This window comes from Sciurus carolinensis, chromosome 10 (genome assembly GCF_902686445.1).
Source record: "Sciurus carolinensis chromosome 10, mSciCar1.2, whole genome shotgun sequence".
In the NCBI taxonomy this organism is placed as follows: domain Eukaryota; kingdom Metazoa; phylum Chordata; class Mammalia; order Rodentia; family Sciuridae; genus Sciurus; species Sciurus carolinensis.
In genome coordinates, this window is record NC_062222.1 from 5,088,657 (window position 1) to 5,232,835 (window position 144,179).

Consider the following 144,179-nt stretch of genomic DNA (forward strand, 5'->3'; position numbering starts at 1 on the left):
CCCTAGAATATTACATATGGATGATGTTCCAATTCAATTTAAAACTCATTTTGGAAGAAAGAGTCAACTGGACAGTAAACTACAGTTTTTTCAACATTGTGACAGAATTGATGGTCCAGTGAGCCTTTAAAACACTCTTTTCACAGTAAAACTAGTTCTTGGCTTTTCTTTTATTGTATACAATTTTGATTTACTGAGCTGAATTCTGCAGTTCTAAGTAGAAAACTTTATGAAAAGAACTATTCCCTTTGGCATTTATATTTTCTCCTGGTAACAGGTGCTTTTATTTCATTATGAAGAGCAGACTTTTTCCTATAAATCAACATGACATATCTCCTTTCTTCTTTGCAATGTCAACTTCCGGTTTTACTACATTCTATTGGGTTACACTCCAAGCTGGTGCCAAACATATTTATAGTATTGGTGGATCTCTTCACAGCATTTTTCAAAGTTTTCCCCTTAATGAGGCAAGTACAATGCATATTTATTTATAAAACTGACAGTGTCAATAACTCTACGTGATTTATCAAAGGTCTTGCATGTCTAATAAGTATTCAGTTGTATCTAGGAGAATCAGATTCTTTTAACATGTATCTGGATTGTCCTAACTTATTGCGTATCTTTGTGGGACTAATTTGCCATCCTTATGGAAGATGAGAGAGATTAACTAGATACGGCATAGCTAGTTTAATTGTTCGGAAGTCAGTCTCTTCTGGATTAATTAAATCACGCTTAACTTATTGTAGTAGAAACTGTGAAATTCTTGAAAAAATACCTATATTCTTGAACATTAGTACCATGGGCTTTAATCAGAACACTCAATATTGAGTGATGAACTGGGAAATAAAATTATGAGTCTCTTGAGTTAGATAGCTTTGCTCTTTCACATTATAATAAAAATCTGGGATTCATTGGTGATAATATGATATATGCTTATGGACTTTGGAAGGCACAAAGATGTGCTTCATGTAACTCACTACAAATTATTGCTTTAATGTATTTCTAAATAATATTTTATTTGGGAAATATATTGCTATGGTTTTTGACTTTAAAGTCCCTGACAAAATCATGGTTTGAAAGCATGGCCCCTGTACAACAAGGTTCAGAGGTGGGACTTTGAGGTAATGTAGCAATGTTCAGAGGAGAAAGGTTGGATTATGGGAGCTGTACCTTCATCAGTGGATTAATCCATTTGATGGATTAATAATTAGAATGGACTACTGGGGGGGAAACAGTAGGCAGGGGTGGCATGGCTTGAGGAAGTAGGTCACTGGGGATGTGCCCTCGGGCTCTGTATTTTTGTCCCTGGCTTCTCTTTCTCTCTGCTTCCCAGCTGCCATGACCTGAGCAGTTTTCTTCTGTCATACTCCTCCGCCATGATGTTTGGCCTTTTTCAGACCCAAAGCAATGGAATTGACTGACCATGAACTGAACCTCTGAAACCATGAGCCCCAAACAAACTTTTTCTCCTCTAAGTTGTTTTTTCTTGTCATGTGTTTTGGTTATAGTGTCAAAATAACTAACATATGAAGTTATTAAAGAAAAGAATATATATTTGACAAAATCACTCTATCGTAATGGTTATTTTGCAGTAAAATAATTGATATCAACCTCAGTAGCTCCTCTGTGCTTCGTAATCTTTTCCTCTTTCTATTCTACCTAGGAAATAAGTGTTTTATCTACACGGCGCCTTCGTGACACACTGACAGAACTACTGTGTGACACAGGGCTGGGGACAGCTCCTCTGGTTGCTGAGAGGAACCCTGCTCAGCATAGGTGGGATGCTCTGCTCTCTAAGATACCTATTCAAGTGTAGCATAACTACGTTTCATGGGTATTTGTCCAGAAGCTTATGGGCAAAGAATGTTGCATATATGCGGAGTGTACACGTATGTGTAATTTTAACTGGTCATTGACTTAGATTGTCAACATGATTTCTGTCTCTTGCTCTCTTAGAGTTCACATCTCTTTTTGTCACTCTCTGTGTCTCCTCATAGGAACTCTCCGCGTGGGTTTCAGGGTCTCTGGTGTTTGCACACTTCTTGACTCAGGTGCAGCATTCATTTCTATTTGTCGACCTTGGCCCATCTGCTGTGGGGGCTAATGAGAGTGAGAAAGGTCATTGTTTTCCTCAGCATGGAGTTATAGTCATATCCACGTGGTTTGGGGAAGACCCAGCTAGAGATGACCTGTGTTCTGGATTTGGAGAAGAGTGGATTAAGAATATAGAATAGTGACTTCCAGAGGATGGATGAGTGGGGGAGAGGGAAGTTGGATAATGGATACCAAAACACAGACAGAAATAGTAAGTCCTACTGTTGAATAGCAGTTCATAATAATTTATTACATAGTTTATCAATAACTAGGCTCCTAGGATAAAGTAATAATACAGAGGAAATATTAATTACCTTGATTTTCTCAGTGCAAGTTGCATAGAAATATTGAAATACCACCCCATACTCCTAAATATGTATAATCATTATGTGTTGATCAAATTTTTTAAAATATTTAAGGATAAATAAATGCTAACTTCCTTATTTTAATCAGAACCCATTGTATGCATATATCGAATTATCACACTGTATATGTTCAATGAAGAAATTAAATCTTAAAAGAAGTGCCCTTTTGAAATGATTATGTACATCTAGGGGAAAGAACGTAGAAGGAGTATCAGAGCCGTGGGGTTCTCCGTTCTCTCAGCTAGAGTGGAAGGACGCAAATACTGAATCAGTGTGCTTGAACTCTTCCTGCAAACTCTATAGACGTTAAATGGAAAAAATTCACTTTCTTTCACTTCTGGAGGTGGGAAGGTCCAAGATCAAGGTGCGGGTGACTCAGTGTCCGGTGTGGGTCAGGAGGCTGTTTTACAAGATTGCCCCTTGGCTATGTCTTCACATGAGGGCCACAGTCCTAGAGACCCTACCTCCAACTATAGTCACTCTGGGGATTAGAGCTTTAACATATGAATTTTAGGGGCTCACATGAAAATATCTTCCCATAAAAATAATAAAATCAATGCAGGAGGACATCTACAAAATAATGTTTATGTGGCATTGTTCAGAGCAGTTCTATAAGATTATTCCAAATGACTGTTCAGTATAGCAATGCTTGGTTAAATCATGGCACATTCACACCTTTACATTTTATATAAACTATGTGTTGGTCAACTGCCCACTGCTGTAACAAACCCTGGGGGGATTAACCTACAAAGAGAAAAGGTTTGTTTTGGCATCTAGGGGGAACCATGGTGTTGGGTCTCTGATGAGGCAGCACATCATGGTGGGAGCATATTGTAGTGCAAAGTATTTACCTCAACAGAAAGGGAGAAGTGAAGAACCTGAGTTCCCATAATTCTCTTCAAAGTCATGCCCCCAGCGACCTAAGGGCCTCCCGCTGAGACCCTCCTGTTAAGGGTCCCACTACCTCCCAATGGCGCTACCCTTGGAGACCAAGTCTTTACCACATAGGCCTTTGGGGAACATTGATACAAACATTGGCAAACAACAAAAAAGTAATCATAATGATTTATTTTATCAGAGAACTTGAAGTGATATTCATGATTTATATTGAGCGATTTAAGAAGATAGTCAATGTGCATGATGTTTTCATTTATGTAAAAATAAACAATGAACAAACACTTCACACAAGTATGTGAGATTAGATGAGTTTAAAGAAAAGCACGGAATGGGACATGATGGGCTGTCCCTGGGGTTTACCACACAGGGCAGGAATGCACCGAGGGGAAAATGAGCAAATAAAACAACAGGGAGAAAACTGTTCTGAAAAAGAACACGAGTCAGGAGAATTATAGGACAAAACCCAGGCTTGGGGAAAATATGTGCAAAACACATCTCTGGACAAAGGCTGCCATGCAGAATCCACAAAGAACTCTAAACTCCACAGTAAGAAAGAGCAGCTCCATTAAAAAATAGGCAAACGGCCAGAACAGACGCTTCTCCCAACAAGATACCCCAGATGGCAGATAAGCCTCCATAAAGATGCTCCAAGTCACAAGTGCCAAGCCTGAGCCATGTCCTCCCCAAGCCCCCATGTGTAAACCCTACCTCCCGGTGTGACTGTATTTGGAGTAGGCTCTTTAGAACTGGTGGCTTTTGGGAGGTCGGTAAGGTTAAATAATGGGGAGGCCCTAATCTGGCAAAACTGGCGTCCTTGAAAGAAGAGGAGGAGATGGAAGAGCTCCTTCCCCGTGTGCCGGGACACCACATAAGGACCCCAGGGCAGCTGCCTGAAACCCAGGAACAGAGAATCGCCAGAAACCAACCTGCTGGCACTTCCAGACTCCATAGCTGTAAGAAAGTAAGTGTCTGTTATTTAAGCCCCCCATCTGTGGCATTGCATTGGGGTGGCCCTGTCGGACTAATGCATTATGTCACTTTTGCAAGTTAAAACAACAATACACTTATTAGAACAGTCAAAATTCAATACACAGAAGACACCAAATGTTGGCGAGGATGTGGAGAAACAGGAACTCCATTCTTTGCTGGGGGGATGGAGAAAGCACAGGTGCTCTGTAAGACAGTTTTACTGTTTGCTTCTAAGCAACACCTGTTGCCATGCAACCCAGCAACCACGCTCCTCGGCATTTACCCAAGTGTGTCGCAAGCTACGTCCATTAAAATCCGCATGCAATGTTTGTAGCAGCTTTAGTCATAATTCCCCAAACTTGGAAGCAAGAAACATACCCTTCAATAGGAGAAAAGGGTATATAAACCAGGGTACTTCCAACCAGTGGAAAAGAAATGAGTTACCAAGGCGTGGAAAGGCAGGACGGAAACGATCCCTATCACTAAGGGAGTGAGAACCTGCATGGGAATGACCCCAACTCTGCGCCACTGTGATGGAAAAACAGCAAAAGCACGTAGGCAGTAGAGAGCCCTGTGGTTCTCAGGGTTAGGGCGGAGGCCTGTGGAATCAGAGGAACATGGAGGATTTTTAGGAAGTGAATATTCTCCATCATGCTACAACTCTGGATGTATGTCCTCCCGTGTTTGTCTAAGCCCACCGAATCTCCACAAGCAAGAGCCAATATTGAGGCCAAGGACGGACTGGGAGTAATGATCGGATGTCATGCAGGCTCAGCAGTGGAGGCAGGTCTCCGCCCTGGTGTGGAGTGCTGACCGGAAGGTTTTGCATGTCAGGGTGGACGCCTGTGGGGAACTGGGCTTTCTGCTCGATTTTGCTGTGAGCCTAAAACTGATCTAAGAATAAATGTGTTTTCAAAAAGAACAGGGACACTTGTATGTATTTGTGCATTAAATCAAAGGGGAAAAAGAATCTGGGGATTGTGTGCTTCCTTTCCCTATCCTGGCTCTGCTTCCTAAAAACTGCTTTTGTGATGATAACTGTGTTATTCTGGTGTCTTTGTGGGTCTCCAGCTCTCCCGTCTGTCTCTCCTGTCTCCCTGTCTCTGCCTTCTCCGTCTGTCCTCCTTCAGCACACTGCTTATAAACCCCCGCAGGTGTCTGTGCACTACACGTGCTGTTTTCCCCTTCCCATGTTTCAGCGGTTCACTCTTCTGCTGTTGTATATTAAATTAAAATGTAGTGAGTCCGTGATTCCAGCCAATGCATTTTAACACAGCAGATTTTTAATAACAGGTATAATTAAACAGATACTCTTAGATTAAAACAATGGAACTGAACAAACATACATTTTACTTTTCATTGTTCCAAACATTATTATCCTTCCCAAACAAAATTTACTTTATTTTAATATCATTTATTTAAGTAACAAATTAACAGTTTAAATATTGTCAGCCTGAACATTTTGGTGTGTAACTGTCTTGTGGAAAATAATCTGTTCGCTCATAATTGTATAAGTTTTGTTTGTTCTTTTTTTTTTTTAAAGTCTAAAAACTGCTAGTAATTGACAGTTTTTCCTTCTCAAGACAGTTTTTATATATAGTTTTGACAGTTTTATATAAGCAAAGAAGGTCTTTGTAGAAGGGGTATTAGTTGATTCTGACAGGACCTGACAGGGGTGGCTGAACAGGAATCAGGAGGACAGGCTGCCGAGGGGAGTGAGCTGGTGCAGCCGCAGGGTCAGGGAGGATGGGGGCTGTGGGCCCTTCACCATGGTGGCGGATGCTCCTGCTTTACCCAGGCCTATGCACACATCCTGGAAAGTGTGTGATGGCAATGACTTTCATGACAATTCAGGCTCTCCGCTGGTGGTTTTGGAGCAAGAGGCCTTGAGGAATTCTAGAAATGCAGAACAAATGAGAGAAGCAGCGGGAGAGAAGAGGAGGGCTGTCCTGTCGAGGTTGGGACCTGGAAGGGAGGAGGCGCCCCTGAACAGACGGGGCGTGCTTTGTGTCAGGGTGGGCCGGTGAACGGGAGTATCCTGGAAATCAGGTAACAGGTTCGAGACCAGGAAATTGTCTAGGAAAAGGAGATGGCAGACCCAGGTACCTGAGGACGTGGACATTCCTGATGGAAGGAAGACTGGGGGCTATGCACCCCCAGGGTTTCCTGGACACTCTGCCTCCCTTTCTGCATTTCTACCTGCTTCCTCTCCAGCTGCAGAATGCCCCTAGCATCTCGACTGGACGGGGAAGTGGACCTGGGAGCCCCATTCCTCTCCTACTAAACTTCAGCACTGCGATTCACATGGGCCATGGGAACAGGAAACCTGAGTCTCCCACGCTGGCTGAGTTCTGACCAACTGGCTTTAGGGTGGTATGGGAAGGCTATAGCTGATGATGATGATGGTGAACTAGCAAGACAAAATCTTAGCAATGCAAAACTACTTGAAGCTACCAGAGTGACAGGATTTGGCTGGACAAGGTTTAGGGAATGTGTCAGCTAGTAATATGCCTTGGGGATCAGCTTCGGTTCTGAACAGCTTCAACCAGGATGTGGCTTCCATTTCAGCTGGAATTTATTGCTTTGACTTTCACTCTAGAGCATCCTAAAAAGAATGTGTGGGTTTTTTTTTTTTTTTTTATGATATGGGGATCACATATACAATAATCCTAAAGTTTGTTGTCAATTTGCGAAAATTTAACTTATCTCAGTTTAGCACAGATACAATTCTTTTCTTTCGTGGAAGTCAGATCTCTCTATTCACAGCCTCTCTCCAGTGGTTCTAGACATCTCTTCTGGATTTAAGCAGGATAAGTCCAAATGATATCCTGATGAATAAACTTCCTTCCAATCACAGAGCTATAAAATACCCCAACCCCTAATCTAGCACACGTGCACACACACACACACACACACACACCCCACAACCACCACACACAAATATGCATAAGGAATCATATGATAAACTTCTTTTTTGGATTTAGGATTCTAAAGTTCCATAGATCTTTCTTTGGAGAAAATGACTTTGAAATGGCAACCCAATACTACCATGCTGGAATTAATTTGGAAGGAATAAAATGTGAGTTAAGTACATTCTCCCGGTCTCTTAAAGTTGTCACAAAGGAGGCAGGCAAGTACATAGCACCAGCATAGTTAGTATTCAATTGTGCACCAATCAACACCCTATGGAAACCAAGGGGAAATCAAGATTGTAAGAACCCAGAAAACCACACCGGACACGGAAATTGACATAAGAGGATTTATTAAGCAAACAGAGCGTCTCCCTGCAGGGTAAGAGAGAAAATGAGAGGAAAAGAGAGAGAGCACGTGTAAGGGAGAGTGTGAAAAGCGAGGACAGAGAAAGCAAGTGAGTAGGAGAGAGAAAGCATGAGAAAAGATGGCGGGGAAGCTACCCTTAAGCAGTTGAATTCCCCAGGCTAACAGGGGACCAATAATGGGGAAGGATACTTGAAAGCTGACTGATGAACCAATAGCTAGCCAGGATGTTCACAGACTGACAAGAAGTTGGGAGGTGGGGAAAATGACTGCAGCGGAAAGGGCAGGGGAGCAGCTTCATATTATATTACATCCCCCACTTTCTGTTTTTATAAGATCTTTTGTTCTCCAGTTCTCTCGCCCCTTATCTCTCCTTCCTGCCTACGTGACGAAGCCTGGTTTTGCAGGTGAGATGTAAAAAGTTCATTCTCCCAGGGGCAGTCTTCAACTTCCCAGACTTCCAAAGGCAGATGGCTTTCATGGACTTCATTTCCTCGATTTGACTGATCCCCTATTTCTACACTAACTGTCTGTCTCCAATTCTGGCTTCATTCACCCCTCTAATTTTAGGAACTCCTTACTGCTGTAGGGAAAAGGGGGTGACAACTGCTCTGGCTTCTTCAAGCTGGAAGCGGACAGCGTGGGGCTAGCAGTTTGGAGTTCCCTTTTTAGTTATTGGGCTAATCGAGGGGTCCATGGTAGCAGTCTGGTTAGGGAAGAGCAGGTTGTAAAGGCATCTGGGGTGGGTGTTTCTATGAGAGAAGAACAAAAAGACATGAGTACTGAAATGAGATTAGTACAAGATAAATGTTCCAGAATCTGGAACATGCCAATGAATCCCTCACCAGGGGGTGGAAGAACTGAGAAGTTGTTCCCATAACAAGGCCTAGCAAAGACTGGAGAGGCCTTGGGAACTTTAACATTGTCCAGGTTATCAGGAATGTAAACACAACATTTAACTCTTAATGTCATTGATGTCCACAGAAAATATAGTAAAGCTACTTAATGTCATCTGATTTTTGTAAAATATTCCTTTATTGGTATAACCTGTGTTTAGTAGAGATCTCTATACTTCTGTTACTTAGGGCTAGATAATCATACTAGCAAACATAGATTAAGCCTACCTGTGTAGTTTAGGAAGGTCTGCAGGCCTTAAACTGACTAAATTTTTCTGATTCTGGCAGTGTCTCTTGATAGTTATCAGGCACATTTGCCTAAGAATCTCTCTTTTGTAGCTTTTAGTCTTTATTCTAGTGGGCTAACACAAGCATACATCTTAAGTTACATTTAACTATTATTTCTTTTAAATACCCAAGAATGGCTATATTTTGGTTTTAACTGTTTTGCTAGGTGTCTAAGATCAAGCTGGTCAAAGTGACTGTTCCTGTCTGTTAAAGAGTCAGCTGAGTTCCCACAGGGGTCACTCAGAGAGAACTCGAGAGCCTTAGCTTTAGTGCAGTCTGTTAGGCAGGGTCTCCTCGATGAGGTGGCTTCCCTTGAAACACCAAGGATGTCTCCCTTTTTCCTTGACCCTCATCTGCAGCAGGTGCACTGATTGGCTTTTCATCCTCTAGTGGCCTCATTAAGCTCCCTGATCAGAGGGTCGTGTGACCCAGAGTTTCAAAGCTCCTTAGAGAAGTCCTCTTGTTCCCTGGGTTCAGGCTGACTGAGGGCAACACCCAAATACTGACTTTTCTTGGCCTCTGTATTTAATCTCAATCTCTAAAATGGTTTGATCTTAACCATCCAGAAGCCAGTCTCACCAGTCATAAAGTAAGAGTACTGGGCTTTAACTTCAGTGTCTATAACTTTACAGTTATTTACCCCCTTTTATCTAATTGGGGTCTACTTTATCTGTCCTATAGGTGATGGCTTACTATTTCAAGTTAATTTATAATATTTGCTCTTGAAGCAATACTTCCGTACAAGGAAAGTACAAAATGTAATCACCAACAGTAAAACATTCAGTTTGTGCAATAGCTATCTTGAATTATTCATTATATACCCTGTTTGAGATCACAGTAATCTTTATGACAAACATCAAACTTTTGAACAAAACTTTAAATGAGTTAAAGTTTGGCTTACTTTGGAGCCATTCTAACATGCAGCAGGGTGAGGTAGAGCCTTATCTCAGGTCAGGTGGGGCTCTTCACAAATCTTAGGTCATGAAGCTAATTTTTTCCTCTTTTGCCATGACCACCATGGCCAGCATGACCAAATTCTCAAGTTCAGTGAGGGGCAAAGGAGTATTAGAAAATAAAGGTTTATAAATACAGATTTTGAAGATTAAGCTGAGATCAGATGGAGCTCTGTTCTCTGATGGAAATGCAGATCTAAAGAGTTATGTCAGCAATCTTTATATATGTATGTAAGCATTATTCTTTGTTTTCAGGAAAGTTACAGAGACTAGGACATCTACATAACTTTTTTCACAGCTGCAAAGTGTGATTTTAGGAGCTCTGTGTAGCTCTTAAGGAAGTCCACTGTCCAAAGTTACTGTAAGGTGGGCAGGAACCAGAGAAGGGAGCTGATGAAACACTGGTTACCGAGCAAAAGCATTCCTTCCTTCCCAAGAGCTGTGTGCTTGAGATCAATGTCAGAGCTGACAGGACTCCTGTACAGAGCCTCCCCAGGGAGGGTACTGCCACAGCAGTTAGGCATCTTGTGCTCCTGCACAGGAACACTCCCAGGCACCAGGCATGCCATAGTCATGAGGTCAGAGACCCCAATCTCAGTCACTGTTGTCCCAATTTTGCTATTGTGCATTACACTCTATCTTAAATGTCATTTTAAGAAGTTTACATGTATTGACTCCTGAGTCTATATGCACATTAGTTAACACAATTTAACATTATATCTAAAACATGAATTAAAGAAAGGCTGAGAGAGCTTTTAACTTTCCTTTTGTGTGGCAAAATGGAAAAATGCTTTCATGTTTTATGATATTAACCTTTAAGTAAATCAGACTCTCACTAACTTTTATAAATACATTTGCATTTAATTTTTTTATCTCAGTGTAAAAAGTAACAAATTTTACATATACCCTATTGATGACAGGTTCTATAATACAACATTAAATGATAAGTTTAAAATTACCATTACAGACAAGTTTAATTTAGAGACTAGCAGCTTAATAAATTTTCTGCTTTAAAGGTTTGTATACCTGGAAAATATGAACACATTTAATATACAAAGAATAATGTTTAAGTATGTTACTCCATGGAATAACTTTGTAAATTAATCAGATGTCTCTAACAAACATGTTTGAGCAATCCCATACATGTCAACTCTAATTCACTCATTTTATTATAAAAAAAAACCAAGATATCAGACAAATGCATGAACAGTATTTGCCATCTCTTTCCTGTTGAAGAAAAGTCCTAGAAAAATTGATGTTAGACATTTTATAAACATCAACATTTTATTAGTTTGACCACCTAGAGACTTGTGAGTTAATTTTAAAGACATTTTACTTCTATAAGTTTACCCAATTTAAATTGAACCTTTTTAAATCATGTGAATTAAAGGTATTTGGATCCATTTTTAATATTTTAATTTTATGCACACTTATATTTAACACAAAAGCAAAAGCCTTGTAATGTTTATCTCCATTGCAATGTAACAGATGTTCAAAAATAACTCTGGAGTTGGATAAAAAGAACTGATCAAAAATCATTAACCTAGGTATGTAGGATCAAAATTGTGAGCTCAAAACTATAGCATTTAAGAAAAATAAGAGTCCTAGAAGAAAAATGATAATAGTCATTAATTATAGCATGAGAGAGTGAGAAAGAGAAGAGCAGAGAGAAGAGGTAAAAGGGAGAGATAAAGTGTTCTGTGTGGCAGCCCAGGAGAAATTTAAAATGGACACTTTTTTTTTCCTTGGTTTGAGACTGGTCTCCCACTGAGCATTCTGGCTTCCTCCAGTTACATTTCAGTGTAAGCCTTGACTGAGATCTGAAAGGAGCTAACAGGTTCTAGCAGAAACTTGATGCCTAGGGCATTTAACCCTTTTTCCTGGTTAGTAATCAATTCAGGTTTGGATGCAGAAAATTGTGAAACAATCTCCCACTGCTTGTGGGGACTGGGACTGCTATATCATACTCCTTACTGGGACATGCCACTGATGGTTGGGCTGGTTACTCCCTCCTCACTGGCATATGTGGGACCTTCCTGGCAGGAGGAAAGTTGGGCTGGGCTGGGGAATGGAACAGAAACAGAACTGAGTTGAAGTTGGAGGAGGAGGAGGAGGAGGGATTAAGAGGGGGAGAAAAAGCCAAAAGGAAGTGTTTGAGTTTGCAGGAAGAGCCAAGAAGCAAGAAAGAAGAGACTTGAAGATAAGGAATCCCTTTCCATCTGCCCGCTCGCTCACAGAAGCTGTGTGCCATTACACAAACGAATTTTGATGGCTTTAAGTCGGGGGTCAGGCCAATGGTTGAATCTGCCGGAATGGAGGACCCAGATCCCATGGTGGAGACTGATACAACCAAGTCTGTGGCCAGGGTGTCCCGAGGCCAGAGTAGTCGACTGGAGACAAGGAGGCAGCACATAGATGGCGTCGTCACACAAGCATCTATGTGGGGCCAGGAAAAGTCGAGGGAGTTGAGGACCTGACGTTGGGGTTTTCGAGTACGAGTGCGAATGTGAGTCCACGAGCGTGAATGCAAAGATGAGCCTCAAACCAGAGAGAGAATCTCCACCGTGAAATCAGGAATCCACCTGGCAGATAAGAACTAAGGGGGCCAGCAGTAACTATCGTGGCTGGGGGTTCCCCCACTCCTCAGCTGCCTCGAGGGTCCGGGATAAATCGGCCTAGGGGAACCGGCCTAGACGACTCACCAATCTGAAGTCTGGTGATGGATGCAGAGCAGAGTGTCCGGGCAGAATGGAAGGTGAGGCTGTGTCCGGGGGGCACTGGGGCGTCAGATGGGGTTCCACTTGCTTAAGAGACAGTGGAAGAGCCCACCCCGAGTCGCAGCACCAATGTAAGAAAACCCATGAAAACCACACCGGACATGGGAATTGACATAAGAGGGTTTATTAAGCAAACAGAGTGTCTCCCTGCAGGGTAAGAGAGAAAATGCGAGGAAAAGAGAAAGGAGAAGGAAAAGGCGCGGGCTAGAGAGAGTGGAAAAGCGAGAAGGACAGATAAAGCAAGTGAGTAGGAGAGAGAAAGCATGAGAAAAGATGGCGGGGAAGCTACCCTTAAGCAGTTGAATTCCACCCGGCTAACAGGGGACCAATAATGGGGAAGGACACTTGCAAGCTGACTAATGAACCAATAGCTAGCCAGGATGTTCACAGACTGACAGTATTTGGGAGGCGGGGAAATGGCTGCAAAAGAAAGGGTGGGGGAGCAGCTCAAATATTTTGATAGAGTCAAAATATAATAAAGTGCATATTTTTATTTTAGAATTCCATCAAATTATAAAGATTACCTTTGCCATTCGAGTGGGATAAGACACCTGAGAAAAGATGGACTGAGAGGAAGAGGACAAAAAAATGGACTGATCTTCAACTTTGAAAATTTTTTAATAATGTGCCCCGAAATTTTGAAACTAATTATTCAGGAAAATCTGCATTCCACATTATAGCATATCGCCTTGAAAAATAATGACAAGTTAAATTAATAATGCAAATTAAAATATGCAGTTAACCGTGAGGGGCTTGAATAGGAAAGTGTGAGATTGGTCCACAGTTGGCTTTGGATGGAAGGCTGTTCTTACCGGTTGTGTATTTTGTGATCCCCAAGTTATCAGTTTCAGGTTTCAAGTTCTGAATCAAATTTAGAGGTGAATCACCTGCCTCTTCTGCTGCAGTAGTGAACAGGACTGGTCCAGCTGGGCCTGGTGCAGGGGTCAGAAGGTGAACCTGGACAGTGGAGTGCAAATGAACTTCACCATGGTGGGTTCCACCCAGGGAAGAGGTTGGTGAGTCTGGACTGGTCCCCACTGGGAGGGCAAGGACCTGCTCATGAGACCCAGCGTGTCTCGGGGGTCAAGTTCTGCTAGCAATTGTGGAGGGTGGGGGTCCTGAAAGAACCAGACCGATGTTGTCCATGATCTCAGAGGTGATGCTCTGAAAGCACTTGGGAGCTGGAGGACCAGGGCCCTCCTTTCAATAGCATCTTCTTCAAAGCCCAGGGTTACCATAGCAACGGAAGAGGGATCCCCAGCTGGCAGTGCCTGGAACACACCCAGGGTCTTCACCCTGCCTCAAATATTTTGATAGAGTCAAAATATAATAAAGTGCATATTTTTATTTTAGAATTCCATCAAATCCAGTGTCATGAGTTATTTCGGAATAAAAAGTCTCTAAAGAAAATTGCTGGAATGGTATTGTCAATTTCAATAACATAAATGTACCTTGACTGAAATAAAAATAAATGTAGGTAAAGTTAAAATAATGAACAACAACAACAAAACATTGTAAGTTCTGCCTATAGTACACAGCCTAGAAACTAAACCACAACACTCTAAAACTCCTCTGTGCCTGTGACTGGAGACAGGAGAAAGGGAGCTATCAGATTACAAGTTAACCGCCAACTGGGTGGGTGTCTAGCAAGAGGCTCTTTCTTAATCACCGCCTCCTGTCCTGACATTGGTGTCCAAATTACTCAAAATACTCAGCTACTTCTGCCTTTCAGTTAGATAGATATGAAGCAGAATTAGAAGCAAAGCAGATTGTGAACTTTTGATACTTCATGTGAACCTCCAATTCAAGTACACGTCTCTCAGCTGTTAATTCTCACTTCAGCTTCAGAATAATATTTCTGACCCACTCTCCCTACCAAATCCTGTAATATGAAGCAAGTAAGTGGATTCCCTCTTGGGATCCTTGAAAAATGGCTTAAATTGACAAATCTCTCTCTTTCTCTTTTTCTTTCTTTTTTTTTGTTTTTTGATTTTTGTTTGACCATGGGCCAATGTTCAAGTTGAAAAATGATCCTCCACCTGGATCAGCAGACTTAGCTGAGGTGAGTAACTGGAAAGTTGAACCACGTGAGCTATGTTAGACATTCTGAGACTCATCTGTGCTACTGCTGGTCACCTAGTTAGGCAGGCACAATAAATCCTAGAGTACAAGAGCACCAGCTATAATAATACAGATGGCTGCTTTTTGGTTCATAAAATTAAGAAAAAATTGAAATGAAAATTTGTTGTTAATACATCAAAAGTTGAATTTAGAACTTATGTGAGTCCCAAATCTGTCTGACTTTTCACACAGGCTAAAATGTCAATCTTCAGCTATAATAATTGGCTCACCCACAAAAGAGAATCAAAGCAGAAATGACAGCTAGGTTTGCTGTCCAAATTATTCTTTTCCTTTATTGTATCTATCACCAATAATTTAATGGAAGATCATTATTTATTTTTCAGTTATAAGTAGAAAGAATAAATCTTGGGAAAATTCTGATGTCCCAAGTCTACAGGTTCAGAGGCCTCTAGAAATTTTTGAAAGGCAACAGTATGTCCACTCTGAGAATAAACCAAAACTAGTCGATCTTTCCTCTTTTCAGATTTCTAGACCATAAGAATGTAGTGGTCCAGTTTTAGCATATAAATCTGTGTACAATAAATACTGGTGAAATTCCCAAACGTTTTGATGGAGGCATCTCTGATTTCACGTGTTCATTTCTCTTGGTAAGGAACATGACTGGCCGTTGCTTCAGTCTCAATCGACTGACTACTTTCCTTTTTTAATTCTAGGAGGTTTGCTTGGGAGGGGAGCGTGGCACTGGTTGGGAGAGGAATGAATGGTGGGAGAGGAATGAATGGTGAGATGAGAAGAGTAGATTCTTTTCTTTAGGAATCGTCAAAAGACCTGATAAAAATAACTATGGAAAGTCCAGAGACCCCTGGTGGTCCTCTCCTGGTGCTAGCTGGTCCCTTTCCAGACCTCCACAGAGAGTTGAAAGTCTCCTGGCTAAAAAGTTGCACTTCAAGTAGTTTGGTGACAGCAGAGCTCCATGACCCACCTGCCCACAGCCAGGACAGCATTTAGGGTCTGCACTCAAGAGACCCTAGTAAATAGCCAGGCAGCTGCTGTAAACCCAGCAGCTGGGAGGCTGAGGCAGGAGGATTGTGAGTTCAAAGTCGGCCTCTGCAAAAGTGAGTCACTAAGCAACTCAGTGAGACCCTGTCTCTAAAGAAAATATAAAATAGTGTCCCTGAGTTCAATCCCTGGTATAAAACAAAAGACCCTAAGAAGTAATTCCAAACTTGATAATTCGAAACAGCAGCTTCTTTCAACTTTCTCTTAAAATACCTAATAAAATAAAATGGAAAAATCTAAAATAAAACATCAACACTAGGAATTGAGCCTATGAAATCATGTAAGATTTAGAAGAATTCTCTATTAGCAAATAGTGCCAGAAAAGTTTGTCTCAGGTTTCAGATCCTGATGAAGACGCTTCAAACAAGGTAGAAATTCTGTTTGTAATTTACCTCATTTTTAAGGAAACTTCTGTCTTAATCAGAAAATTGAGTAACAATTTTTAATATTCATTTTGAACAAGTCTTAGATTTTTTTAAAGAATCCAGAGTGACTAAGAACGCTGATAGTTAATATTTAGTAAACGACATGTGTAATGACGTGTACTCTACCTGAGTTAGTATTGTTTCCATTTTGTCAATGAGGAAAATAGTCATAGACAAGGAAGGTAACTTGTCCAAAGTCACTGCTACTGTTTGAATGTTGACAGTCTCCCGTGTAGTAAAGTTTGGTCCCCAAAGTGGTGCTGTTGGGCGGCGAAGGAACATTGATGAGGTGAGGACCAGTGGGGGTCTTCAGTACATTTAGGGTGTGCCCTCTCCCTCCTCCTTCTCTTTTGCTTCTTGGCCATGAGGTGAATGACTTTTCTCTACCAGGTGATTCCACCACAAAACTCTGTTTTGTCAGAGGCTGGAATCAACAAAACCAATTGATCATGAACAAGAACCTCCAAAATTGAGCCAAAGTGATCTTTTTCTCCCTTGTAAGTTGATTATTTCAGGTATTTTGTTATAGTAATGGAAAACTGACTAACATGGTCACATTGCTATTATGTGGTGGAAACAGAATTTTACCATAGCTCTCTGATGCCTAGCCTAAACTGCCAATGAATATTACTCTGAAAACAATCAATTACTGTAGCTTTGTCAGGGAACATTTCAGATAAATAAAGAATGGTGTAAGGGGAGAATATGTAAGACAAAAAATAAACTGAGTGAAATGAAAAAGAAAATGGTAGGTGGATAAGGTATTTAAGAAAACATAAAGCAAAGGAAATAGAATTAAAACATATACCATTGGTGTAAAAGCAAGACATATTGACAAAACTTAAGTGCAGAATGTATGTCATGAGAATTAAATAAGATAAATTTTGATAGATTTGGAGACACCCGATTCGCCTGAAGATGAACGAGCAAAGAAGCAAGAAAGCTTGAGACAACCAAAGAAACCCTTCCTCGGTTGACAAAAAACAACATATCAATAGAAAAATGTCGGTCTTATCTCAGGAACAGTGAAGAGGCAAAGACCCTTCTTTACCATGATAAATGTTGGCAAAAAATAAAAAATAATCGCAAGGGTAAGAGCAACATTTTTCAGGAATAAAAGTGGTAGTGAAATTCGTATGACACTTAACCTGTGCAACTTTAAATGACAGAGCAAAACTCCAGCACGTACAAGCAGGTAACATGCACAAGCTGAGAATTGTAGGTGGAGCCTTTGATGTCACGTCACCAGCTTGAGCCTTCGGCACCGGGGAGCGGGGCACTTGAGTGGGGAACTCTTCAAGAGGCTCCCACCGGCTGAGCTGACTGAGCCCCCAGGTGAGGAGAGATGGCTGAGACTAGTCACACTCCAGACTCTTGAGCAAGATAATGGGGTCATTGTTCCAAGCCAATCCTGTGTGGTCCCACAGCAAAGGAACTACCAGAACAGGTACCAAAGGCAGCATTGCATTGTCCCCTGGAGTTCTTGAGAATGGACCTATTCTGAGGCTTTGGCTTTTAGCTACAGGTCTCAAAAATATGGTTTTCTTTTTGTTTGTTTGTTTGTTTTCCAAACTCCCAAAGTGAGCTTCTCAAATGAAAGTTGTGCACAATATACAAATTGAAAGCATAAAATATTCAAAGCGTATGAGATTGACTCACTATTTCATAGGTAATAACACTGAATTCTGAATAGTATTAACAGTTTATCGAAAACTTTAAAAAATTACCTGAAGGACAAAGACAATTCCATGAGGCAGAAACTGCTATCCTTATTTTGCACAGGAATGATCTGAAGATTAGGAAAAAGGTGAACAACTGATCAGTGACACAAAGTTGGTAAATGGATCAATGAAAATCAAATCTAGATGATGGAATGCTAGAAACAAACTCTCCATCAGCAGGTTGTGAGGGCTTTCCTTCTGCCAGCCAGCTACTAAAATGTGAAGTAAAAAGCCAAATATAAGTTTTCACCAAAATATGTCTCTACCCACATTTCCTACCATATTTCCTAGCCTCGTATTCTTATAGCAAAGCACAACTTTCCCAGGTCCTGCAACAGCAGGCCCCACACAATCCGTTGGCCACTGAACTGGGCCTGGGAAACACCTCCAACACACACACACACACACACACACACACACACACACACACTCCCATGAACTCACATGCACGCATAACTTCTTACTGCAATGAAACTTGCTTTAAATGTAATGCAAACACATAGCAGTAACTCCATAAAGATTGTGGGGTAAATGCAGGAGTACGGTGCTGGAAACCACAGCTTGAGGGACAAGAGCTGCCATTGGAAGCCCCAGCTACAAAGGCAGCCCAGCAACTGGGAAGCTACACGGTATCTCAGTCCACGATGCCTTATGTAAAACTGGAATGATCATGTATTTACTTCCTGCACACAAATGGCTTGCAGCCTATGCAAAAAAAGTTAGGAAAAGCTATTTACAGCCCCCGTGATCAGTGCATCCTCCAAGGTGCCATGAGCACACCAAAAGATGAGCTGCCGAAAAACTTTTTTCATATCAGTTTCTGATATGTGGTGTGTCCATGGAACACTGAATTGAACAAAATATGTGCAAGATCCCAAATCATAAATTATAAAACCCTCATGAGAGACATAAAAGAAGACCTCAGTAAAAATAAAAAGAGATACATGTCTGTGGTTCCATATAGTGAAGACTCAGCATAGTTAAGATGTCAATTTTATCAAACTGACCTGGAGATTTAAGGCAATCCCAATTCAAATTTCAGTAGCTCTCTTTTTAAAATGAATTTGGTAGATATCAACACACTGATTTTAATGTAAAACTGATTTCATATGTAAACGGAGAGTACAAGGATTAATCAAAACTGTTGTGAAAGAATGTTGAAGTTGAAGGGCATATGCTGCCCCATCGTTAGAATTACTTACCTACTTACCTTGCAGCTGTAGCAGCCAGGCCAGGGCACCATGAATTAAAGGTAGGCTTATAGTTAAAAAAAAAAAAAAAAAAAAAAAGAGAGAGAGATAGAAGAATCCTCCAGAAATAGAGACACACATGTATGGTCAATGTACCCTCCACAAAGATGCCAAGGTACTTCATGGGGCAAAGGATTCCTTGATGCTGGAACAATTGAATAACCTCATACAGTATTAAACTTGAACCTTGCCCATTTTCCACATACAAAAGCAAATTCAAAATTGATCTTAGACTCAAGGTTAGAGCTAAAATTAGAATAACCTGTAGAAGAAAACAAAAGTTTCTGCAATCTTTGTTCCTAGAGAGATTTATTGGAGAGGACACAAACAGTATACATCTAAATACACAAACAAAAAAGAAGTTGAACTGAACTTCATAAATATTAGACCATTTGATTTTACAAAGATTCCATCAAGAAAGTAACAAGGACCCAAGACTGGGAAAGAAATCTGCAAAATGAATCTGCCCAATGCATTACAACCAGGACATATATAGGATTTTTTCAACTAAATACTGAGAAGTAAAACAACTTGATACAAACATGTTATAAGAGTGACATCAAAAGTTTAGAGGGACAGTTATAGAGTGATGGAAGTATCCTACACATTTCAGACAACTTAAATTGTCAACTTAAAATTGGTAAATATTATTATTTGCATAGTACAACTGATTAAGCTGTAAATCAAAATATTGCCCACAGGTCGTTATTACTAAGTGGTGATAGGCAAACTGGAATTCAGCATACTACTTGCTCTATAATTTTCTGTCTTAAAAAGTTAAAAAATATATGGTGCTAAATGCTATTAAATTTATGTATTGTTAAACAGGAAATATGGCTCTCTCAAAATATATGACTGAAAGAATCCAATTTGAACTGAAGGGACTTGGCTGGCTCGGGGAAACGGGATATGAAGGGTGTGTTGGAGTTAACTAGGTAATAAAGTCTGCTGAGTTTTAGGAGAAGTTCTCTCTGTACAAGGAAGAGCTGTGAGGCAGGATCGAGAATGGCATAATGCAGGGACATGGAGACCAGGGTGATTAATGCTGTGGAAGTGGATCTGATTAGAAAGTCTCCAAAGCAATAGACTTTATCACTGCAATTGTCCCAGCATAGCTGGGTGGACATTCCATGAGACTAAGGAGGGAGATGAAGCCAGTCTTCCCAGTCTGAAGAAAACATGAAATTGACCCTTCTGCAGGGCCTAATTTAAACTGGATGGAGTAAAGTTAAAAAACTTCAAAATAATAGATAAAGACAGAAAATAATACACAGAGTTTAATTAAGGGTAACTCAAGAGCTGATCATATCGTTGGTCCAGATTACAAAAGGTTAAATCACGTAATGATGGATAACTTTATCCTGTCCTTAAAAACATATGATGTTGAAGCTCAGTATCAAGGAAGATGACAGAATTCTTCAAGTGGATCTTCATTGCTGAGAGTGGAAACAGTTGTCCAACCTCTTCCTGCTGGAGCTTTGATGAAGCCTCGTTTCAGACAAGTGTGAAGTCCTCAGGGAAACCCGTAAGTCTGGGAGGAGAGAAAAGACATCCAGCCTGGATCCCTCACTGGAGGTTCGAAAGGTTCTGCTCTGCAGGAAGGTGGGATGGCGGCAGGTCCCCATCAGCTGCTGGTGGCTGCCTGTCCCACTGGGAGATCAGCAGGGAAGAAGGGGCGAGCCTGCTTCTGTTCCCTCCATCACACTAATGCACCACCACGCCAGTCCTTAGTAGAGAACTGTCCTTTCTTTTAGGCCTTCAACTCTGTCCCCTGGTTGGTCAGATCCTGAACAAAATGTTGTCATTTTTGTCTTGTTCCCTGCCTTAACTCCAGTGTCTAGAAAAGCATGTGGCAAATATCAGGCAAGGAGAAGAAAACTCTAGAGCATCTGGGAGGATTGCTTTCTTTTCTGCCTTCATATTGTTGCTCATCCTGTTCTCAGTAGCATTTTTCTTAATTTGAATCACTATTAAAAAAAGCATCCAGTTAATAAATTTCCATTTGAATTACTTCATACATTCTTGAAGGAAATTGGCTCAAATCTCAAGTTCTCACGCACTGCTACAGTTGATCCATGGTGTATTTCCACAATAATACTGTATTCTGGGCTTTTCTTTAGAAAAAGTACACATTTTATTTGAAAAAAAAAAAAATTCCAGCTAAAATATTTCCAAGCAATGCATAGCAATTAGTACAAATTATTTTCAGTATAGCCAAGAGAGTTTCCAGAAACATTTGTTATTTAGTTAATAAACTATAAAATACATCAAACTGGCCATGCTTTGCTCTATATTTTATCTTTTCGTGGTGCTGGAGATTAAACCCAGGGCTCACACGCGCAGGCCGGTGCTCCACCGCTGAGCTCTGTCCCCGGCCCTCAGTTTATATTTGAACACTCACATATGTTTTAGAATGGTTTTGTGTTACTGGATTGACAAAAGAAAAAAATGTTGGAGGCTGGGCGAGCTTTGAGCCCTATATAAAAATATCAATCTGAGAGGCAAATACTCTAGGATAGGCCTTTTCCAAATGAAAATGGATTGTGATTTAGGGAAATATCCAGCACGTATTATTTTTTGGCATCAGAGGCTAACGTAATAACCGTTATAAACGATGGAGAATCAGACCCCGGCTTGGCGGCCCAGCCAGCAGTCATTACTCCCGCTCAGGCCGTCTACATGGTGGGGACTGTGAAATCCTGGGGCTTTTCCTGACGTTGAGGGAAGCGTGTGTGGGGTCTGGAAACGGCCTCTGCTGCCAGCCCCGCCGCTCCCCCGCCCTCGCCGGCTCAGGCAGCCCTCACCTAGTTTTCTGAACTTTTCCTGTTCCCGTGAGCCCCTCTCTGCCCCCGCTCCCCCCACTTTTTCTTGTCACAGGGCATTGTGCAGAGCATTCAAAAATGGTTATTTTCTGTGCAAGATAAAATACAGGGGACCTGGATAATAAACAAAGGCGTCTCTGAGTGGTCTTTTCATTTGCTGGTGCTCATTTCACTGGATAAAAGGAATTCCTGCCCGTAGCTTCTGGAACAGGCCTTTCATCCTTTATCTTGAATTCTCTGAGGCTAGATAAACTCTCCAAACCATTGCAGGACATTTCATTTCCTTCCTTTAACTTCCGCAGCACTAATTACTTTACACGTTGGACCTTGGTCAGTGCTTTGGAGCAGAATAAAACATGGCATTACAGCTGTCTATCCACCCACAGAACATCTGCCATGACACAATTTGTCACCACTGTTTTCCATGAAAGGGCTAATATGAAATCTGCCCTGTGGGCTACCCATCTGCTACTGTGAGAGTGGCTGTAGGGTCTTAGGCTCCTGCTGAGCATCAGAAATCAGTACCTGGCCCAGTGTCTGCAAGATCCTGAGGTGGCACTGTCGGGTGGAGACACCCAGTGACCATGGGACCTGAGCCTTGCAGAAGACATTTGGTAAGTCCAATAGTTGATGTTTAAAAACATAGATACAACCTTTACCTATCTAGAAACCTGAAAGTACAGGATTCCAGAGGAATGTCACTATGGGACCATGTTGTCCAGTGTTAGAGATGCAAGGTCAGTGGTGTGCTGGTAAAGTCAACAAGCTCTCCAAGGAGCGCAAGCCCCTGACGTGTTTGATTTGCTGATTTCTATGGTGCAAATGCTCCCCTATGGCAATTTCACCTCCCTGGGCAACATCAGGCCGTGTGGATTCAAGAATCAACATGTGCAAGCGGTACTTAGGAGCTGGTCTGAGTAGTGTACACCCCACCTATGAGAAGAACAAAGAGGGCATTTGAATTGACCCTTAGATTTTATTTTGAAATCTGTGCATTATAAAATGCATGTACCAAATATTGCTTGCTTTTGCTAACAACAAAAAAAAAAAACTTTAAGAATATTTTATAGTAAAGCATTTCAAATAAAATAAACCAACCTGAAAGTCTCGATTGAAGAAAACATGTCTGGGGCGGGGTAAACGCCATTTGAGGAAGCAACGTATCCTGCTGGTAGTTCCTGCAGCTCAACTGAATTTATTTCCCCATTCTTTTGCTGAGCTCGGAAGAGCTCAGTTGAGCTCAACTCTTTTCCTCAAGCAGCACCTAATACTCAGGAGGGTTGTGAGATACTCAGGTGTAAGCAGTGAGATGCCTGTCCACTTCAGGGCTGCGTGTCCCTGGGTGTCTGCTGGGTGGTTATGGAACATCCTCTGAGTCATCAGTTCACACGGTGGCAATGTGCTGGTTCCCAGCTGCATGGTGTTCAGCCTGCCCAGTGCTGCCCTCTGCTACCTCGGCATGGGGAGGCACGGAGAGCCTCTCTTTCTCTCACATCTTTCTCTTGTAATGCCAACCAAGGCAGCATCTCTCTAGATACAGCATGGACTCGCTTCTCTCCAGCAAGTTCAAGATCCCATGCCCACGCTCTGTTGTCAGGACTCACAAGATGGCATGCTTGATCATCCCCCAGGTCTTGGGCCTCTCTGTCCTTGAGCTCCACCTTCATTAAAGTTACCTCAATTTCTCCTCCACCTGTCCCCCATCCTCTATCACCCCAGCTTGGGACACCTGTGCCTGCAGAAATGAGTGGAGGGACAAAAAAGCCTCAGTATAATCCAGATGCTGTCTTACACACAAGTCTTTTCCCGTTCCTGAGCTCACTGCCTGCCCTCCTGGGCTTTACTCTCTGGAGCCGGAGAGCTGGGGGGGGGGTCCCTTTTATCCTCTAAATGGTGCCCCTTTACTTTCTGAGTAGAAGTGCAGCAAAAGGTTCTGCATTTAAACTCGGGGAAGGAAAGAACAGAAGGGCAAAAGCCTTCTTAATATAACAGAAATGTCATATCTTGCTGGATTATTGGATCAGTAATTCTTATATTTTTACTGAATGCTTCTGCTACCAAGTATAGAAAAACTAGTGGCCTACCCACAAAGAAGGTTTTCTTCAATATTGGATTCCGAGAATATCAAAATTATAAACAAAGACCAAACAGTAAAGAGCACGTGGGAAGAAGACTTAAGTGACTGAGGAGGTCCAGGGGAGTTTCGTACCACGCAGCCAACAGCATAAAGGATGGAGCTAATATAAACGGCATCCCAGCACACACGCCTAGAAAGATTGCAGCTCTAACAAACCCAGAATCTCAGGAGTCCCCAGAAGCCAAGAACAAAAAGGGAACTGAAAATTAGAGCAATAACTTGAAATAAGTTTGCAATCTGCTGTTGAGCAGAGAGAGCGGAGGCGGAAAGGGTAAGAGAGCCCAGGCAGAACGTCAGGTCTAAGGCTGCAGGTGGCCATGCCCATTCTGAGACAGAAGATGCAGTCTCCAGGCATGAAAGCGCCATCAGGAGACCCGAGGTCACTGCACAAAACTGGGGACCGCCAACAGCCAGGGGAATGAAGATGGAATATTCCCGACCTGCTTCTCCATTATCTACCCACGTGAACGCACCCACCCAGGCATTACCTATCTGTCTGCCTATTATCCATCTGTCATCTAACTCTCACCAGGATTCCGCAGCCCCAGCCTGCAGCGCTGCTTGCAGCACCAGGCAGACTTGCCATTCTCCATACTTCTATGCGGGAAGCTGACCTGGGTCAGAGCCGGGCGGTGAGAGGCCCAGACCTTCCTCTCAGGCACACTTTCCTGACCCTCATGGCGGTTAATGCCATTCCACACCATGCCAAACCTTTCATGTTGGTTAGCCATTTTCTGTCTCCTCCACTCTGTCCAAATCTCCTGGATGTCAGGAAATTATTTTGTCCACACCTCTGTGGAGCATGCTAAAAATTTTTGGTTGAGCCATTGGAAGCAACGATCCAGTAATTGATCTTGATGCAATTCAACAGGACTGTCAGCAGACTGTACAGGATTGTTTCCTTGTAACTGCAACAAGAAAGGGATTTATTGTTTGCTCTTGGAAAGATGGATATTTTTTAAAAGATTAACAAAAATCAAAGCAGATGAAAAATAATTTTAATAAGTTCTAAAAATCACACATACATCTAGTGTTGAGATTGAAAGCACTACCCAACACGCTAAGGAAAAAGTCTATCCTGTCTCTGAAGTCACAGATGGGAAAAAATGCTCCTCACACAAGGGTGGACACATTAAGGGACACACATGGGCTCTGGGATCATACTCAGAGATTCAACTGATGAAATGGACTTTAAAGACTCTTAACACATGCTGGGACACAGAGAGACAGAGAGAGAGGCAGCTGAGGGAGGAGGTGGAGGTTGGAGGGAAGGAGTGAAGGAGGGGGAGGCAAGGACAGAGAAAGGAGGGATAAGTGTCTACACCAAGGAGGTGGCTTCCACTGTTGTCTGCCAAAGGACACTGCTTTAGTCAGCTTTTTCCCCACTGTGACTAAAGGACCTGACCAGAACAACTGTAAAGGAGGAAAGGTTATTCAGGGACTCACAGTTTCAGGGGTCTTAGTCCATAGACAGCAGGCTCCGTTCTTCGGGGCTGAAGATGATGCAGGACATCATGGTGGAAGACAGTGGCAGATGGAACCAGCCCTCATGAAGATCTGGAATCAGAAAGCAATACAAATATATACTGTGGAGAGCAGTGAGTAAGGGAGGAATCAAGTTTGGTTCCAACAAGTGGATTTTATTTACGCAGTGCACACCCAACTTAACATTCCTAATGATAGAAAGTCACGAATACATTGAGGATTCACTCCCTTGTTCACCTAGGGTCCAATCCCCACGGACTTACTCAATGCAACGTCTCTTAGCCAAGAAGTCAGTCAGCAAGACCAAGGGGAATCTTCTTAGCAGTAGCCTCTCTCAGCTCCTCGGATGTCTTGGATGTCCTGGGGTGTCTGATAGGCCAGAAGTTGGGTGGCAGTCGTCGCCGTGGGAGAGGTGGTCAGTCATCTGGCCTTGTTGACAATGGTCCATCAGCAATCAGTGATAGATTAGACAGCAGCTGGGGCAGTCAAGAGACAGTGACGTGGAGTCCTCTGGTCACTGTGCTGCTGACAGTTTGCTCCAAAAGTCGAGGGGTTTAAGCAGTGATTTTCAGCCCTGTCATGCTCTGGTCCTCATTTTTAAAGACCAGAACAGGACTAACTAGGAGCCCCCACTCAAATCACAGATAAAGGTTCACATCGGCATTGTTCAGGAGTGTCATCCTGCCACACAGCAAGTTTGTCACCAGGCGCCTTTATTTTAGTTTTACAAGTCCAGGCAAAAACCAAAGACAGTTAATTATTACTACACGACCACAACAACTATAGCAATTCCTATTATTTCTTGTCTCATTACATATACCCAAAGCAACACAAATATATACCCAAAGCCACGCCCCAATTCCCACCTTCTCTAGCCACACCCACCACTTCTGTTACCATTCAGTTAATCCCTTCAGGGGTTTTATTCACTGATTGGTTAAGACTCTCAACCCAGTCATTTCTCCTCTGAACCTTCTTGCACTGTCTCACAGGTGAGTTTTTGGGGGACACCTCACGTCCAAACCATAACAGCCGCCGACTCCCAACAGCTTGGAGGAGACTCCAGCCTCTGTTACCTGCCCGGCCTTGTCTCTGGCAGCAGTTTCCAATGGTGTCCACCTGCCCTGTGTTCTCCAGTGTGCCCTCCTTTGGAACAGCCTTACAGGCTTCCCATCATAAGCCCCCTGTTCAGACTCCCCCTTATTTTATATTACTTATTCACTTGTTCATTAACTACTCCTGGGGATGAACCTGGAGCCTTGGGCATGTGAGGCATGTACTGTACCACTGCGCTGCCCCCTGGCTGCCCTCGTTTAGCAGTAGAGTCAGTGGGCATGCCTGTGTTTGTGGGAGTCTGTCTGGTTCCAAGAACACAGGGAAACAGGAAAATTGAATGGTGGCTCTCTTCTTTATTTTTTTAACTTTAAAACTTTTATTTATTGTGCGCGTAAATTGTTATAATATCCTATTTACTTTGAAAAGAGGTTGTATGTGTATTACAAAAATATCATTCAGATATTTTCAGACTTACTGAGTGCTACCGTTTGGATCCAGTGTCCTCCAGAGGCCCATGCGTTGAAGGCTTGGTCCCAGCTGGGCACCAGAGAGCTGGTGGAATCTTGAAGAGAGCAGACCTGTTGGGAAGTCTGCCAGTCGCCGAAGGTGTACCCTCCAAGGGATGCCGGAACTTCAGCCCCACCTCCCTGCTCTTCCTTCTGCATCCTGATCATGAGGTGATGGCTTTGCTCTGCCATTAAGTTCCTGCCATGATGGGCTTCCCTGCCACAGGCCCAAAAGCCACAGGGCCAGGTGAGCATGGACTGAAAACTCTGAGCTCATGAGCCAAAATAAACCTTCTATCTTTCCAAGCTGATTATCTCAAGTGTTCGTCAAGGTAACAGCTAACACCACCAAAGAGTGTGGTTATTATTAGTTTTTAGTCCTGTATTAGGAGGTGGGCTGGGAGTGTGGCTGGGTGAGTTACTCTCAGGATGATTTCTTTGATTTGGCATGGGGCATCTCCAAGGGTTTGAAGTTGAAGAATGGAAAAAGCTTTTTTTTTTTTTTTTTTTTTTTTTTTTTCAGTGCTGGGGTTTGAACCCAGGCCTTGTGCTTACAAGGCAAGCACTCTACCAACTGAGCTATATCCCTAGCCCTAGGAATGGGAAAGTTTTTATGGACTTTAACCCTCTCACAAAATGCAAGACACATGATACCTGAACAAAATTATCAAATGTAATCCATCACTAAAATTTATCAAGTAATAAAATATTACAGAGACATTCAAAATATGGTAGAGAAATGCAAACCAAAGAATGCTTTGTTATTATATAGAGTTTGAGTGAAATTATCATTTGTTAACCTTATACATAAATATATTTCATGTAAATACTTAAAAAATCAGATGGGGCAAGTGAAATATAAGTGATGGACTAGAATGAGCAATGCTTTCCAATAATTCTTCAAAATGCTGGAATTTGGTTATAGAGTGATAGATAGATATTGTTAGATGAAAACATTCAAAATATTACATTTTAGGAACCATCTTAAAATATATTTCCATACTAATTTGAGCAATTTCAGCTGCTACTACTCCCTAATGTGCTGGTCTTTCTCTAGCCTTTAGAAATAACTGTGTACACCTCTGTAATTGGGACTTTGGGGAATTTTTTAGGACCATCCCTTGTACATTCCTTCATCTAATATATGTTATCCTATACGTGCTGGTAACTATTGACTAGGCAAAGAGCAGGAGAAGCCATCAGGGAATGTTTCTAGGCCATTCTTAAAGGAAAACCTGTTACCACGCTTCCACAGATTCACACACATTGAGAAGCTCTTCGCATCTTCGCAATTGAACTTTCTACTCATATTTCTTGAGATAGCACCAGGTAAGCAGATGCACAGCCTTGGGCCTGTGCCTGAGAAAGGCCAGGCAGGGCAGAGGGTGCTGAAGGCTCACCACAGGTTCACTTGGCACCTTCTCCAGAAATGAGCATTGTGATCGACTTTGATAGTGACCGTTTCCTACAAACCCACCCAATTAAAAGGATGGAAATTTAAAGCTGTTGTAAAATAACTGAATTTTAAACATATATATTTGTAAAGAGTTTGCCCTCAATTTTTAGAAAGACTCTTTCTTTCTCTTTCTGTTTTCCAGAATGCAATACCTTTGTTAATTTGTACGATTTGACAAGTTACATTTGTTTTATGGCTTATTATATTAAGTTCAGCAAAGTCTAACTAATTTGTTTCAGTAAATTTTCTCAAGCAACAAAGGCATTTTGTACAAAGCTGGAACTTGCCTGGGGACCCTCATTCACTGATTCACTCTGTGACTCCCTCTACAAGATGTTTATCCCACACTCTGTCATCTGACAGGCCAAGGGCTGACATTCAGGGAGACAAAATTGACCGGGAGATGGTTCCTAAACTTTGGGAAGGTCACAATCGAGTGACAGACAGACAGACACATTAACGGCTAGTTACATTCCTATCTTTTAATGTGGGTTCATTGGATGTGTACCAAAATGTGTCTTTAACTTTTTCTAAGCATGGTCTTAAACAAAGATCATAATCATAGCATCAAAATATTTTGGAAGAGAGTTAACAAAAAAAAAAAAAAAAAAAAACTCGAGTGGATAAATTCAGAGGAACAAATTAGAATATTACCCAAAATATACATGAAGAAAGAAGACAGCTTCAGAAATGCCTGAATAATGAGGGCTATTTCCAAAATAAAGCCTATGTAACATAAGAAATTGGAGGCAGACCACAGAGGGATGAAGTAACCAAGAAGAATGTCTTAATTATCAATGCAAATAAAACCCGAAGTTGTCCCTAGACCTTTCAGCTTGGAAAGAAAACTTGGTGTATATACTTGGCTGATTTCTTTTTTTTTTTTTTTTTTTTCAGATAAAAAGTACAGATAAGAGAACCAAAAATTTCAAATTTTAACAGTGTTTGAAAACTGGCCAGCCTGGCTCAGGAAGAGAGTATGCTGATGTCCTGAGTTTGCTCCGCTAGATTCAAAGGCTTTAATCAAATTAATTCTGCCCTGCCAGGGTGGGCGGGGCAGTACTGAGGCAGCCATGAGGTGGTACCTTCCATTTCCTCAGCAGGTCAGACACGAGGTTCTCTAGGGGAAGCGGGGAGGTTGCTCAGAACTCTGTGGCTCTCTTCCTGCTGACCAGTGCCCACCTCCCAGGGCGTGTGGGCACTGCTGCTGCTGGCTTCCCAGCCGAGGCCTGTGTTTCTCCTGCCTCAACAGGCTTCCCACCAGTAGGGGCCTCTTCCATGCTTGCCCCACAAGAGCATGCTCTGTGCGGCTCCCAGGAGCTTCCTTCAGACACTGGCTGTTCAGGGGCTCCCCAGCAAGCCCCCGCATCTGCCTTCTCCCCAAATCCGATTCTGTGTAGGGAACCCAGGTCAGGAAGAATATCCTCAGGCCTCCCAGAGCCCAGCCCTGCCAGCTCTCTTGAAGGGGCAAAAGGAAAACTGACCTCATTCTTTGTTGGAAAACACAAATTCTTATCCCAGAGGGTTATGTGAAACACACACTTAGTTAACCTAATTGTTCCCTCTCAGATACCAAACTTTTAAAAACTAAAAGCTTAGGATAAATTATAAATTCCCAACACTGGGAGAGAAGTTGAAAGTGATATTATGACTTTTGGATGTGGAAGCTAATATGCCAAACAAAACCAAGTATCCAGTAACAAAAACAAGGCGATAGTAACGAAACCAAGTGGCAGAAAAGACTTGGAAATATTTTCCTTCAGAAAAATACAATTATGGAATTTGGGTTTTCCAAGGACAATTTTTCTGGAAAGAAGTTTTCCAGAGACTGTAACCCTTAAGGGCTCTTTTTGTTTGTTTGATTTCAAGAGATTTTGGTATCAAAGTGCCTCGTTGGTTCACTCCAATGCCACGTCTGGTAAGTGGATGGCTCAGGTGCTCGGCACTGCCCAACAGCTAAGAATGTTACTCTTCATTTTAAAAGGAATCAGTTGAATCCAAGGAGCCGACAGCCCAAAGACCAGAGGACATGCTTTTAGTCATTATTTTTGCTCCCTTAGGAAAATCCAAGGAACAACGATGCTGACCATATTTTTGGTTCAACTGAGGTGTGTTGTTTTCTTGAAGAGAAAAGTGTCAAGTTGAACATGTTCTTTTTCTTATGCTTATCGGTTTTAGAAAAATCACTCAACCAAGTCTAGTAATTGAAAAAAATGGCACTCTTTATGTGAACCCAAACTTCTCCACATACCCAGGAACAAATGCTAAATTCCATTTTAATCGGGGCAGATCAGTTTACAAGGATGGATTACTAGCAAAATGATCCCTGGGAGGACTACTAATAAGATGCCGTTATAAAATTTGCAAGACTGCTGCCCTGTACTCTGTGGCTAAATGTGACATTTGTGTTGTGATCTTTTAAATCTCATCTAAAAAGAGAAAAACAACCAAGAAGCAAAATAAGTGCTACTTCATCTAGATAACATTTATTTTCCTCTACTTAAACCAGAAGAAGTTGAGGGGAGACAGGCTTCCAAAGGATGCTGGCCGACCCAGCAAACATGTTTTGAATTTTGAGATGTGTATCTTTTCCAGATAAGTCTAGACTTGGCTTCACAGAAAAAGTGTCTGTTTTTGTCTTTGCCTCTTCTGGTGTCCCCAGCATTTTGTTCAAAATCAATCATATTTAATGTTTACCCTTCCTGCAAGTGAAATTGATGATTGAAATTCAAAATAAAGAAGCCAAATATTTTCCTAATCCATATTTCATCTCATATAAAATTTATTTCCTAGCAATATGCTGGTTATCTTGAGAAATGTTTTAATGAGTACTATTTTACGTCCTACATATTAATACTAGAACTTGAGACTATATATGTATACTATATATATGTGTGTGAAATATATGTGTGTGTCTATATGGACTCACGGTACTAAGGAATGAACCCAGGTGTGCTCTGCCACTGAGTTACATCCCCAGTCACTTTCATTTTATTTTTATGTTGAGACAGATTCTCTCTAAGTTGCTGAGTCTGTCCTCAAATTGGCGATCCTCCTGCCTCAGCCTCCGAGTCCCTGGGATTACAGATGTATGCCACCATGCCTGGCTTAGACCGTATTCAGAAAATGATTTTCCCTGGATAATCTTCATCTGTTTGCACTTCAGAACTCAGCATCCATTAGGGAATGTACTTAGAAGGCATTCACAGTGACAGGTGCCTTGTGTCTGCACTCTCTGGGATGGTGAGTGGGATCTGCTCGGTGTGACATGGAGCTCAGGCTCCTGATCACTGTGATCTGTGTCTCGCTGGCTCCACGGGAGGAGAGCAGGGTTAATGAGTGGGGCTGCACTGCGGTGTGCAGAAACTAGAGAGGAGGGCTGCTCGGAGCCCAGGGACGGCTGTGGCGGGAAATCACGTCACAGTGTGTTTCTTCCACCCGCCATCGCCTGATGGAGCGCATGTCGGCTCTGGAAGGCTGAGGAAAGGCCAGCATGGTTTTGGGTGTCTGGGAAGAATAATCTGACTTGGGTGCTAATAGCCAGTGACGCCTATCAACACCAGTGTGGACCTACCTTTACGTGCTGTGCAAGTGGTGCCTGCAAACCTGGTCCAAGAGGAGGACAGGATGGGTGCCCAGGGGGACGGCAGCAGGCCCCCTTCTGAGGACTCTCGCAGGAGACGCATTGTGGCATGCCCTTGCAGATGAGGATACCATGGATTCTCTCTGCAGCACCGGGTACCGTGAGCTGTATCCACATCATGTAATGGATTAATTTGAATGTATCTGTTTCCACGCAGGAAGAAGATGAATACCACTTCCGGTTTTTAAATGAACTAATTTTTTATGCTTTGCGCCAACTGCATGTTGACAATCTCTAGAATATGGATTTCACTTCAGTGTCTCTACCTGAGACTTTTCAAGAGAATTTAAGACTGAACTGGGTGGACATTGGCTCCTCTCACAAGCTCGACTGATGTAACGTTCAGGTGCATTCAACTTCCTTCAACCCTGACATGTCACCCATGTCCCCTCCCACAGGGACAGGACGGGTCTGTTCCTCACCACTGCCATTCTCTTAGCATATGAAACCCAACAGGCACAGAGCGAGCATTTAGTTAAGTGAATGAAAAACTGGTGCTGCAACCATTTTAAAGTGCAAACCTTTCAAATAAGTGAATGAATGGATTTCCACTCTTTAGTGCAGTTAGTCTGATCTCCGACTCAGAGGACCCGGTGCCTCCTAACTCCACCATCTGCTCCCATCACCATTCCCAGGAACCTCGTGTCCTCCAAGACCTCATTTCCCAACTGTCCTCCACGTCCCCCTCTCTGCCCTCCAGGATCTCCTCCTGCCATCTTCTGACCTGGCGAGCCCTCCCATCCGTTCCCCACAGCCTTCCCGGCTATCCTGGCCCTGTCTTGCTCCCCTTCTCTTCCTGGTTCACCTGTACAGTCACATCATCCTCCTCATCCTCTGCTCCTCTGCCTCCCTCATTTTGCAAAATCCCAGTCTTCCTTAAGTCTTTACCTTCATTCAGATTTTTTTGTGTACTGGAAATAAGAGATCTGCGACAAGGCTGATTTGATTTCCTATCATTTTTTTACCACCATTGGAGGTAACGTATTTTCCCGACTCCTAATGTTTCTTTCTAAATGAATATAACTCAATTAGCCTAATTCCTGATCTCACTGACTGTTTTATAGACATTAACTGGAAACCAAAGGGTATTACTGCAAATTTGATTCTGAGAGAAGGAGAACAGGAAGAAAGTACCAGCTTATTTCCACATTTCTCATAGGTATAAAAAATATCCCTCCAAAAAGGAATAACTAGGGGTACAATACAAAAAGATTATACAGTGAAAAGAAGTCCCTAGATTATTCCAGCCTCCACTGACCCTCCCACTATGGTTCTGACTTAGTCATCTCCTTTGGCCATGGAAGGCTAACAAACATCATCCCACTGGGACCTAAGCAAGTGCTTGCTGATTGCATCTCAGACTCTCATTTCTGCATCTGCCATAAGAGGTCTGTCCTGCCTGCTGAAAGGACAAAAGACAGAGCTAGAGCAGAGCTAAGTTATCCCAGGTGACCACCAGCCTAGCCTGAGATGTGAGAGCAAGTCCAGCTTAAGCCAGAGGCCATGGCCCCAATTACTGATCCACATTCTATGAGCCAATTGACGCTCAATATTTTAAATGCTGATTTAGGGTGATTTTTTAAAATCCAACTTAATAATAGCAATATAACTGGTGCTGCAACCGTTTTAAAGTGCAAACCTTTATGAATATCAAGAGGCATACTGATTACAGGGAGAGAGAGAAAAAATGCAAAACAAGGTACATGATACAAATCTATGTGGATGTGCACAACCCAAAAAGAAGTAAGAGCTGAAATCAAAGTTATTATTCATATCGATCTTTGTGTAACAACCTAAATTACCTATTGATTAAAAGGGATTTCCAACTGCCTAACAAAGCACAATTCAACACTCTGCTATATCCACACGGAGGACCTACAAGGAACAGACTTTGAAGTGGTACAAAGTGGCAATGGGCAGTGACAGACCAGGCAAAGGCAAACGGAAAAAGCAGACTGAGATTGAGAGGTGGAGGAAGGAACCCTAAGGATGCTTTAGGGACAGATGTCGCTCAGTGGCAGGGTGCTTCCCTGACACCTGTGAGGCCCTGGGTTCATCCTTAGCGCAAAAGCAAAACCAAAAACAAAAAAACAACAACTTTAAAATTAAGAATTAATTATTTATTGTTTGTGTGCCTAAAAATTCAATGATATTTTCCACGAAGGAGAAACTAAAGAACTAAAGTTGAAGCACAATCAAACACAGCAATGTGCAAAATAACATGAGAACTTCAAGGCATATCTCAAACCGGAAGACCGTGAAGGTAATAAGTGAGGTGATGCAGAGAAACACAGTAACACAGAATGTAAGGTAGATTTTTTTTACACATGTGACATGTAAACCCAATGATAGAACACCCTTTAACCAAGAATTGATGCTATTTTTGAAGGAAACTTTAATAGGTTCCCTTCCACTCAGAAAGAAAAGGAATATATAAGGAGTATCTCTGGCCCTAACAAAGAGCACTGGAAACCACCTTCAAAATCTCCAAGTAAAATGCCAATACCAGAAAAATAAATTGTGCTGTTAAACAGCTTTTATGTCAAAAAGTCACATAGACCCACATTGCTGAACTTAACCATAATGAAGTAACTTCCAGCCCTATGAGGTCCAGGGAGTGTCTATGTTACACAGCTAAATTAGTTAGAAATGTATAAAGCATATGTCTGCATCAGTAAAAAATTTGAAATATACATTGAAAATAAAAATTTTTGAAATACACATTAACACTTTTTAAAAAATCTATTAAAACCAAAAGAAAGCAAAATAAAAACTTTAATCAATTGAAACAAATCAATTAATGAGAAAACAACAAATAAGTCCCAATTTTGGTTCCTTAGGGGGAAAATTTTTTTGTAAAAGAAGACCTCTATTGAGGTCTTCTAAAATGTTTTAAATGGCGGGGGAAATGACTGTGGGTCCTAGAGAAGAAAAGCAACACAACACAAGGTCAGACTCAGCTAGGGGAAAACCACCGTCCGAAAGGAGGACATTTTAAAAACAGTGATGAATAGCCACACTCTGCACAAGTTGAGGCAAATTAACTTAAAAACCCATGCAGTTTTCTCTTAGCAAAAGAAACAGGCTGGGTGTGTTGGTACACGCCTGCCATCCCAGCAGCTCAGGAGGCTGAGGCAGGAGGATGGCGAGTTCAAAGCCAGCCTCAGCAAGAGCGAGGTTCTAAGCAACTCAGTGAGACCCTGTCTCTAAATAAAATGCAAAATAGGGCTGGAGATGTGGCTGAGTGGTCAAGTGCCCCTGAGTTCAATCCCTGGTACTACCCCCAATAAAAAAGAAACACAGTGCAGTCTACACAGACCAATCACCTCTGAAGAAATCAAAGATAAAAGAAATATTTGAAAAGCCTAGATATTAGTGAAAATAGAAAGGAGACCAGTAGAATAGAAGAAGGGGTCAGTGGAAGTGAGGAGGAGGTGCTAGGAGGTCCTGGGAAATGACCCTGGTCAACTTCTAGTGCTGTACTACCTGCATGTATGAATATGTAACAAGGAATCTCACTACCAGCATAAGGCACCCGTCTGTAACAGAAACAACAACAAGACTGCATGTTTTATATTTTAGCTGTTGACAAAAGTGGTCACTGTAGGTCACAAGTTTAAACTAGTTAACAGTTGTTCAAATCTTCTACACGTTGCTAAGATCCTTAAACATGACTTGGATTCCCTTTCTCCTTTAGTCCTCTCCCATTTGCTACAACACTTCCCATGAGTTATTTTCAAGCCGTGCTAAGGTATGCACACTCACCTGGACTCTGCTATCTTCCTGCAGAATTCTCTTTTCTCTAGCAATAACCTTTGTCTTAAGGCTTCTTGGGCTAGCATTAATAAAATACCTATCTTTGGGTTTGTGTATGCCTGGTGCGGACAGTAACATCATTTTGATCCTTTCTGTATCCCTATATTTTGAGTGTATCACAAAAACCACATGTGATTTGATATTTCTCCAGTCAAATTTTGACTTTTCATTGGGTTTTGGGATATATATATATATATATATATATATATATATGTGTGTGTGTGTGTGTGTGTGTGTGTGTGTGTGTGTGTGTGTGTACCTCGTAATATTTGTGTTAAATTCCACATCTTGCTGTTGGTCCCAAGTATTTTTCTTTTCGTGCACTTTTAGAATAATCAGTTTCAAAGATCCCATATCTCCTACAGTGGACTTCAAGTTACATAGTCTTCTATTTCATCAGCGTTTCTGTAAGAGGACAATGGAAACCCTGGCCTTCATTTTACTTCTGATTGGAAGATGGTGGGTGCTCCTGCTAATTCCCCTGAACTTCAGGCAGGAAGAGAAAGGGTCTTGTCAGTCATCCATGCCTTTGGTTCTGGGGAGACTCTATTGAGGCACATGTGGTGTACACTAAGCCACACCTATTTAAGACAAACAATTCCAGAAGTTTTTTACATGTGTAGATAATTCCCAGGAACCTGTTATCACAGTCAAGATAATGAACATATCTGTGGTCCTCAGAATTTGCTCCTGACCCTGGATGATCTTTGCTTCCTCCCCTCAATATCTAAACAACCATGGATCTTCTCTCTGCTCCTGTAGATGATTTTGCACTTCTGGAATTTTGTATTAACATTAGTATGCAGTATGAGCTATATTTTGGGCTGAACTTGTTTTTCCTCTACATTTATTTTGAAATTAGTCTAAATTATTGTATGACTTAATAGTTCATCCCTCTTCATTGCTGAATGGTATTTTCCTGGATTATATACTACATTTTTTCATCATTCACTGGCTAACAGCCATTTGGGCTGTTTATAGTGTTTGCTTACTCTATATGAAGTGGTTAGAAGTACTCAGATACTGTGTTTTCATTTGGGCACATAATTTCATTTCTCTCTATTAAATTCCTAGGGATGCAAGAATAAAAAACAAGAACATTTATGAGATGTTAAAGGGACACTAGGTATTAATGATATTAATGGGTAAGAGATAATCTCTGGATGCGATAAAGACATTTGGATTTAATATAAAGCATTTATATCTTTTAGGGATGTATATGGAAGTGCTTACTGATAAAAGTACATATTGTCTAAGATTCATTTAAAATAAAGTAGTAGGTGATGGTATGTCTGAAACAAATTTGTTCCCGTTAAGTAATTGTTGAATCTGGATGGTGAGCACACTGGACTGTATTATTCTCTTCACTTTTGTGTAGATAGATAGGGTTTGTTTGTTTTTTTTTTTCAATAATAAAACTTTGGTTTTGAAAGCTCTGGTAAGTCCAGGTGTCCATGCTCAGGTTCAGGTTCAATACTAACTTCCAGCCTTTTTTCCAAAACAGGTTCCTGCAGTCTCTGCCGCCCACGGTGTTCCTCTCCCACTGAAGGTACTAACCTTTGCGGTTTATTGGCTTCTTAGTCACCTCTGGGCTCTGAAATAAATGTTTTATCATGAAAGCGAGATAAATGGATAGACAGGTGGAGAGGGAGATGAATTAAGCCCTCAGCTCTGCTGTCTCATCAGGTAAGCAGAGGTCAGCCTTTGCCTTTTAACTTTCTGGCCCTTGTAAGGGGTGATACGGTGGAATGCAGAGATACCCTGAAGGCGTCCATGAGTGGTTTGATTGAATGAGTTGTAGAATCAGGGCTTATTTCCAGTAAAGGCTGGAAAGGTGAGTGAGAAGGGTAGGAGATGCCAAGCCAGCAGCTGTCCGTCCGTGAGCACCAGAGAACCCAAACCACAGGGTTTGCCAGAGAAGAGGGAGCTGGGCAGCTAGCTAGGCACCTGCCTCTGTGAGACACTCTGGGGAAAGTGTTTCTGAGAACAATTTGTCCCTATCACAAAGGAAACCTCTCCTTGTCTTTTATTGGTCTTGCAATACAATTTTAAATCTGCCTTTAGAAAACTAAAATTGGCTATATCATGTATTTATGTCTTCATGTTTCCACACACTCTGCTAAAGTCTCTGGGAAGTCCTGATTTAAAAACTGAACAAAAACTCCCAAGTATTTTAACCCAGAAATCCCCATACATATTGGACCATCCGACACATGCGCGTACACACAGACACACACAGACACACACACACACACACACACACACACACACACACATACACTCACTTTTTGGATTCTCTGGTCTTCCTCTAAGTCTAGTGGTTGGAAGACCCTGTGAGAAGCACTCTCTTAGATTTACAATCCAACTCGTGTGTGTCTGGTTCTTCTTGTGGACAGAGTTCTGCCTGGGTCTTCGACTTTCCTGACACACAGCTCAGTCGGTGACCATCCAGGTTCTGGCTGGGAGACTTATTTTCTCTGTACCCTTAACAGTTCAAAAGTTCCAATATCGATGACAGTAAAGATCCATCTACTGAGTTTCTGTGTATCCATCGGTGAGTGAATCCTAAGCCCAGTATCAGGCAATAGCCTTGAGAACTTGAAGGTGACTGACAGCCTGAAGAGAAGGCTTTGGACTTGAACAAATCCAAACACTGATGAGGAACACTGAAGGTAGCCTAAGTGGAGTAGAGAGAAGTACAAAAGGTACATCCAGGATCAGGAGAATGTGGCAGGGAGAAAGTAGATAGGGATATAAGAATACTCATCAGAAAAGGGGGGAAATCACAGGAAAGGGTTACAAAGTGCCAGTGCTGGAAAGGACAAGGAGAAATTGCACATGTCAGAACTTGATTATTGTCCTATTTGGAGGAGTGACTGATGAGAAGAAGGCAAAGGTACCTTAAAGCAACTCTGATTATAGGGAGGAAAAGGAAGTTCAGAGTCTGCTGATGTTCCAACTCAGTGGCAGGTAGTCTCTCTTTCCCTAAGAGCTGATAAGAAGAAAGGTGTGTTTGGTCAGTGTAACTAACTGTGGTCTAAAAGCAGTGCTGAAAATCACCGCGTAGTCAGTTAATCCAAGCCAGCCGCTCCCACAAGTTCCTGCTCTGTATCCACAGAATCACTAACTTTCCCCTTAACTTGCCTTGAAATTCCTAACATTAGAGTCCCTTCTTCAAATTAGACAAGAAAATTGAAGTCATTGTTTACAAGGGCGTAATTCCAAGTTTGTGAATTCCTTCCAAAAGTATTTATGCAAACTGCTATTTACCATATTTGTTAATATTTATGTATTAATTATACTCTTCTTTTTCCTAATTTATTTTGGCTGGGGTTGATGTAATCTAGAGTGTAATTATACCAGGAATTTTAGACTGGAATAGACGCAAAAAAAAAAATTTAAGGGAAAAATAAAACAATCAGTATCTTTAGAAGACAATGCAGAACTCCAGATTCTAATACCTAACTGCAGTTTTAATACTTATAATAGAAATGGCTAACTTTGTTTGCTAGTTTGCCTAGGATAGTAAATACAACTTGGACTAGTTAGCTTCTCTATGGAGGGACATTTGCTATGTAAATTGACAGGCCTTTGGATATTTTAAGAGCACTGCAGACGGAATGAAACCATTTAATTACTTAGAAATGTATTTTGCTTATAGTTAAATATAAGATATCCACAAGATCAGGAATTTTGAATTTTTTTTCTTTTCAATGCCAAGATTTTAAATATTAAATTATTAATTTTAGATATTAAGAAATTAGAAACTTTAGAACAATAAGTACCAGGAACCAGCTTATTCTAAATAATCATTGCAGATCAATAAGGTATTTAGCTTTAATACGATCTTTGTCAAACTTTAAATCTTCCAGGCATATGCATTTTTTAAGAAACTATCTGACACGGGTCATTTGATCCACAGATTGACAGTTGACCCAACTGAAATGCAGCAGACTTGGAAACTGGAGACTCGGATGCACGAGTAGGGCCTCACCTGCCTCGTTGTCCTGTGCCCTTCTCCCCGTGGGCCTTGTCAGGTGCAGCTCTCTGCCACCAACCTCAGCAACCGTGCTCAGATCCCCCATTCGGCACCTCTGCGTTTACCTCTGTCCTCCACGTGCTGTGCCTCCAAATCATTAATGGGCAGCTTTATTAAAAAACTAATACAAATGAAATGTCTACAGTTCAACTGATGATTTCCCTCCTGACCACCCAACCAAGTTTTGACACTCCTTAAATTTCTAAAAAATAATTCCAACTTATATCTGTCCAGTCTTACTCTGCCGATGCGGGTGACTCTGGAAATAGCAGACTGCCACAGACTGGGCAGTGGAAGGGCTGCTTGTGCAAGAGGGCACTAGCCATGGCCTGGCAAGGGGTGGGAAGGGAAAGTTGCCTATCCCCAAGTAAGCCAAGACTGCATGGGGTGGTCCATCTGGTTCACAAGAGAAGCAGCACCAGTTTTCAGATAAACATTTCAACTGCACTTTATTTTAAAAAATGGCAACAGAATTTATTTTTAAAAAATTGCTGAAGGCACTGTTTCCATGGTAAGAAAAAAATAGATATATATTATATATATATACATATAACACACACATGCACATGCACACACACACACACATATATATGTATACTCACTCCAGGGAAGAAAACTCTAAATAAGCAGCCAAAAATTAATAGAATGTTATTCCTATTTTCATAGTATTTCATGTCAGTTAAGTCTCAGACTGTCACTATTAGATATTATCTGTTTTTCAAATTGTCATTTAATAGCAAAGAAATGACTTTTGTGGGTTCTTGATTTTGGGGAGATATCTTGTAATCAATCCTTCTTCAAAAACATCCTCAGATCCAGAGCCAAGACAATGTTCTAACAGAGTATCTTTTCAAAATTGGGATGCAAATATTTACAGCTCCTTCCAATGTAGACACCATGATGACAAATATAATTGCCTATTTTTGTCTGATTTGATAGACTGTTTTTTTCCAATGCTGAAGATGCAAAAAATATGAATTCATTTGCTTTTCAGAAAAGCCAAAACACTTGATTTTCTTGAATTTAAAAGAATTCTGTATTCCATATTGTAAATACACACAAAAGTCTGTTCCTCCATTGCCTAGTATGTTCCTTGTTTTTCCCAAGTGAAATTGTTCCAGGACTTGTAGATCATTTTGTGCAATGCTCGCAATGCCAGCAACTCTGGTGTCACCTGGGAACGTGTTATAAAGACAAAGTCTCAGGTCCCATCTCAGAACAACTGAAGTAGACTCTGCTTTTCAACAAGATGACCCAGGGCTATAAGTGGGAGTGAGTGTAGGAAGGCACATCGGAAGGACCAGGAGGCAGGCTGGCTGGGCATCATTTACAAAATGGTTCAGTGAATGGATATTAAACATAATTTTAAACATGATGGAAATGAGTCATTTCTTGGCTCGAGTCAGTTAATCCTGGCTCAAGCCTTATTAGTTAAATGGTTTATCAATTTACTAGACTTTCTGAATCATGCCATGTTTTTATATTATGTGGCCTACGCATTTTTCGTATTCGGTGTTGAAAATGAAAAAAATGATTTTTCAAACATTTCTATGCTAGATCATACTTCAGTGTTAGGAGTTAAAATTAGGAAGAACATTCAGATTAAAGTGGTCTCTATTGTCTGGTAGCCTTCGGTTACGATGTAAGTAAGACATTAAGGGAAGGCACTAACTGTGAGAAAGTCAGGCTATCTTCTGCTTCTTTTAAAAAATCAGGTTCACAATTATCCCTGCTCGGTAGTCCCTGCCCAGATGCGTACACACAATTCCCTACAAGATGAAATATTACTATTGTACTTTGTGAACATGGTTTCATAGTCAGAGTAGAGTTATAAATGAGTGGGTGAACCAAATGTATGCTAACCTCCCAGCCTCAACACACAGGGCGGCCATGGAGTACAGTTTCCCACTCTTTGATCAGGTCTGTGTAATCCCAAGAAAAAACTGCTTTCTCAGCTCTGGATATCCTGACTCTAAAATCTCTTCAGTCTCTTGCCAGGTCTAAAATGGAATGGGTTTGAGAGCGAGTGACATAGTAAGAAGTGACTAATCTCTACCACCCATCATCTTGAAGCTCGCAAAACCATCTCACTCTCTCTTTGTCTTGTGGATGGAAAGAATGAGAGAAGTTGCAGAGAGGCACATTATTTCTCTGTAAGTTTGTTTATTATGCTTACCTCTATTTTCTGTTGGTAAAGACACTTGATAGTCATTTCTGTTAAGAATCACCCCAGTTTTCATTAGTGAGTTTTGCAGCTGCTTGGAGTTCCTGGCAGGCAACACCATTTAAGGCCGTGTAAGTCTAAAATGTTTTCCCTAAAGTTTCAGTGCATATTGAAAACAGGCACACACTCTTGGATGTTTAAAGAAGAATTGTTTCTGGCCAAATTTTCAGTGTCAACACAAAATACTGCAGAAGAAATTACATCTAAGATTTTTTTTTCCATTTTTTTAGGAACTCAAAATAAAAAATCAAAAGGGCTGGGATTGTGGCTCAGTTGTAAATTTCCCTGGGTTAAATCACCAGTAGCCCCAAAAAAGAAAAAAAAAAAATCACAAGAGAAAAATGTGAGATAAAAGGGAAGAAAAAGAGAAGAAAGGGGAGAAAACCCACTACATACTTTAACAAATGTTTACTGGGATTAATTTTAAGTAAATCATTAACAATCTATTCACCTTTCCCATGGAGGGTCATAGAAACTTGACATTTAGAGTCTTCTTCCCAAGAGTAGAAAACTCAAGAACAAACATCAAAGTAAACCTTTTATAGAAATAAATTAATCCTCACATATTATCATTTACTCTCTAGTGTTTGAGTACATAAAAGAACATTACTTCAGCTGGTTTTCTTTCATGAACGAATAGAGCAGATTGATGATCAAGAACAGAAGGTGAAATAAATTGATCTTTAAGCCATACTACTACTGCTTATATGCTTGTACACAACTATGTAATTAGGAGAGAACTTTAGTTTCGAAGATGAATCTTAAGTTGATGAGACAGTACACTTTTTTCAGATTGGTCTTTTGTGCTTGGTTCCAGGACCTCTGAAGATACCAAAATTTGAGTGTGCGTAAAAGTACCTTATGGAAAATGGCATAGTGTTTGCATATAATGTACACACACACTCTAGTATAATTTAAATCATTTCTAGACAATTTATAATACCTCGCAGAGTGTAAATTGTGTGTAAATAATAGTTGCAATATATAGATTAAGGAATAATGAGACGTCTATACATGTTCAATACAGATGCAATTTTTTAGAATAATTTTGATTAGCATTTGGTTTAATCAGGGCATCTTGAACCCATGAATATGAAGCATGACAGTACTTGGACACATATAGAAGTCTCTTATTAAAATTAATTTGGAAAGAAGGATGCATTCACTAATTGTTTAAAGGTATACAAGAGAGTTGGGTGTGGTGGCACATGCCAGGAATTCCAGCTAAGCGGGATGCCAAGGCAGGAGGATTTTATGTTCAAAGTCTGTCTCAGCAACTTAGCAAGGCCATAAGCAACTGAGAAAGACCTTGTCTCAAAATGAAAAATAAAGGACTGGGAAGTAGCTCAGTAGTAAATTGCCTTTGGTTTCAATCTCCAGGACCAAAAATTAGTAAGCAAATAAATAAATAAATGTATTGAAGTGTATATTCCTGAAAGAGCAAAATAACTACTTTAAAGTTCTCATAGAAAACAAGTAGAATTTCTGAAAATTTTGTATTTAAAATTTTTCTGAACTATCTCAAAAGACTATGTTGGTAATTTTTGTTAATAAAATATTTTATAGTAAAAATGATTCTTATTAAGGAATAATGTTTGTAATATTCCAAACCATGTAATAAGAATGTCTTTGATTACTATTAGAAACTATCAACTCCTTTTAATACACACATTTGGTTTTTGAAAATCACACTCCTTCCTATTGTTTTGGAAAATAATTTTGTTTTGCCAGTTCTGTTGTAGTGAACAAATGAAGTATGAAATTTAGCGTACACATAGATTTTTTTCCCTCTCTTAAGTCATAAAACAATAATTTATTTGTTCTGAGAATGTAATGAGTTTAAAACTATGAGGTGAGCAAGCACCTGGGATGATCAGGACCAGCATGGGACGGTGAAGTTCATGGATCCGCTCCACCCTACACAGATGAGGGTGAGAACAGAGGAAGATGCTCGCCATCACCAGGGCAAAGTCACATGCGTATCGGGACACCATCGCACCAGAGTAAAGAAAGCTGGAACTCATCAGGGACTTACCAGATAAGAGCTAAGTTCACTGCCGAAATGAGACAAAACCAACCAACCAACCCCTCCTCTGCTGTGCTTCTGGAAAGGAGGCCTCATCGTCATCATGGACATCATCACCACCACCATCATCACAGGCATCGTCACCGTCATCTATGCCCCAATCTTGTCACCAGAGGCTCACCAGCAGATGGACAGGGACTCTAGTTTACATCCACTGGTTTACCACCACCCCGTAGGGAAGCCCAAACCAAGAAATGGAGTTGAAGCATCCAGGTGTGCACTACCTAGTCACATGGCAGAGAAACACATTCAGACCTTCTCTAGGAAAGCGTGGTCAGTGCAGCCTTCAGAGGATTGTCAGAAGTTGGGTTCTCGGGGGCTAATGCTGAGTTCATTCACATACGAAAGAATATTACCTAGAAAACAAATCATGACAGCTCACCATGGGAGAAACCAAGAGGAGAAAAGAACCAAACCATCCCTGGGATAGAACAGAATTATCAGACATAAATAGTTTACATATATCTGAAGTAGTTTACAGAAATGAAAGATGAAGTCAATAGTGAGGAAAAGAGACAACCAAAATGAGTAACCCTAACAGGAAATTCTTCAAAGACAACTAGGAAAAAAAAAATCACTACAAAGAATAGATGAAGAGCTGATAACAGACAGCTGGAGAGAGACACCATCACCCGGAGGTAAGAGCTGCAGGAGTTTCCTAGAACTCGGCACAGAGAGATAAAGGAACAGGAGCATGAAGGAGAGTTTTAGACATGGAAAACAGAATGATGAACACTAGAAGTTTCTAGCTTGAATTACAGAAGGCAAAAAGAAAGAATGAGAGACCATACAGTCTGTGTCACAGTGCTGTGTAACAGTGTCGGAGTGCATGCAGGAAGGTTGTCCCCTGAGATCACGGCATTATAGCCATCTCAGTCTGTGGACGCAAAACCATGATGTTTACACAACAGAGGAACTGGTATACAGCACATTGCTCAGAACACACCAGTCACTAGGAGATATACGACTGTATCTCAAAGGTAATGTCTGAAAGAATTCCTAAATTAATACAAATTTGATCCCAAAGATAACAAAAACAGGATGTGTCTAAAGAAAAATAAACCAAAACTCAAAACAAACAAACAAAAAAAACCTATACCTAAGTTCTTCATAGAGAAACTGCTAAATATCAATGGCATAGCTATTGAGAGTGGTCTTGACAGAACGGAGACACATCACACAGGAAGATGAAGCCCAGGCTCCTAGTAGGTTCCCTGGAGCAGCAAAATAGAGGACAGCAACATTCAGAGGGATAGTCTACCTGGGAGAAATTTCCATTCCAGAGATATTCTTCCCTTTAGGAGGAATTGCAAATTATAACTTTCTGAAATAAGCCGAAATAGAATCTGTCACCAAACAACCTTTGATAAAGCAATCTATAAATGACCCACTTAGAGGACTATCCAGCCATGAACCAATGGTGAAGAATGACTTAAAGAATCAATGTCAACAACCCGAATAGAAACACAAGAATAATGCTCAATTTGTGCATCACAAAACTCAAGACCCACTAAATTCTGGGCCAACATAACATTTTCATATAGAATTAGCAGTTGAAGTCTTTTAAGATTCTGTATTATTTGAAGAAAACATATGAGTATTAAATTTAGTTGTAGACTTCATAAGGTCTATTTAGTAAAATTCAAGTTAAACCTCTAGCAAATGTTTTATGCATTGATAGAACAACATGAAATTTAAATAGGAAATACACCAAATCCAGGCAAGAATTAATTAGGGAAACATTAAAATGTGAGAAAGCACAAACTAAGAAAGACATCAGAAATATATCAAAATACATTAGTAATTTCAATAAATGTAAACTATAACATCATTTTAAAATTGACATGAAATTATGTAACAATTATTTAGTTAAATGCTACTTATGAGAGACACACTTAAGATAAAAGAACATAAAAAATAAGTTGAGAACATAAATCAAAACTAAGTGTTTTCCTAAATGCTGCCAAAAAATATTTATAAAAGGAATATTAGGAAAAATTATGGCAATATCAAATAAAACAGAATTTAAGGAAAAAATGGTTAGAATAAAATAAAGCCATTATAAAATGATGTAAGGTTTAATAAAATAAGAGTCAAGTGCAATTCAAAGTTTGTGTATATCAAATCAAGGAGCCATAATGTATTTGAGGAGATAAGACTTTGAAAACCCAAGGATCAATGAAGGGCGGCCAAGCAAATGGAGGCTGTGCATGGTCCAGCCTCCCAGGCTCACTCCTAGTAAGGCCAAGCTAACTATAGTCACTGCAGAAGAGTAACTATCAGCTGCCAGAACTCACCCCCAGTCTTGGTATGGAAACTCCTTCAAGAAGATCAGGTCGGTCCTACACAAGTCCAGTGCCTGAACTGCTCTTAACTGAAAGACAGAGCAGTAGGAAGTCAGTAGAAGTGGAATCTAATCCAGCCATGATTTTCCTTTCCTGCCTGAAGTACTTCTGTCAGAATTACCATTCACAAGTTTAAGAAAAGCCTGATTTATTGACAAGTGATAGACAACGCATAATATCCCCCTGGTAGGAAGATATATTTTATGGTAAAATAGATGCATCAAAGGATACATGACCAAAGGGTATTAGAGTGCTTTAGTAGTTGTTGGAGGTTACAAAAGCGTTTGGACACATTTTTCTAAAGGGTCACTTGGTAAATAATTTAGGTTTCACAAGCCCAGGGTCTATATGGCAATACTAATTCTGCAGTTAGAGTAGAAAAGAAGCCAGAGACAACACATGAATGAATCTTTGTTCTGTGTAGCAATGACACTGTGTATAGAAACAGTGGCGGCATTTGGCCATTTGCAGTGGATCATGCATCTTTGAGCTACAGTGGCATCAGGTTGGTAATGACACTCTATCATTTGGGGCATTGTCCTCTAGGTAATAGTATATGAACTACCCAATAGCTGTATATCTAAATAGTATGTTATTCAGGAACAAGTTGCAAAAGTAGTATTGACTCTTCTTATCTTCACCCTAGCAACTTACCTGTGGAGTTCATTCATCTAACACCTGGAGCATTAGACTAGGGTGTTAAAGTCTTCCAACAGGACATGGTATGGATTCTATTGAAATTGAAGCATGGTTATCATGTGGTTACTTTGGTCTCATGTTGGTGGGCTAGCAGGAAAAGAATAGAGTCATTGTATTGGCAGAGATAATAAATTTGATTATCATAAGGGACAATAGCTTCTACTAGCTAATAAGGGCACTGCAGCATATAATAGGCACAGTGACACATGCCTGTCATCCCAGAAGCTCAGGGGATTGAGGCAGGAGAATCTCATGTGGAAAGTCAACCTCAGCAAAAGTGAGGTGCTAAGCAACTCAGTGAGACCCTGTCTCTAAATAAAATACAAAATAGGTCTGGGGATGTGGCTCAGGGTCAAGAGCTCCTGCGTTCATCCCTGGTACCACACACACACACACACACACACACACACACAAAAAGGTTCAGCAACTATGGTTTCACCAAGAGAAAGTAATCAAAGGCTCAGAGATTTTTGGGATGAAAGTCTGGGTATTTCCACAGGAAAGCAGAATAGATCACTATGAGTTTTGAAAAAAAAAAAAAAACATTTAGAATGGATACTGGAGGAGAGGGATTATGAATATCAATTAGGGTCATATAAATAATTGCAGTTTCAGGGACTATAACTTGTTATACTACCCTTCATGAATTATGTATTTTATGAAGACTGCAGATTAATACTACCATGAACACTTGGCAACAACAAAACTTTAAATTGGAGCATAAAGGGATTTGATTGATGCAAAGGGCATACCAGATCAGATGGTTTTATTTGTTCTTAATATTACCTCTGATTTCAGCTGCGGTGTGGTGGGTAGTTCCATATGGGTGTTGGTACAACTCCTGCCAAAAGCCGCTCACTTACAGAGCACGCTATATGGCTTCGTTTTCTTCCTGGATCTCCTCCTGGATCTCTTCCAGTGGAGGAGGGTTGTTTCTGCAGATTTTTATAGATAATGAATAGGAAAGGATAGTGAATAAGAGGAAAAACAAGGAGTAGAAGAAAGATGAAAAAGTTAAAAGGGAAATTAAAATATTGGAGGAAAGAAATTGTGCTGTGTGTGATGGAGAGTATTTTCTCATCTCCACTCTAGGACTCTTCTGGAAATGCCCTTAGGGATAAAGTTCTGGATGTGAATTACACACCACTGTGCAGCACTTGGCAGGTGAAAGTAGACCAAGGCCATCCTTGGCAACCGGGTCATGGACAGGCCAGGGCTCTGTGGCACCCTGACCATGCAACTAGTGTTACAGCCAATGTCCGAGGGACACTGGTCATGAGAGCAACAACATCTACAGAATGCACCTGACCACTGAACTGAAGGGCTTAGAACTAAATAATCCAACGGTTGCAGCTTCTGAGCCTCCAGAACTTCCAATGCATTTTATTCACCCACTTGCTGTGTCTCTTGATAAATCTGGAGTGAGCATCCCTTTTCCTGTGCTTCATCTTGGCCGATTCGGGCACAGTGTCCGTCCTGCTGCTTGCTTAATTTCTCTTCATTTTAAGTAGTCTCGGCTTGTCAGTTTTCCCACTAAAACTAGAGTGCCCCATCTGCAATTGAAAACAGTCTTTTTCAATAATGAAATGCATTTGTTTCTTGGAGAAGACCTTGGCAAAGGCTGAATCCCACACCTCCACAGCTTCCTAAAATTATAACGTCAATGCCCTTATTTAAACACAATTAAGCCCACGGCCTGGTTTAGGTAAGAAGGAAAGCAGTTGCACCTCAGGCAGCAAGTCATCTCTAGGTTTGGTGACATGCCAGACCTCAGCCCAGGTCAGCCAACTCTTCATCTCTTGTGTGCCCCAACTAATGCATTTGCCAAACATTCCAGGTGTCAATTGCTTTACTTATGCTTTGTTGGAAAGGATAAAAAGAAACTCACTAGGAAATATTGCCAATTAAGAAAAATAGCTTTTTTTTAATAGGGACATATTATTTTCTCCTTAAATTCCACTGGGTACTTAGCTTTCAAATTTTCATATGTTTTACAGATTCAAAGATGATTTTCCAGTTGGCATGTCTACAATTTGGCTATATTTTAAATGTGCATAAGAAAATATATTTATTGGACATCTGTACCTTGGTTTCTGTACCACTCCCCCAACTGGTTGAATATCACAGGTGTGGCCCTGTGCTGTGCATCCCAATCCACCCCAGGACTGCGCACAGTGGGTCCATAGTGGGCAACAGATTCAGTGACAGATGTCATGGAAGCTGGTCAGAGATCCATGAAACTGGCATTTAAATTCTGTGCAAACTAGGATTATGACAGTCAGCTAGACCTATCAGATATTTTTCCTCAGGAATTTGAACTATTGACATTCCATTTTTAGTTAGAAAAGTAAGACCTACAAATTGATGAAGATAAAGTGGAAGTCTTATGCCTGTTCAATTCTTTCTTAATATCAAATACATTGTTTATAATTTGGCTATTAAAACTACCTAATGTAGATTATCAATGGACCATATATTGAATATAATAAGTTTAAAAGTATTATTTTTATCTGACACAGGCCTTGGATATTATGATTCCAAAAACCCTTTATAATTTGGTTCACAATAATTATAGTCTTATTTAAATAGCTTCAGTAAATAGCACGATATCTTAATTACTCTGAATCCATCATGCAGTCAATTAGTCATCTAGATAATACATGAGAACACAGCATTTTCATCATTAATTAGAACCCAAGATGTGCAAACATTAGGCACAGTTTGCACATACTTAAGTATCTAATATATATGTGAGTGTGTGTGTGTATCTATAGACACACACATACACACACACACACACACACAAACAAGAAAAGAAGACATACAGGTTTTGACTGTGCCATGTCTTCACGTCATAGTTGCTCTTTGGGTTCATTGCAGGACATACTTCCTATATATCTCACAGTCAGATTAATTACAGGCTGTGACATTAGTATGACTCAAATAAAATGTTTTACTAAAATACATAATCTCCTTCTCTCCAAAACGGTTGCCTATCCATTTGAGCAAGCACAACAAAGAGCTCTGTGGAAGCCCAGGGACCTCAGCCCACCAGATCAGTTCAGTCAACTCTGGAAGGAAATGGAGAGACAGTTGTCCTAAGCAGATCACACTTTGCTCTCCAGTCAGTTAATCCTGTTGAACCAAATGTCATTGTGAAGGAGTGAAAAAGGTCCCTCCTCCTGGCAGCTTTCAGTATGGCTTGGAGAGCAAAAACACACAGAAAGAAATATAATCTGAGACGGGCTATGATAAGCATTAAAATAGAATTACAAATTGCAAAGGCAGAACAAAGGAAATAAAGGTTATTTTTGACTGGCAGTATTTGCCAAAGGCTTTGAAGACGTGTGCCTTGAGATTGATTTAAAGGACATGGAGAACTTCATTGTTCTCAACTTTGCCAGCAAAGCACACATTTCTGGCTGGCCTCCCTCCTGTATCTTTCATAGATTCATACACAACGCAAAATTCTACAGAATGTAAGTTTTTCTTCTCTTTCTTTTACATAGGATCACTCTTTGTTTGATAGTTCTTTTGCAAATTCCAAAAAGAGTTTCAAGATATTTATACTCTGCTTCCTTCATATTTTTCATGGTTCAATTCAAGTTTTTGGTAGAGAATACCATTCTCATTTTCCCTAATTATTAATAAAATGACCCATGCACTAAATAACTTGTACAGAACTCTCCTTTCCAACTTTGAAGGCTCACATTCAATTCTCATTTACTGCACCCCTTTTATGTACCTACTGAACATTTTTTTTGTTATTTTTTTAATTCAGCAGGTTGTTTTGAGTCATGAATTCTATACTTATCACAGGAGAACATTTCTCTTGGTTTGTGGACTGTGATAATCTATAACAAAGAAGAAAAAAATAACCAAAAGAAAATGCAAAGGAAAAATTGACATCCTTCCAGACAGTGAGTGTGCTGTTTTATATCAATTATTTGATATTTCAATCAAAATAGTTCTAAGACTTGAGTTATTCTGGTTCTAATGCAAAGAGTAGCATTTTAGAAGTGAGCTGAAACTTCACACTCTAATTCGTGTAGAAGGAATCTCTCAATCTTTGTTTTATTTAACAGGTGCTAAAGAATATCATTAATTCTTCCAAGAGATAATGCAATGCATTAACCATTCAGTGCATTATTGTTACACATAGGGACAATCAAAATTTTCATTAGCTATTTTGAGTTGAATTTTAAATTCAATGATGCTCAAGTTTTGTCATCACATAAAGTACCATCCACATTTAACAGTGTTTTACAATCTTCTTATGGAAGTTCAGAAGCAATATTCTGTGCCCTGGGGCATCTTGCTTTATATTATTTGTTTAGTCTTTCCAACCAAGCCTACTTTCATTATTATTAATATTGTTTAATATATTTAAATGGTAACCCAGTGCTTAATATGTTTTTGAAACCTCCCTGGGCTTCTCATTGCTGCCAGAGAGGAACACCAGTAAAGAAGAATAAAGCTTACTGATGTGTACTGCACTCTACCAGGTCCTAACAATGTACAGAATGGAAAATTAAGATCTGAAAATATTGCCAACACAATATAAATGTGTTGGCCTTCACACAATTTCTGTCTAGACTCTATCAATAATTTCTGCTGTATCCATGCTCATCATTGTAGTGCATTGTGGTAAACAGCTCAGTGAATACGCCTAGCACTGCTGAAACTGTGGATCCCAGAAGTTGACTATCCTGTCCTTTGGGAGTTACTGGAAAATCATTCTTAGCTAACTGCTCTGTCAGGACTTGAAATCTTCCTATGATACGGAAAAAGTCAGAAAAATCAATGGATTTTGACCAGAATCTGACTCATGGTTAGGTCCAATGAAACTCCAAGCTTTCTTTGTGTTATTTTCCCCTTTACTTTCTGTAGTCGAAAGAGGTTTCCTCAGTCACAGCGGAATTCTCATAGAAACTCCCTGGGTGGTGGTAAGCCTGCCACTCTAAGAAAATTGTAAATAAAAATAAAAGAACTGTCAGTCTACATGGGAAAAAGTAGCACAAGAAGGAAATAAAAGCACTATACTACAAAGTATGAAAAATATGACGTAAGGCGAAATTAAAAATTTCAGGATACATAGAGTTTTTCACTAAATATATTAAGATACTAAGATATCACTTTGCTTTTTTGTCAAAAAATAACAATGATTGTGTATACTACTTGGAAAAGGGGGGAAAAGTCCTGGAAAGAATCTGTATCTTTATTTGAAGGTACATTCAAGTGAAAACATATTTGAAATTTTCTCCAAGAGTTCTTTTATAACATAGAACTCAGAGGAAATTTTGTGTTTTGATGAAATTGCATGTGAAGTCATACAGTGTGAGAAACGATGGCATCTTAGAATTCATCAAGGTCATTTTTAAGTCTTAGCGAGGAAGAACAAGAACTTGTATCTCCTTAATCCCAGCCCAGTTGTCTTCCCTCCATTATAATACTCCTAGGGAACAGGTATCCTACAGGTCAGAAGCAAAAGTAGCAGACGTCAATGCAAAATCCACTTACAACGCGCACACAGTTGACGTGTATTTAACTGCAGTGGACAGAAGTCTTTCTACATGCTTGATGGTTACTTACCCTTTGATGGTACCAAGTTACACCCTGGGAGTTCTTTTAGTTCCCAAGCATCACAAAAGTTTGTGTGAGTGCCGCTGTGTATGTGTGTGTGTGTGTGTGTGTGTGTGTGTGTGTGTGTCCATATTTGGAAGAAAGCATATATTGTTTATTTTAAACAATGGGTCCATAGTTGATAATTATATTAAAAGGCTTAATTGTCAAGTAATTGCTAAATTCTTAATGAATAGAATAAAATATAGATGAGGATACAAATTCAAACGCTGAAGTATATTTCTAAAATTAATTGTGTTCTGATTTTTCTCACTTAAAATGAAACTGAGCAAGCAGACATCACCGGAAATCTGCAGGACGCAGAAGACAATCCTGCAGACGTGCTTGCTGCTGGTCCTGACGTTGTTCCCGAATGTCGGGCACATTCACGCACACCATTGCAAATTCCCAACAAGAAACAACTCCTGACAGTTCTGCTGACGGGTCTCATCAGATTTAAAAATAGATCAGAACCACCAAGTGCTCCCTGGTTTTTATATATTTTGTAGATGTGAAACAAAGTACAGAAATGGCTAAACTCACTTAGGCTCTCCTGAAAAAGAAATCTGGCTGATAACACCAGATTACGCATCTTCATAAATAGGTCATCGTGTTTGGAAATAATCGTGTGTCCCTCGCTGAGCTTCCTGCAGACCCCACACGCAGCACCACAGCTCTGTTGTCCCTGGAGTGTGACTTCTTCCCAGAGCACAGACTTTCGCACAGTTAACACAAGTTCATTATCTACGTTTATCCTTTTCTGCACAGCGACCTTGTTTCTGAAAATAAGAAGTGTCACCACTGAAATACATTTGTAAGTTAATTTTTCTTTTCTTGCAATAAAATATTTCAATACTGATTTTTAATTTTTACTTTCATTTAATTGACAAATAATAATCAAGTCTGTTATGTGGAGTAAAGAGTAACATGCTGATAGGTGCTGACAATGTGAAATAGGATCATACCAGGCTCATTAAGAAAACTATGACCTCATATGCTTGCAATATTTTTTGCAGCAAAATCATTTAAAATCTATTATTTCAGCAATTCTGAAATATATAACAGATTCTTATTCATTATAGTCATCATTCTGTGTAATTATCACTGTTATTTGTTTTGTAATTTGTAGGAACAAAATATGCTCTTTTGAATGTAGTATATCTTGTTTTTCTGAATGTGAGTTATAAAACCAAATTGTACAGGATTTGCTTAATTTAATCTGTTTTGATCAGTAAGTAAAGATATGTATCATAGTATCATCATCCAGGCTGATGCCTATACACACTCTTTGAAGTAACTTTATAATGTGTCTGTGAAATAGTTTCTTTCCACATCATAAAATAACTCAAATTGTGTTGTGTGTTAGATTTGATGTCATTGTGTGTGTGTGTGTGTGTGTGTGTGTGTGTACATACATAAATGTGGAGCAATCATGCATCCTATCTGTCCAATAGAACTGATGAATATAAACCAACCAGGTCCTTCCTCACTGCACTAACCAAAATGTGTAAGAGTAAGAAGAAACTGCATCCAGGTCCAGGGGATTCTCTGATGAGATTTCCATGGTGCTTTTTATTTTATTTTATTCCAATGTTTTAGGGATTCGGAACAAAAAAAAAAATCACATAAATTTGATGATAGTCTTGAAAATTTTAAAGAAAAGAATACACAAGTTATTTTAAAGTACTCTTTTTTCTTTAAAATTCTAAAAATAGTCTAAAATAGTTTTAGTGTTTTAAAAGTCTAAAAAATTATCTTTCATGTACTTTTATCTTTCTAAGGTAACTGGATATAGAAAAAGAAGAAATTTTAAACAATGAATAAATCTTTTCAAATAAATAATTTCAGAGATTGTGGTTAGGATATGAGGTGACCCCAAAGTTCCGTGAATGCAAGAGTGTTCGGGGTGAGATGATGTGACCTAATCAGTCCATCCTAGTTGGAATGGGCTGACTGGGTGGTATTGGAGCCAGTGGGTCGGCTGCAGGAGGTGGGTCCTGGAATGTGCCCTGGGCCTATCGACTTTGTCCCTGGCTCCTCTCCCTCTCTGTCTGCTTCCTGACCACTGTGAGTTGAGCAGCCTTCCTCCCGCATGGCCCTTCGCCCACGAAGTGCTCGGGCCTAAATGGATGGAGTTGGCCCTCTGTGGTCTGAACCTCTGAAACTCTGAGCCCAGAATAAACTTTCCCTCCTTGAAATTGGTCTCATCTGGCCTTTGTTCAAGGTGAGTTAAAGCTGACTAGCAGAGGCAAAGGAGCTGACCAGTACATCCAAACTGGAAAGAAGGTTTTCGCATGTTAATTAAAAGTCTGATTCAAAGAGAAAAAACATTATTTTTGTTCTTCTAAAACCACTTTTCAATAAGGATGTAGTTATGTAAAACTGGATAAATTCATAATGGTATCAATATTTGGCAGGTATCTGTTATTGGGTCTAGAATTTTATAGTTTTTCAAAATAAAAAAAAAAACAAACAGACTTTTTTTTTTTTTCCCCCAAAAAGAACTAGAAAGGAACTACCTATAAATAAAAATAAAAGGGATCCTAGGGGAAAGTGGGGATAGAAACAGCACTCATTCTTTCTGAAGTCCCTGTTCTTTAATCTTGGAATCTATATGCCTAAGGTCACGCTCAGGAAAGACAGCAGAAATCGGCAATTTCCTCCAGAATTTTAACAGAGGAGTCGGTCACTACCCAGATCTCCCTCCCCATGCCTATGATTACCGGGACACTGGCAATGAGATTTTGTTCCGAAGCTCAAATCAAGTTGAACCCTACTCTTTAAAAAACAAACTAAAGACCCAAAACGTGTGTTCCTAGACAGAGCAGTGCACACACATCCTGTGGCTTTCTAGAAACGTTCTTGCTTTGACTTGGGAGCTGTGCTGTCCTGGAACGTGGGTAAATCTCCTGCTTGTCAACTCACTCTGATTTGAAGCCCGTCCTGTAAGCACAGCAGAACTTTTTTCCAGCATTCCCACTCAAGGGAAGGGATATGCAGTGTCCTTAGAAGTGGGAAATCAAGGAAAATGTTAAATACTAGCCTCTAGGGAGTGGCCCTTGTGCTGGGGACACAGGGCGCAAGATCACGTGGCTCACTGCCGACCCTTACAATTGGAAGGAGTGCAGAGCTAATTACGCCATAAAACACAACTAAACACAAAGGCTTTCCATGCACGTATTTATAATATAAAGCACCAACGCTGCAAAATCATCTTCTGCTGAAAAGCAACATTTCTCATCTTACCAACTTTGTGTATGAATTCCACATTTTATAAGTATTATTTTACTGCCTGGGTAGAGCTATAATATAGAAAAATGCTAGTATATATTTAGAGCAAATATTTACAATATTTAAAAGTAAGTCCATAGTTTTCACATACAGAATGTGCGTAATGACATAGAAGTAGCTAGCAGAAAGGACATAATCCTGGCAATTAGAGTCTGATTACAGAATAAATAAACAAAAAACAGTACTAAAGTCAAGTTACTTCTGCCAACTGGCTATTTTCAGCATTCTAGAAATGCCTCCTCAGCAGTAGTGACTGAATTGGGAATTGGCACAGCTTACAACACACTTATGTGTGCAGGAAGCCTAGTGGAAATGGAAATTCCCTGACTGGTATAGTCAGAAACCAAGGCGGACACGCGGCACTCTGGACCTCCGCAGCCCTACAGTTTTAGACCAGGTAGTTTTTGGCACCCATTACATCTGAGGGTCACTGGATCCTACCCACTAGATGCCAGCAGAACTCACAAGTCCTGGTAGCTGGAACATCTCCAGACCTTACCAGGTGCCCCCAGGGGACCAATCACCCATTCAGACCCAGGATCCAGAGCCTGCTACACATCCTGTGATTGTTATTACTACAACATGCCCCCTTCTGCCGAGTGCCTGAGTATAATTTAGATTTCTAAAAGGGCCATAGATAGCCATGTTAAGAGCACAGTAAATTTTTCCTCCTATCTAGGACTCTGGTGGCCAGTTTCTGAATTTCCACGTGGTTATCAAAGAAGAGAGAGAAAGAATTTACAGCCCTATTTTGGTTGTCATTTTGTTTATTAAAAGGAGAAGCATCCATGGGAGCCGCCTGCCTTTCCCAGATCATGTTCTCCAAGGTGGGTGGACTTCATCGCCACAGCCTGGGACTCTGCTCTAGGAGTAACAGGACTCAGGTCTCTGTACCCAGGAAAACACACGTGGCGATGCTGCTTATTTATTGTAAATTTAAATAGAAAAAAATGGTGCTATTCACAGAATTACATATTTTTAAGGTAGAGCACATCCAAGAGTCATGGTAGTAGTAGTAACTGTGTAGATATATAAAAAAAAAATAAGTATTTGAAAAGCATTTACTTTTTTGGTGTTATTTGTTTTTGGCACAATGGATGTAACAAACCACTGAGCAACATCCCCAGACCTTTTTACTTTTTATCTTGAGACAGGGTCTCACTCGCCATCCTCCTGCCACAGCCTCCTGAGCTGCTGGTATTACAGGCGTGGGCCATAGTGCCTAGTTAGTATTTAGTTTGAGTATTTTTCAAATATTATCTCATTTAAAATGATTCCTCAGAAGAAAACAAAAACATGTATAATTTTCTTCCATTTTACAAATGAGAAAATAAAATGCAACTCATCAGTATTCACAACTGGACATTCTGACTCTAGAATTCTCCAGTGAGTCATTCACTGTGTTATGCTCCATCTCAATCCAAAATATCCTTGCCAAACACTCTGGGAAATGCTTCATAGGCATTATCTCACTTAACCCCCACAGCAACCACACGAGGTAAGTATTATTATTTTCTAAGTATCTGGAGATGAGGAAATAAAAGCTCAAGAGTTTAGGCTGCTTGACCAGCCACAGATTTATAAACAGTTGAACTCAGGATTCACAGGTAGGCCCTATGAGTCTAAAATCATTTAACTAACATGCATATAAATTTCTCTCTAAATTTAGGAGATCAATTAGATTGCCTCCACCGTTTTCCATCTACAGAGGCCTGCAAAACTACATTCTAGATTATTCTTTTGCTATATTTCAGCCTCAAATTTAGAATTAATTTACAAACTTTGTTTAAAAATGATTTCTCAAATAAAGCTAGGATATTAGCCTATATCCCATGAGATATTGATTTTTAATATTTTCTTATAGCTATCATGGTTTAGTTTATTGATATTTAAGAGAAAATTCACAATTAAGGGGGTACAAAATCAAGCCAAAAGCAAGAGAGATAAAATACTGATGGACTCAGCCTATAAAAGAAAGGGAGCAAAACATGAGATATAATGGACATGAAAACTGATTTAGTAAATGTAATTGTGAACATATATGAATTCCTTTAACTTCTCTGTGGTCATTTGGTGGTGAGATGCATTGTGAGATGGTTTGAGGCCATAAAATATCTGTAGTGACTTTTAGTTTTTTAGTGGTAATGAGATAACATCAATAGACCATGTGGAGTTTCATAGATTATTATTCCATGTTGGAAGAACACACTTCATGTTTCATTATTTCAGGTTGATAAATACAAAAAGTAAATCAACACCAGCCTGAATATCGCTCATCTGAATCATCGAATTATCGAGTGCTCCTGACAAGCCAAGGACCTGCGGGGTCAGAGCAGGGAAGGTGCTATGTTATCACAGGATGAGCGTCTGAGGAGGGAATGTCCAAGCCGAAGAGGATCTTCAGATGCCCCAAAGCAACTTGATAACAGAGGAGGTCGAGGCAGGGTGGGGAGCAGTTGGCACCGGGCACAAGAAGTAATGGGGTGAATAGTTGGTGGAGGATTTAAAAATGCTAATAAAACAAACTGAAGGGTGGTCCTAACTTTTATTATCACCATGTGCCGGCAGTTCTAAACAATGTCAGTAATAAAATACTTTTCCTGAAGAAGTCTCTGTTAGTGTAAATTCTAAACAGACCTTTCTTGCAGATACATATAGATTTCTCTCTCTCTCTCTCTATATATATATAGAGAGAGAGAGAGATCTCTCTCTCTATATATATATATATATAGAGAGAGAGAGGATATATATATATATATATATATCCTTTAAGAAACAGTGTATACTAATTTATTTGAAAAATTTCCAGTTATATTATTGTTCTGAAAAGTATATACTCAGTTGTAAGCAACAGTGTCTCAAGGGTTCAGAATCACAGATCTCACATTCGGCACAGCTTGTATCTCCAACAGCGGTGACAGTAATTTTATGTAAATACTGATAACACAGTAATTGTGGAATTAGAAGAAACAAGTTGGGTTGCTTTAGATCTGTCATTCTCTATGACGACTTGGAGTTTTCATTTGCCTTTAAAAGTTTTAGACATCTGAAAATTGCAAGAACAAAATCTAAAGGAACAAAACCCTGGGCAGTGTTTTGATTTCTGGAATTTGTCATGAATCAGAGTTTCTAAATCTCTTCCAAGCTGATCCTTATGTTCAGGATGTTTCCTGAGCATTTGTGCATCTCAGGCTTCATGCAAAAAGACCTTTTCAAAAAATAAGTTAAGGAAAACTGTTCTTTCATCCTTGTGAGTGATGATAGGTTGTCAAATCCATCTATACCGTCTAAAGAACCTGAATATGCAAAGATCAATTTTGACAAAGATTATGACAGATTTGCAAATGTTTAGGCTCAAAAATGAAAGCCATATGGTTTTCATTTATTAATGAAACAGACCAATATATAGGAATAAGTTTTTCTCTTTATTAAAGCATACATTCATGTAATTAAAAAGCATTACTCACATTTTCTTTCTTTTTAATGCTCTAATATTTTAATTTTTATGTAATTCCACATAGGAAGTTCAATAAAAGAAACTTTTCACTGACCATTTTTCTTTTGTGGCAATCATCTTATCACTTCTTGATTACCATTAAAATATTTGTGTCATATAGTCACAGGGATAGTAAAAATGACACACTAGTTAAATACATTTAGACCTGGTTCTGTTGGAGGAAAGAAAAGTGATTTCTGGTATTTTTTTGGAAACAACTTTGACTTAATTGGGAATAAAAAATTTTCAGCAAATAGTGAGCATGCAAAAATAGTTTATCCTGTGCAAAGAGCATTCCCTGTCCTTGGATGAGGTCAGGAAGAGGCATGGGCTCTGGACTAGACCAGACTAAGAGTTTGGACTAACTGGCCACTAGCTCCGTTTCAGCTCCTATGGGAAAGCGTTGCCGACCTGAGGCGTTCTCAAGTCCAGGACAACATGGCTGAGTGTTTACTAGGAAAGAGGCGCACCCCGTGCAGGTAAACCGCTGACTTCCTCCTCTGGCTCACTGACAGGAAGCCCTCACCTAGGTTGCTCTGGTGGGTCTGGGAGGGGTGTGGCAGTGGCAGCGTGTGGTGGTGATTCAGCACTTCCACTCCCCTGACAGGTCTGTGTGTCTGTGAGGTGCTTCCAGGTGAGGTCCCCGTTTCCATTGGTGGAGTCAGTGAAGCAGGTGGCCCACTTGGTTTCCATAGGCTTCATCCAATCCTGGAAGACCTGAAAAGCAGAATCCTCTGACCATCAGGACCTGACATCATGACTCCTGGGTCGCTCTGAGTTTGATTTTAGCATTTTTATTTTTATTTTTCAATTTTTGGTATCAGAAACTGAACCCAGGGGTGCTTAACCACTGAGCCACATCCCCAGCCCTCTTTTATAATTTATTTAGAGCCGGGGTCTCTGCTGAGTTGCTAAGTGCCTCGCTAAGTTGCTGAAGCTGACTGGGAACTCAATCTTCCTACCTCAACCTCCCTAGTTGCTCGAATCACAGGTGTAAGCCACTATGCCCAGCCAATTTTAGCATGTCTAAATCAATTGTATTAAAAGAATATAGTGCAAGGCCTGAAATTAAGTCTGCCTCGCCCACAGCGACCTGAAGGCCTCCCCAGCCTCCCCCGCTGGATAAGGGCCCCACCCAGCACCCCCCTTCTGGAGGAGGCCGATCACCGAGTGCATTTCCCTGGCTGTCCCAGGGATTCCTCAGACTAGGCAGTGAAGTCCCCACACAGGAGTTGGGGTCCCACCTCTTGATCCCACAGGGCTTGTCTCCGCAGACAGGCTGTCCACTCTGTTCTGGGCTCTGACCTGGGGAGGCCAGCCCAAGGCCTGCAGCTCCCTCCCCCAGGCCATCGTGTGTGACCATCAAGGGCTCTCGGTCTCCTCTGCCCAGGCCGGGCTGTGAGTTCAGCCTCTTCCTCGCCAGGGTGTGACCAGGCAAGCACCACCACAGGGCTGCAGATCTGCACGTCTCTCCTACTGGCCTGTGGTGGTTCACACGCTAGTCTATTTACAACAGGTGAGTCTTGATGTCTTAAAATATTGACTCCTGAAAATCACTCAAAATATGCCATTGTCTTCTTACGTTTGATTAATCTATCTTTGTGTGGAATAAGTACATTTTTTTCTGCTAAAAATAATAAAGACAAAAATATGAATTTTTCGTGGTAAAAATTGCAGACAGGCCCACTTGGCCGTCTCCAACTCTGAGGGAGTGAAAATGAGAAAATGGTGTGAGCAGTGTGAGCGCACGTGTCTGTTCATGTTCCTGCATCCACTGAATACTACTGATGCACATTTCTTTATTTATTTACATTACTCCTCTATAGTCTTCCTCTATCTCATTAATACATTATTTTCATTATTCTATTTGAGGTAAGTTCATATATAATTTACAGGGTTCATATATAATTCAAAAGGTCTGAGATTGAGATTCTCTTTAAAATTCTATTTTCAAGAGTAAATGTTCTGTTAATAACAAATCTGGATATGTGTTCTGTGTGTGTGTGTGTGTGTGTGTGTGTGCCTGAGTGTGTATATATTTTACTGGGCTCTACTGGTTCTAATAGTTTTTAATTATAGTGGATTTTCTTTGGGGGGACAAATAATTTCCAATTCTTCTTTTTCTACTTTAGCAGTGGGTTTCACATAAAAAGACAAACTTCTATAAACTCCATGGGTCAATCTGTGCTCTAGCCTGAGTGTTACTTGTTTTATTATGTGTGACATGATCAGAGGCAAAAATAATGTGTGTCACCTCAGTCATGTGCAATAACCATTTCACATCAAAAAGCCAACAGCCAGTCTGACTTCGAGCATCTCATGGTTCACAGGAAATGTGGTTACGAGACCTGAAGCACTGAGCAAGCATGAAATGCAATTTTGTTCAACGTGGATGTAAACATTATCTGAAGAAGGAAAAAAAGAAAGAAAAAGAAAATTTTAAGAGGCAAGGGGGTGAAAATTGGTAGAAAGAAAAATCCTGGAAGAAATTAAGGCTCTGAAAGTTGAATAGCCACAGGCACAGGCCGTGCTGGTGATCGCCTGAGTTCCTGGAACAAGAAATGGAGCAAACAGCGATTAATAAACTAAAGACCATTAACTCTACTGGACACCCAGTTTTCTTCGGTATGGTGGGGAAGCTTTGATGTGAAAGAATCTCTTTTATTAGGAGGGAGTGTTGAGAAGCTAGGGACAAACGCTATCTTGATCATATTTCTCCAAGGGCCATAAATATCTGCTGACTTGAAAGTTAATGCAGTTTGAAATTATCTGAAATCTTTGAAAAGAGAGGGGTTTACTATACCAACCACTGCAGGCATACGCAAGGAGGATCCTCGCATTAGGGCATTGTTGAGCAAGGGATCCTTGGCGCTGGAAAGAAACAAGAGCAAGTAGGCACAATCGTTTCCTTTCTCCCTACTCTTGTAAAGTGCACAAATTCAATTAAAATTTAAAACTTAATGTTTTCCTGGGCAGTTTGTCTGAAAGGTAGCAGGAGACCTGTGCAGCAGCAGGAAATACACTGAAATACTTCGTTGCATGAGTTTTTGGTTTTTAAAAGCAGCAGTTCAACTACTACCAATGAGAAGAACATAAGAGATGTTCCCAGAGCGAAAGCTGCCAATTCTCCAGTGGACAAGTTTTGAAGTCTATAATCATTTCATGACTGATAAACAGGCTAGATGAGCATGTATTTATGTGAAGCCACTGTCAAAGTTAGACTTTTTTTCAGTAAACAAGGCACAGACAATTGTTTGAGCTAAATTTAAAATCCCATTGCCTGTACTGAACTGCATAATGCATTTAATTCAATGCACGTTGGTTGCACACATTCTGCCCTTGAAAGGCAGCGTGCTGTGCGAGGTGAGTTAGGGATGCCTGAGGAACCAGGGCAGGGAGGTAGAGCTGGTGAGCACCAGGGTGGTCTAGCTTGGATGGGCTTCTTGCAAGATGTGGCAGGAAGTAAGCACTGGAGAAGCAGGGACAGTGGCAATGACGAATGCCAGGTTGGCATGCTGCCTTCCTGCTTTAAGCAAGAGAAAATCATTGAGAGTTGAGTGGAGGGATTATGCCAAGTGCTGATGGTCAGAAGGCTTTAATTTTTACCTAGCTCTTCCTGACTAAGGGCCTTCGGTCTCACCTAGAATTTCAGGTGTCTGTGTTTGTATGTGGTTTTATGTGTGTGCATTGGGTTGAGGTGAAAACCTAAGAATTTTGTACACTAGATTCTTCAGCCTGGGACTTGAGTGACAGAAATCTCAGACATAGAAGAGAGGCCAATCTTTTGAAAAAAATTTTTTTTTTTTTTTTTTCTTTTGCAAAGATGTTCATTTTTGTCACTTAGGATGCCCAGCCCATTCACCAAGCTTCTGTAGTCATTTAAAATATAAAGTGGACCTTGGTGGTCTTTTATTATTTTTCTTATTACTAATATCATCATTTATATTAACTCATTACTTACTCCATAATCTACTTGGCTGCCGGATTAGAACACATTTTGTTGTTTCTAAGTATGCATATACTATCTTTTCATAATTTGCTCATTTCAGATTGAAATATTAGGAACTGTCTTTGCCCCAAAAAATGAAAAGTGAAAAATTTCTCCATTTTGATCCATGAAGTTACTTTCTTATTTCCAGAGTGAACAGTTTCAATCACTCTGTCCTTATAAACAGCCCTCTTGGAATGATTTTCATTTTCCCAACTGAAAGAATTGCTCTGGTCCCTCATAATTTGAAAACAGAATCCTCTCATTACCTCACTTGGTGGACAGGAAGTTATTAGTTGATGAAGGCTTAGAGTAACTTGTGGATGTCGATATATCTATGTGATCAATCTATCAATCAATCAATCAAAAATGAGCTTCAAATGAAGCTTACATTTTCTGGTAGCCACACACACACAAAGAAAGGGGAAAAAAATAACTTTTGTGATATATTCTGTTTAATCCCTTACATAATATTTATATTATGTACATAATATTTTGTTGGACATGTAACTGGTGATTTCCTTTTGTTCATGCTGGTTCTCCCCGTCAGATGTGAAATTAAACTTCCTGCGTGTTCCAACCTAGGGCAGTACAAGATACGGCAGGTGGCTCACGACCACTCCATCCAAGAGTGAGGCTCATGGTTCCAGATTTCTGGTTGAAAAAACAAAAACAAACAACTCACGTGACGTTTGAGGGATACAGGAATATTTAATCCATAAAGGAGAAAAGAATCAAATTCATATTACCACCTTAAAACCTACACGATTAGAAATTTATGTTGGAGGGAAAACTCTGTTATAATCCTACAGATTTGTCTCCAATAAAAACAAAATGATGTACCCCATTTGTGTACAATGAATCAAAATGCAGTCTGTAAAAAATAAAAAATAAAAAACAATTAAAAACAAACAAACAAACAAACCAAAAAACCCAGACACTTAGGAGTCCTTTGAAACTTCCCTAAGTAAAGATATGTTAAGCTCCTAGAATCATCTTCAAAGCCAGAAATTTTCTGGTCATTTTGTAGGAAACAAAACAACAACAACAACAACAACAACAACAACAAAAAGGTACAAATTATTCACCTATCATCAAGGAAGACCCTCTGATGTTTGTGCTTCAGTTTTAGCCCAAGACAGTCTGGCTATGCTAGGGACAGTTCACAGGAAGGCTGTTGAGAAAATTCAGACCCTAAATTCTACCTAACTCAGCCTGCTCAGGCTGCTACAACAAATGTTACAGCCTGGGCCGCTTAAACAATAGAAATTTATTTCTTACAGTTCAGGAGGCTGGAAATCCAAGATTAAGGTTCAGACTCCTTCAGTTCTCCTAAAGGGGACATACTTGGTCCATAGCTCTCTCTACTTTTTGAAACTGAATCTCCCACAGAACCAGGTTCTGTCTCAACTTTCTTCATCACATAATCCTACCATGGATTTATTATCACTATTTAATTAGTTAATTAGTTAGTTTATAAAGCAAAAATGACCCGTGAACCTTCCTCTGCAAAGGTAATCTAGGTCTCACAATAACCCACATCCAGCAATATGGGTCCACCTCTCATGTTCCTAAGCACCTGTCCCACTCAAGGTAAGCATGATTTTGAATCATAGACTCCAAATTTTTTCACTTTCCATTGTTTGTATCATGTTATTGAATGTATAGAAAAATTTAAAAATAAAAGTCTTATTTTAACTGTACGATATTGCACACTCTGTACCACTAGCTTAGGAATCATTTATATATGAATTTCATTAATATCATATTGCATTTATTGCAAATGCTACATATTTCTTAACGTCATTCTTCAGTTCTTTATCCACTTTCCACGGACACATGATCATTTCAGGTGTCTGCTATCTTCAAGTGTCTCTGCCTACATATACACTTACTTCCTTTTCATGCTATAACTCAGCATCTTTGAATCATCCCCTGCCATCAATCAAGTAAATGTAACTTCTAAGTCATATTTTTTTTTAGCAAATATGTGATCCACAATGTCCTCTTTTAAAACTTAGGGCCCAAAAAGAATTTAAGGGCTCTCCAAAATTTTATCTTATGATTGCTGATTCAGCTAATATTTTGGTTCCATCAACTTATTGAATACCAAGGAGCTATGGCAAGTAATTTTTGTCCTGCTTGTATAACTTCTTAATAATGGAGTAGAATTTTTAGTGAGGAGGAATGAGACTTTTTAATCATACTGAACAACATATGCATCTGAGAGCCTTAGTTTCCATTCTAATTTATAATGACCTAAAGTTTCAGTTAACCTCTCCTCCCTTTATTATTTAAGTATTTCCTTCTCCTATTTTCTCACTGTGATTCTCTGAGAGTCTGAAAGTAGCACTCATCTCTCTACAAGAATGTCTTTCAAATCTTCCCTCTACTATCATTTTTGTGTCTCAGGCTAATTGCTGCATAAGCTCTCTTTAGATAAAGATTCTTATTCATGGGCAGAACGGAGTAATCCCAACATCCCTGAATTTGGGACAAAACTTCCAGATCTGGGTCGTGGTTCTGGGAAGATACCCAAATTCCCATGCGCTATCCATTCCTCCAACCACGGGCAGCCCCTGGCCCCCGGGAGCTTACCAGTTGCCATGGTCGGGCAGTTGACATCTGAGGCCTGGAATTTAGATAAGTCCTCTTATTTTCAGGGCAGTAAGGGCATGAGATCCAGAGGTAAGTACTTCAAAGGCAGGGGAGGAAAGTCAGATGAAATACAAATGGGTTAAGATGAAAGCTGCTGGGACAAAGGGAGAGGCCTGGGGAACAGCGTGCATCCGGTGGGTAATGCCTTCTACCTCCATAGGACACTCAGAAACAGGTCCTAACAAAACAGTGTATTCTACCACCAACTAATTAAGGCCATATTCAGAAGTTAGAGGTTAACACAATTTGGACTTTCCTCCCTGGGCCTCCAGAGGAGAGTCAGTCTGTGACCACCTCTTCCTTGCCTGGATTCTCTTCTCTCCTCCTTTCCAGTGGGAGACCCAGTTCTGCCCTGTACCACAGGGTTGAATCAAGTCTAGGAGGGCTGCTTTGTCAATTCTAGAAAGACTAAAGATTAGGGCTTTCTTGTGACAGTGGCCTATAAGAGTTCTCAGAGTAATATATTGAAAGAAAAAGGTATCTTTCTATGTAATATATTTAGAAAAAGAAAGTTCTTTCTCATCCTAGAAAGAATGTGACTTTGACAAAGAATGTCTTTCTGTCCTGTGTTAGTTTTTTGAGGACCCCAAACAGGGCTAAAACAATTTTTGAGTCATACAGCCTCTTCAAATCTTATTATTGCCATTCAAAATTTCACAAAAAAATGTTGAAATGTATTTATTTATGAACTTGGAAGAAATTATCAGGTTTTTTTATATGTATGCAAATAATATTAAAAAATCAGCAAAAAAGAAAGTGATTGACTGAGGATGGGAACTATTTAGAAGGAGCTAGCAGGACAAACGACATTTTTTAAATAAACTTTTTAGTTTGACTTGTTAATTTAATTTACATGCTGCTAAAAATAAAAATTACAGTTGGGCATGCTGGCAAACAGCTGTAATCGTAGGGACTCTGGAAGCCCAGACAGAAGGATCACAAGTTCAAGGTCAGCCTCTTCGACCCAGCAGACCCTGTCTCAAAATAAAAACCACAAAGTCCTGGGGTTGCAGTTCCATGGTAAGTCATCCGGAGTAGTACCCAAATTAATTAATTAACTAATTATTAAAATTACATGCAAAATACCCAATCTATAGAATTGATAAAATATATATGGACCAACCATCATCATGCCGTCATTGTTCTAAAGAAAAACTGACCTAGTGAAACAAACTTGGAATAACTATACATGAAAATTTTATGAAGAATTAACAAAATACATTTTTTTACTGTCTTGCTTCAAAACATGATCATGAAGAGTTGAAATAGCTCAGTTCTCCCTGGAAAATTATTTTTTAATGGTAGAATTCTGATATAATTGTAAGTGTAGATACATAATGAAAACGTCTATTGAGTCACATGATGCAAATAGCCAGAAGAGACAAAGTGTCACTCACCAGTGATGGTGTGATGGAGGACATAGGCCATGGCTCTCGGCTGATGGAGAGGAAGGGGTCAACACCATAAGCCCCCAAATGGAACTGGCAAAAGCAGGAGGCAGAAAATACAACACTCAAACCGGGGTTAGACCATGTTTCTAGTAGAGCTTTGTGGTGGATGGTTGTGTGAGCAGAGTCAAGAGTGGTTGATTGTTCATTAATACCGTGTGGCTTCCTGGAAACTGAGTCATAATGCATGCACGTCATTGTGCCACTGTGTGGTGACCAGACCCTGATGTACATCCCCATAGTCTCAGAGTCGCCCCAGTTTAAGGGCCAATTTGAGAGGAGCAACACTGTGTGTTCCCTTTGGTCCTTGCTGTGAAGACGGAGACCAGTCTCACAGTCCAGATATCACCCGTGGGCTTGGTGGGAAACTTGAGGCCAGCTGTCCTCCCAGCACAGAGCTTTTACCATGCCTGACCTGGTGATAAATGTACTAATGGAACGTAATAGATATTTTTATTCAGATTTAATGAATCCTGTCTTGGGTAGAATGGAGTAAATAAGCATTGAGGTCCAAATGACAGATCTCCAGTTGTTCAGAGGAATTTTAAAGAGATTCTCAGAGCTCAAATAAAACAATAATAACTAATGATTACCTTAGGGTATTTAGTGCAGTGATCTTTTCTAAGGGCAAATTCATCTCTTTAGTAGGAAATTATTTTTTTACAGGGGAATTTCAAGCACAGAGCATTCAATTCTGTTTACCTTGAGCTGGGCAGGACAAGTCAAGTTCTTTTATAGGAAATACATAATGATTAGTTCGCCCAGCCAGAAAGAAATAAAAGTGAACTTATTTATTTTGGTAAAGAGTTCATGTGTCAAGTAAAGAAGTTGACACAGAAAGATCAAATGCCTGAACGTTTAAAGAGATTTTTCTATTCAGCCTATTGCAATAGTGACAACGTTCACTGATGAACATCTTAAAGATTTACAAGGAAGGTGTCAAGAGCTGATTGAGTCAGACAAACAAGGGATGACCCAGCTTATCTCACAGGGTTTGGGACTGATTTTCAAACTGTCCTCTAAATGACAAAGCTATTGCAGAAATCGTGTTTGTCACATTAGGAATTCAATTCAATTAAACACAAATTAATACATTTTTAATAATCACAAACGTTTGAAAGAATTAACGCTAGCTTATTCAACCAGAAAACCTGTGTAAGTTTTGGAAAAAACACCCACGTGGAATAAAAATGTGTACTTGTATTACATTTAATATTTAAAGCTATTATACCACAGAAACTATTTGTTTTTATTACCCAACAATGTTAAACTAATTTTGTTTACCAAAGATATGCCCAAATTTTGTTCATGTGAATTCTTAAAATGTTTTTGAGGCAAATTGTACAAGAAATATTTTGCATGTTGAAAATATGAGTTCAATTTTCTTATTTTCCAGAATTTTTAAGAGACTATTCAATTTACATAAGCTTTATTGATCTCTATACCTATCAAAATGGTTCTTTTTGAAGAAGGTTTCATAATCCGCCCTGGTAATGCCATCCAGAGGCAGAAAAATATCACACACACACAATGAGAGGAGAGGTCTTTCTGACTTACTTGCATATAAACATACAAAAAGATGCACATTTAATAGTCTCAATTCTGAAATGCAGCCCGAGTCAAGCATAAAAACGGAAGTACAGAATTTACCAGACCAACCATCCACTCTCTAGTGAGCCTGAGATTCCTAATTGATCTGAGCCAAAATGGATAAATAGAGAACCACAGAAGTCCTCTGCCACCTTCCACCCTCCAGAGACAAGAGCTCTACAGCCATTAATCCATTCAGAAGGATCATGAGGTCAGGTCCTGAATACAGAGGAAACTGGCACCCAGAATCAAGTGAGCACCACACATCCATTCTACACCCATAGCAGAAGGGAGTCTGCTATGCAGAATTAGGGGCTGGACTCACCCTTGGCTCCCAGAGGCTCCAGTCAGGAAGGGACAGAACACAAAGGCTATTTGCGCTGTGGGTTTGTGGAGAGAATCGGATCCACTGCAAACCTGTTGCAGAAACTGTAAAAGAAAATGCAGGGTTCATCCGCAGAAACGATCCTGCTTGGGCACTGCATGGGAGAACATGCTCATTAATGAGGGGCATGTCAAAGGAGAAGAGCGGACCTAGAGTTTCACAGTAGCAGGTAAACAATGCGATCGTCAAGTAGTTTTGAGAACCATGGAGCAGGATGGAATTGGGTTTTGCCCAATTCCACTCTGGGGTAGTGTCGGGTAGAGGTGGGCCATATCCGGATTATGGCAAAGTCAAGTTTTTCATTGCAATTGGCATTTCCAGGAACACAAAAAAGATGGGGTTTTCTTGACTATTGCTCCTTTCCAGGAATGGGGGACTCAGACAATATTGATATTCCTGATATCTCCTGATATTTACCGGTGGTTTCCTTTAAAAATTAATTTTTCTTTACAGAAAAAATAACTTGTATCTTAGGAAGCCTGGACTCATTTAAAGATGGATTGAAGAAAAAAGAAAATATTTGGATAACTTTTATAATTACAGTTCTTTTTTTGGATGTTTTATTTCCTTTTGGATACTTCCATTTTTGTAGAAAATTTGTATTATAAAAATAAATGTGCTACTGTTTTCTGATTATATAATACTTCTAGTAGTATGTATGTAAATATAAAAGAACAAAAATAAATGAGTCACTCATGTTTTTATTATTCAACAATAATGTATATTAACATGTTCCAAACTCTGTTAAATGTGTACTTGTTTGTATTATTTATAGTCTCATCCTCATTTCCTACCTAAAACTATCAAGTTCTACTCTTTAAGAAATGATAATACATTTTGTCATTTTCCCCAATCTCTTATCAAAGGGAATATTCTTAAAAACATTTCCTACGCCCATAGTACAAATTTGGAAATATTCAACATAATAAACTGTTACGTGAATGATGAATTTCACCTGTAATTTTATAAATGTGCCCCAGCTGATGGTGTGAGAGAACTTCGCTGACCACTTTCCTGAAATAGGTCACTTGCTCTGTGTGCCCTACCACAGCTCCTTGTTTATTTCTTAACAAATCCACTGGCGATAATTTAGGTCCATTTTCTTCCATGGTAACTTTTCTATTCAAGATGCAATTTCATCTCAAGGAAACTTTAATAATTAATATTTATTCTGAAAATTATTCCTTTCCTTAGGATTGTCCAAATAACTAGCATGTATGTCTAATTTTAATAACTACTGTGCACTGTAATTCCTCAGTCAGTATTGCTTTCTATACTTTCAGTTACCCTTCATCAACTATGATCCAAAAATATTAAATAGAAGATTCCAGAAATAAATACTTCATAAAGTTTTAAATTGTGCATCTTACTGATTAGCATGAAGAAATCCCACACTGTCCCTCATCCTGGGATATAAATCCCCCCTTTGTCCAGTGTATCCACTGTGTATACACTACCTGCCTGTTAGTCACTTAGGAGTCTTCTTGGTTATAAGATCAATTGCCAAGAATTCACAGTGTTTGGGTTCAAAGAACCAATTTTACTTAATAATGGCCCCAAAATGCAAGTGTAGTGATGCTGGCAATTTGGATACACCAAAGAAAAGCTATGAAACACTTTATTTAAGTAAAAGGTGAATGTACCATAATACATTTTGAAAGAGGAGGAGAAAGACAGCAATCACATGACTTTTACTTTGGCATATTGCTATAATTGTTCCATTTTATTATTAGCTATGGTTGTTGATTTCTTCCTGTGTCTAATCTATGTATTAAACTTTATCATAGGTATGTATATATAGGAAAAAACAGTGTACATGGGGTTCAGAATAGTCCTTGGTTTCTAGGTATCCCCTAAGGGTCTTGGAACATATCCCCTATGGATAAGGGGTACAAGTATATTATTATTTTATCAAATTTATGTGATATTTTATGTCTTTTATTTCTTGGAGATGATTTTTTAAATTTTTATTTTTGGACACTGAGGATTGAACCCAGTGACTCTTAACCATTGTTACATCCCAGTCCTTTTATTTTACTTTTTAAATTTTGAGTTGGGGGTCTCAATAAGTTGCTTAGGTCCTTGCTAAATTTCTGAGACTGCAATTGAACTTGCAATTCTCCTGCCTCAGCTTCCTTAGTCACTGGGGTTACAGGAAGGTACCACCATGACCCACTCAAGATAATTTACTTTTTTTAGTGCAAGATTATTTTCCTAAATTGTTAATTAGTGCTTTGGATAGAATGATTCTTTTTCTCCTGAAAACCATTTACAACTTACTGTTTCTATTTCTATATGGTACTTTCATTGTGTCACTTTCTGTCTCTCAGTTTAGATGCTCATGTTGTGTTTTGGACTCTTCCGTGTGGGAATGACTGCCCAGTTTTCTAACAGCTCTCCCTTATTCCACCCCTCTTCCTCTTCAGTCACTCTATGCAATGAACGTTTTAGATTGTTCCCCATTTTCCCATGAACGTTTTAGATTGTTCCCCATTTTCCTTTAAAAATAAGTCTGTAAGTATGTTTTAGCCAGCTTCACATTGTTGTGACAAATAGCACCTGACAGTAACAGCTTAGAGGAGGAAAGGTCTATTTGGCTCATGGTTTCAGAGGTTCAGTCCTTGAGGGAAGGGCGAGGTGGAGAAAAGCAGCTCAGGCCGGGACAGCCAGGAGGGGAGCCTGTGCTCACCAGGGACAAAGTCAAAACCGCAGAGGCAGCGCCTCCAGCCACACCCCACCTGCCCACACCTACCAACCACGAATCCAGTCCAATTACAACTCATCAAATAGATCAATCTGCTGGTCAAGTGCCAGGTTCCACCGACAAACCATCTCACCTCTGAACATTCCTGCCTCGTCTCACACAGGAGCCTTGAGGGGCGCCTCAGATCTGTGGTATAACAAGGCCATGCACGATGTTGCCACGATGTGTGGACACTCGATCCCTTCAGCTGTTCTCTGAAGCATGTCGTTTTCTTTTCTGTGGGGTGGAGTTTCAAAATTGTATTCTCAGCATCCTTAGTCATTAGCTTTTTATAATCTTCATTTTTTTTTACCTTTTACTTTTCTGTTGCTCATTGGTGAACAAAGACTTCTATTTGTACTCAAATAAGAAACAAATGTTTATTTGTTAAGAAATGTGCTGCTGGATTATTATTATTATTTTTATTCATTTATTGCCTTATGTCAAATCCTCTTCTTGGATACACAGACACAGACACACACACACACACACACACACACACACACACTCACATACACACATGTAGTGCTAGAATAATGCTAGACTCTATCACCTATGGAAAAATCAGGCACCTTCTCCGTTTTCCAGTCCTGAAGGAACACAAAGGAACAGGGCCACACGTGAGCCGTGGTGCCTGCCATCTGCGGTGTCTGGGCTTCCTTTGTTTTGAGAAGATTGCCATCTTCAGAGCTCCTCCTGGTATAGTCCTTCTCCACCACCCTATTCTTCTGAGTTTATTCTGAAACTGGTAGTTTTCTACATGCAGCAAAAGATACACATTCAGCATTTGGATAATGCTACAAGAGCACCCCTAAAATAATTGGGCAGTGGCATGATTTTTGGTTTTCTATGGCTCTTGTGTTTCTAAATCAGAGAAACCTAGTTGAGAGAGATAGTGCTGCTCACTGCACACTTTACACTGGCCTGTGTGGCTTCTTTTGATATAGCATAATAAATAACCAGTTGGAATTTGTTGAAACTATTTTTATTCATTTGCAATAGCCATAAGTCTAATTTTCTTCTAGATTATATGAATTGATTGATGGTTGGCGTTAATTTTCAGTGTGTGTGTGTGTGTGTGTGTGTGTGTGTGTGTGTGTTTCATTCTGTGTTGGTTGGCAATTGTTTTGGAGGCACTTAGGAAGGGAGTTAGTGGATGCTGGCAGATGCCATATTAATCTTGAATTTCCCACCACCAACTTTGAACATTTAAGGTAACTATTGTCAAGTCGTTTTCCCAAACAGTCCCCCTACCATAGCCCAGTCTGCAATCTTTAAAGGGGCTGATATTGCCACTGATTCATTTTATTCATTTTATCTGTGACATGTTAGTTTATTTTAAAAATTTGCATTTTTGTGTGTAGACTAGGGAATCCAACATTTCAACAATATTAAGTCAATACGTTGTGCTTATTTTACGTAGGGGATAATGACAATGTTGAATGGACCCAGTTCCTGAGAATGTCTCAGGGGGAGCGTGCTTAGGCACCTGTTTCAGAACAGTCCACATATGTTGTACAATCCCAAGAGCACAGGGCGCGGGGATCGGAGGGCGTGGAATGCACATGCAGGTCTGTTGGAGAACCTCACGGATGTGCAGTGTCACAGCAGGCCTTCAGAGGGACAGGCTAATACAGTGCCAGTGAGGGACATTGCAAGGGGGACAGTGCTGGGATCTCGTTTCCGGAGTTGGGATAGTACAGAACCTCACGCCAGGCTGCGGGGTTCATAAAAGAGAAATGGAAGATGCTCAGAAAATGGGCACACACTGTGTTTGGGGACCAGGTCATTGTTATTGGAGAAGTGGTTGAAATAAACCTGAAAACAAAGATACTGAGTAGATTTTGGAAAATGTATTTAATTAAAAATGCTTGTTTTTGGACAACATTCCATATAAAAGGCTCAAGTAAGCTATGCAACAAAGTTATAGAAGTGTGTTTGCAGAACCAGGTAAAAGTTTGTTAATTATAAGCAAATGGAATCGAAGAGACAATGAGGTGGGTATTCTGTGACAGGGCATGACATCCAAAAAGGAAACTGCCAAATGGAGATGACTAACGGAAAGAAAAAAATAAGCACAGGAGCTCCTTAAGCAAAAAAGCAGCAAGGCCCTGCACACGTCTGAGTGGGAAAGACACAGGCCACAGATCACTATTCTAGCACCTTCATTTAGATATTCCAAAATGCAGCGGTGCCATCAGCAAGATGAGTTTTTAAATGAACATTATATAAAAATTGATTTGCATTTTGAATGTAACTAATTCCTCTATCGTTGTGCCTAGAAAGAAATTTAGCCAAATGAAGAAATTCTCAATGGAACGGTCCAATATTTAATGAGTAGATAAACATAGAAATATAACACAGTTTTCAAGTATTTTTTTTCATTAGTTTTTGGAAAGAAACTGTGGTGATCATGTGATATTTAACACTGTCACTTGTGAAATGACTGGATTGTAGGCATAAACGTTCACTCTGACTCTATAAAATGGATGTAATTTTAATTCTGTTCTATTGGGATTCAAAACTATGGGAAAGTGACGCGGAACTTTATTCAAGATGGACTAACTTCTTATTCTTGAGCTTAGGAAATGCTAACAGCTATGCTCCCTGTTAAATTTTTCAGTGAGAAAAGTAAAATAGACAGGTCTCTTTTTTAACACTAAGTTTTATTATAGTAAATAGAATTATGTGCAACATATCCCAGCTTCAATTTCTTCTTTAACTTTTCCATCTGTTATTTTATGCCTGATACCTGCTGAATTTGAGAAAATTAAAGAGATCAAAACTAGAGGAATCAACTCAATTTTTTTCCAAGATGTGCATTTATAAACTGCTTTGTTCTGTAACTAATAAAAATTGTGATGTTAGTTGAGATTTTGTATGTCCATAATTTGTGGAAAGTAAAAACTATTTTGATTAAATAAAATTAATTGTTCATCTTCATAGAATAGCTGAGTCCATAGCTTCATTTTCATAAAACCCTTTTCCTGAGGTACTGACTGTAATAAAATAACATTTGAGTACCGTTTTAGCGTGTATGTATTACTTGATTTACTTTATAGCTTTTTGCTGCAGGTATCATGAGAAAAATATAAATTCACCTTTATAAATTATTCATGCCTCTTTTTTACATAAGAATATAATTAACTATTGTCAACTGTGAGAAATTTTATACCCCTCATTAACATTTTGTATATACTTTATATCTACATCTTTATATATAAATATCATTATATATAATTTTATATATAAATTTGTCTTAAAGCACTTTTGAAGTAAGTTTGAAAAGAAAATGTTAGAATCATATGACATTTAACGTCTTCACTTGTTAAATGACTGAATTTACACATAATGGCAAAGAGGCGCTGCTGTTGTCTGAGGATCCCCTGGGACTTAGGGGCAGTGAGTCTGTCCTGCAGCTGTCTCAGGGGTATTACTGGGTACTACCAAGCAAAGACAAATAGGATGCTACTTGAAGCTGGAAGTCCGCGGCCAAGTTCAGAGGCACATGGTGAGGGTGTGAATGAGCCATGTGTCACCTTCCAGCTGAGAGTCCTAGGACAGGGGTTGCCTGGTCTGAAGTCTGAGAAGTTTCAACATGGCGTGTGCGTTCACGTAGCCCTGAGGAGGAGGAAAGTGGCCCTCTCCCAGGAGCACAGGGAGGGCACATTCCCCAGGCCCTTGCGCCAAGGTGAGTCTGTGTGACCAGCTCTGTGGTGACATTGAGCTGGAGTCATATAGGCTATTCTAGAACAGGTCCCTAGAGGTCCCATAGGATCTTCTGAAGCAAAGGGCTCCAGACCAGAGCGTCACAGATTGGAGGCACTAGGATCCTCAAGACGGTATTTAGAGGACAGCTGCCAGTAGAATCACTCCACCTGATCAGGACTGGGTGGGGTTCCAGGCTGGGCTAAGGCACTGGGTTCTTGGTTAGAGCCCATTCTTCATCCTGTCTGACATGTGCAGCTTGGTCACTTGGTGGGAGAAAATCCACGGAGTCTGAGGCAGAGGGAGGTGAGGGTCAGAGATATTGAGTTACTCGGACACAGTACAAGGAGCCAGGAGAGTTTGTTATGGCATATTTTGAATAGCTGCCTCTGCTGTGGTAGTGACTTTGGGAATGATCATGAAGACATTAGAGCCAATTGGTGTTAAAATAGATGGGGGCTTGGTCAGATCAAGTTCTTTCTCTTCTTAATTTTACTATTTATTTTTTCTTCCTCTCTTTTAAAGATATCTCTTTATGGAAATGGCAAGACCTTGTGATTTATTAAATATGATGGAGCAAAAAAGGCAAGGTTCAAACTGAGTGCAGAAGTGTTCTTGTCGAGGACGGTCACCACCACAGACCGACACAGTGTCACATGCTTTCTTGCAGGAGGTGGCGATAGAGATGGGATATTTTATTTGTAATAGCTTGGCCACATCTGGGAAGAGATCATCAGACAGAAATAAAACTCTGGTGTTTAGTAGAGAATTTCCCACAAAAATATGAGATTATTCATGGAGATTAGCCTTGGGAATAGGCTTCACACTGGAGATTCATAGGTCTTTTGACATACTGATCAAATTTGTGAGTCATTTGCCACGAAAAAGTGCACACATCTCATAATCAGAGAGTTATAGACACTCTAAAGTCTTCCAACATGAAACTCAAACAACAAAACAGAAACAGAAAAAGGTGAACAAATGATAGGAAAACACAGATGAATGGTTTCTTAGAATTTCAAAAAAATATAACACTTCAGAAAAAATATAGAATTGGTGACACTGTGAAATGATGCAAGAAGGTCACATGGGAGAAGGGGCAGATTGTCTTAGTGACTTAGGAAGATACTTTCTTTTTCTCTTTCCCTACCAGAGTTGAACACAGAGGTGCTTAACTACACAGCCACATTCTCGGCCCTTTTTATTTTTATTTTTTTATTTAGAGACAGAGTCTTGCTAAGTTGTTTAGAGGCTGGTCTTGAATTTGTGATCCTCCTGCCTCAGCCTCCAGAGTTACTGGGATTACAGGCGTGCAGTATTGTGCCCGGCTTTCCTTATTCATTTCCTTTTGGTTTATTGTGCTGCCTCCCAAGCAATGTGCTAGAAGCCAGTCTGAAGGTTGGCATGGGGCTCCAGCACAATGCGTGCTGACGAAGTCAATAGAGGAAATCTGCAATATCTTAAGGACCCACTGATTCCTGAACAATATGAGAAAACAAGGGAAGAAAATGCCCCAAACAAATCTAGATGCTACATCAATAAAATCCAACGACAGCATGACAGAAGAAATGACAGAAAGGGAGTTCAGAATGTACATAATTAAAATGATCAGGGAAGCAAACGATGAGATGAAAGAGTAAATGAAGGCATTGAATGATGAGATGAAAGAGCAAATGCAGGCATTGAATGATATCACCAATCGACTGTTAAAAGAGCAAATACAGGAAGCAAAAGATCTTTTCAATAAAGAGTTAGAGTTATTGAAAAAAAACCAAAAAGAAATCCTTGAAATGAAGGAAACAATAAACCAAATTAAGAACTCCATAGAAAGCATAACCAACAGGATAGAACACCTGAAAGACAGAACCTCAGATATTGAAGACAAATATTTAACCTTGAAAACAAAGTTGAACAAACAGAGAAGATGGTAAAAAACCATGAACAGAATCTGCAAGAACTATGGGATATCATGAAAAGGCCAAATTTGAGAATTATTGGGATTGTGGAAGGCTTAGAGAAACAAACCAAAGGAATGAACAATCTATTCAATGAAATAATTTCAGAAAATTTCCCAAATCTGAAGAATGAAATGGAAAATCAAGTTCAAGAGGCTTATAGGACTCCAAATACACAAAATTACAACAGACCCACACCAAGACACATTATAATGAAAATACCTAACATACAAAACAAAGACAGAATTTTAAAGGCTGTTAGAGAAAAAAACCAAATTACATTCAGGGGGAAACCAATACGGATATCAGCAGATTTTTCGATTCAACCCTAAAAGCTAGAAGGGCCTGGAACAACATTTTTCAAGCTCTGAAAGAAAATGGATGCCAACCAAGAATCTTATACCCAGCAAAACTTACCTTCAAATTGATGATGAAATAAAATCATTCCATGATAAACAAAAGCTAAAAGAATTTACAAAAAGAAAGCCAGCATTACAGAACATTTTCAGCAAAATATTCCATGAGAAAGAGATAAAAAACAAAGAAGCAAATCAGCAAAGGGAGGAATTATCCTAAAGGAACTGTCAAATAAAGGACGAACCAAGGTGTGTCAAAAAATAAATAAATAAATAAATAAATAAATTTTTAAAAATGAACCAAATGACTGGGAATACAAATCATATCTCAATAATAACCCTGAATGTTAATGGCCTGAATTCATCAATCAAAAGACATAGACTGGCAGATTGGATTAAAAAGAAAGATCCAACAATATGTGCCTGCAAGAGACTCACCTCATAGAAAGAGATACCCATACACTAAAGGTGAAAGGATGGGGAAAAACATACCATGCACATGGACTCAGCAAAAAAGCTGGAGTATCCATCCTCATTTCAGATAATGTGGACTTCAAGGGAAAGTTAGAAGGGATAAAGAAGGACATTTCATACTGCTTAAGGGAAGCATAAATCAGCAAGATATAACAATCATAAACATCTATGCCCCAAACAGTGGCTCATCCACGTATGTCAAACAAATCCTTCTCAATTTTAGAAACTAAATAGACCGTAACACAATAATACTAGGTGATTTTAACACGCCTCTCTCACTACTGGACAGATCTTCCAAACAAAAATTGAACAAAGAAACCATACATCTCAATAACACAATCAATAATTTAGACTTAACAGACATTCATAGAATATACCATCCAGCGAAGAGTGAATACACTTTCTTCTCAGCAGCACATGGATCCTCTCTAAAATAGACCATATATTATGCCACAAAGCTAAAGTTAGCAAATACAAGAAGATAGAGACACTACCTTGTATTCTATCAGATCATAATGGATAGAAATTAGAAATAAATGAAAGAGTAAAAAACAGAAACTACTCCAATACCTGGAAATTAAACAATATGCTATTATATGATGAATGGATAATAGAAGATATTAGGAAGGAAATTAAAAAATTCTTAGAGGTAAATGAGAACAAAGAAACATCATATCAAAATCTCTGGGACACTATGAAAGCAGTACTTAGAGGAAAATTTATTTCATGGAGCTCATTTAATAAAAGAAGTAAAACTCAACAAATAAACGACCTAACACTACAGCTCAAAGCCCTAGGAAAAGAAGAACAGACCAACACCAAAAGTAGTAGAAGACAGGAAATAGTTAAACTCAGAGCTGAAATCAATGAAATTGAAACAAAAGAAACAATACAAAAAATCGACAAAATAAATAGTTGGTTCTTTGAAAAAATAAACAAAATTGATAAACCTTTAGCCACACTAACAAAGAAGACGAGAGAAAACCCAAATCACTAAAATTCAGAATGAACAAGGAAATATTACAACAGACACAACTGAAATACAAAACATAATTAGAAGCTATTTTGAAAATCTATACTCCAACAAAATAGAAAATTTCGAAGACATCAACAGGTTTCTAGAGACATGAATTGCCTAAACTGAACGAGGAGGACATACAAAATTTAAATAGACCAATTTCAAGTAATGAAATAGAAGAAGTCATCAAAAGCCTACCAACAAAGAAAAGTCCAGGACCAGATGGGTTCTCAGCCGAGTTCTACAAAATCTTTAAATAAGAGCTCATTCCAATACTTCTCAAAGTATTCCATAAAATAGAAGAGGAGAGAATCCTCCCAAACTCATTCTATGAAGCCAATATTACCCTGATACCTAAACCAGACAGAGACACATCGAGGAAAGAAAATTTCAGACCAATATCCTTAATGAACATCGATGCAAAAATTCTAAACAAAATTTTAGCAAATCGCATACTAAAACATATTAAAAAGATAGTGCACCATGATCAAGTGGGTTTCATCCCAGGGATGCAAGGTTGGTTCAACATTCGGAAATCAATAAATGTCATTCACCATATCAATAGACTTAAAGTCAAGAATCACATGATTATTTCAATAGATGCAGAAAAAGCATTTGATAAAATACAGCACACCTTCATGCTCAAAACACTAGAAAAAATAGGGATAGTGGGAACGTTCCTTAACATTGTAAAGGCCATCTATGCTAAGCCCATGGCTAATATCATTCTAAATGGTGAAAAACTGAAAGCATTCCCCCTAAAAACTGGAACAAAGCAGGGATGCCCTCTTTCACCACTTCTTTTCAATATTGTCCTTGAAACTCTAGCCAGAGCAATTAGACAGACCAAAGAAATTAAAGGGATACGAATAGGAAAAGAAGAACTCAAACTATCCCTATTTCCTGATGATATGATTATATACTTAGAGGAACCAGGAAATTCCACCAGAAAACTTTTAGATTTCATAAGTGAATTCAGTAAAGTAGTGGGATATAAGATCAATGCACATAAATCTAATGCATTTTTATACATAAGTGATGAATCTTCAGAAAGAGAAATTAGGAAAACTACCCCATTCACAATAGCATCGAAAAAAATAAAATACTTGGGAATCAATCTCACAAAAGAGGTGAAAGACCTCTGCAATGAGAACTACAGAACACTAAAGAAAGAAATTAAAGAAAACCTTAGAAGATGGAAAGATCTCCCATGTTCTTGGATAGGAAGAATTAATATTGTCAAAATGGCCATACTACCAAAAGTGCTACACAGATTCAATGCAATTCTAATTAAAATCCCAATGATGTACCTTACAGAAATAGAGCAAGTAATTATGAAATTCGTCTGGAAGAATAAAAAACCCAGAATAGCTAAAGCAATCCTTGGCAGAAAGAGTGAAGCTGGGGGTATCGCAATACCAGATCTTCAACTCTTCTACAAAGCAATAGTAACAAAAACGGCATGGTATTGGTACCAAAATAGAAAGGTGGATCAATGGTACAGAATAGAGGACACGGACACAAACCCAAATAAATACAATTTTCTCATACTAGACAAAGGGGCCAAAAATATGCAATGGAGAAAAGATAGCCTCTTCAACAAATGGTGCTGGGAGAATTGGAAATCCATATGCAACAGAATGAATCTAAACCCATATCTCTCACCATGCACGAAACTAAACTCAAAATGGATTAAGGACCTCGGAATCAGATCAGAGATCTTGCATCTTATAGAAGAAAAAGTAGGTCCAGAGCTTCAACATGTTGGCTTAGGACCAGAGTTCCTCAACAGGACTCGCATAGCACAAGAAATAAAAGCAAGAATCAATAACTGAGATAGATTCAAACTAAAAAGCTTTCTCTCAGCAAAGGAAACTATCAGCAATGTGAAGAAAGAGCCTACAGAGTGGGAGAAAATCTTTGCCAATCATACTTCAGATAGAGCGCTAATCTCCAGAATCTATAAAGAACTCAAAAAACTCTACACCAAGAATGCAAATAATCCAATCGACAAATGGGATAAGGAAATGAATAGACACTTCACAGAAGAAGATCTACAAGCAATCAACAAACATATGGAAAATGTTCAACATCTCTAGTAATAAGAGAAATGCAAATCAAAACCACCCTAAGATTCCATCTCACCCCAATTAGAATGGCGATTATCAAGAATACAAGCAACAACAGGTGTTGGCGAGGATGTGAGGAGAAAGGTACACTCATACATCGCTGGTGGGGCTGCAAATTAGTGCAGCCACTTTGGAAAGCAGTGTGCAGACTCCTTAGAAAACTTGGAATGGAACCACCATTTGACCCAGCTATCCCACTCCTTGGCCTATACCCAAAGGACTTAAAATCAGCATATTACAGAGATACAGCCACATCACAATAGCCAGATTGTGGAACCAACCTAGATGTCCTTGAATTGATGAATGGATAAAGAAACTGTGGTATATATATACAATGGAATATCACTCAGCCATAAAGAATGATAAAATTATGGCATTTGCAGTCAAATGGATGAAATTGGAGAATATCATGCTAAGTGATATAAGCCAATCTCAAAAAATCAAAGGACGAATGATATTGCTAATAAGTGGATGATGACACATAATGGGGGGTGGGAGGGGTTAGTGTTAGGGTTAGAGTTAGGGTTAGAGAGGGGGCAAGAATGGAGGAAGGAAGGACTGTATAGAGGGAAAAGAGGGGTGGGAGCGGTGAGGGGGAAGGGAAAAATAACAGAATGAATCAAACAACATTACCCTATGTAAATTTATGATTACACAAATGGTATGCCTTGACTCCATGTACAAACAGAGAAACAACATGTATCCCATTTGTTTACAATAAAAAAAAAAAAAAGATGGGTTTGGGTCAGCAATCCCGTAGTGGTCTGCAGTAGCCAAGGGGGAGTCCAGGATACTGAACCCAGCTTCCGTTTGGACAGAGGTGACTCTGCGTTTCAGAGGGACACTGGAGGAACAGAGATGGGGTGAGTGGGGGTTCAATAGTCACGGAAGCAAAAATCACAGCCACTAGGCAGGGGTCCATGCGAAACCCACCCTGGCTGTTAGAGTGGGATTGTTCCTGGCTCTTAGGGAGACTTGGCTCCCACGGTGCCAGGGAGACTGGGGGACAGGCCGGCGCTGGCAGGAACAGGAAGGGATGCCCTGCCACCCTTGAGTTTCCTCAGGCAGCCTCTTTAGGAACCTGGGGTCCTCCTGAGGATGTGACCTGAGCTGTTAGGAACCATGCCAGCGTTCAGTTCAAGTCCTCGTGAGCCGCGAAAGGGCTTAAGGAGTCTGGCTCAAGTTTGGTCAAGGAGAACATCTCTTCGATGGCCACTCCAGACTCTACCAGTCTAAACAGCCGTCATCAATACCTGTTTTCCCTTCAATGCTGTTTACAGGACATCAGTGCCCACCATTCAGACTAGTCAATGCTTCTGTGTCTTTAAAAATTCTATAGTCTCCCTTTCATCTTTATATTCTTCAAATCGAGTCTTCTGTACCTGATTCCACACCTTTCTGTTTCGTTATGGTTTCTTTCTTACACTTTTTGAATCCTCTCCAGATTCTCTTTATTCATTCTAATAAGTTAAAAGCCATGTCCAGTTTGCACGGGTACCAAAGTAACTGAAGGTCGCCGTGACTGGACAGTCAGAAACACTCGTGGGACATCAGAAAGACCAGAGGGGTCACACTCACTGGCGTCGACTGATTAACAAAACGGGTGAGGTACTTTGCTAGCTGTTGATACATTATTAAATTTGTTTCTTATAACAATCTAGTGTCACTGAACAAGAGACGAAGGAAGAGTTAGTTAATTAGTCTGTCAAAAATCACACATTTTAAAAACAGCAAATATTTCCAATTTGTTGTTCTGCCCGAAGCGTTTGATCTCCAGACTCCTTTCGTCTGCCCTGGATTGAAATATGTTTGTGTGAAGTGAGATGTTATAGCAAGTGAAGCGTTTGGACTTCTTCTTTATTGGTAAGTTCAAATCCTGCACCTGAAAAGGGAGGATCTGTAGTCCCGGGTACCCTCTGCCTGTCCACCTTCCATGGCAAATGTACAGAGGTGCGTAGCAATGGATCCCATGTTGGACATGTCTCTAAGCATTTACCTTTGGTTTAATCATGTGCCTGCCTTCTTCAGCATTAGTGAAGATTGAAAAAGTATCACAAAGAACACAAAATTTAAAAGTAAAACTTGCCCCACATTCTATACTTAGAGTAGGTTACTGCTCCCAAACTAGCAGGTTCTAAGCTTGTTAAAAGTTAAATTGCTCATATGATTCTCATCTGTATAGGAAAAATTCTAAAGCACTCCCTTTTGTTATTGTTGGGAAAAGGCCTAAGTAGTTCTTAGACTAAGTAACAACAGCAGAACTGTTTGTTTTGGAATTTGGCTTAATTCAACAAATATTTATTGAGAACCTATATTTGGAAGCCTGTGATTAACATTGGGAGGGCGATGATTCATGCTGAACTTCTCATTTGAAGCCCTCTGACTTCTAGTTCCACCATTTGTTTCAGAGTTTAGGTAGGGGCAGCTCGGTCCACACTCTGAGAATCAGTTTCCATCTCCGTCAGGAAGTTGATAGAAAGGACCCCTCGGATCTCCAGGGAATCACTGGGCAGCATCAGGCGGGGTGGCAGAGTAAGTACCAGCTCTGTGCAGTGAGTACTGGTCCCAGCTTTCGCCAGCCTAGGGGCCCACACAACAGTGCCCGGCAGACGTGAATGATGCGTTGGCACCCCTTCCCCCTGGTGTTTGGGTTTCTTTTTCTGCTTACGTATTTTCCATGTAGTTCTGCTGCCAAGTCTCACACCTACAGGGTCAATCCCTCACTGTGTGTAGTTTAAGTAAAATTCCACATCTACTTCCAAACTGATGCCTACACCAAGGGATTTCCTACCATTTGGAAAAGAAGCTTAGGGGAGAGACGTATCACTTGGTGCTGTATCACTTACAAATTCCTCATGCAGACTCGCGGAGACTCCCTGGCTTGCTAATGACCAGTGCAGACCTTCTCAGCTGGCCGTCACAAGCTTTTCATTATAGGACCCCCGGTACCGACTGCACTATTGGTGAAAAGGAAACAGAAGTCTCCAAAACCAGTGCATTTCTTTTTTCTAGCATTGCTAGATTTTTCTGTAGGGACAGTGTCCTGCTGTCGGTGCTGTGCATTATTAGGAAAATGACAGCAAATTAAAACGGCCTGTGCAGTCACTGCAAATTTACTGGCGCTGACTTCACGACAGTCCCTTGAAAGGAATTACGGGGTCCTGTAAATCCAGCACCCAGGCAAAGCAAGGCAAAGCAGCCTACAAAGGAAAGGTGCCTTCTACTCTTTCAGTGTAGCACATTCAGAGCGCTTAGGGAAAGAGGCAGGTCAGGAAGCTCAGTCTTAGGTTTCTGTCCAAGTTCAAATCTGTGTTTGTGGAACTGACCCATAATGAGTGGATTGTGTTTTTCAAAGAATTACAAATCCTGCTCCATTGAATAATGGAGAATCATGTAGGAGTTCAATTTGTAAAAAGCAATAATGATTAGAAACTCCATTCAGGGATCTCCAAGCTTCTTCATGATTTGATAAATTTCTAGGCAGAATTGCTGAGATGTATGCAAGTTATTGATTAAATACCAAAAAAAAAAAAAAAAAAAAAAGGAAGAAAGAAAAGTGGAAAATAAAAGATGAAAAATGCCTGAGCATCTACAGCCAAGGGCTGGGCCATGTCACAGGTACTGGAGACGCAGTGGCTGCTTCCAGCTGATACATAAACAGGTGAGCGGGTGGGAAGTTTGACAGTTAAATTTTGTTTTACTTAGGTACAGCAGTTGGAGACTAGACAGGAAATTTTTGCAAAACTAGAAAAAAAAACAATTGCAGAACTAGAAGAGCTTAGGATATTACCTTAACTTTTTTTTTTTAATAAAAATAAGAGGAAAAAGTAGAACTCAGCAGAGAATAGCGAAAAATAACTCACCTTGCTATACGTTTTTAAAATGCTTCACTGATAGACCTATGGTCTCCATAGCAACAAAGGGCTTCCTGTGCAGTTCTTGTCTTCGTGGATGATAATGTTAGATGGGGAAGTTTTCTGATCTAGCCTGTTTTCTATCTGTTTTGAACTAGAAGGAGGCACCTGTTTAGCTTCAACTTTGGGATTTTAACTTGTTTTCAACTGCTCATCTACTTTTGTTTTGTCTTACTTATTTTTAACAGATATGTCTTCATCTTTAGAGGGCTGAATTATTTCAAAAGTCTAAAACCATGCATTTTATGTTAATATTAGAAGCTTGTTATGAACACTCTTCAGCAATACTCAGGCTACTTTTATCCACAGAATTATGTCTCTTTCTGTAAATATTTCAGGTAATTTATCATAATTGTAATGGCTTCTTAGGTAACTCTCTAACAGTTGTTTTCTAGTCAAGAAATTATTGCTCTTGTAAAGGTGATTTTGGAGAAGAACCTTAAGTATCAATGAGATAAAAAACCAAAGAACAAATATTCTCTAATTAGAGCCATAAAGTGATTCTTTGGAGTCTGAGGGGATTTCTGCCTGTGACAGTTCATATTTTGTTTTTGAGACAGGCTGTCACCTCCTGCCCTGGTTGACCTTGAATGTAAGACCCTACGAGCTGAGTTAATTTGTTCTTGAAATCAGTGTCTAGAGAAGAAAGAGGAGAAAGAAGAGAACAACACTTTTTGTCCAAATATTTCTCATTTACTGTTCAAATATAAAGCCAATTCAGAGACCAAAACTATATTTTTCAACAGAAAATTAAACCAGATCTTATCATGGTAGATATCACGTACATTGAGTTTTTGGTTTTGGTTTCCATGAAACTCACTTTACCTGAATTGACAATGCACGTACAATTCAAAAGCAATAATACAAAAATACTATAAAATAGTAGCACAGTCAATTTAAAACTAAACTTCATTAGTGATATTGAAGTTTCAATTGATCATTCCTCCATGAATTTTTTTTTCTCCTTCCTCCACAAGTTAATATTGTCTTGGATAGTTCACCATTCTCATATCTAATTTTACTCTACTTATATCTTTTCCTGAAAAATTAGTGGTTTAATCTTCCCTATTTTGCAGCATACATAAGGCCAATATTTTTATCTCTGTTTTGTGGTTTTGTTGTTTCGTGTATTACTTTTTGAAGATTAATCATTTTGGATGCATGTGGTTGAGTTATGTAGAAATTTGTTGTGAGATGAGAAAATTATTTATCCAGTATACTCTTGATAGATGTTTGAGCTGCTAGCCATTTTTTTCATATGAAGGATGAAGTTAGAGATGTTATTATAAACATCTTCTAGGCACTAAGTGTCAGCATTTCCAGGTATATATCTAGGAATGGAATCCCAGGAAAATATCCTGAGCTCTCCATAAACTCTGTCTGTTATGTCAAACCAATTGCACTGTGCTGTGCTGTGCCATTTAACTCCACCCAGGACTCAAAGATGTTGTCCACTCTCCTAAGACGTCCAGAGCCCTCCAGTCATCTGATCAGTTCATCTGATCACCTCTCTCATCCATGGTTGTAGGTAATGTATTCTGAATATTAATTCCTAGTTGATTACAAGTGCCCTCACCAAAGTTATGTGGCTTGTCTTCATTTCTGCTTTATGGTGCCATATGATGCACAGTCCAATTAATTATTTTAACGATATGCACCATCAACTCTATTTAAGATGTCATTTATATCCCAGCAGTCTGTATTTCCAGGGAAATGCTTTAAAGCTTTCCATTGGCAGTCTAGTCTTTAATATCTTTCCTTTTTTGTTGTTGTTTATTTGAACAGTGGAGGTAGGTGTCCCTTTTCTTTTACATATGTAATTTTAACACACCATCTACTAAACAGCCGCCTCTCCCTTCTAACTTACACAGTTCCTTCTACTGTAAATTGTGGAGAGATAGAAAGGGCAGGTTCACACTGTCATGTGTCTGTGTTGAATGCCACATTGTGGTAATTGGTATGACTTTAAGGGCAGGGTAAGTATTTTGACCATATTTCAGTCTTTTTCTCTTTATATACATTTTGCATTAGCATGTGAAATGCCCCCCAATCTTTTGCTATTCTGATATGAGTGGCATTAACTTCATTGATCAATTTGTTCAAAATTAACATTTTTATAATATTTAGTAACATCTGTAAGGACACATGATAGAACTTTCGGTTTATAATTAAAAATTTTAAATTGTTGATTAAATTTAATACCTTTTTTTTAATATACAGGAGTCTCAAAAAATCAGTGAACTGTGGCAACGTCTGTTTTCTAACGTGGAAACCAAGTGTCCACTGGGCAACACAGACCAGTGGGCTTTGCAGAGTGGGAACTAGGGCAGGAATAAACCCAGCGAAGTGTGTAACATCAGGTTACTGCAGGCGGCTTTATTTGGTCAAGGCTGGACAGAGGGCACTTCCTGTCATGCTGCCTCGGGTAGGCTGGGATCCTTGTTTTCAGGAAAACTGCTCTGTCTGAGACTGACCTCTTCTAGTCCACTTTAGAAGTTTCTGATTGCTGAGAAATTTGATAAAGCAGGAAAGCCATTGTTCATCTTGAATTACTCTTTTCCTGGAATCTCTTCACCTGTCCACTCCATTCCAGGAACATTGCATCCAAAATGAAGTATTCAGAACTCTTCAAAAACTTTGAAAACCTATGTCAAAGCAGAAACATATTATCATATTAGTGATAGTAATGTTATTGCCATATTTCTCCAAGTATAAGTACATCTCCCAGAGCCAGTGAGGAAGTTTCGGTTGGTCATCACATCTGAATTGTTTATCATTTTAAACTTCATCGTACTATTGCTCTCAATTCAACATTGTTTTATTTTGACCTCAGAATATTTTTAACAGCATATGACTTCATTTAATATGCTTTTCGTGTGTTTTTTTCCTGTGGGAGATAATGGGGTTAGTATAGGTGTGCTGGTTACCTCTGCAGGCATTAAGGATGTGCAGGTGTAGGTTGGGAAGAAAGGTTCTAGAAGCTTCACCTGTATCTGATTCTTTGCTGTATTCGTATAATCCGTGCTCATCTAAATTTAACATCCGAAAGGACTTTTTTTTTTCCATATTCAAATTGTAATTTTGCCTGTAGGCACTCTTAGTTTCTTGTTTTCTTAGTGCTGGGGATTGAATCCAGGGCTCTGCCCATTCTAAGCCTGCACTCTGCCACTGAGCTACACTCCAGCCTCCTGGGTGCTTATTTTGGGCCTGAAAGCAGCTCACTAAAAGAGATGTTGTCTAGAAAATTTTAGCCTATTTTCTATGCACAAAAATTTAAAATATGCTCTCTAGTTCCAGTCTTTTATCTCAGGTAAAAATACCTACACTTTTAAAGATTCATTTTGTATTAATTTAAGACTTGGGAATATTTCTTTTTAAACTCTGCATTTTCATCTCTTCATATTAAACAGAAGCAAATTGATATTAATTCTCTATCATAGCAATAGTGATTTTTTTTTTAAATTAGGTATTTTAAAGAAAATTTGAACAGATTTATAACTCAAACACAGCTGTAGGACTTTCTGAATTATACTTGGAAACCTAACATATGCATTTTTAAAGTTGAATATTTTTGCCAAGGGAATGCACAAGAAAAAGATACATGCCTTCATTAATATGCATGCTCCAGAGCCTGGCAGGCATCAGGGAGGGACCCTAGGAACACTGCCCAGGGGACTGGGCTGCCCTGAGAGGAGACAGCCAAACGCAGCTAAGGACCTTTGGGCTTTTCTCCAGACAGTTATTACAAAACCAAAGGGGGTAACAATCCCCCAAAGATCACACACTAACTGTGCCTTAAGATTGTGATTTTAACTGTGTGGTGCTGAAACTATGTCAAATAGCCTGTAGCGAGATATGTGCTGTGTGCTGCAAAGGATGCAAAATAAATACTCACTGTGTTTTGAGAACAAACTCATTAGCAGGGAAAGGACTGTATCCACACACCCTGAGGCCATCTGAGTGCTCACACAGGCCTAAATGTTGATGTGGAGTGTCACTCACAGGTGGTGGTGGCTGTGCATTTTTTCATTAACATAACTATTGAATTTCTATTAGGTTGACTAAATGCTTTATGAGATCTCTTGGTTTAGGGAAAACACCTGGGTCAAACTAATTATAAAAATGGCCATAATTCTAATTTTGAATGACATGTTCCCCTTCACAAATATTTTCACTTTCTCATTTGAGAAACGTAACCCTGGAAAATAAGTAATGATATTATTAGCCCAACTTCACAGGTAGGGAAATTAAATGGATCACAGTTTAAATTCCTCAGGACTCTGAATGAGATTTGTGTGATGGCATTTATTAGGAAGTATGCATGCCTGGGACCAACACCTGTGGAAAGGAGAAAGAAAGACAGATCTTCAGAGGGAAACGGTGAGTCGCAGGGCAGCCCAAGGAAGCCTCAGTAGGCACCTCTAGGTTCAGGGGTCTGGATCTGGCAGCCCCCACAGGGGGTCAGATCTGAAGGGCCAAGGGCTGGTTCCTCCATGATTAGCCACTCCGTGCACTGTGTTCCCAGAAGGAGGCATGGAGCTGGCATGGACTTTTTCTGTGGCTGCAGTGATTGCCAAAGAGGGTGACAGTGCAGGGACCATTTCCTGCCAATTTGTTATTGAAGGCTCTCTGGAGGGCAAGGCGCCACATCTGCCTGGAGTTACCTAGGTCAACTCTGCAAGTACCAAGACAAACCAGCTTCACAACTCCAACGGCAATTTCGGTGTGACTGCACCTTCCTTTACAACTTCATGTTTGCATGCTCTGGATTGTTCTATCATTTCCTCTTTTTTTTTTTTTTTTTTTTTTGGTGGTGGTGTTGGGGATTAGAACCCAGGGCCTTGTGGATATGAGGCAAGACTCTACCAACTAAGCTACATCCCCAGCCCTTTTTCTATCATTTCTACAAACTTGCAAGACTTCACTTTCCTTCCAGACATTCATCTAGAACTGAACTCTGAAAGGGTAATCAGTTCTCAGCAAAGGAGCTTATCTCTATTACAAAAATGGAGTAATATTAGCAAGAATTATTTTTCAGAAGGTTCTTTTGCTGAGCTGAAGGTATGTAAAATAAAATGCTCTGTGCAGTTCACTTGGCTAAGGATGAGAGCACATGCAGACCTGAGATAATGACATTTTTGGGTTGAAGCATCAACAGGCAGTCAGAGATTAATGAAAAGGAGATTTGCCAAAGAACAAACCTGTTATATATTCCAAAACTCTTTTTCTCTATTTAGTAGAAATTAAACCAGGAGCCATATACTTATTCCTGAACCCAGAGTAATAGCACAATATATAAAGTAACCTTTCAAGAGAAATGGTAACACATTTTCTTAGAGTATATATTAAGCCTTATGATTTCTGCCACAAGTTCTCAGTTCCTATTTGAAAATAAAATTGACTGTTTGCTTAAAATTGTTTCACTCCTTATGATTGCTCTAAATTTAGTTAATTATTAGAATAAAATAAAATATTCAGAGGCACAAAACATGAATGCAAAATGCCTAAAAAATGTTTTTCCAGAAAGTTACTTTTCTAGTGAGGAAGATATGGTCACTCCTCTAAATGAACCTCATGGTTTTAGTGGCCCACTGAAGTACACTCAGGTGACGCTCACCTGGCCCCTCAGCAGCTGTGTCTTTGCTCTGACAGTGGCTGTTGAGTACTACCTTCTCAGATGTCACAGCACGGCCTGTCATTAAGGTGAGGCTGAGTCTGTTGCTCACACGGTCAGGGAAACCATGACCTCAGCAGAGCTGTGGCAGTGTCTTGGGAGGACAAATCAAAGGCAGGGGCTCAAGAAGGAGCCGGAGGGCATGAAGATTCATTAGCTTAAGACCCCTGAGGACGAAGGTGAGGATTTTGAAGTAAGGGGTTCAAACGTCTGAAGGCACCAGCGGTCAGAGAGCAAGGAACACTGGGTACTGAAGAGTTGGTCAGACCTCACGGAAGTTTCGAAAATGAACAGTCACCTGCTTTGAACAGGAGTCCCCTGGAATGGACAAAGCTGTGTTAGCAGACAGCAGTCCTCGTCGGGGAGACTGCTTCTCTCTCCTGGTGCAGAGTGCACTGGCTGATGAGTAATGTCAGCCCAGGCACTCAGCCCTTCCCCGAGTGATGTCGCCAAAACTCAGCTTTCTTCTCTGCACTTACCCTGCATCCAAAGTCTATTGTGAAGATTTAATGAGCAAGGTACAGAGCAGCGAGCATCATGCTGGGTGCACAGGCGGCGGGCTGCTCCTACTCCCACCCCCTTTACCACCCGTTTGCACCATACATGCGACACACTGACTGCCTCTTGCAAGGAAGAGCAACAGAGGTGTTGCTGGTGGAGGTGGATCACACCCGAGCCTTCCTGTCGTTGACCACCTACGGTGCTGATGTATGAGTGTGCATGTTTTGTACCTCGGAATAGTTATTTCTCGTAGCTCAGTCAACAAGCAGAAAGTAAGATGGCCCATACACAGAGTGCCAAAGAGGATGAAGCAGCGCGCCCAAGTTTCTACTGAATACCATGTCCTAAACTATTCAGGGCACATATTTTCATAGAACACTAACTCATGATTGTTGACATTTTTTCACTTTTCATATAAGAAACAGGGTAATAAAATGTCACTTTGATTAGGAGAATAACAAAGCATCAAGTTATAGTAGAAACAGGGTCCGCAATGTCCAGATTGTTTATTCCTTTATTCTTCCAACAAATATTTTCTGAGCGGACAGTGTTTACATGCTGGGGACAAAGCATTAAGTGAAAGCAGACAAGGTCCCTGTCTTGATGCAGCTGAGCTCTGCTGGGAGAGGGAAATGGAGACCTAATAATTAAACAGATGAACCACTTTGTGCTGCCAAGCAAAGGGTGAGCTCCGGCTCTTGGAGAAAAGGTCATTTGACTAAGGAGTAAAGGAGGAGGAGGTGTCTGCCAGGTCACAAGGGTTGAGGGTCCATGTGCAAAACGTGCTGGTTCCCTGCTGACATGGGTGGAGCAGAGGGCATCTGCTATCCTGAAGAGAGTCCCCATGGTGGCACCAGGGAGAAACACTGCAACCTGCACCCTGCAGAGGGGGAGCCCACCTGGACCCTGCCATACACACTGAGCGGTTGATGTTCTTCTTCCAAGCAGGGCTGCGGAAAGGGGATGGGGAAGGAGCAGCCAGACACAGTCTCCAGGTGAGGTTCCTACTATGCCCAGGAAGGCCTCCTTCAGGGAAAGTACTAGAATAAATCACAGACCCTTGAGAGGTAAGCATCGCTGCTCCTGTGTCCTTCCCTTTACATGGCAGTAGGTGCCTGACCCATTCTGTTACAGGTAGAGTTGCACCATGCTTACGCTGTGGGCAATGGGATCACAGAGCACACGATGCATGTCAAAGTACCACACCACAAAAAGAAGAAACAAAGAATGAGGGAGGGAGAAGGAAGGAAAGACAGGGTGGCAGAAAAGAAAAAGGGAAAAGAAAATGAAGTCCTCTCTTAGGAGAAAAAGAAAGCATCGCACCAGTATCCATTTATCCAAAGTCACTGGTGGTAACAACTTGAATGGAATTCACTGAACGGGTCAGAGCAGGGGAGTGGGTGCGCAGTCGCCACCCTTCTCTCTGGACGCTTCGTGATCTGGGCTCCTGTGTCAGGGTTCGCTCTCAGCTTCTGAACGAGGCCCTGTCGCAAGTTCTAAAGTGGAACTGGGACTTGTTATTCCTTCAACTTGAAGAGCTTCGCTAAAGCACAGGTCATCCTGTAAGATGGAGAGGAGAGGGGGACTTGGGCTGTTTGTGAGGCTGCCGTGTCAGGGGCATGGGCTGATTGGCCACGGGTCCACCAGTGGACTGGGGAGTGGAGAACCAATCCAGAGACAGAAGCGATCCGCAGTAATCCTGCGCTCTAACCTCGAAGGCTCCGCTCTCTCCAAGTCACCCGGTGGCAGTCACCTCTTCATCCCAGATCTGAGAGCCGCCCTTGGCCAGGTTCGCTCTTCCCCAGCACAGCCCTTCACCTCCTCAGCAAAGACCTCACAGCAGGGTCTCCACTGCTCTTCTTTTGCAAGAATTGAGATGAGTTATTGTGAGTGGGGCATGAAACCAAGCACGTGAGGTTAAAGCCCGTGAGAAGGTGAAGCGCGCTCTCTGATTCTTGAGCGCCCTTGCTGAGCGCAGTTTGTATGGATTTTTCTGTATTCCAACTCCGTGTGTTTTGTCCCTCTTCCTGTTTTTCCCTTCCACTAAAACACTAGGTTGGAAGTAGACAGAGCGGGCTTAGTACCAGAGATTAAACACCGGGGAATCGGGAGACCCAACAGTTAACTCAGCAGTAACTCAATTCACCATAAATTTTAAGAAGGCCAAACTATGAAGCTGGTGAACTCCCATGAAAGCCCTGGCTCTTGGCACTGTCCAGGGTGTGAACCAATTACAGGAGCTCTATGACTCAGCCTTTGATCAGTAAAAATGAGCATAACCACGGTACTCAGAAGAGGGGGATTTTGTGAGGATTCAGTAAAGTAATTCATGAGTGAGCCGCTGGTCTGTATGGAAATAATAAATCTTCTGTCTTGTCATTTTGAAGTAAGATATCTTATTCTATGCCTCCAACTTAGCCAGCAGTTAAAATAATTTCCTTGCTTACAACATTACTTTACATGGATTTTAGCAGATCTTCAAGGGACAAAAACATTGAACTGGAATTCTAGCAGTTCCCTGGTTTTCTTCAGGCAGACAAAGCATCTCAAGGAAAGAAGGTAAGAGAAATTAGAACAGAAATGAGACATGCCAGACCAGCTTAAGTCTTGTGTGATATAAGATACACCTGGTGAGATATAAGTGACATTCAGGCAAGAGTCTGTGAAAAATGTTTCGTTTGTTCATTAATCACAATTATAATTGCTGAACTTGGGGACTTTTCTTTTAGCATTTATATTCTTTCCCTGCAAAGAATTGTGATGGATACATGAGTATATAATTATTTGATACTTTCTGAACCAATGAAGTAATTCACTAACTGGGCTCAGGAGGTATAGAGCTCACCTTGCATGCAGAAGGCCCCAGGTTCAATCCCCAGCATAAATAAATAAATAAATGAATAAATAAATAAAATGCAGCCTGTATACACTCTCCCAGCTGTGCCCTGTGATTCAGCAGTGGGTCTTTCCCTGGTGAACTCCAGCCCTTTGTCATTAGGGAAGAGCTGAGTTTTTACCCAGAATCAATTAAATAAGCATCTCTACTTGTTCCTCCTTAAAAACAGCTTCTCTCACCGTTCCTATTATGAAATGTCTCATTCTGTCAACATCATCTTGGAATCCTCCTTGGATTCATCATTTCTCTATTTCAGGACTAACCACACAGTATTTTAAGTCATTTTCTTATAACATTCTAGCCTGGAAGGATGGGTATGATATTCCTTTTTCACTGTTGAAGGAACTGAGATGTGGATAAATTAAATGATTACTTGAGTGTCCCAGGTCAATAAAGATCAGAGTTAATAAACAGTCCACTCTTAAGTTGGACTGCTCCAAGGTCACCTCCTACCCAAAGGACAGTTGGCCTTTCTTCCACCATTTCTATGGATTCATCCACTCATTCAGACATGTTTATTGAACACCTGATTTGTACCAGGCACTATTCTAGTTTCTGGAATATCATAGTGGTAGACATAAACAAGATCCCTGTTCTTTTGAACTTTAAAACTCTTAGATAAAGACTAATTAGGAAAGTAGATTAAGGAGTCAACAGCATCACTTGAGATGTCTCCAAGTCTCTGTCTGAAGGCAATAACCAGAGTTGACAGAGTGTGGCTGGAAAAAGGGTAACTTTAAAGCTGCACATGAATATCTAGCGTATAATTTAATGTCTTTCTAAAGAGAAAATATTTCAACCAGGCAGGTAAGTATTTAGAAGAAAGCAACTGATCCTGTGAGTAATGAAGCTTGCAGGCGGTTCAGAGGAAGAGGGAAGAGCAAGCTTGTCATGCTCCAGTAATGACACAAGGCCAGCTTGTAGGCTGAAGGAGAAGTAGGAACAGAAACCAGATAGGCCTTGACTACAGCGTGCAGAGTAGGCCTTCTGTCCTATGAGCAACTGGAAGCCACCAGAGTTTTCAACTGAAGACTTGGACTGTTCTTTTCTGATCTAGTAACTCTGGAGGAACATAGAAAGTATGGAAGAAACAAGATCAGTTAAGTGGCTTTTTCAAAAATCTGGGAGCTAGCAGAGGCATTGAGGAGAGCGATGTTGGATGTCTCTGATAGCCCATTTACTTGCAAGGCAGAGGTGGGGTTTGTTGAAGAGATGTGGGTGGTAAGGAAAGGAGATCTTGTAAATAACTGTTTTTGATAAAGAGGGAACACACACGCACACACAAATACCACGCCCTTACAAACACACGCAAAACTATGGGCTGAATATTGCTTTTCAAAGTCCTTCTTTAGTGCAAAAATAAAAATCTGATTACTCTGGGAAAGTACTGCCAAAGGGAGCTGTGGAGGAGGAGGCGGCCTCCAAAGGAGCCCTCTGAGACTGACACCACACCACCGCTAACAAATTCATGATTCAATCACTTTGAGAATGAGTGTGTTTAAGATTTTTCCACTTTCGTTGCAAGAGTTTAATTGCATTTAATATGCTTTTTTGCAATGTGACTTTATAAGCTGAATATCATAAATAATAGTAACCATGTGTAATTAATCTCATTTTTAAAAAATATATAGCACCTTATAAATAGAAAGTGCCAATTCAGGAGCTCTTACCCCTTTGAGCAAAGCTACAAAAAATTATAATGTGTCACAATAGAATGTCTCACATCTACACAGAGTAAAAAATATATCAAATGTCTCGCAGATTTCACCATGTGTGAAATGAGCACACACAGCAGTTTCAACATACATGTGACAAATAAAGATGAGTGTGGTAGTAAGACACACCTTTCTGGAAAGCTTAAAGACAAATATACAGTCACATACCCCAATATTGATTTGATTTTTGAAAGAAATACTAAAGGCATATTTGTTCTATCTTTGTAAGCCACTATATGAGGTATTTAACTCAGTTGACTTTCTAGAATATTTCCCTAGGTGATTCTGTCAAAATAAACGTCATTTGATTTTGGATTCCCGAGGAGAAATCAAAATAAAGAATGTGGAATCGTTCCCATTCCTTAATGATTTCAATGATGTATTTCAGTATCCGTTCCCCTTTCCAACTGATGGAAGAATTCCATACCATGTTGGTAGAGTGACTTCACAACAAGTGACCAAAACAGCTGGCCTCCTCTGTATCGCTCAAACCCAGGTTCACTCATTGTACCAAACAGGGATACTGAAAACTTCACCCGAACTTTGCCTTTCGGTGTAACTCTGACACTGCTCAGACTCAGTTGCTGAGTATACAAATGTACCCTAGCGCCTCTGAGTGTAAGTTCACAGCAGGAATGAGACCCTGGAAAGTGAACTTCATACTGACTCTGTGAAGTCTGCAGCGGGGAGAGTGCAGGTGGAATTATTTATTTAAACCGAGGCGCCTCCACACCTGAAAGGTAATCCTTCAGGTGAGAAGCAAGACGTTATTCTGGGAAGCAGGAAGTTTCCAGACTGCACTGGGTGGGCTGGTTCCCCTTGCTGCCTGTGGAGGTATAGCCGTGGATCCTCTGTCAATAGCTGGTCATCACTGTGGGGTTCATTTGGGAAACGTGGTCACTCTGCCTAGAGAAGACTTGTGGACGCTTTTATAAGCACCGTCTAGAATCATTCTAAGGCACATCTTACAAACATTTTGTCCGCAGACTAATCAATTTATGTATTGGTAACAATCTGGAAGGAAATGTAATACCTGACAAAGTCATGTCGTTTGAATGTTTGTTAAAAGTTATTTATCTTGGCAATAAAATAAAATAATGGAAACATGAATTATGTTGTTTTTAAATTGAGCATTTTGTTTTCCAGTGTTGTAGATTCTCATGCAGTTCTGAGAATGACAGAGATCACAGGTACTTTCCACTGAGCTTCCTTCCTCTAAGACTGACACCTTGTTAATCTACTCTTCAATGTCACAGCCCGAGGACTGGCATTGGTACTGCTGCATACAGCTTCTCAGCTCAGAGCTGCAACTGTCTCGTCCTCCTCAATTCCATTTCCTACGCATGGACAACCACGGATCTGTTATTTATTGTTAAATTTTATCATATGAAGAACGTTATATGATTGGAATCAAGCAGTGTTCAAACTTATGGGGTTGGAATTTCTACTTGGAATAATACTCTTGAAATCACTCCAAACTTTGTACATCAGTAGCTCTTTCATTTTTATTGCTGAGTGGTACTCTATAGTCTGGATGCACTGCAGGTTGTCAATCATTTCCATGTTAATGACAACAGACCATTTCCATTTGGGGCTATTATGAATAGAACTACTTTATCATTAATGTGTAGTGTTTCCTGTGAAACGAGCTTCATTTTTCTTGGAAAAAGGTGAAGAGTATGTGCCATTTGCATGTCAGTCCTATTTCACTAATAAGAAATCGTCACACTGCTTTCCAGAATGGCCATCCCATGTTACATTTCCATCAGCAGCGTAGGAATGACCCAGTTTTCTGGGTCATTGCCAGATTTTGATATGAGCACTATTTTAAAAAATATTCTCAGTTGTACGTGGACACAGATACCTTTATTTTGTTTCTTTATTTTTATGCAGTGCTGGGGATTGAACCCCATGCCTCACAGGCGCGGGGCAAGCGCTCACCACTGAGCCCCACGCCCAGCCTCAGCAAGGTGCTTCACCTGAGTCGCTGTGGAGTGTAGTCACGTTTCACTGCGGCTCCTTTGCATTCCATCATGGCTGATGATGTCAGACATCTCACCCTGTGCTGTTTGCTCTCGGTGTGTGTTAGGGATCTCCAGGGAAGCAGAACACACAGGGTATAATGGGATGTGGAGATGAGCAGTCTCGGGGTGTGCAGTCGGCCAGGGGAGACCCGGAGACCACGTGGCCTGATTGGTCTGGGTCTGCAGGCCTGAGAACCTGTGCGGAGGGAGCGGATGTGAGTCTCAGAGAGGCTCTGCTATCTGAGAGAGAGGGTGGGCCTCCAGCCAGAGAACACTGGCTGTTGCCCTTCTCTGCCCTTGATGGGTTCCGTGCTGGGGATCCACCCGGGAGGGCAGAGCCTCACTCAGTTCTCTAATTCAAATGCTAATCTGTTCCCAAACGCCCTCACACACAGGCAGAATTGACCTTTTGAGAGCTCTCTGAAGTCCTCAGGCCCAGTGAAGTTAACTCATAAACTCATGCACCAGCTACCTGTGCAATCAATGTCTGTTCACACTCTTTCCTGATTTTCTAATTGGGTTATAGTTTTACTGTTGAATGTTTACATTGGTTTGTATGCTCTAGATCCTATTTCTTGTCCAATATGGAGTTTGAGAATAATTTCCCTAGTTCTAGCTAGGGAATTCGTAGAGCAAAAGTTTTTCATTTTAATGCAGCTTCCCTCTACCAATTTTCCTTTGGTGTAGAAAACATTCACATCTATGAATGTTTTGCCTAGGCCTAGATTCTGAAGAGTTTCTTTTGTGTGCTTTTATCAAAGTTTTGCAGTTTTAAGTTTTACTGTTAAGTCTAGGATACAAATTAATGGATTTATTTATTTTCTTTTTTGCCTTTGGATATCCACTTACCCAGTGCCATTAAAAACAAAACAAAACAAAACAAAAAAAAACCCAAAATACTGTCCTTCACGCCTCAGTTGCTTTTGCACTTTTGTCAAAAATCAGTGGGGAATATTTGTACAGAGCTTTATGTGGCTTCTCTTTTCTGTTCAAGTCAATCTTTCTTTTGAATCCCCTTTTCCAATACCACACAGTCTTTATTATCCTAACTACAGATTAGGAATTAAGATGAGACACTTTAGTCTGTTGCAGAATTCCTCTTAGCTCTTCCAAGACTGTGGATTTTCATATAAATGTTGGAACTTGCTTGTGTGGGAAGAGAGTGAATTTATCAATGTTTAATGGGGACATCTAAGAGGTGGCAAGAAGAGAAGAAAAAGACAGTATTTTTTAAAGAAAGTCTTTGAATTTTCACCCAAAGCAGACTCTACCAAAAAAGATCTTAGAGGTAACTTGGTGAGATCAATCAAGGAACATTTGCATAAAGGCAGGATTACATGGATGTTTATGATAAGCAATTTTGAAGACCCCATTACCTGAAAGAAATGAAGAAGCTAGTTCATCACAAAGATGTAATAATGGAAGGAATGAAAATACTTTAGGTATCATTAGCCCTAGATTTGAGAAGATGATGTTTTCTGACAGAATTACAAAGAAAGACAATTTTGAGGGCCTTGATCAAGGATGCTATGGAAGCCAGCTTGGTTAAACATAGGAGTCAGTCTAAAGTTTTTCAGATTAGTTAAAATAGAGGAGATGAAACCAAGCAACTTGTCTCTTACTAATATTAACCATCAACCATAATGTGTGCTTGATTATAAAAAGCAGTCGTTAGTCAGCTTTCCATTGCTGTAACAAACACCTGGGATAACCAGTTTATAAAGAAAAAAGGTTTATTTTGGTTCATGGTTTTGGAGATTTCCAGCTATGGTTGGTTTGCCCATTGGTTTTTGGGCTTAGGCTCAGGTAGCACATCACCAGGGGGAAAAAGTGTGTTGGAGCAAGGAGCTGCTCACCTCTTGGCCAGGAGGTGAGCCAGGAGGTAAAGGAGAGCAGAAAGGCAGGGCTGGGATCTTAGTATCATCTTTGAGGGCCTGTCCCCAACGACAGGAGGGCCTTCCACTTGACCCCGCATATCAAAGTTCCCCAATGGTGCCCTGATGGGGACCAAGGCTTCAGCACGTGGCCTTTGTGGAACCCCAAGATCCAACTGCAGAGTAGACTCCATCTCTGTGCATTATGCTCTGTCTGTATGGGTAGCGGAGGAGTGACGCACACGGACAGAGGGGCTCTGAAGTTGTCCGACAGGAGCAAAATAAGGGACAGGAATTGGCAGCAGACAGCAGAACTGGAGAAGCAAGACTGCAGTTCAGGACGTCAGGGACCTTGACCCGGGTTCTTGGCACCTGAGGCTGGGCCTTGATCCATGGGTATTCACTGCAGAAAGGGGTGAGCATGAGAGTAGGAAGGGCACAGAATGAAGGAAAGCTGGGGCGCAGGAGGCCCCAGGAGGCGGAGCTCGGGCGGAGGAGGCCTGAGAAGAAGGGCGGCAATGAGTCTGCAGAGGCTGAACGTGATAAGAGAAGCTGGGTTAAGCAGCACAGGGAGTCACGGGCCTTGAGATGACGCGGTGCCGCCACCCGAAAACTGTCAAACAGGATGGGAAGTTGATCTAGATCCCTGCTTCAAAGTGTAGCTCGCGGACAGTGGCATCAGAGACCTGTGGACACTGCGAGGTGTGGAGACTGTGCTTCCTCTCACCGCCCCAGAGCCTACCGACGAGATCTGTCTCTCCGTGAGGCCTTCGGTGACACACACGCGTTTAAGATTAAGAAATACTGACAGAAGACTTCGATGGAAAACAACGTGAGCCAGATGCAGCGGCGCACGCCTGTGATCCCTGCAGCTCTGGAGGCTGAGGCGGCGGGTGGCAAGTTCAAAGACAGCCTGAGCAACTTAGCGAGGCCCTAAGCAACTCAGTAAGACCCTGTCTCAAAATTTAAAAAATAAGCGCGGGCACACACCTGTAATCCCAGTGGCCAGGAGGCTGAGGCAGGAGGATCAAGAGTTTAAAGCCAGCCTCAGCAAAAGTGACGGGCTAGGCAACTCAGAAACCCTATCTCTAAATAAAATATAATATAGGGCTGGGGATGTGACTCAGGGGCACATGGCCACTGAGTTCAACCTCCAGTAACCCTAGGGGGGAAAAAAAAAATAAAAGTAAAAAAGGGCTGAGGATGTGGCCCCGTGTTTAAGCATCTTTGGGTTCAATTCCTGGTATAATAATAATAATAATAATAATAATAATAATAATAATGTCAAATTTTAAATTAAAAATATTTGGCAGTAACAAAACATTATGAATGACCCAGTGATATGTTCAAGAGCCCTGATGCTCATATTAACTAAAGTTTTAATAAAAAAATTTGAAATAAACATTTGTGGAATGAATGAAGGAATAAACAGAAAGAAGATTAACTGAAGAGAAAAGGAGAGAGAAAGCATAGCAGGGAAGCAACAGCTTCCCTTTTGCCCGCCATTTCCCACCCCTGGCCCCGACCCCTATAGCCAGGCTCTGGACAAACTCTCAGCTCATTTCTCTGGTAGCACACGCTGCAAAGTCCCTCTCCTCTCACAGGAACCTGTCTGTGCCTGAGTCCTGGTGCCCGGGCAGGGGAGAGCCTTCCCCTTCCCTTCGGGACCGTGGAGGAGGTGTACTGGGCGCACTCGCTCCTTCGCTTGATCACTCCACCCTGTGAGTGACGTCAGCGGGAAGCAGGGCAACTGTCCGAGATGCAGGGAGCTGGAGGGCCAGCTGCCCTGGGTACTTTCTTCCCCATGATTGTGCAGCACTGGACCACCTTAGTTTCCAGTCACCTTGCAAGTTGTTATTGCTAAAAGAGGAGGAGGGACAGACTTCCCTGGGTAGACCATACTCGTTTGGTCACAGATGATTGCAGACAGGCTAGCTCATCTGTGCAAGTTATGTAATTTTTGACACACGGGAAAATGGAGCAATACCCTTAGGAGCAGGTGTCAGACTGAATGCCAGGGCTGTGGACCCTGTCACCAAGGAGCTGCTTCCATGCTGAGGGACCACCTGGAGGTCAGCAGGGTGCTCTGGACCAAGATGGCAGGCTCTTTGCAGGTGCTAAAAGCCTTGGTAATGGCAAAGGATCCACTGAACTGGCAGGAGAAGGATGTGACCCCACCTGTCCCTTGGACATCACAAGTCACACATCCCCAGGAAGTGGAGACCACACCACCATGCTGAAGTAGCTCGGTTTCTCTCAATAGCGTTCATATCCTTTAATGTGGCTGCTTTGAATATGCCTGTTTCCTCTCTTTACTGGAAGTTGGCACACTACTCCTGTTGTCTCTGGTGTGGGAGACAAAACTCCAGCCCAAATGGAGACAGTGGCAACAATGACAGCCCTGAATCCCCTTCACGGACTTCCAGTGGCTTGACATAGTAAAATGAAAATTGTCTTATGAAAAATAAGAGAAGTGACGTACTTTCAAAACGTGTTCACATAATGATAGTGTCAGAGTAATCTGCAAAATATAAAATCACGTTTGAGCCCTTGTCTATAGTCTGGATTTGGGGATTGCAGTAATATGGAAGTATTTAAAAAAAAACAAGTTCAATGTTCAGAAATAAATAGCTTTTCTAAATTTTTTTCTTGCTTTTCTAATTTTAATGCATCAAAGTGAAATATTTTCAATCAGAAAAGTCAATGATTCCTATAAGCACTTTTGTAATACTTATATAACCAAAATCTACTTAATGTTTATTTAAAAAATCTCACAATATCTATTTTAGAAAAATAGTTCTTCGTATAGCATATTAAACGTATATTAAAAATTCAACCATTTTCAATGACATTCCATTTCAATGAAAATTCCATTTTTAGTGTGTCTAGAAACTGAACTGGAAAGGTCAGTAAGTGGCTCTAATGGCATGTCCGCTAACCCAAGGCTAAGGCCCTTCTCTTCTGGCAGACTCTCCTGCCCCCGGGGCTCCTGGTCCTGATTCCTCCCTCTGTTCATTACACAGACGGAGTCTGGCCTGCCGCACACGGTAATCTGGGCTCCATCGTGTAAGACTGTGGAGAGTTTCTATCTGGTACAAAGGCCATCTTGTTACACGTGTTGCTTCTGTACTCTAAATCAAGCAACGAGGATAGCATGTGACACTCAAACCACTTTCTTTGACATCATGATCAATGATCGTATGAGAACTAACTCCACAACAGAAGAGTTTGTCAGTTCCCACTACAGTAACAGCACATTCTTCACCTGCACAGGATCAATCTGACTGGATTCCAGATATGTTCCCGAGAGGTCTGGGGTGCAGCTCTGGGGTGGTGCCTAGTATATGTGAGTTCCTGGGTTCTCTTCCCAGCACTAGAAAAAAGAAGTATTCCTGAAGGTTCAAGGTGAAACTTCTTAAATGTTAAAACAACAACAAACACTTCACATAGGCATCCTGAAAGTGATCAACACAGGACACTAGAGTCTGGTGAGCTTCACAAGACTCCTGTTGGTGAGAGGCTGTCAAGCAAGGGTCACAGCAGACGTGCAAACGGAAAAGACGAGGACAGGGAAGTCAAACTAGCCAAACACTCAGGCCAGGAACTGTCCCCACACACTGTCAGCAGCCATCAGCAAGGACCTGGTACCCAGGCTCATCTTTCCACATGCACTGAAGATTCAAAGTCTAAAATGTGAGAAAACGGAATCCCCCAAGATGTTTGAGGCAAGAGCTTCTTTCTATAGATGCGTATCTCACACTTGCACAAATGTGTATATTATCTGTATAAAAGATGCCCTTCAGTATAGTTCAAGAGGCCTTTATTGAAGGACAAATTGATTCTTCTATAAACACAGGAGTTCATCTCATCTGTGTAAGAAACAAATACACAATTATCTACATAGTGTCAGACTTATGAACCAAAACATTTATCAATACTAGATTAAAGGATTTTTTTTTCTGGTCAGAGACATAATTAGAGTAGATTTTGCAAAGTAAAGGAAAATACACAAGTGGATTTTATATTCACAAGCAAAAAGCAAATGTGGATGAAGTTGAAATTCCACAGTAGAGAAAAGTATCAACCCTTTATAAACTTCCTGGGATGCTATGTAATTACTGCATCAGTTTTAGAAAAAATAGACTCAGCATGAATAATGCTGGGATGGATTCTCATAACACACCAAAGCATACATTTATCATTGTTCCTGCTTGGCTCCAGTTGAAGTTTTCTTCAACTGAAGGAGGGGCTCTCCTGTTCTGAGGCCTGCAAAGCCAGAACTGGACACAAGATTTGTCCAAGCCGCGGGGACTGCGGTGTCAGGCTGCTGAAGTTAAGTGCAGATGTATTTGAGCTGCCAAAGCTTGCACTGAGACTCCTGAAGGTTTATTTATTTTTCCAAATGTGGCCTTGGTGGTGATATTTCTCCAACGAGAGCTGGTTCCAACACTCACAGTTTGAAAATCCTAAGCCATTTGCTTGCAAGTCAGTGCCAATACCTGAATTGAATGTCTACTAAACTAAGCCCCAGAAATGGCCAAGGCCCAGGTACCAGACCAGATGCCAAGTGGCAAGGAGATGGCAGAGGCTGCTGCTTTTGCATGTTGCTGAGAAGGAAGGGTCTGAGCAGCTCTGGGTGTGCTCTGCCCCCCTCGGCTTCCGATCTACCTTATGTAGCACTGTGACCCCTCTCTACATTTTTTCTGCGCTGAAGGTATGGTTCTTAGAGCACCTTGACAGTTTTGATAATAGATTGATGTTATCTAGCCAAAGCTACCCATGCCGATCTTTCCTTCATATCCCTGTGGAATCTGGAGCAAGCCTATGTGAACTGTCGGCTTGAGGGGCAAGATGGCTGGTTTTCCAGTTCTTCCATCTGCTCACTGGGCTCTTGAAGCTATACCTGAGCTGCTCAGGCCTGATGGTGACATCGTTTGCAGAAGCTCTATGCCCATATTTTGAAGTTCTAGGGTCCATTTCTGGGTTCTGAAAACTTTACTTAATACCTATGCAATTCCTACTTGCAAATGTTGGTTTTGAGAGTATCTTTGCTCATTCAGTGGCAGCCTGTGGCCCAGGCTGCATTGAAGATTTACTATCTTCTTCCTTTGAACACTGCTTTGAATTTTCCTTTTGTTTCTGTTTTTGTCTCTCCACAAATTTCTTAAGATTTTCCGTATCCTGACAAATGACATGATGAAAATCTTTTTCATTTGGTGCTTTATTATCCTCTCGCCATGTTCCTGTTTTATCAGTCCTTTTATAGTGTGAGCTACTGAAATCTAAACCAATAAGGTCTCCATTGGCCACAGTACAGTAGTTTCCAAAATCATACCTCCGGAAATCCTGTCCAAGTATTGTTCGTTGCCAAAGCAAACTGCCCAAACCAACTAAGCCTCCTTTTAAAGAAATGGGTGTTGATGACGTTGTCATTGTTACCGTTGTTCCCCCACATCATTCAGAGTAAACACCATGGAAACCACTGCAGTTGATGACAGAGTAGAGGAACAGTGAACTGGCCAGTTGGTAGAAACAGTGGTGGAGAAATGGCATTGCCTTTGCTAAGGGCTCTTTCTGGTTTTGTTCCTTCCAGGTGGACTCTATGGCTGATGTACATGTACCCCAAAAGTCAAGTTCTGTTCTCTCAAAGAAGCAAAGGTGGACGTGAGAGTTGCAGATGTTGAATTCCAACAGAGTCTGAATCAGAGCCTGGTGTGGGGTAGTGCGTCCAGCAGACAGTCTGAATGGGGTTGTAGCTTGGAGAAGAGGCGGTGACGACCTCCTGTCCTGGCTGAGCCCATCTCGCGGTGACAGCAATGGTGGAATCTAGTCTCAGGGATCTGACCGAGGTGCCTGGAGACGTGGCTCAGTGCTGGGGATGACGCCGGCAGCCTGCTGCGTGGGGTCCGAACCATCAAACACCTCCTCTGTTTCCAGACCCAATCCAGCAGGATCTCCAGCCTCCGCACACACAGCCACAGCCTGGAGGGCGTCCTGATTTTATTTTTATCACGTATTATGAGTAAAAACTTAACAGCTGTATCACCTAAACTTTAGTCTCTATAATAGTAAGTTTCCGGTAGACATAAGTAATATCTTCATTATTACTGGATCTATATATTTGTTTCCTTCTTTTCTAAAGTATTTTATTTGTTCTAATCTGTTGTACATGACAGGAGAATGCATTTATACATTTTGATAGATGACATGGAATAGAGTGTAATCTCTCATTTTTCTGATTGTACATGTTGTAGGATCATATCGGTCATGCAGTCATACCTGCACATGAGTTAATAATGTCTATTCCACTCTACTATCCTTCCTACCCCCACACCCCTTCTCCTCCCTTCACTCCCCTCTACCTAATCTAAAATAACTCTATTCTTCCCTACTCCCCCCCCTATTATGAATTAGCATCCACATATCCAAAGAAAACATTCATCCTTTAGTTTTTGGGGTTTGGCTTATTTCGCTTAGCATGATATTCTATAACTCCATTCATTTACTAACAAATGCCATAATTTCATTATTCTTTAAAGCTGAGTAATATTCCATCATATATATATAAATATATATACACACATATATATATACACACACACATATATATACAGATATATATATATATATATATCACATTTTCTTTTTCTAGTCATCTGTTGAAGGACATCTAGGTTGGTTACTTTTTTTTTTATTTTAACAATGGTGAATTGAACTGCTGTAAACATTGATGTAGTTGCATCGCTGTAGTATGCTGATTTTTAAGTTCTTTGGGTATAAATCAAGGAGTGGGATAACTGGGTCAAATGGTGCTTCCATTCCAAGTTTTCTGAGGACTCTCCATAACACTTTCCACAATGGTTGCACCAGTTTGCATTCCCCCCAGTCATGTATGAGTGTGCCTTTTTTCCCTACATCCTCGCCAACATTTATTGTTGCTTGCATTCTTGATAATTGCCAATTCTCATTGGAGTGAGATGAAATCTCAGAGTTGGTTTCCTTCTTAGTGCAAAATATACTTCCCATTTCACACAATGTTTTGAGGGAAGTTTTCTTGTTGAGTAATTTTCCTCTATACTTACGGTTTAAGACACTTTCTTTGGTGTTTCGGTCTTTACAGAAGTGTTTCCGGCACGAGGGTCACCTTGGAGTCACCGTTAACTATAACGATGACTCCTGGTTGCTGTGTCCTCATGTTCCTCTCCCTATCCTTTAATGTGATTTGTTTTAACAAGTGGCTATAGCACTTCTAATGTAGCTTTATAGGCACGTAGCATTCACTGTTATTTGTCTCTTTGTACAATTGCTTACATTTTTAAATAATTACATTATTCATCTGCAAAAAGTTTTTTATAAACAATTAAAATTTTTCTTGAGAGATTGAAAACCACAATAAGCATTTTATATCTTTTGAGTCCTATTTTTCCAAATGAGGTCTATTCAGACAACATGTAAATAATGTTTGTATATATTCCAAAATCTTCACAAATTTATTGGAAAAAAATTTTAAATGAGTTTGGATGCTTGAAGCTTTAGCTTTGGGTGACCAGTAGCAAATGTGGGCCCTCAGGAATATATATATATATATATTTTTTTTTTTTTTTCTTTCTGAACCTTGGGTTTTCTTGCCAGCAAAATAATTATAATATTCACCAGGAAAGGGTTTTGAAAATGTAAAATTAGGTTATATGTAATTAATTAGGTATTATATAAAGAATTTAGCATTTTTTTTCTGTAACTCAGAATCTCAGAGCTCCCACTTTTTATGTACACTGAGTTCCTCTTAAATCCCACCAATGTTTCTCTGTAAGGAAATATAAAACTACACTACATCATTCATAGAGCAGAGTGGTAGAATTTCTTTTTGGTAAAAATCTTCAAACTCCCTAATGGAGTTGCAGTTTACTTGTGCTGTTTTACCTTTCCCAATACAAATGGTTTCCATGAACTATTTTTGTTTTTCTGGGTTGGATGATATCTACTCCTTTTAATGGAGAACTTTACGTATGAAGCCTTCACCTTCAGGAAACATCACATAATTTACAATATTTGATGGGTAGAATTTATCATAATCTACAATTGCCCCTTAATAATAATCACTTGTCATATTCCAGTGACCTACCCTTCACTAAATTTTAGTAAAGGCTAACTAGATTAGAATTTATCTAATAAATTGCTCCTAGTAGTTGCAAAACAGCAAAAGAAGTAAGAATAATTCAAAATAGCTTAAATAACAGTTTGATTGAGTTTAAGAGCATTAATGAGCACCTACTGTGTACTGCTTGTCCTGTTCCAGGCTGAAGAGATATTAACATGGAAAACAAAATCCTCCTGTTCTTAGGAAACTCACATGCTAGTGGTGGGGGATAAAATCTCAGAAATCAGAAATAAACGGTCTCAAGCAGTAAGAAAGGATTGGGAGAAAAATAAAGCTGGAAAATGAAAAAAAAATGTTCCTGGTACAAGTTGGGACAGGCTGCTGGTTTTCTCAGGAAGCCGAATCCTCCTGTGAGGAGAAAGAACGGAAGTGAGGGAACAGACGTGCTGGTGCTTTATGAAGGTGTTTCAAACAATGGAGGAACACGTGGGAAGAGCTGGAAGACAAGCATGCACCGCATGTGCTTGAGAACCGGGCAGAGGAGGCCTCAGGGGAAGCCGGGTGGAGTGGCAGGAGGGACTGGGCAGAGTCAGCAGGCCAGGTGCCACAGGGCCTGGCCGGCCTCAGCGGGGCTCTGACGTTTTCCCCGTGCGGTGGGGAGCTGGTGAAGGGGCTGAGCGGAGGCGAGTCAGCGCGACTTTGGTCGTCTGCCTGGCTGGCCGTGCAGGAGTGAGGGTGGAGGAAGGCGACGAGTTCAAAGCCAGTTCCATTACTTCAGAGGAAGACGGTGAGAGGCCGGTTTTGAAGGTATGGAGGGAGGTCGACCCTCCTCGTGTGAGGCTGCAGGGGGACGCGAGGGAAGAGAAAGGACTGTCCGAGAACCTCGAGGACGTGCACAGCAGGTGCCCACTGGCTCCATCAGCATCCACCTGGGCATAGGCCGGGAGTTGGACGTGGCTCCGTGGCGTCCTGGCCATTCTCCTGTGATCCTCCGGCTCTGCCTTCCTCTGTCACACACCTTGTCCTTCGCGGTTGTGAAATGACTGTAGAAACGCCACACGCCGTCTGTACATCCTCTGTGCCTGAAGGAGAGCTTTTCTTCCCATTCTCACCAAACTGAAATCATGAACTCCCCTCTGTTAGACTGAACTCGATTATACGTGTCCAGCTACCAGGGACATGGCAAGGCCACCTGCTAAGAGGAGTTTTGAACGGCTCAGCTTTGCCCTAACAGTGGTGTCCATACTCTCGATTTGTCATCAGCGTTATTTATACATATCAACTGTCTGTTCGGAAACGTAAGTCCCCTAGACAGCCGCATGTGACGGACTAATCTACTCAATAGCTCTGTTTTGAAACTGGTCGAGACATATGAACTACTGCGTCTGTTCAGAATCGTCCCATTATTGCCTCTGCGGTTGGCTGGGCGGGTTTGTGGGGAACTCTGCACCCCGAGCCTTTGCTCCAGCTTGCCTCTTGTCTCAGCATCCCCTCTCTTCAGCCTGGACTGTCCACATCAGAGCCAACCTTCCTGACAAGCACAAGCCCCGCCACCCTCATAAAGCCTCCTAAGACTTCAGCATGCATGTCCCCCGTGTCCTCACCAGTGACCCTGCATGGCGTTCACACGGTGTCTCTCTCCTGTCTGTGCTCTGAATCTTCCAGTTCTGTTCATCTTGAGTTGCACCTTCTGTCCCTTCTTCAATTTGATTCCAAGAGCCCATTATGGTTTAGATATGAGGTGTCCCCCAAAGCTCACGTGTGAGACAATGCAAGGAGGTTCAGAGTGCAATGACTAGATTTTGACGGGCTCATCAGTGGGTTCATCCACTGAAGTGAATTACCAGGGTGGTAACTAGAGGCAGGAGGGGTGTGGCTGGAGGAAGTGGGACGCTGGTGATGTGCCTTTGGGTCTATATTTTGTCCCTGGTGAGTGCAGCTCTCTCTGCTTCCTGGTGGCCTTGCCCTGAACTGCTTTCCTCCCCTGTGCCCTTCCGCCATGATCTGTTGCCTCACCTGCAGTCCCGAGATATGGAGTCAGCCAAGTGTAGACCGAACCTCTGAAACTATGAGCCAAAATAGTCTTTTTCTCCTCCACGTTATTTTTGTCAGGTCTTTTGGTCACAGCGATGTAAAGCAAAGGAAAACAGAATCAAACTGAGAGGAGAGACCACGCGTGACAAAAGTTACTTTTGCATTCCTGTACAAGGAGCTCTTTCTGACGCATTTACCCTGAGTCCGTATTTAATAACATATTAGGATGACAATGCATTGGTTCCATTAGTAAGTTTTTACAGTATTTTGTAAATTTTGATCTTAACTTACTGAGGAACTATCATACCATTTCACTGATTCCTTGTGAAGAATTGTTGCTACTTACAAACTGAAATAGCATTTAGATGATCTGTTACTTCTAACTATTTGCTGAGATGAAACTACCCACAGACATGTGGAGGCAAAGGGAACTTCAGCTGTGCCCTCTGCAGATTTGATAATCCAGCCTGCTGAAATAACCCAGCAGACAGGCAACGGGAGACACGGCGTGCACTTCATGTACAAGTCTGTGCATGGGAGTCAATCAATGGGACTAAGAGAAAGGACTCACGGTTGAAGCTTAAATAGCATTCTGACTGCAGAAAGGAACAGTGGCCTGGGATTGGGCAAGGAGGTGGCAACAGGGCATAGCAGGGTGAGGAGGTGAACACCTGGGGACCAGGGCTGTCCTTCCATGCAAATACCGTCTCTCAGGCAACAGTCGTCCTTGCAGAACTGATGGTCGCTCTGCCAAAGTCTGTTTGGTCACAGCGTCAGACTCTCGGTCACCATTTCCTATGAGTTAATCTTCTCTGTTTAATGAGATACCAGGATGCGGGTTATGGTTTGGATATGGGATGTCCCCCAAAAGCTCCTTTAATGCAGGAGTATGCAGAGGTGAAATGATAGGATTGTCAGAGCTGTGACCTCATCAGTCCATCCTGGCTTCCTTGTTTGAATGGTACCTGCAGGCAAGTGGGGCATGGCTGAAGGAGGTGGGTCACTGGGGAATGCTCTGGAAGGGTTCTCTGCCCCATGGCCCCCACCCCTGCTTCCTGACTCTGCCATGAGCTAGCACTTTCCTCTGCTGGCCCTTCCACCATAATGTCTGCCTGGCCTTGGGCCCAGAACAATGGAGTCATCTTTGTATGGACTGAGATCTCGGAATCCTTGAGCCTCAGATAAACTTCCCTCCTGTGAGTTGTTCTTGTCTGGTACTTTGGTCACAGTGACCCGAAAGCTGACTGAAACAGGCATCCATGATGATTGTATTCCTACTGGTGGGATTTCCCTGAGCCAGATAAGGGAATCTCTGAGAAAGCCCTTCCCAGGCTTCAGGAGGGAAAGAGGGGAGAGAAGCAGGAGCAAGAGAAGGCCAGAGACTCCTTGGCTCTCCTGGGGGAGAAGCTCTCGGGAGCATAAGCATCGTGCTTTAGAGTATTGTTTGCTGAGCCTCAACAGAAAAATGGCTGACTTAAAGGTCCATGCAACTACTAGCTTATCTTAATTACACCTTTATAGAGGGTAAAGAGGGGTGGGAGGGGTGGGAGGGAATGGAAAAAATAGCAGAATGAATCAAACAACATTACCCTATGTAAATGTATGATTACACAAATGGTATGCCTTTACTCCATGTACAGAGAAACAACATGTATCCCATTTGTTTACAATAAAAAAAAATTTAGCCTGTTAATTGCCAGAAAGAAAAGAAAGAGAAAGCAAACAAGTGTGAGAAAAGACACAAGAGCAAAGAAAGAAAGACAAAGAGCTTCGGGAGCCATTTCAAAGCAGCTAGTATTCAAACCTAGATACGGGGTTATTAAAAAAATATTTTCCTGGTATGAGGTTTTAGATAAAAGATCAAAGCATAATTGATAAAAAAAAAAGATTGGCTTGACTATTAAAATAAAATTTTGCCTTGCAAAAGTGACTGTTAATAGGATGAAAAGAAAAGCCACTCACTAGGGAAAAAAAAATATAGCAAAATGCATATCTGTTAAAGGAACTGTTTCCAAAATAAACAAGTATACAAATAACTCCTAAATTCAACCCTAAGGAGACAAATAGCCACTTTAACTAAGGGTTATAAGATAAGGCAAGACACCTCACCCAAGAAGATGTACTTTAGTTGGCAAATAAGCTTATGACCATATGACTAATATAATCGGTCATCTAGGAATTACAGGTTAAAGTGATGAGCGCTTGCTGTACATGTACTAGGATCACTAAGATTGAAGCCCTGACAGTCCTAGCTGCTGGCAAGGAGGAAGAATGAGAACTCTCATTGCTGGTGGGAATGCAAATACTACAGCCACTTTGGAAGACAGTCTGGCAGAACTTACTAATCTAAACATATTCTTATATGAAATCCATCCATCTTTCTCCTGTTTACCTCATTATATTTCTGCACAGAAACTTGCACTATTTATTCATAATCATCAAAACCTAGAAGGAACCAATATATCCTTTCAAAGGTGAATGGATGAACTGTTACATTTATCCAATGGAATAGTATTCAGCAACAAAAACAAATGGGCTCCTAAGTTATAGAACATGAATAGATCTTAAATCTACATTGCCAAGTGAAGAAAGCAATATGGAAACTGAAAAGGCTTCATGACATATGGTTCAAATTGTGTGACATTTGGGAAGAAGCAAAGCTCTAATGATAGTAACAAGATCAGTGGCTACCAGGGTTTGGGGGTAGGATTGCATATGAAACTGGTAAGCAGAGATTGTTAAGGACTGTGAAAGTATTCAACATGGTGGAGTGATGATAATTACATGAAACTGTGCTTTCTTCAAAGTGCATAGAAGTTTACAACACAAAATACAAATGTTTAATGTACAAGAATTTATCAAAGAATCACTTAAGGGTGTTTGGAGATCCCAGGGTAGAATGCAGACTGTGCTACAAGAATCATGCTGTTTTATGAATCAATGAAACAACTTCAAAAACTATTCTGACTTAAATGACTTTGGAAATGAGTGAAGTTTATGAAGCCAAAGTTAAAAGGGACTATACCTCACCATTATACTCACATTGGTAAACTGCTCCTATGGTGAAGAGGTTAACAAGTGTGAACTATGGTGAACTGAAATCAGTTAAGGAATGGAATAAGATTGGTCAAATCCAGGCTTTTTGTTGGTAATTTGCAGCTAAACAAAGGGAGGAAGCCAGGATGATCCATTTTAATGGATTAGAGATGGAGTCATAGTATGAAATCAGGTTTACTACAGCAGACACAAATGATTACTTTCAGAAACATTTACAGGTGTGTGTAGAAACGGGTCTTAGCATACATACATGTGTTTCCTCCTCTGTCTGCTTAGAGTTCCTAGAATCAATGGTGCACCAGAGGCAATAAGCACACCCAATCCCCAAATCTTGGATTCTAGTACTGGTCTCCCATTAACAGAAGAAGTTGTCCTTGAGGAAATGGCAGGTTCTAGTACTCAGACAGGGAACATGTAAGATAAGTCTGGAACATCTTATGGTACCAGAGAGTAAGAAGGTACCTCAGTACTCAACACATGCACCCACGCTCACACATGCACATGTGAACACACACACGTACACACCATAGTATGCCAAAGGGATACAAGGGCCAAGTAAATAGTTCCCAATGACTAAAAGTGGAAAAAACTGAGAAACAAAGTGGTATTAAATTATAACCCAGTACATAAAATAAATGTCATTGTGTCCTTGTGATATAAATGACTGGATGGGTAGATGTATTAATGAATGAGAGATGAGTCCGTGCTGAAGAATTCCAGATAAGTCATGCAAACCTTCTGTCCTCCTGCAGGTGGAGCATAGCACCTCAGTCCTCAAGTGTGGACTCAGAGAGAACAGTAAGGAACAGAGAGGGGGAAAAGAAAGGGTGTTTTCAATGGCAAACCTTGAAAAACACTACCTAAGTCAAGCGATTGAGGTCGGTCAGCAGTGACAATTATACACACCCTTGATATAATCTGAAGAAAATAGTACTTCATCTCCATGATCTCCCTCCACAGGACCCATAAGCACAGTCAATCATGAGGAAAAAAGCACATCCACTCCAATTGTGTGACTTCATCCAAACAGCACTCCTCAAATCTGTCACAACCACCAAAAACCAAGAAGTTCTGAGAAACTGTCCTAACCTTGAAGAACCTAAGGATGCGTAAGAACTAAATGGATTGCGGTATTCTGAATGGGACCCCAGAATGTAAGAAGGACATTAGGTTAAACCTAAGGAAATCTGAATAATCTGTGGAACTGAGTTAATAAGAATGTACTGGTATCATTTCATCAGCTGTAACAAATGTACCACATGAAGATGCTAACATTGCGGGAAGCTGGCCACAGCATATGAGGAAATTTCCTTTACTGTCTTTGCAAATAGTTTTCATAAATCTAAAACTGGCTTAAAATAAAAAAGCTTATGAAAAATAACTTAAATCCCCATCTCTCACTAAGACTGACTAAAACAAAACAAAATTTGTTGTCCCTTAGAATGCGGGGCAGGGGCTCAGAGTCCCTCTCGGTACTGGGAGGCCCTGAAGTGGGCGTGAGGATGGCAGGGGAAGGTGGTCCAATAGTCCGTCCCTCTGACCCCACTGGCTCCTCGAGAATCCAGAGCAGGCTGTCTGAATGGCAATGCAGAGACAGCCTCCGAATTCATGAACATCTGGATGGACATTTTCTGTCCTTTTATATCCTGCCCCTCAAAATGCCTGTCTTTGAAGATTTCAAGGCAAAATAACATTGAAATGTTCTGCATAAAAACACACACATACACACAGGATGTTAAACTGAAGGGGTTCAGTTCTGATGCAGAAAAGCATTTGACAAAAGCATAGCGATCGTATTATTTATTTTTGAAGACTCATCTCCAAGGATGAAAAGCACCTTTACACTTCAGGCCTGTAGATATTTCTTCCCTTAGTGAAAGCCTTTGAATGCCCTAAATAATTCAATGTTCAGAAGTCAGCAGCTTGGATTGGAGCTGGAAGTGTTGTTTGTACAGGTGGTTTGCCCACTGGGAGTCTAAATCCTTGCTGCTGTTGTCTTTATCAATTATTCCGAAACTTTGTCTGTTTAGTGTCTGCCAGCTCTTATAACAACAGAAGTCTCTTTCAAAAACTGCTGACACGACATTTATCAAATTATTCTGAGTGAAATTCTATTTCCAAATGAAAGAATCAGGAGGGAAGGAAAAAAAGGCTTCAATTATTAAATGTTGAGTCAGTTCTAGGAATTGTCCAGATTTAAACGTTTAAAGTGTGCCAACTTCATTTGCTATTTGCAAATGTCCTTTCTGAAACACTTTGGAACAGCATTTTAAAACACTCATCTCCAGGTTTAGAATTCTTTTATTGTTTTCTTCAGACTGGGGAATTTTGATTCTTTTAAATCCTAAACTCAAACCCAATGAAAATCATTTTTTGAAATGTATGTTAGTTAATTTTTAAGTGTTATTAGAAAATTAGGTCACAACCCCACAGACGAACAGATAGAAGACTACTAATTATGGAAGAATGATTGAATTTTGAATGTTTCTTAAGTAGAGATTCTGCAAACTTTGACTTTATAGATAAAATTGACCAAAAAAAAAAAAAAAAAACCTACCAACCAAACAACCAAACAAACAAAAAACAAAAAAACACCCACTCAAAGACAGTGGCCAAAGCCCGAGATCCATGACTTGCCTGTCTGGCTCTGTGCTGGCCTTGGGGGTCTGATGAGCTGCGGGCCTGCATTACATACTTCCTGACATTTCTACATTTGTTCATAATCAACAATAATCAGGACCATTATCATCTTCAACTACTCTTGGAGTTATTATTACTTCATTGGGTTATTTGGATTTCTTCATAGTAATCAAGTATGAATTTTCAAAGATTGAGAGTATTCTTAGTGCAGCAAAGTGAAAATCTCATTATGTGTTCTGTATGTTTAAATCCAATCTGTCATTTCATGTATAAACATATAGGAATTTTTACAAAAGGAAAAAATAATGTCATGAATTTTGTTCAACAAAGTAAGAAATTTAGATAGAGAAGTATTTTAATAATTGATGTAACTATTTTTTTGTTTTGTTTTGTTTGTGTGTGTGTGTGTGTGGTGCTGGGGATTTGAACTCAGGGCCTTGTGCTTGTGAGGCAAGCATTCTACCAACTGAGTTATTTCCCTACCCTGATGCAACTATTAATTGTACTTTTGGTAGAAAATTAGGAAGAATATTTTGATCCTTTGGGTACACTATTTTTTGATTGAATATTTGAATATAAAGCATGTAATTAAACCAAAGCTATTTTATCATAATTTCCATCTTTTGATATAATTTGTTGATTCCCATTATAGTTGGAAAAATAACTTTAAAATTTGTTTTTAATGTTATGATTTAATACTTTTATGTTTTAATTGTTTCAAAAACAAATCCTATTTAAGGAATATTCAGATAATGTGAGGATGAAGTTAAAATGAAATATGCATTTTAATGCCTCAAAAATTCATAGAGGAAAAATCCCAAATCACAAACAATAAATATTGATTTTTAAATATCATCTATTATTAATTTGACCAAAATTGTGGTTTTGAAGTGCTTCATAAATAGTGTCAGGTGAGTATCATAAGTATTCTTCATTTATTACTTAATTAAGCCCAGAAATAGCCCCATTTCACAAATATCCTCAGTGAAGGTCATGGAAGGGACGAGGTTTACCCAGAAGAGTGAAAGTATTGTGAATATTTAGGCTCAATAATGCTCTATGAGATCCCAAGAACATGGGATCAACGCATAAGGAATCAGTCCAGATGCAGACGTTTAGAACAATCTTTTTAACAAAGGGAAAGAAAACTTCTACAAGAGTTTTTAAATTGAAAATTTTATCATTTTTAAGGGGCGGCTCAGTTGATGAGAGGTTAAGGGTCAGGTACAGAGGGCCTCCAGGAAAGCATACAGATAGGAGGGGGTAGAAGGAGAGCTGAGGGCATCCCTCAGCTCGTACTGGGCAGGAGATGAGCCCACCACACTGCACTGCTTAGTCTCTGGCGCATATGTACTTATGGGCACAAGGGTCAGCCTCTTCCTTCAGGGATACAAACTTTTCTCAGCTGCTCATATATCTCTCCACAAGAACTTGGGAAAAAGACAAAAAAAGAAAATTCAATAAACTTTGGGGCCTCCAGAGAGACAGACCCTCTGCTAAAGGGCCAGGAGGTCCCTGTCAGAGGACAGGCCCACAGTGAGCCCCAACAGGACTTGAAAATCCTTGTTTAAATGAAGAAACTGGAATGCTGTCTGAGGCTCGGGAGCTCGGACCTCCGTGATGCCGTGTGCAGAGGATCTCAGGTGAAGATGCCCAGGTAGTTCCTGTCCTGAACCTGGGGCCTTTGGAGTGCCCGCTCACTGGACTGGCAGTGAGCTGGCATGAGGAGAATAGTCAAGGAGTAGAGTTGCATCTGGACAAAGAGGTAGGGAACCAAGATGGCACTGTAGAGGAGGAGCTTCTCGACTCCTAATTTTTCTTCTTAAACCATGTGCACCCAGCAAGCTAATGAATATACTGTGGCTTCCCCAAAGGAGAGTCAGCAGAGAGAATGTTCTGGCCAGAAGTCTCGAGTACCCGGTGCCCTTGTTCATTAATAAATTGGGGCTCCGATTTTTACAATCAGTGCCTTGAGATTATTAAGTATCTCCAGGTCTCTTAGAAATAGACAAGCAGCTCTGAGAGTCTGGAAAGTCTGAAGACCAGCCAGGAGATCCAGCAAGGCACTGAGCCCCAGAGAGGCCTCTGCAAGGCAGTCTCTGGCGGCCATAGCAAAGGCTCCCTCCTCTCCACGGCTGCAGCCAAGCCTGATGATTTTTCCTAGGTGAACTCTGCAGTGGGTACTTGGTAGTGATTACAGATTATAGAGTAACACTGTTCATTCTTGCAACCTACCAGAGCTTAGGCCATATCGTCATACACAGAGTTGGTCAGCTTAGGAGAGCAATTTTTCAGCATATTCATTGTTCCATTCTCTTGAAGATGAAGAACATACAACTGAGAGGGGCACTGTGAACCCCACACTTACCCACGTGTTATTATTTTTTACCAACCCCTGGAAGGAAGCATGGGCAGGACATGCTTTTGAGCTTGGCAGGGCTCTGTTTACTGATGGGAACTCTGCTTACACAGGTGTGTCCAGTTTGTGAAAATTAACCAAGCTGCTCACGAGGAAACATGCACTTTCATGAAGACTTATTATACTTCGAAATAAAGATAGTGTGTAACACTCATTTGAAAAAAGGGTAATGTTTCTGTTATTTTATTTTTCAGTTTAATACTTTTAATAAGGTCTCCAGAACATTTTCAGAGGGAACTGAATCTAACCTGGTAACCCCTTTCTTATCAGTGAGTACTTTATAATTAGTGCATTGCTATACCTAATAGTTTTAAAATGATATAAAGGTTTTAAATAACAGAGTAGCAGAATAATGGGGTCTTGGCTATTTAAATATTCATAACAAAGATTAGAAGATATGAATGTGGTACTGTACTCTGAACAAATTATATTATATATTTGAAGAATGTGTTATACCTTATGAATAAACTAAGGTCATAAATTAAGTTAAAATTCTTAGGATTCCATTGGACTGAATAGACTGTACCTAGAGGTGATAGATGAATTATTCACAGGAATATTTTCAAGAGTTAGATGACCTTGCAGATTAAGGCTTGTATGTGGAGACTGGTGTGTATATGGGGGGGGGGATGTGGAGTTAATTGAGTGCATATGTTGCTGAGTTTCACTAGCAGAAAAGTACTTAGGGGTGCACTGGGAAGAGCAATCCCCCTGCCTCCCCCCACTTCCATGCTTAAGGTTTCTCACAGTGGAGAATTGTAAGTCCTCAATGTTTCCATTTCATTTGTAAGGACTAGTCTGGAAACACCCTCCCCAAAGAGGTAATTTGGGCTCCAATATTGGAAAGTGCAAATGTGTCTGCTGGGTATTTTAAATTATCCAGTGAAACAAGGTTGGAGATGTAGGAGAAAGTGAGCTTCCATCACGAGGTCAGACGCTATTGCTCATAATCATGCAGTGGGTCACTGAAGAATGTTGCTCTCAGATACAAGGTTAGAAACATGTTTGTACTGTTCTATGTTTAAGAATTGCTTCATACACATACTTTTACTTTTTAATATTTCTGAAATTTGTACTGATCTTACAGTGATTTTTCCATGTGTTACAGAGTGTCCTACATAGACGGTTCCTACTAAATTCAGCACTCTATGGTCTATTCTTAGATGGGAACATAGGTGGTCACTCTGAGTCTGATTCAGTCCTTAGATAGAGGGATGCACAGTTTACAGCTACTGGGAGGTCTTGAAGGCAGGGGCTTGGATTGCCAAAGTCCATCTTGAATGGTCCTGTTGGATCCCCCCAGCTCCTCCACCAAGGTGCCTTAGTCTAACCCACTGGTCTCAAGGGAGGTGATTTAGTCCCCATTTTGGGGGATGCTTGTCAGGGTCAGGAGACATTTTTGGTGATCACAATGCTGTGAGAGGGGTGCTTCTTGTTTCTAGTCTGTAGAGACCAATGATGTTGTTCATCATCTCTGATGTAAAGAGTAGAGAACCTCATTCTGAACAAAAATTTATCTGGCCTACACTGTTCATGGTACTGAGGGAGAAAACCCCAGGTGTGGCTTTAGTACCTCCAACCAGGGACAATGTTCTTGGGGGATCATACAGATTTCCTATTGAAGGAAGGAACATATTTTTAGGTTGAAGTTTTTATGACTCATGAAAGTTTATGAAGTTTTTTCATGACTCATGTTGTTCTGAACAGAGTTCTTCCACTGGGGGGAGAAACGGTCACTGTCCCTCTGACTGAGCCTACAGTCTCACTGTAGGAAGCACTAGCAGACGGGTCACAGGAGGTCCCTGAACTGTTATGAATGGGATGCTTGCCAAAGATTGAATCTGTCCGTGTGGTTCAGAATGAAGCAATCAACCGGCCTTAACAAATGGCGTGAAGTATTCTAGAGTAAGGAGACTCCGGAAATAACTGGCTCCTCACATCGTGAAGGGATTCAAAGGCCACAGCACCATGATCTGGTCCTCGTCCTCATCATCATGAGAGGTTCCGTTCCAGTTTTGCCATTATTCACATGCCCAGTTTGCAGAAAGAGGAGGAAAAAAGGACAATGGCCAAGGGCCACCTGAGGCCACCTCTCATTAAATAAGCTTCGTGCAAGTGCTGTCCTCCAATGGCCACTTTCACCTGATTGGATAGAAGTCACATCCACTCAGCTCCAAGGATACTAAGATATGTACCTTACTTTTTAAAAAGTTTGTTCTAATTAGTTCTACATGACAGTAGAATGCACTTGGATGCACCATACATAGAAGGAGTAAATTCTCACTCTTCTGGTTGTACATGATGTAGAATCCCACCGGTCATACAGCTGTATGTACCTAGGGTAATAATGTCTGTTTCACTCCACTCCCCTCCCTGCCCCCAACTCCCTCCCCTCCCTTCACTCCCCTCTAAGGTAAGGCAGGTCCCCTTGCTGTCCTCTACAAAACTGAGTTTTCATTAGAAAATAGGAGAGGAAAGTGGATATTGGGTATGAAACCAGAAGTCTCTAACTCAGGCTATGAAGAAAAACCCTAGTAGCTGTGAGCTCAGTGAATAAGGAATGGGGCGGATTCTATAAGGAAGTGACGTTTTGGATAATACAGGAAATGAGCAGGAGTTAACAACTCCATAAGGGCGAGAACACGTCTCACTCCTGCAGACAGGAGGTCGAGCCACCCTAAAAGCGGGTAAGGCCCCTCTTACAAAGAAGCAAGGTTACAAATAGGGCTGCCTATAGAAACCACCCCTAATAAAATGTCTACTTCTTCGGATATGTTCCTTTCTGTGGCATTCATACAAAAGAAATTTTTAAAACATTTTCCATCTCTGCCTTACTTTAGAAGGAAGGATTATCTCCTAATTACAGCCATGACGGAAAGCACAGACAAAACTCCCTGTAAGAGTTTCTAGGAAAGGAAACCAAAATGCCCAGGTTGGTAATTATGCCTTGCTTCAAAAACCCAGAACATCAGAAGCTTACTTGATAAATTCTGGAGCCCTTGGGAAAACCAGCCAAGCTAACCCACTGAGCCTGCCTGGCCTCTGACCCTAAGGCCCTGATTCTGATTTAGTTTTCAAACTAAGAGGTGTCCTCGCAGACTCAGAGGATTGGCCTCAATTTTACAAAAGGGACATGGAGGGCATAGTTGTTGCCTTTTTCCCATCTGATAACACCAAGTGATTAAAATAAAATCACACCCTCCTCTTCCATTTTATTAGTATTAAAAACAGGAAAAATGCCTCAGAGACTCAGAGACCAAATCTGGCACTAGTAGGCTTGCCCCTTGGTTGACACTCTCAGGCCCCTTCTACGTGCACGGATCTGTAAAGGCTTATTCCCTTATGTTAGTGCTTGTACACAGAGTTATGAAAATCAGAAGGACAGTGAAATGAAGCATGGCCTAATATTCATTATTCTAGTGACACCACCTAAAAAGGGAATAGTCAAGACATTCAAAGGGTAGTTAGCAACAGAATAAGGAGAGTCCCACAGCAGAGTGCAGGATCCCGAGGGATGGAAGAGAAACTCCCAGAAAGATGGCTGATGGGTACATTAAAAAGTCTCTATTTCAAATGTATGCTAGAAAACAGTGACCTTTGACTTCTCTGGATTTATGTTTTTTGATTATTCCATATGTCATTCCTCAAATTCTGCATGTGAAGTATAATCTTTACTGGTGCTAATCACCTGATCAGAGCATTCCATTATTCATTTATCCTCCTGACAAGAAGACTGTCAACAACAGAACACTTTCTTTGTGCATAATACATTCAGAATCGAAGACTGTGAACAAATTCAAATCTGGATATATGCTCTGCATGCCTGTAGCTCTGTTACCCACAGGTTCTTAAGATGGTCCTGTATCTTTCATGATTATCCTGTCCGGAGGCAGAATTTATTTCTCCACTCTTGAAATCTGGGCTCTATTGCTTTCATTAACTCACTGTGGAAGAAGTTCCAGAGTGCTAGTTCCTACTCTGAACCTGAAGAAACCTCACATACTCTATTCACATACTCTATTCACTCTTTTGGAACTCTACCACCATCTTGGGACAAGCCCAGGGTTGCCTGCTTGAGGAGGAAAGGTCCATGACCCAACCATTTCTGCTGTCCCAGCCAACAGTCCTTCAAATAAGAGATCTATCAGAGACTATTTAAAACTATTCAACCTAAGTCAACCTGCAGGTAAATCTTGGATATATACCAAGAGCAGGTGATAGAGCAGTATTGTCCAGTTGACCCATAGTTGCAGGAGCAGTAATAAATGCCTTATCACTTTAAGTCACTATTATGGTTTAGATATGAGGTATCCCCAAAAGCTCATGTGTGAGACAATGCAAGAGGTGATATGAGTAGATTGTTGGAGATGTAAGCTGATGTGTGGGTTAACCCACTGATATGGATTAACCAAGTGGTAACTGCAGGCAGGTAGGGTGAGGCTGGAGAAAGTAGGTCAGGAGGGCATGCCTTTGTGATTTGCATTTCGTCCTTGGTGAGCTGAGATCTCTCTGCTTCCTGGTTGTCGTGTCCCCAGCTGCTTCCCAGCACACCCTTCTACCATGATGTTCTGCCTCAGCTCAAGCCCAGAGCTACGGAGTTGGCAGATCGTGGACTGAACCTCTGAACTTGAACCAAAACGAACTTTTCCTCCTTTTAAGCTATTCTTGTCAACATCATTAAACAACTAACAAAAATAGTGTTTTTGTTTTCATTTTTGTTCATATATTGCATAGAACAGATATAGAAATTAGTATATAGAAGTAGAGTACCGTGGACGCAGAGACCAGATTTGAGAGCAAAGCAGCAAGCAGATGTAATAGAACCGTGAGAAGCAAACGTAGACTGGAGGCTGGAGAAATGCTGAGTGACTGGACTTGGAGGCTGGGAAAACAAGACAGATGATCAGCAAGACGTTACCAGTAGATATATGTTCCTGATAAGCTCTTGGGACTATGGCAACATGATTTCCAGACAAAAAGCTGAGCATGTCTATTGGCTTATTTTAGAGAATGCAAGGTAGTAAGGAAGGAAACGGGCTAGAGCAGAGGCCCGTGAATGGCACCTGCAGAGGGCCGGGTAGTTAGTGCATTTTGTTTTCGACAGTGAAGTCTATTTCAAATGCTCCTCTCTGCTGTCACAAGTGTGACTATGGGGTCAATATGGAAAGGAATGTGTGTGTTTCAGGAAACTACTTTATGGACACTGACGTTATTATAACGTGGTTGGTATGTATCATAGACTATTATTCTTCTTTTGATTTTTTTTGGCAACCATTAAAAATGTAAAAAATAAAATAATCTTACCTTGCAGCCCATGCAATAGGCTAGATTTGGCCAGCAGGCCTTGTCTTGCCAAACTTTGTTGTAGCAAAAGAACTGAATGCTATTTATTCATGCATCCTTCTTGGCTCAGATAAACTCTGTTAAATTTAATTTGTCAAATGTTTTTCTTTTAATAGTGCTTTTGCATGTTAATGTTCATATACTTTGCTTCATCATATTTCTCTTTAACCTAAAGCATAAACCAAAAACAAAAGTGCACACACACACACACACACACACACACACATCCCCATAAGAAAGATACAGAATTGCCATTTTGATATTTAAGAGTAGGTACATGTGCCTTTGAAGGACAGTCCCTTCTTCCAGGAGGGTGAGCTAACTTGGTGCCTGCATGCTTGCATTGATTCTGGATGGAAACAGCTCAAACCATTTTCACACGTGGTATAAAAAGCAGTGTTTTCAGACACTATAAATTTTGTACCTAAAATTTATGGGAAGAAAATCAGGATTGATCCCCAAGGAGGTCAATTAAATGGTCCGTAATTGAACTTGAGTCCATTCTCTGCCTCATTTTAATGGCTAATGAAAGGGGTGGGGGAAGTCATGTGCTTATGTCCATTTGGTCACAAAGTACCCAGTGCAAGAATTCACTGTCTATACCTGAGGGTCCTTTAAAACCACTGTCAACACCAGAAGAGAAGTAGAACTTAGATATTTGGTCAGCCTGTGAGTTTCTGTAAAATTTGAACTCTTTCTCTAAAATAACTTGAATCAATGAAAAGGAAAAGGAATTTGTTTTAAATGATCAAACTGGAAAAAATGACCAGAAAACCCCTCTGGCCATTTTCTTAAAGTTCTATGCTCTCCTAAGCTTCCTTTATAGGCCGCCTGAGAAAGGAAAGAAAGGATGTTAAAGGCCCTGGAGATATTGTAGCTACATTAGCAAAGTACCAGAACACATGTAAGAGGCTTGTAAAGCATCTGGCACTACAGCTCTGACTTATAAACTGTGCTACAATGGTCTTCATTTCCTCTTGTCTCTGACTCATTCACGGTCTTGTATTCCGATGATAAAAATGCTGACCTGGAGGAAAATTAGGAAATGTGGAAATTTCTTGTGCTTCAAAATTATGATACTAGGTATCTTCATTGGCAATACTAAATATAATGTTTTATTGTGACTTTTGTTACTTCCATCCTTGATTATGATTTTGGATACTACTATGTAATCTTTTCTGCAACATGGAAAATGACATGCAATAAAGATTCAAAGACACTATGTCAAAGGTATATCTGATTTTGTAATGGCTAGCAGAAAATCTATTGCTTAAGTTCCCATGTAGTCAGGATTAAAATTAATTACTATGAATATCAATTGCATTCATATAACCAGTCTTTAGCACTATTAAATAAATTTATTGGAAAAGATAAAAAAAAAAGTCATACAAACTTTTGAGGAATAGCAACAACAAAAAGAAAAAAAAAAAAAAAAGGAAATGACACACATTGATTCCAGAACTTTCTAAAGGGTCAAAATAGAATGTAATGTAAGAATAATTGAAAAAAATTGAGCTATTGCTTTTTTAAAATGGAGACACAATAAGAAATCACATCAATGTGAAGCAGATTAAATCATGAGTGATCAACTTTACTATATCCAGTCTGTCATGTGTTACTTTCCCCCAATGTCTCTGGTCCAATTATTTGAATATCATTCAAATAAATTTTGTGAAGATTGGTTTCAATAAATTTATATATTTTTAAGAGGGTAGGAATGATGGTAGAATGAAACAGATATTATTACCTCAAGTACGTATATGACTGCATGACTGATGTGATCCTGCAACATGTATAATTAGAAAAATGAGAGATTATACTTTGTTTATGTGTGATCTATCAAAATGTATAAATGCATTCTACTGTCATGCACAACTAATTTAGAATGAATTTTAAAAATTCTAAAAATTAGTTTCAAGCATGAAAGTGAAAAAAATACTTTTTTCCTTGGGTAAGTTTTATTACCGATTGAAGTACTACATCATGCATAAGGTAATCATCAAATTTATTTTCTCATATGTCACAAAATAAACCAACTGCTCTTTCCAGATTCTTGGAACTTTTCTTTCTTAGGCCATTAAACTATCTTCTCAAATTCCTGGGGACTGTAGCAATTACATTTTTGTAACCCACAGAGAACCTTTAAAAAAGATACCCCACCTAAAGCAGTTCATCCTGTTGCTATTTTGTGGATATTTACATTTACTTACACATCAATACTTATATTAATCTACATTATACAACTTATATGATAAATATACTTAGATATTTGTAGTATATTTAGATGTCTATAGAACACATCTGAAGTTATCATAAACAGACGGAAAAAAGTCTTAATAATTATGTATGACCATTTTAAGCAGTAGATGTTGCAAACAAGTCTCTTAATAGTAATTTTAAAAATCAAAGCAACCAAAGTTTATGGAGTTCATAAACCCAAATGGCTATTCTGCGGTATGGTTAAAAGTCACAATTATGTAGAAATTTCAAAGTATCATAAACATTTTGTAATGAAATGAAGATAAACCACATGAAAGAAAAAAATATATATATGTTTTATGTTCCGAAAAGAGGTTCTGGAGATGGCAATGGCCTATGGGAAAGATAGAAGTCAAGATTTGAATAGTTGAACTCATGGTGTAAAAATAGGAAAAAGCAATGACTTCCAATTTGATGCATTATTTAATATAGGTTAAAATTCAAAATATTGTAAAATGCATGAATACATCTAAGAAATGTTTCTCAGGTCTTCTCCTTAGTGAGGTAAAGAATAGAGGTTGCAACTTGATCTTGGAATAAACAATATTGCCTAAATGGTTTAGTGATTATGGGCAGAATATTATAAGAGAGAATGTGGTGGGAAGCAAATACAGAGAGTGGAGCTGAAGTGAAAAATGACTTGATATTCTGGGAAGAAGGCAGACATTATGGAAAATGCAACTTTTTGGTTAAGAAAAGTGAATTCCAGAAATAAAAATCAGGGAAAGTTGGACTTACTTGAGAACAGTGTAAAAATGATCTGAGGGACAAAATGGTTAGCAAAATTATGATTTATTCAGATGTGTATGTGTGTGTGTGTGTGTGTGTGTGTGTGTGTGTGTGTGTTTTAATCATTGAAGTGGAATCTAAGGGCATGGCATTTGGTTTTTTAAGTAAGTGATGTTTATTAATTTGAAGTCATTATTTCAAAGATGTGAGAAGAGGTACCATCTTGGTCCTTGAAATGTTTACAAAAACATTCTGTTTATCTAATAAATTCTGGGAGACGCAGAACCAAGGTAAAAGCCCTTCTTTTTAGTCAGAGTTTCTGATTTCCAGTGTACTATAATTAATGTCCACTGGAGAATGAGATGCCTGGTCTTTCAACCGGGTACATTAGTTCGTTCTCCTGGCACTGGAAACCAAGAATCAAAGACAAACAGCCTTGCCTAAGCAAACTAAAAGTCATCTTTAATTAAATAATTAGTGTAAGTACTAGCTATAGTCTTGAATAGATTTTTAAGATAATATAGTATGTAAGGCAAATTTTTTAAAAAAATTAAGCTCTGGCATAAATTCCATTTCAGGTCTATTTAATTCTTTCTTATAAAAGCACATGTTTTAAGCCATGTGCAGTGGCATGTGCCTGTAATCCCAGCGGCTGGGGAAGCTGAGGCAGGAGGATCAGGGTTTAAAGCCAACCTCAGCAACTTAGGGAGGCACTTAGCAACTCAGCAAGACCTAGTTTTTAAATAAAATATAAAAAAAGGTTGGGATGTGGCTCAGTGGTTAAGCACCCCTGGGTTCAATCCTCAGTATCAAAAAATAAAAATAATAAAAAAAAAGAAACAAAAATTTGTGTTGTGGTTTCGGCATTAACTTCTAGTCTCCTCCCATTGCTTTTGCAATATTAGTCTTTTTCTGACCAAATGCTGACGTCTTAGACCGCAGAAGTTGTGTGCTAATGGCTGTAATCCCAGCAACTAATGCAACTAAGCTCCCAACTGGTAAGCGTTTGCTACACCAAAGGCAAGCATGGTTACCAACACCTTCTGCAACTCCTGCAAGTCTGACCCCATCTTGGAGGATTTTACCTGGACATTCAAAGTGTTCCCTTCAGTTCCATGAGGGCTCACTTGCACTCCCTTCGAGGATGCCTATCTTTCTCCCCACTGTTGATTCTGGAGAATGACTCTCCTTAGCTCCAAGCAGAAAGTTAGCAATATTTATGCCTCTTGGATGCTCCCAGGAACCACCACCCAGAGTGATTCCCGTCTACCTCCAAAGGTCTCCGGAGCCCAATGAGCCGAGGGACCAGCCTGAATCAACAACTAGAACCTTCAAATTGTGGACTGATAAACCAGGTCCCTCTGCTAGGAGAACTATTAGAGGACACAGGGCTGGGACTTTGTTTCATTAAAACAATTTAAAATGATGGATGTAGAAAATTGCATGCCAGGAAACCGTACCGCGGTCTAAAGAAGCAGGACCCCGTCCCAGGCAGAGTGCCGGCGCTTGACGCCCGTGGCCCCATTGGAAGCTCTGAGCCTTCCCTCAGGTGACATACATGATGGAAAACCACTTTCGTGGCTGATAGACGAGGGGCTCCCCTGTCTATTTTACTGGAAAGACCCTAATTTTAATTGTTACAATATATTTCCTCTCTTAGAATTATTACTGGTTCAGGATAAAATTGATATTATTGAGGAGAACGAGGAAGAACTGCTCACTATGTTTAGTAAGAACTCTATACAAATAAGAATCTGTCTCAAATCCTAAAATTTGCTCAGCTCAAAAACACTTTTGATAAAGTCAAAATAAAAGCATTAAAATGTTCTAAAGCATCTGGAAGCGGGCTCCCCAGGGCAGGTGTATAAGGAGGACCATTTAGAACCCTGAGAACAGAACCCTGGAGTTGTCTGCTGACAAGTTCACTCTGAGCGATGGAAGGGGATATTCAGCTACAATTCTTCACATTTTGTCTTCACAAAGGACATCTACAATTTTTCCTTTGAGTGACTGATCTTAATTTTGAGAGTTCCAATGGATTAGAATTAATTTGCTGTGACTTTGAGGCGATCTCAACTGGTTAAGAGAGTTTTACAACTCTTAAACACCCGAATAGGTTCATTTTAATGTTTTGTGCTCTTTAAAGGCAGTCTGAAACAACGTGCTGAAGGAGCTATTTGTTTAATATCTGGTGTGCTCTTGCCTCTGTCCCTCCACCTTTAGGTCTGCCTGTCCCCCTCTGCGTACCAATCAACATGCCTCCGCCTTCTAACACCCCCACCCCAGCAACTGCCTCCCACTGCAAACACATTCAGGAGGCACGTGGCGCTAATGTCCCTTTCTTCCCCCTTACAAAACTATCCTACGAAAAGAAATTACCGGACACAATGAAGCCTAAATTCTTCCCCTCAGGAGTTTTTCCAATTTAATATAGGTCAAAGGAATAATTGCAAAAAATTAAACTCTATAATTTTACTGCCCAAACTTCCTCCTGTGGAGAGAAGACATGGGGGAGGTGAAAGGGTCCACCTAGGCCATCACTCATCTTTTTTTCCCCTGTCTTTAAGAATGGCCTCAATTCCTGGTACTAGATTTCAACTTTTAGAAAAAGTTACTTACTGTGAGTATTTTTAAAAGCTGAATCTCCTGGCAGCATCCCAAGTGCTACCTGGGTCTAAATTCCAAATGGGTCTGGCGGGCGGGCATTTGAAGACTGAGGGGCCCATGCTCTGTGTTCCTGCAGTGACCACTGACTGAGCTTTGTGGCCAGTGCCCAGACTTGCTCCTATTTCAACTGCCAAAATGAACAGCCTCCAAGAGTCCCACTTCACCACCCGGAACTGACCAATGCACTATGACCAGGTCCAATTAACTACCAACCAATCAGGACTGGGCATGCTTGCACCCCTCTTTTGCATAACGGAAAGGAGTGGGAAGCAGGGCAGACACCTTGTCTAAGCCACCCTTCTGATCATGGGTCAGGTTTTTAGACCCTGTATCTCAGAATGTGACTGTATCTGGGGATAGGCCCTTTAGAGAGGCAATTAAATTAAAATGAGGTCAGTAAGGTGGGCCCTAATCCACGATGCTGTCCTTATAAGCAAAAATGAGAGTACAGACAACAGGGACAGAGGACAGGGCAGCTGGAGATTCAGGGAGAAGATTGTCCTTGGCAAGCCACAGGGGGAGGCCTCCCAAGAAACCAAAGCCACCTGCACCCGGACCTTGGCACTCAGGCCTCCAAAACTGTTGAACATAAATTGTTTATGTTGTTTAAGTCCCTCGGACTGTTGTCCTTTGTTATGGAAGCCATAGCAAACTCATACTTCAGTCCTAAAGTTAAAATTTATGCTGTCGCTGTTTGTAGCTCATGTTTAAAAGTACAAATCATTAAATCTTTGATTCCTAGAGACCTAAATAATATCCAATGGGTTAAGAAGACCAGCTTTAGATCAAAAGATCCTATAAGAACTAAATGCAAACCTCCTAGACAATAAAGAGTAAAAGATTGAATTTACTTATAACCGTGGTCAAAGATCCACATTCTTGATATTTAAGACCCTCCGACTTCTCGCGTCTCCTTTTCCTGAAAAGCCACATCCACAGATGTGCAGTGTTTGTGGCACTGGGAGTGGTTGCAGCGGGCAGTGATGGCACAGCTCCCGCAAGGCATGGCGGCTCCCCTGCTCTGTGCAGTCCAGAGAGAGAAGAGCGCCTGAGGAAAGGCTAGCCACCGGGGAAGAGGGACATCTGCTCACGTTTAGGCAGACGTCTTGTCTGCTCCCGTAAAACCTGCCGAAGGAGCCCGCATCCCCTCCATGGTCTTAGGGACTAATTTTCCCGAATGCCTCACAGATAGGGGCTTCATAAATAGTTTAGTGTAAACAAATGAATAATCAACTTGATGGCTGCCTTCCATTCTTTTTGAAAGAGTGGAGCTGTAAGGAGTAAAAAAAAAATGGAGAAAATTTATGTGAGAAAACATGGCGTTTTGTGAAGCCATATTAATAGTACAGATGCTGCACTCCTTTTTCTGTCTCTCGAAATCTGATCTGAAAAACTTATTTACATTAAACAAATCAGAACATAGTGAGCAAGATTCTTCCCTAGATTTATGATACTGTGTATGTTTCCTTTTAGAAATTTTCTCTTTAGTTACACATTCATTTCTGAATTGAATCTGCCTAATTTATTTTCAGATGGTTTGTCATTATTACAAAATCCAAACTAATATGTGAGAAAAATGTGAATAATAGCCAATGAACATAATGGGGGTGAGGGGTAGGAGGTGCGAGAAAAACGGAGTAACTTTAGATTGTGTAGAGGGACATGAGAGGGGAGAGTGGGGCAGGGGTATGAGAGATGGTGGAATGAGACATCCTTACCCTATGTACACGTATGATTACACAAATGGTGTGAATCTACATTGTGCACAGCCATAGAAACGAAAAGTTGTACCCCATTTGTGTGCAATGAGTCAAAATGCAGTCTCTAAAAATAAAAAAAAATTAATTAAAAAAAATGCTTTCTTATTAGAGCAAGAGCTTTTCTCTAGATAGGACAGATCAGTTGACAATGTCAATTTTAGAATGGCTTGTAGAGATCCTTGCCTTCCCCTTTTACCTCTTCTATTATGTGTACTTAACATGTGTTTTGCTTAAAGTCTTGATCAACTGGGAATCACTGTGTGCGTGTGTGTGTTTGTGTGTGTGCGTACACATACGTGTGTGTGTGTGTTTAGGATAGACAAGGCACAGCGGTGGCCCTTCCCTGAGTCTCCAGCTTGCTGGACACCCTGTAGACTTGGCCATTGCTAGCCTCAAAGCATGCACTGGCGAGTTGTCTCAGAGTGTTCACCTAGCAAACTCTGCAATGTAAATGAAAGTAGTTCATCTCCCTTTATTCCCCCTACATAAATACAAAAGTTTTTTTTTTTTTTTTTTTTTCATTATGGCTGAAAAAGAGAACTTGAACACCTTCTCAAGTCAAGATAGCCTGAGGTCATCTCATCTGGTGGACCAGCTTAAATCTAATATTTCATTTCCCATATGACAGTTCAATAAGAGTGACGAGCTTTGCCAGCACTGTCCATTGCTTTTTCTCTGGGAATGAACAACATAAAACACATTCTTGATACATGGATAAGAGAATAAATCCTTTAAATAATTTAACCAGAAGAAAGCAAGTAATAAAATGGATTTCCAGACCTCAATATGGTTTTAGCCTCCAGAATTTTTCTGTGTGCTGAATTCCTATTACTTTAATACTTTGAGTGCTTTCTCAGAGTGGCAGTTGCCATTTGTGATGTGTGATATGGAAACCAGTCACAAAACACTGGCATCTCCGATGCACACATGGTCATCTTGTGTGTGTGAACAACTTCAAATTCGTAAACTTCGCTACACTTCCAAGTATTACATTTGGAGTCTAAAGTACTCAAGGTTAATAATAAGTAGACCATATTTAAGCAAATCTATTCAAAGCATGTGTCTTTAGACTAACATGATCCCGGACATATAATAGTTAATAAAGATTTTCTGATTGAATTAATAACCTTCAACCTGAGGCTAATAAATTTACTTTAAAAATTCAATTTGAGCATTTTAAAATAAAATTTTATTTCTTTATTTTTATTCTTTTATGGGTCATTTATCAGTGTAAAAACATTAAGCTTTCAGCTGCATGCATTTTCAATGTTATACATTATAACTATATTTTAAGTGTTCTCTAAGAATATTCAGTGTTTATTTTCTTTCCTCTTTTTCTTTAATGGATTTCATCATGAGTTGCTTAGTCTATGTGGAGTAAGGACATTTCAAACAGTTTCTTTACTTCTTCTCTCCTTCACTCATTTGATGATGCTTTATTGATCTCATGTAAATCAGATATATAATCTTCAAGGATATACATATGTATGTATGCATATTTATTTATGTGTGTACCTGTATACAAGGGCACATATATGTATGTTTAGTATATATGTATACATACATGTATAGCACACATATGTATGTTAGTATAAACATATATATGTTTATACTAATATATGTTTATACTATCGGATATTTAAACAGTAACTAGGGTAAAGTTCACAGAGTACTCTATTATTTTAATGGTTAATTGTTAATATTAATTGAGATACGTGGTAAAGTCTATAAGGGTGTCGTTAGATGAAATTAATCTATAAATTGATGGATTTGAGTAAGGCATATTGCCCTGTGTAATGTAGCTGGGCCTCATCCAATCTATTTTCTCTGTAAGGATTGAGCACCCTTGAAGTGAGGAGGAATTCTGCAGAAGACAGTCTTCAGGAGTGAACTACAGCATCGGCCCTGGCCTGAGTCTCCAGCCTACCCACCCACCCTTTAGATTTTGCCCTTGCCAGTATTCAGTCCTGTGCTCCTAGACCTTAGTCCCTCTTATTATTTTTCCCTCACTCTTTTCTCTCTCAATATATATAAAGTTTATATTTATAGTTATAGATATGTGTGTCTGGCTTGTGCACATATGCTATTGTTTCTGTTTTGTTGGAGAACCTTGACTAATACAGTTGTGGTTTGAAAACAAAATAAAAATGTATGTTCTCTTTTGGTAAAATGATACATAGATTAGAATAAATTCATGTGGAACTACAGTACAACACAATGCCATAGTAGCAGGCATCCCAGTTGATCCCAGATGTGTAGATCTCTTTCCTTTCTGCATTTTAACAGAGAACCTGCTCATTGGCTTAAATTATTAACGCCAAGTATAAAGATAGCATTTTCTGTCTTCTGCTGCAGGTAAGTCTTCTGCTGAAAAAGTACTGGTGTCCTCTGCTATTTCTTTGTCTCCTCCTGTGATGTGACACCTGGATGCAACATCTAAAGATGCAGTTTGCAGGGCTACCTGGAGCTACAAACTAATCTTAGAGATGAAGTAAAGGGAATCCCCCATGGTGGAACGGGAAGGTAGGAGGGGCGTGTACTTCTGAGGATCTTTGGCATGCAGCCACATCCTTTCATTTAACTTGCTATATATGAGAAAGCATTCTTCAGACATCTTTACTCTTGTGCTCCTTTGACTCACAGCTGAATCTAACACTGATAAAAAGATGCATAATCAAAATAAATTAAAATGGTAGTTACCTAAGAGTCTGGATATTACATTTAACACTAAGTTTAGAGTTCACTAAGGCACTAGTGAGGAACCTACTCTGGGCTTATCATCTGTGACTCTTCCATTGGGAAGAGCACCCGATCTCTCCCCTTAGAAGGCACCAAATCTTGCTGTGATGTTATTAAAGATGCCCTGTACCTTCTGGGTTATCAGACAGGCATGTGAAATCTTTTAGTTCTTCCTGAAAATTGAACTCCTGAAAAATATAAGAAAAAGTGTGATTTTGATGCAACATGATGGAGAGCACCTTAAAGAGATTCCCTATTAGATCCCACTCTTCAGAGCTCTGTCTCTGCTCTGTTTTCAGAAATTTCTGAGACGACTTCAACTTTATCTTAAATTCTACTGCGCTTTCTGGGGCTATACTGTACTTTTTTTCATTACTTTTTTAAAAAAGATTGTCTTAGTCAGAGTTGGTGTTTATTGAAGATGAAAGAGAAAGGAAGAAAGAAAAAGAATAAAAGAAAACTAATTCAAAACTAAACTAGATACTGTTATAGAATAAATATTTATGTTTCCTCAAATCTTAAAAATTTGTAAGTGAGAGCCTAGCACTCAGGGTGACCCTACTAGGTGGTAGAGGGGTTGTGAGGTGATCAGGTCATGATAACAAAGCCCGCATGGACAGGACTGGTACTCCCATGAAAGAAGCTCAGGAGAGCTTGTCTCTGCTGCAGGCAAGTCTTGTCCCTTCCACTGTGAGAACTCTGCAAGAAGATGTCGATGAACCAGGATGTGGGTCCTCACTGGACAAGGACTGCCAGCATGGTGATTTGGGACTTCCCAGCCTCCTGGAAGAGAAATAAATCTCTATCATTTACAAGTCACCCAGCATGTAGTATTTTTCTTAAAGCATCTCCAGGAGACTAAGACAAATACTTTAATTGTTCAGTTCTGGTCTCACCAACTACTTTTTAATGTATTAGGATTTCACTCTTACGTTTGATGAAAAAAAAAATCTATCAATTTTCTGGTTTTCTTAGATTCCAGAATTAGTCAAAGGCTCACAGATAATAGCCTTTGTCTTCAACATTCAAAGTACTTTTATACAATTTCTCAGTAAGACTCACCTGTTAGGGTTACTTAGAAGATTAGAAGAAATATGTAAACATCAGCTAAGATAAAATAAAAGCTGGTTGCATTAGTCTTCCTACAATGAGAGACTGTCTGCTTCCAAGGTACAATTTCCTTCTTGATGCAACAGAAGATACCAAAACTGATCTCTGGAAGTATATTTGGGAATTTTTTTTTAGCCATCTCTGTGTGCAATCTTAGGGTCTTGGTAAGAATAATACAAAATTGTGTTATTTTGTCATAAAATTTTTGTTAAACTAAAAAGATCTGATTTTTTAATCTCTAAATCTTTCTATCTTGACAATCAGGGTTTGTATATGAAACAGTGTCCTTGTCAAGAGAAACTTCACAGTTATATGAATACATTTAAAGTTATCAGTTATTGATTTACATCAAATGACACTTCTTACATATTGCTCTGGGTGAAGGATATAAGAAAAATATTTGTCCTTGGTCTCCCATGGGGAATTTCAATGTCAGAAAAAGGGGCAGATTCATTTTGTAGAAAACAAAATATTTAATATGAGGCACTATTTTGTGATCAGATAATTTCTTTATTGGGATTCAATTAGAGAAAAATATCTCTTATCAACTGAGATCCTCATAAATGTGAAAGAGACACCCAAACTTCTCCACCCTCACATCCCATCAAGGTAACCAAGGGAACGAGGGAAGGGAGTTCTGAATAGAGACGTAGCCCTAGAGCCAAGACACAGACTGGGCAACAATGCTTGGACACATATCTGAGGCTCAGTGCTGCTGCCAACCACCTGGCCTGTGCAGGGCTCTGCACTTAAACAGCTGGGCAGAAAAGCTGCACTGTCAGAGCTAAGCCCAGACAGATGAAAGGCATGCATAAGGGGTTCTAGCTAGGTTGGAGACCCCTTCCCTACCACTACCATCTGGAGTCTGTAGAATTAGGGAGGAGTCATTTCCAGGGATCTTGATAGAGTTGTGGTCAAATGCTTGGACAAGGAAAAAACTGCTTAAAATAAAAATTGAAGAAAGAAATTGAAATACACATATAAATGGAGAGATATCCCATGTTCATGGAATGGGAGAAGAAGCATATCACTGTACTCAATGTGATCTACAGATTCAATGTCATTCTAATCCAAAATTCCAATACATTTTTCACATAAATATAAATCACCCTAAAATTAATGTGAAACCACAAAAGATCCCAAGAGCCAAAGCCATTTTGAGCAAAAACAACAAAGTTGGAGAAATTACAGTGTCTGATTTCAAAATACATCATGATGGTATAGTAATCAAAGCAGCATGGTACTGGCATGAAAACGGATATGTTGACCAATGGAATAGGATACAGTACCCAGAATTAAAGCTGCACATCTGTGGTCAATTGATGTTTTATAGAGGTGCCAAGAATATAAAATAGTGAAAGGATAATCTCTTCAACAATGGGGTCAGGAAAACTGACTATCAACCTACAGAATAATGAAAATGTACTCTCCTATGAGAATCAACTCAAAAAATATTAGACTTAACTGTGAACTTCAAAATATAAAGTCACTGAAAGAAACTATGTGGGACTTTGACATTGCTTCAGAAAGTGATTTCTTTTATACAATCCCAGTAGAACAGGAAACAAAGGCAATTGAGGTAGTATGAGACTACAAAGTTTCTACACAATGGAAGAAAGAATAAAATTGCTGAGAGACAACCCAGAAACTGGTGGGGAATATTGGCAAAGCATTTATAGAATGAGAGGCTAGTATGCAAAATACGGAAGGAACTCAAACGTCTCAATAACAAGAAAATGTTATTTCCTATTTGAAAATGAGTTAAGGATCTAAACAGACAGTTCTCAAAAGAAGACCCACAACATGTGTGCCCAAAAAGATTTATGGAAAAATTCTCAGGAACAGTAATATTAGGGAAAAGCAAATTAAAGCCATGTTGAGACATTCTCTTATACCTGTTAGATAGAGTGCCATCAAGCAGCATGGTAACCAGTGTTGGTGAGAATGTGGAGAAAGGGCACCCATGCACAGTATGGGTAGGAACATAAATTAATATAGCCATTTTGGAAAACAGTATGGAGATTTCTCAAAAATCTGAAAGTAGAAGTGCCCTGTGGTCCAGCAATCCCACTTCTGGACACATATCCAGAGGTATTATATTCAATATGTCAAAAAATTATCTCCACCTCCAGATTACAACATTATTCACAATAGCCAAGATAAGAAATCAACCTAAGTGTCCATCGATGAATGAGTGGATTTAAAACATGTGCACAGGTACACTGAGCTACTACTGAGAAAGAAATTCTGTCATTCACCATAATGGGGATGAATCTAGAGGACATTATGCTAAGCAAAATAAGCCAGCAATAGATTATGTCACATGACATATGACATGTCACGTGTGGAATCTACAAATGTACATCAGAATCTAAAATAGAAGAATCTAAAATAAAGTAGAAGTGGAGAATGGAATGGTGGTCACCAGAGGCCAGGTGGGTTGAGGGGTGACAGGAGGGGGAGGTGCTGGCGAAAGGGCATGAAGTTTCAGTTACACACCAGGGAGATCCACTGCATAGCCCGGTGCTTCTGGCTTCTGATCCTTGGCATCCTTCTTTGTTCCTGGCAGCTCAACTGTGGCCTCCACCTCTGTCCTCACATGCCCTCCCCATCTGTCTTTTCTAGAAATCACTCTCTCCTTGTCAGGACACCAGAGTTGAATTTAAAGCCCACATTAAACCACCTCAACTCAATTACAGATGCAAAGTCCTCATTTCCAAAAGGGTCACATTCACCCCACACTTAGAATAATCATAATTACAAATGATGCTTATATGATGCTTCCTGTGAGCCATGGACTACTTCAAGTCCTTCACTTACATTGATTCATTTAATCATCGCAATGGTTCTAGAAGTAATTACTCACATTACTTCCATATCACAGAGTAGGTAACTGAGGCAGGAGAAAGTTTCTGGAACTTAAAGGGTCACTTACTGTGGGTTCAAATCATAGGAAATGGGCTAAGAAGTTGATGTGTTTAATCACTAAGGTTTATAGCCTCTAAAATAAAGTTGGACTAATTCCATGAACCAAGCTCTAGAGCATCTAGAACCTGCACTTGATGACCAGGTGAAACAGACAATGACAAATATCAACTTCTGCAAATACGTGTGTGTTTATTTTAGAAAGAGCTGGGGAGATGGGTTGGGTCTGGTGACAGATTGCTTATCCTCTCTGTGTGACCTCAAACAAATTCTTTAACTTCTGTTTCACACTTGCTAATTATTGAAGATTCAACAAATTTATTATTTATAAAGTTTCAAACAGTAGCCAGCATCTACATTAATATTATACCACTTATTATCATCATTAGCACTGACAATGGATTCGGAATTCTCGTGTTTACATAGCTGAGCTATGACAGGGGACAGCAAACCTATGAGCAAAAACAAATGTTATTTGAACACGTATTTCGCTTCCTCCCCTGAAGCCTGAGGAGAGTGACTGACTGGTTTCAAAACAGCAATAAGCACCTTGAATGGAAAGGAGACTCTTTCCTCATCTGCCCCTGGAGCTGGAGTCCCCACTCCAAATGTAGGAGAGCCACCCCGGAGAGTGGGCAGGTGTTGTGGTGACCACAAGTGCCCTGGGACAGCGACTGCCTCCTCACCCACCTTCCTGAGCCTCCCTGGTGAGCGTGAGCGTGGGAAGTGCAAAGCCTACATCCTAAGCGCAAAGACAGATTTCACCTGTGAGCACGAGCTGCGTGTGACCTGACTCATCAGAGGTGAGCAGACAACCCAGCAAGCCCCACGCCTCCCCTGTCTCTAGACAGGAACGCCTGAATTTCATCTAGAATACTTTTTTTCTGTTTGTTTCACCCTTTATTCTCTGAGTACCAAAATAAATAAGAATAGTATCTTTGATTTAGCACACCACACACACACACGCACACCCAGAGAAATGGTTTATTTGCCTTTAACGTGCTGGTGGCTTTCGGCTACTGAAGTGGAACTCTTTGAATTGAGATGGATTTAGGAACGTGAAGTTTAGTTTGATTAAAAAGAAATCTTGCTTAAAAGCTAGCATTCATCACAGGGCTGTCAATGTGACAGCAAAAGTGAATAATTAACCAAGAATAAATAAAAGCAAAGCACTGTATGTTACCAGGTGCCCACTAAAGTCTATTCATAAAGTGATGTTCATTTTCTTCCAGGAATAACATAATGAGGGTATGTGAAAGAAGGTTTTATATCCACTATTTCTAAGTCACACGTGGGCTCTGGGTCTTGTGGTGGAGAACAGAAGTTTGTGCAAAAGTGAGTACACACTTCCATATACAGATGGTGGTGAGCAGGCATGAATGGCGAATTCCCCCAATTTGGAAAATACTGACTTTCTTTATTTTCCTACTCCAGGCCTTAGCTCAGGTCTAACATACAGCAGTTTAGGGAGAAAAGTGAGAGAATAAAACTTTTGTTGCTGCCTGTAAGTAAGAAAACAGACCCTATTCAGTAACTTCTAGTCATGTTATATGCTTTGCTCAAATATATTGTCCTTTGCCTTTGCTTTCAGTTCAAAAATGGTAGCTTGGGACAAGAGCAAATTTAGAGTAGGGCAGGAAAAAACTCCCCCGTCTTAATAAATATACCAGGGGCTGGGCGGGAATGAGCCCAGCAAGGGCGGAGTGCCATGGATTCATGGTAAAGGGATTCCCAAGGATACCACAAAGAATTCCACAAGTGCATGATTCTTCAGGAAGATGACTCTGCTACATATTGAAGCATTTAATGCAATTTAATGAAAATAAGCAGATACTCCATATTGAAATGCACATATGTGTTACAGATCGGGGCTTTTCATCAGTAACATAATAACTCCCCTTAGGTTTCATGGTACTCTCCCAAACAGGCAGACAGACACATGTGATACTGGTGGAAAAAGACTGCTCTGCCTTTGTGAGATATGTCATTGGATTAAGCTGATCAAAACAGAGGTTGTCCATTTTGTTTCTACTGGGCCTTTTTGGTCTCCTGACAAATTTCATTTACTTTTACTTTTATTTTTTTAATAGAAGAATATCTTAAGTATATGAACTGCATAATGTTTGATGAGTCCATTAGGAAAATTGGACAAGTTCTCCTTGGAGATGGAATTTATTTGGTTACATGACATTGATTATATGTTGTCTGAGTATTCACCCCCCAAAATAGGTATGTGAGTTATTTTTGCACACATTTCCTAAAACATGCAACTATGCCTGATGAGTAGGTATTTTTAACCCCAGTGAACTGTGTTGTAATTAATGCCGATGGGGAAACCAGAGGCAGGAATCCCTTTAGCAGATGACACTCTAGCACACTTACAGCAAGGGTTCCCTGGATGACTAAGGGTAGACGGCTCTGCAGAGGCAGGGACACTGGCTGGAAACCACTCCTCGGGTCTCAGGGCACCTTCTCTGCAATGTGCCAGACAACAAACGTTCCAGGATTTGCAGGATGTGTGTGCTGGGTCACAACCCTCTGCAACTCCACCATTAAAAACAGAAAGCAGCCACAGACAGGATGTATTGAGTGGACATACTCGGTTCCAATAAAACTTTATTGAAAGCTAGATCTCCAACCCCTGATCTAGCCATCACAATGTTTTCAAAAAAGGTAAATAATTTGGTGTGAATTTTCCCACAAACTTCAGTGTCCCCTTAGTTTCATATTTATTTCTAATTACATTTCTTTACATTTTAAAAGTTGATGTAACTACATTTAAATGTTCTGTTTCTTGGACTTTCCCTCAGATGATCCTTTGTTGGATGCCTTAAGTAAATGCAATTTATAGATCCTATTATATTCCAGAACATTCTAATTTCAGTTAACAAAGATGTTTGTAGGAAAAAAATAAATTTAAAATAGGGGAGAAAAATGAAGCACCAGTTTAGGGTGAGGTAGAAAAATAAGATGCAATGGGAAGAGATACAGAAAGCACAGGTCTTGGAATCCTTGCCCCTGTGAGAAATGGAAGGGGTCTTAGGGCAGACCCTTCCCCTCCGCTGACTGAAGATGGAAACACCACCCCAGATGTAGCACTCAAGGGATGAAAGCTCACTTGTGTCACTGATAAAGTATGACAAAATTCTTCTGTGGTCTTCACCACCAAAGAATAATATTGTACCTATAACTTATGACACTTTCAAAAAGACATCTCTGTTAAACATACTGATTTCTTCTTGTACTTTGAAACTTTTGGTTAAAAAAAATATATATATATATATATATAAATATATACACTATATAAAATATATATGTGTGTATATATATATATATACATATACATACATATACACACACACATATGTATATGCTATACAATTGCTTAATATGACCTTATTTTGAGGGCACCCATCATGCTAATAGAAGGCCTCCTGAGTCTGGCAGCAATCTGTGGTGTTAAAAGTGGAAGGGGCCGTTAGGGTTAGGGCACCAGCTGAAGCCCATCTTGTGTCCGAGCCCTGGACTCAGACAACACCGGAGGCCAGTCTTTGGAAAGGGACTTGGGAGAAGCCCCCAAGAAAAGGAATACGTCATTCAGTATGGCACAGGCAGGCTTTCGCCCAGACCACCAGACGGGAAATTCCTCGCCGTCCACCTGGGCGTGAGAGGGATCCGCAGCGAGTGGGCTGAGCCCGGCGTGGGATCAGCACCCAGGCTCTGAGCCCAGAAATCAGGAGCCAGGGGCGCGGGCAGCCCAAGCCCAGCACGCAGCGCTCACTAGGCGCGGAGCAGCAGCCGGGTGGGGTGCTTCTGAACAAGCAGGGAGAAAACGCCACTGGTCAGCTTACCATGTAGTGCCGAATCCTCAAAGAGAGAAGGGACAGGCAAGAGTGGAACAGACACTGGAGTAGCAGAATTCCTAGGAGCTCACAAAAGTTTGAAATCCAGAGGAAAGCCTTACAACACTTCCAGGAATCGCCTTTATAGACGTTTCACTCGGAAAGTCTGGTCAGCTCGCTGGTGGTGACAGCCTGGGATCCTCCAGCAGGATAAATAAAAGCACGTGGGCGCCTCCCCAGCAGGAGCTGCACGCATGCGCAAGCGCACAGGCAAGTAGCCCCAGAGGACAGAGGAGGACCTCGTGTACCGTGCAACGCTAAAGTACAGTTCACCTTAAAAACCGGTGCCTTTGTAACCGCCTCCTGAAACTGCACAAGTTACCTTTGTCAGGGAAAGGTTACATTTGTTTGGGAGGAAAACCCTCATTTTACAATTACAATCTCATTGAAACTGTGATAGAATGCTGACTCCGAATCAGAAGTCCAGGAACACCAAGCAGCTCACATCCCTCGAGTCAGCCTGGAATCCCACTGCCTACCTGGACTTCCCTCCGCTCTCCACCCAGCAGGTTCTGGATTGGAAATAAATCTGCTTTGAATCCTGACTCAGCTGCTCCGACTCACTGGGGACTTCTCAGCACTTCAGTACCCACACCTATAAAATCGGGATAAGAGAACCTACCTCATAGAACATAGTGAGGATAAAATGAGATAATAAACGTCGCGCGCTTCACTGGAGCTCTCCAGACGACAAATCTCAGCAGCTGCCAATCAATGCTCTGGACTTGTGGAAAGTGGCAGCATCAAATGACAAGCACATGTTGCATGTTGTCCTCATATAGTCTTGTCACAGTTCCTTCTCAAAAAAAAAAAAAAAAAAAAAAAAAATAGAAAGAGAGAAAAAGACAAAGAAATTTTAAGAAATCTCTGTCCATCCACCAAAACAATAAAGTGGAATTTTAGGACCATTGGAATTCTTTAGTTATATCTACTGTGTTTAATTATATCCTAAACAGACTATGAGGAATCAAGTTTATTTTCTTAAGCTATGACTAGTAAAACATTCACATACATTCAGTTTCACTCACAGCTGTATTTCTTTCAGTATAACAGAATACTTTTTCCTGATACTTCCTTTACAAATCCCAGAATCCTTACCGACTCAGTCATGGTAAGCAGGCTCAGCTTTTCCCTATGTGTTGCTCAGCTATCCGTTACTATAACAAATACCTGAGATGAATCAGCTTAAAAAAAAAGGTAAGGTTTATTTTGGTTCACACTTTTGCAGGTTTCAGTCCAGTGCCACTTGGTACTGTTTCTTTGGTCTGTGGCAATACATTGCATCATGACAGAAACAGTCATAGAAGGAGGCCCCTTCATCTCACAGATGCTGTGAAAGAAAAAGAGGGAGAGACCTGTGTCTACAGTGCCCTCAAGGAGACCCCTGATGATAAACCCCAACAAGGTGTCACCTCTTAAAGACCCCACCACTTCCCAATATCACCACTCCAGGGAATGAGCCTTTAATACATGGCACTTTGGGGACGTTCCAGACCCCGACAGTAGCACTCCTGATTAATGATAGTTAATATAAAGGGTCTACTAGAAAACTCAAAAGCCAACCACAGTATGTCATGGTAAGTGATGAGGGTTTACTAAAAATCACAGCTGCCTTAAAATAAGTTTTATAAAGTGCACTACGAAATTCTTTTCACTTTCCCCTGTCCAGCTC